The sequence below is a fragment of the Aptenodytes patagonicus genome, chromosome 3, assembly GCF_965638725.1.
Source record: "Aptenodytes patagonicus chromosome 3, bAptPat1.pri.cur, whole genome shotgun sequence".
NCBI lineage: Eukaryota > Metazoa > Chordata > Aves > Sphenisciformes > Spheniscidae > Aptenodytes > Aptenodytes patagonicus.
This window is the reverse complement of record NC_134951.1, coordinates 121,636,588-121,780,766: the sequence shown is the minus strand read 5'-3', so window position 1 is coordinate 121,780,766 and position 144,179 is coordinate 121,636,588. Positions and strand designations below refer to the sequence as shown.

The 144,179-nt window shown below is 46.1% G+C and overlaps 1 protein-coding gene across 3 annotated transcripts; it reads right to left on the bottom strand.

Annotated features, from left to right (window-relative positions):
• Positions 1 to 24,681: 24,681 nt before the first annotated feature.
• On the bottom strand, positions 24,682 to 135,679 carry MEIS1 (Meis homeobox 1). 3 transcript variants are annotated; one of them, XM_076335024.1, is made up of 13 exons: positions 133,714 to 134,548; positions 131,802 to 132,028; positions 129,975 to 130,116; positions 129,410 to 129,460; positions 128,518 to 128,568; positions 126,971 to 127,117; positions 106,836 to 106,947; positions 76,924 to 77,069; positions 48,162 to 48,238; positions 30,392 to 30,531; positions 29,120 to 29,209; positions 28,753 to 28,848; positions 26,167 to 26,251 (listed from the first exon to the last, which is right to left on the bottom strand). In XM_076335024.1, the coding sequence occupies exons 1-12, from the start codon at positions 133,723 to 133,725 to the stop codon at positions 28,790 to 28,792; spliced, it is 1,254 nt and encodes a 417-aa protein (XP_076191139.1). In that variant the 5' UTR covers positions 133,726 to 134,548; the 3' UTR covers positions 26,167 to 26,251; positions 28,753 to 28,789. The 3 variants fall into 3 exon arrangements, with proteins under 3 accessions (XP_076191140.1, XP_076191138.1, XP_076191139.1); XM_076335025.1 differs by lacking the exons at positions 28,753 to 28,848; positions 133,714 to 134,548 and adding an exon at positions 135,617 to 135,679 and having other exon boundaries at positions 24,682 to 26,251; XM_076335023.1 differs by lacking the exon at positions 28,753 to 28,848 and having other exon boundaries at positions 24,682 to 26,251.
• Between the last annotated feature and the right edge of the window lie 8,500 nt (positions 135,680 to 144,179).

Here is a 144,179-nt window from a genome sequence, read left to right as displayed (position 1 = left end):
TCTTTTTGCCTTTCTTTTTTTCCTTTCCTCCATAGGTTCAAAAAATGACATTTTGGCAGGCATGTTAATGTCTTTTGGGCTCAGCCCATATTTCCCAGGAGACCGGGTTCAGTTGCAGGGTAAAAGAAAAAAAGTACTAATAAAACATCTGACACAGTTGCCATGACACACCAAAGGCAGGATGAATATGCTGAAGAGGACATGCCACATGAGGAGAAAGGAGAGCAGGAGCCCACAAGAGCGGCAGAGAGAGCCAGGCGACACGTCCTTGGGTCAGATGGTTGCCGCAACAGCTCCAGCACCTTTGAGCTGTGCCAGCTGTCTCACCGCCAGACCCTCTGTCATGTCACTGATTCCTGGGGAATAGGAGCAAGATTTGGGAAATTTGGGGTGAGGGCTGACTGCAGGGGCTGGGCTGCAGAGGGACAGAGCACCCCCAGAGCCTTTGCAACTCCCACCTAGCAATGAGCAGCACCCCCAAAAATGAAATCCCAAAAATGAGGGACACAGGTGTGGGTGTCTGTGTACACCATGTCCAAGGGTCAGCTCTGCATGGATGTATGTGCTATGAGTGTGGAGACAGCAGTGCTGGTCCCTGGGATGCACTTCAGCAATGCCACCCTATTCCCAGCTGCCAATACCCCTCCAACTTACCAAGCCATTTGGGACCAGAAGTGGTTAATTTATTTGCTCATTCTTTCAGATGGACAACCCATAGGATGCGTGTCATCTGTCCCAGAGCAAACTGAGACCCAAATTTCGCAAAGGGCAAACTCCCCTGAATTCAGGCACAGGAATTTTTGCAGCTGATGGTGCATCAAGAAGCAACAGAGCTAAAACCCCAGTTCCTCGCTGGAAGGACCAGGTTGCCAATAGGGTTAAGCATGGCATGGACATCCCTTTCTAGCACAAGTGCAGAGGCAGGCTTCAGCACACATTTTGGGAGCTACACCGGTGTGCCCATGGGAGTCGGGAATGGGGGCGAAGCAAGAGGACAACTGTCGAGTCCCCCAGTTTCACTCCAGAAATGACAAAGTTTGTCTGATGCCCACAGAGAGGTTCAGGTTTCGGGTAAATATGGAGCTCAAAGGCAACCTCTGTGGGATGGGAAATGAACCTGCCAGTTTGGCTTTGCCAAAACCACATTTTAAAATGCTACAAACTGATTACACGCAGCTCTCTTCAACACCTTTGAGCTGCCCGAACCACGATATTATTTAAGATTCCCCCCGCTTTGTGGGCAAGTACCACCAAACAAAATAAACCACCCAATGTTGAAAGGTTTCCCCTGCTTCACACAAGAAAGGAAGAGCAGCAAATCACCGCAGCGTCTGGCTCCTACTCTCTGGTAAGCTCTGGGGCAGTTTTAGTGATAGCAACTTTCTCAAGGAAGGTGTGTACAGTGATGGAAGAGCTCTTTATAAACCTGGAAAGCCACTCCCCTCGAGTCCACCCCCTCAGCGAGCCGAGCTCTCCAATACCACTTTCTGTTTCCAGCTGTGTGGCTCGGCAGCTATGGATAAAATCAGCTGCACCTCGAGAAAGGAGCACAGTTTTGAAGCGAGAGAATGTTCTCTAAGATGTTTTCAGCTGGTGAAACAAAGCTACAGGAAAAGCCAGAGAGCAGCACAGTAGTTTTTGGCTATCGCTTCAGATATTTATACTGGAATACGATCGTTATCGCTTCCATCCTAGCTTCTCCTTCTGCTCGCTTCTACAGGGAATAGCATTAGGATGGCACTGCACTCTACTGCCATAATAATGAAGATGTCACTAATTTACCATTTAGACTTCACTGCCTATAAAACAGGAGGAGGAAACGGGCTGTGAGCGTGATAAGGAGCAAACCCTGGTTTGAACACAAATATACTTGAGAGCTGGGGCAGGGGGGAGGGGGAAATTAAAGACTATCGCCTAAGAGCATCTTTCCAGCCATCAGGCATTGCAGTGAACGTGTGGGATGGTCCCATGACAACAAAATGCAGAAGCAGACCCTGATCCCCCAGAAGTTGGCCCGGTTGGACATGTCTATGACATTTCAGTGCTTAGCAAGCAGTTCTTAGCAGTGCTCAGCCATCATGTTTCTTCACAAATCTGTCCATTTTTGCTACTAAGGCCCTTTAATGCTTCTGAGGTCCCAATTAAGCAAATTATTGTAGTGAGTATTTAAATCTTAGCCTGTGCTCAAAGCCCTGGTTGAACAGAGATGTCTTCCTAAAATCAGACTTTATCAGAGGATGTGGGTACCCCTGTTAGGGGAAGGGATAGATGCGTAAGAACTAGGATTCACACCAAAGCCAGTTCAGCCCTATCTCCTGATGAGAGAGAGGAAGGGAGGGAGAGAAAACTCAACCCTCAAGTCTCACTCAGGTCAAGCCTCAAGCTCAAATCTAGGAGATGTCAAAGAATTGGTTTCAAGTCTCTGTTGCAACTGAAATTAAACTGCCTATACAGGGAGAAACAATTGCATCAGAAAAGACCAAGAGCCACATCTCTAAATATTCAGCAGCCTCCAAGTTAGGATATTCACCTGGAAAGTAGGAGACATGGATTAAAACCATTGCTCTCAATCAAACAGAGGTCTGAGAAGAGCTCTGACCATGGGACTGCTAAAGCTGAGCCCAAGACCCCAACATCCACCCGCCTTGGACTCCACAAGTGAAGCCAGACACAGCTTTTGAGAGCTGGCCAGCACCCCAGAGTGCTCAGAGTGGGAGGCCCTGTCCTCTACCTCACCTTGGAGGTGTGCTCCAAGAATAAAACACCCTCGCAAAAACCTCCAGAGTATTTCCTGAAGCTACTCAGAACTTGCCAAATTTCCTCAAGATTTTCAGGGATCCCAAATTCACCCAGGCTGTTCGAGCCTAGGAGTGTGAAATCTTATTTTCCAGTTCTTTGCCCAAATTTAATGAACCATCCCCTGTGTAACCTCCCTTGGAGAACATTTTGAAGCCCCATGTACTTCCCTCCCCCTCCACGGCCAACACAGCTAGCATCTGGCAAGAACCCCAGCGTTTATCTTTCCAAACTGGGTTGCAAGTACTTGGTAACGCTACTCAGACACAAGTTACGCTGGACTCTTCTTCTAGAGAAAAAGCCACCAAGAGAGGTCAGAAGTATGGCAAGGGCATCTATCCTGCTGCTTCTTGGGGAGGCAATTGCTAGAGAGCAATTTGAGCCACTAGTTGGGCTGAAGAGCCTCCAGGAACCTCAACGAATCTGTCCCTAAAATAATGCTCCATTTTCCCCCTAACTACTACTGACTGATTAAATGAACCTCAGCATACAGCAGGTCTTTGCTGCTGTTGTTATTTTCTGTGTTACTGTTTTTTTGGATAAGATATACTTAGGGAAAACACTAGAGATCTCAATTAAGCAGCTGGGTGACTTATAAATATATATTTATGTTTGAAGCCTAAGTGGCCATTGGCTTCCCTACTGTTTTACTTAGCTAACAAAACAACTCTATCAAAGTAAGTATTATTCCAAAACCCAACTTCCTGCGCAGAATGCTCCCATGTGCTCCATCAGTCTGCTTCTCTGATGAACTACATCGTTTCTTATAAACTGTCCATGGCCCATAAATTTCCAAGCATAAAGGCTATTACTGTGCTGTGCAAATCTGCTGAGAATTTTATCCTTATAACTTCATTTTGTTTGGGTGCAAATGAGTTTGGTAAGAAAGTTAATCTGCAAACTTTTATTTTTTTTTTTTCCTCCCCTGTCTTCTGCTTTTAGGTTTATTTTGATAACTAACACTTGCTTGACTTACTCTTGAGGTGGGCTTTGTTTTCACCGATTTCAGTTGGACCGCCTCTGCTTCAAATTGGCTTTCTCTAACTCAGGAAAAAACTTCTCAAGTGTTCCTTTCCCCAGCAGCTTAAAAACAAAATTCACAATAAATGATGGGTGAAAACAGAGCCAGTTGGGTTTTGGGCCACCTAATAGACAAATATTGCAAATCTACTCTGTTTTGTGATCCGAATAGAAGACCCCTGCTTATATTCAGGTATTGGGAGCGATAACTACTTTAAAAAAATCTTTTTTCCTTTTCTGGCCCAAGCCACAGGATGGTGGGAAACAGAGGATTTTGTGTGTGTGTGTGTGCATGCAGATGAAAACCTCTTATGAATGTTTTGCTCATTTTTAGCTCTCACAATTGCCTGTTTACGTTAGGACTCCTGTTGCCACATGGAGCGGACAGATCTTCAAACAAATTGTAATCTCCCTGTCCACCGAGTAGAAAAATGAATGGATTTTGCCATCGGGTGCAGCACCAGGCTTGTGCTTCCCCTGGCTTAATTCCAATTTCTATAACAATACAAATTAGACTTGCTCAAGGCCATTGGAGAGGTAGGGGGAAAAAAGATGAAATAAGCCATAACTCTCATGGCTTTCTTCCTCCAAGCCCCAAAAGCAGTCAATCACAAGCAATATGGAAAAAAATAATGGGAATAGGGACGTTTTGATATCTTGATTCTGGAGACTTCTTGACTACCTTGTACTAATTTCATTATGCTCAATTTAAGGGGCTTTTTATTGATAGATACCCCAGGAAATATGACTTGGAAACAGCGTGCTACCTTGGGATATCACCAACCATTTGACATTGGGGAACTAAAACAAAAACAGATGTTTTAGGAAATAAGCAGCTTGAATATATCACTCATAAACCAATTAAAACTTTCTGTAGCAAGTTGACATTTCCCATGAAGCAAGCAATGGGAGTAAACGCAAATCAGTTGGCTGCAAGCTACGGAGCAATTCCCAGCCACAGATTTTCTTTTTCTTTTTTTTTACTGCTTTGAAAATGATGCTTGGGTTTAAAAAAAAAGAAAGGTGTGATAAAGAAGCAGTCTCACCTTGTCACTCTCGAACCCAGAATCCGTCTTTTCACCTTCACACTTCCATTCATTGCTCATTAAGCAAACAGCAAGATATTCCCACTATTGTTCGTCTCTTTAGCAGAGAGTCTCAGCGATTTCAGGTCCAAGTATGCTCCAAAATAAGGCATGAAAAGTTGTTTCTGTTTGTTTCAGGTATTTAGCTAAAAATAGTTTGTGCGTTCTTGAGAATACGGGGAGGAAAATGAACAGTTTGAGGGTTTGTTTTCTTATTTTAAGCTTTTTTAAAATTTGATCCTTTATTGCTTTTTTTTCCCAGGATGCTTTTTTTTTTTAATTTTATTTTGCAGAGCCAAGCAAAAACATCTAAGCACATGCTTAACTTTAAGCATTAAAAAGTCAATGGGATTTAAGCATGTGTTTAAAGGCAAACATATGCTTTAGAGCTCTGCTGAATAGGAATGGTTTATTGAATCAAGGCTATAGACAGGTTAATAAAATGGGTTAATATATGCAATCTGGAAACAAAAATTATACAACGTGTTTCTGGAATATTAGTGTTATAAGCATTGCCTCGTTCTAGCTCAATTCCCTCAATTACTATTGGATTTGTAATGTCCTTGACACTGTCTTGCTCTCATTTCTTGAAAAAATGCAGATTATTGTACTAGATTATAATCAGCTGGCTAACGTACAGCTCAAAGCTTATGATTTTATCCAGAGCAATTCGGAACAATACGATCTTACTTCAAAAGTTTATTCACCAATATTCATTTTCAAAGAAAATCTGCCAAATCTTTTCCACTATCACATATCCGTAATTCCCTCTGTATAAATATTCACGTGCTGCGAATAAGATGTAGAAAACATTGTGTTATTTTTCAATATTTACTCTAGAATTAGTTCCACAAAGGTGCTTATTGTATGACAAAAGATAAGAGTTTACACTCTCATCAAAGGTTTCTTTTAAATAGATCATAAAATCCATTGTGAATATTTAAGCCAAGAGTAATAACATGGTGTCATATACTCACACAGTATAATGCAGTAACACTCTACATTTTGACATCTGCCCAGACAGATGTTTAGAACGAAGTTCCTCAGATTCTTTCTTCTTTTTTTTTTCTTTTTTTTTTTTAAGTTGCATGGAAAAAAATCTGGGAATCATCTTTTATATCGAAGCTACTTAGTACAATTTAACTGTCAACAGTTTAATTAATTTAAATATAGACTTACTGTGGAAGCCAACAATTCACATAAGCCTTCCACAAAAAAAACAGGAAAAAAAAGAAAAGCCTCCCAAAATGTAGCCAGCAACATCCTGACCTCAGGAAGGCTATAAATTTATGGGATGCACACAGAGCAAATATCTAAAATCCCACAGTTTACCTGTATAACTTTCTCCTGTTATGCCATCAACTTTAGCACAGACAACCCCAGCACCGACAGTCAATAGACATTTTCCCACTATATTCCTTCAGAAGGACTACGCTAATTAGTAGTTACTAATTATTTTGGCCGTAGCAACACCGATAATAAATATCAACACATATATTTACTTAAAGTAGTTGCAGAGGGATCTTTTATTATAACTCCATGTCTTGTGATTTCTGGGGTTTAGATCCATGTTGAAACATGCACATGACCACATGCTGACTGCCAAATTCATTGTAATGTAGAGCATGTTTCAGTGATAGTCCTTTAAACAAAGTTAGCTGGATTTTTTTAAAGGCTTGCTGGTTAGTTTATTTATTATGAAGACTTGTCAGGCAGCACAGTTAAGTTAATCAGTAACCAATAAAAGATTTAAGTTCAGAGATATAAAGTAGTTGATTTATTGCTCACAAAGGTTTTTAGCTTCTCAATGGGAACTCATGAAAACATGTTGTTATGGTTACTTCAGAAACCAATACCTTTTTATACCCTACTAATATATAGGAATTTGAGAGGGGAACCTACGTTTCCCAGGTACCTATGCAGTATTTTCTTTTTTATTATCATTTTTTAATTTTTGTTTCTTTTTTTTTTGCTATGCAAATATGTAGACAACCCAAAACTTGCTTTGTTTTGAAATCCCTGCGCCGACTCCAAGTTTTGGTTTACTGCTGCCATCGGGAGAGTCAGATCACTTTGCACATGTCCCCGCCTTGTTTATAATTTTTGCAATCTTCAACAAAAATCAATCTGACCGCACTGTTTTAAAAGCAAATGTGCCAGCCAAAGGGTACTCATGGCAGCGATGTTTTTGCATTACAATCTTCTCCAGCATGTAAATCCGAAAGAAGAAAATCGCAATGTCAAATACAGTTAACATTTAATATAAGCTGTCCTGCTGTCTTTTTTTTTTTTATCCTACTGAACATGTTACCCAGCCTCACTTTGTGGCCATTCTGGTAAATGTTATGCAAGTTTTTTTCCTCTAACCGTGCTCGTGATCATCTATATGCTGAACACACAGTTTAACGTCGGCACAGGCTGGCTGGTATATGCATTGCATACGATTTTCCAAAAGGCCAATGTGATTAGGGTCCCAGGGTCCAATGGAGCCACCTCCAAGTTTTCAAAAGCCACTATAGGCTCCATAGTCTTACCACTTATTTTTGGGCGTATTCTTCAGGCACCTGAAATTGCACTTAGGTTTTAAGACCTTTCTGGGTTTTAGGGCCAGGATGAAACTGGACCGCAAGCACTTCTGTCCATCCTGCGTGCACCACCCAGGCCATCAATATCTCAGTATCATCAAAAATCACTCTACTTTCCCACCGAAAAACGTCTCCCGAGCCATTTAGACACATGTGAAATTACATATCGGTCCAAACCGTTAATCAAACTCGCGCTCAGGTTTGTATCAAAAATACAGGCTCTGCCCCCCAGCCCCTGCCAAGGCTTCATGGAGGGGAAGGCGGCGCTGGACCGTATGCACTGCTCTGGATTCAGCCTATGACCAGTTAGCTGTGTCACCCGGCATATAGATTATCAAATAAATGATGGTCAAGTGTGAATTGCGAGGTTAAAGATACTCTCTATCAAGGCGTTCTGATGACATCATCATAAACCCAGAGGGCAAAGCTCAGTTAGTTTATGATGTCACCAGAAGGCTTCTCTGGGTTGCTGCCATAGTTCATGGTCATTATTTTCTGTAACAGGAGGTGCATATGCACCTACGTCCTGGCAGGGCTCCGATCCACATTAGCCTTCTTTTCATGTGTATATAGATTTTTTTTTGGCATATATATATATTCCATATATGTAGTGCATGTATTTTGCATATATAGAAAAATAAAATTGGCATCTATATTTCATATATACATATAATTTGGGAGAGAGTGTGTGTGTGTGTGTGTATATGTAGTGTGTATATATATAACCTATTCGCAGCCAGTGCTCACTGCCGAGGCGCAAGCCGGGGAAGCGCGGTTGGTACCCCAGGCTGGAAGAAGCGCAATGGGAGGGCAGAAGATCCGGCCACCTCCCTGGGGAGCTGGAGCCCATACAGGATGGATGCTTGCTCTTTTTTTTTTTTTTTTTAATTATTATTATTTTGCAGAAGAGGCACAGCTACAAAGGGTTTCTTAACCACTACAATCACTGAAGCTGGCAGCAGCCACAAGTCCTTGATCTCTGGGGGATGCTGGATTTCCTGTACAAAGTGACCGTGCAAAGGCTGGTGCCTACCTGACACGGGGCAAACCCTGGGGTAGAAAATACAGCCAGGGCACAAAACAGGCAGTAAAAAAGCTGAAAAATGAAACCTCTGCCCTTGTCCCCTCTGTGGATTTAAAGATGGGGATCCCCCGCCCAGGACTGTGCATCCAGCCCCTTCCTGGGGAATGCGGCTCACATTTACTTTAGAGGCAGGCAGGCAGGAAAGCTACATCATCTGGTGGCTTTGGCACAGCCAAAGCAGCACACCACAGCTGGATAGCTGATCTGTGTCTTTCGCCTCGATGAGAGGCCTACCACATGCTACGAAATGCTTTAATGTCCCCTTAACATGCTGTATAAATAATTTCTGTATCCATTCAGTGGTGCTCACATGTGGTCCTTTGAAAGAGTTAAGTAAAAATTACAGTACCAATATATCTTTGAGATGAAACAATGACATTTATAGGTCATTGTAATCCATGCATTAACTAATTTTATTCCCAGCCTTCCCTATGATCCATATGATACCTCTTCAGTCCTAAATTCGGCCTACAGAGCTGTGTTTTAACAAAAATATAAGTTTTAAAACTGGACTTGGAGGAAGTTTCTTAGTCACTGAATATTTCAGCTAGCTCAGGAAGGGCAGGTAAATAAACTTGCATTCCTGTAGCAGCCTACAAAGTCCCTTTTTGGGGCAAACAAAGAGTGAAAGAGCACAGCCCCTCAATGTCCAGCCACCACCTCAAAACCCAACCACGTGCCACTGGGGGCAAGGGATGCTCCCCCCATTTCTGCAGCTGGGGCTGGGATGCGCCTGTACCTTCTCACCTTTGGGGAGGCTGCAAACGGGGCTCCTACATGCCGTGCAGGAAGGCATGGGATGAGGAAGGGGAGAGCAGAGCCATGTGCGAGACTTCCCTCTGGTCCCCAGGAGGCAGAAAGCGCTGAGCTGCTGCTCCGGAGGAAAGGCAGCCGCTGCCCCGGCGCTGGTGGGATGCAGAGCCAGTGCACACTTTTTCACGGGGGGCATTAAGTGAAAAAGATAAAGGATGGATCCCACCAGAACTTACTATTTTCCACCTTTCTACCTCCAATGTGTTGATAACGTCCATCTCCAGCCGCATCCCCCATTCCCATCCCACCTCAGTGTCAGTGCCTGAGCCTGTTCTCAGGGACAGCCCCGGGTTTTTATATTTTACAGAGCTCCACAATGCAAGCACAAAGAGAAGGAGGCCTTTGAATTGGCAACGATTAAATTTTTCGTGATTTAGGGGTTTGTTCTATTAGTTATATGAGAGCCCTGATGTGATAATCTCCAATTAACAGTAAGGCATGCATAAATCCCACTATGCAGCAATGGCAGTAAATTAGTATGTTGTTTTTTCCCTTCATAAAAGTAGGTTACAAGTCCTACTGCAGAGTGTGTAGGTATTAAAGAGACATCTGATCGGCTCAGCTCTATCACTTCAAAAGACATTTACAGCTTCTTTACATGCCTAATGCACAGACTCATATGCCAAAGGTAAAACTGATAGGAAAGCAGCAACCCCATCACATGCCAAGACACCGGCAGGCCAAACAACACCCTAAAAAGAGGTTTCAAGGCAGCACTTCCCTTTCAAACTGTGCAGTTCCTTGTTTCTGCATCCTGTAGCAAATCCATTTGTTTAACAGTGTGAAGTGCATAGCCCAGATTACAGGCTGGAGCATAGCCTGTGTGTAAAAAAACGTAAGGGTATTTCTTTGCCCTCATGTGAAAGTCACTCTTGGGCAGTCTGTTAATAATAATCCTCATGAAATTCCTTAAATGCTTGTGTAGAGATACAGAGAAAAATGCAGGTAGGGCTTCCTGAAGCAACACATCAGGAAACGCGATAAATAGGGCTGGATCGCTCAAGTGTAGTATGACGGAGAATTGCTGATAAGTAGTCTAAATCCATCAAAACCCAATCATGGTATAAATTTCGTGGGTTTCTGTTGAACCATGTGAACAGCATTGGTGGTTTTAGTGAGCACCTTAGTGGGACTTTCTACTTTCGATCGATGGGAAACAGCGCAGGGTGTACACTGCCGCCCAAGTAAATGCTCCATTAATAGTAGGAGAACAGCGCAGTTGGAAAGCCAGTCACAATATTTTCCGTCTGTTTAAAGATTTTTCTTGCCATTTTTACAGCACCCATTCAACACAACACATTTCATGTTCAGTTTAGTCTGTGCATGTGTGTGTGCACGCATGCATGCAGGTATATAGGGAAAAACCCATGGACTCTCCCTCATCTATAGACATACACATGCACAAATTAATGCTACAAGCAAGAGAAGGAAAAGTTGGATGATTTGGAGGCTATTCACCTTGCCAAGCTAGAAATACAAAGGGCCAGATCCTCAGCTAATATAAACTGGCTGCGAAGCCAATAAAACTGCCACAATTTAGACCAGCTGAAAGATGGAGAGATTTGGAATAGTGCGGTATGTGATGAGGTTGCTGGGAAAGCTTGTAGAGCACTGATGGGAGATCTAGATACCTCAGTTTCATTGAAAAATTGGTTGGAAAGTGGGCATCCAAGCACTCACCATGAGTAGGAAGAAATCTTTCTTCTGCTTTCCAACCTGAATGCCCATCCATACCATGGATGTCTTGCCTCTCTGGGAGAAAAGGAAAGCGGTGGTGTCACTTAAATACTTTGAAGAACAAAATAATATTTCAATCATAATTTCAAAAGCAGAAATTTGACAAAACCATGCTCTGAAGTGGCTGCCTCTGGAAGAAGCACCTGTTATATTAGGTAAGAAGATAACAAGTATCGGCAAAATACAGGGTTAGTCCGTGCTCCTTGGTTTCAGAATTATTGCTTTATATTTCTACTTTCTTAACAAATTATTCCATTGACACTACAAAGCAAAGGACTGAGAGTGAAGGATAATACACAAGAGAGCCCCTAGGCTGTTACTTTGGATTAGAAGTATCTAATTTCAGTCATTTAAAGCAAATTCAGTTTTGTCAAAGGCTCCAGTCCAACCTATAAAACCCAGGTCCTGTGAGCATGACAGCATGCCTTGGAGGAACAGGGCTCCAAAGAAGAAAACAAACAGCTCCATTCAACTCCTTCAAAGGCCTTTTTTCATCTAACCATAAAGTTAGTACCAACCTTCTTTGATTATGTGTACTGTAAGAGAGCGAGTAGTTTCAGTTACAAGTTTTTTCTTACACATCTCCTGGTTTTGTGTGGGTTTTTACACCCCTGGTAGAGACACTTCCATACCTGAGCCCAACAGAGCAGGCAAGGATGAGAAAGAGAGGGAAGATAAGTAATAAGAAATCAATTTTTGTAAAGGATGCTTAATGTCTTATTGCAACTACGTGCCACTCCTACTTGCACATATCTATCACCAAGTTCAGCTCTCCTCTGCATTGGGGGTGATTTGGGGTTACCCCTTTATTTCAGAGGGTAACTTTAAATTTCCTGCTGAATTTGTCTCCGAACGGCAATAAACAGCCATCCATAGGCCCTGGATAGCAATCAACATACAAATTCCCTGATTTTTAGCTGCAGAAAGTACATCCTTGATTGAGTCCCCTTTTATTAAGGATTGTAGGCCTTGGAGAGTTTTAATAGATCAGGGATTTCTGTACTCTGAATTGCACAGTTCACTCTCCCATATACTTGTAGGGTCAACCTGTTTCAGAAAGCAAATCTTTCACCAAATTCCTCTATGCTCTGGTCTAAGAGGAATTCCCTGAGCCAAAATTTGAAGAGTGGTATTTCAACCTGGATACGCACAGTGAAAAAAATTAGGCTACATTTTCATTGCTTCTGAAACTGAGACTAGAGCTAATCCAAGGGCTTCTCCGCTTGGAGAGTATGAAGAGCAAGGTCAGAGCCCTTCCCTGGAAAGCTCAGCTCAGCTGCTCTGTATCTCAGCATTCCCAGTTTTGCAGGGAAGAAAATACTGCTTGTTGACACAGAGTAACATTTTCTTACTGCCTGCATAAAACTTAGTCCATAAAGATACTTTCAAGAAGTAAAAAGCAAGGAGTTGTATTATTATTATTATTAATAATAATAATAATAATTTAATTTCATTATTATTTTTATTATTGTTGTTGAAGGGCTTTTCTAATTATAACAACTAAATGGTATTTAATCCTAAAGGCTTGCAAAGAATGACAGACTACTCAAGCAATAACTCCTAAGTGCCTGTGTGCTGAAAGCTCTCACTTCCCTTGCTCAGATGATAACACGGTTTCGTGACATGGTCTTGAAGAGCTTTGGAGGCCTCCAAAATAGAGCAGACATTTAGATGGATAATGAGAATTCCCATGGTGAGATGGGCTAAAATATTTTTTTTTTTTTTATATTTACACCATGCATCAGCTGAGCGGTTGGGACTTTATAAAGCAGAAGCTGCGGTGTTTTTAATCAAGAAATGCACTAAAAATCATCGATTATCAGCCTCACAATTTGCCTGCCTACCTAGGGGCTAGCGTGGCTGAGAGAAGGGAGGCAGGTGGGGCAGGCTGCAGTGATGTAAGGCCGTAAAAAGTCCATTTGAAGCAGATTGGGGTCACGTCCATCGCAAGGCTGCAGCCCGCGCCGCTGAGGAGGTGGTTTTACGGCACGTTCCTCCGTCTCGCCTGCCTGGCCAGGGCTTTTCTGAGGGAGGCGTTTGTTAGCGCTGATGGGGTTGTGTCTAGTCCTCTTTGGTCAGAGGTGAACGGATGCATCGCTTGGCCGGTGGCAAGGGCCAAGGACCTTGCCCTGCTCTAATACAGAAGGTCCTTTGGCTGACTACATGTCTCCTAGCTTGGATGCTGAGAAAGGCCTGCTAAAAATAAAAAACCCCAGGCATTTCTCACTCTCTCTGTCCTCAGCTTCTTCATTGCAAGAGTTTCCCAGCCCTCATGCTGGGAAAAACCCAGGGTGCCTCTCCCAAGGGAAGGCAAGAGCCCCCAGCTGCAGGGTGCTGCCGAGCTGTCCCAGCACACGCAGCCATGCTTCCCGGTTATAGCCAAGTGTCCAAGAGTTGCAACTCCCTGTTTTATTCTGTGCCAATTTTCTCTCTCCCCCCCCTCCCGAGCTGTAACCACTCTGCCTCTTGCAGAGGAGGTGTGCCCCCAGCGTGAGAACGTTTTGCCAAGGAAAAGAGCCGACCCTCCAGCACTCACATTATATAAACAAGATAAGATGTCCTTCCAGCCCAGCCCCCAGGGCTTGTGGCCGGGGCAGGGGGAAGGAAGCTGGGAGGGGAGCCACAGCACGGCAGTCCCTGCCGGGCTTGGGAACAGGGAGGTTAAAAGGGCTCCTTCTTCCTCCCCAGGACAAAGATCTCAACCTCAGCTGTTCCCACCATGTCCAGCAATTTGGTCAGACAATGGCTCTCTGCAAAGAGCATGTTGCAGAACCTCAAGCTGCCACCTCCGTGGGTCTGGAGGGACCTTCCTCTGCTCCAAAATGAGCCATCGCTATCTGCTGTTTCCTGGGGTAAACGACATGCATCTTGCTGAACACCCTCCATTTCAGCAGGCTTAGCGTCTGGTGGCTCCTGTACCGATGGACGCCTACACCAGCCACGCGGCTCTGCTTGGCAGAGAGATTTGGTAAAACACCGTAGCTCTGTCCCTGGGCAGGCATCAAGTAGGAGATATACGGCAATGATAGAAAAAGGGGGTTCTCCTATTGTAAGCCTGAACTGCACATTTTGGTCGCTCCCTGCCCACGATCCCAAAGCTGAGCTAAAGACCACCACCAGCAGCAGCTGCCTGAGCTGGTGGCTTGGTACCGGCCGGCTGGGGAGAGGAGATCCCTTACGTCCTCCAGCTGCCGCGGGACGGCGCTCTCCAATAGATGAGCATGGTGGCACCAAAGGAGAGGTCAATCACCTCTCAAGCCACAGCTGCCAGGTTCAACAGAGATGCAAGGACAGATGCTAAATGGAGCAGACCCTTTACCTTTCAATTTTGGCTCGTACCCCGTTCTGGTACAGGCGGGGACACCGATTTGGGAGAAGAGCTGGTCACATATTGGCAAAAATCCCACAACAAGCACTCATTGCCTTTCAGCATCATCCTATTGAAATGCAAGTCCTGGCTCCGATTCAGTGGCCAGGCAATGCCTCAAACTCAGCAGAAAGCTAAATCTGGGTCCAAACCTGGGCTCTGCCTCCTCAGCATCTCTCTAATTACTGCCAAAGAGCATCAGTGCAAGTTATAAACCGCTAACAAGTTCCAATAAAGAAAACATTTTGTAAGAGGAGAAGGAGGTTAGCAGGAGGACTAATTTGCCAGGTAGGAGGTTTTAATGGCATCAGGGAAGATGTTGCTGATCCCTTCGTTAACAAGCCCTGTTGTTAATTCTGCTCTGGGCAAAGGGATTTTAAGATAAGGGGGGAAAAAAAGAGCAATCCAGCCAGAAAAGATAATTTAGATGGTCGTTTCCATTTCTGCTGTAGTCTGGGTAGGGCTCACAGCAAATAAATGCTGAGTCTCACTCCCACGCTGGGACCCAAGGGCGTGTGTGAGCTCTGCCAGGCCAGCTTCATTGCCACACATCACCCAAAAAAAAAAAACCCTGTGGGAAGCAGTTGGGGGGGGGGGGGGTGTGGAAATTCTACTCAGGACTGTGAGAACAGCATTTTAGGAGAATCCAGGCCTGCTTTTTCATCACCACTTGATGCTCCCAAGCAGCCGGTGGTGGCAACTCAAACCCTGGGCAGCAACCCTCCTCAACAAGTTAGGGGTAAGAGAGAAAGTCACCAAGCGTCCCCCATCAAAGGGGAAACTGAGGCACCCCAAGGGGGGTTGCCCTCCCGTCAGGCGACATCGCCCACCCCTGGCTCTGCATCACCCAAAAGTGCCCTTGGAAGCTGAAATCCCATTGACTTTGTGCTTGGACACATTAGGTACCCTGCAAGAGTAAGGTGGCTGTACGGGGCTGAGTGATGATTAGCACATCAAAAGGCATTGAAAAGGGAAGTATGCTGTTAATTTACCCTGTTAAAAGACAGTGACAAACTGTGGGGGGTTTTGTCCTTTATCTCCATCCAGGACAGCAAGGGGGGAAAGGGGTTTCTTTGAACACAGGAGTCTTTGCAGGAGGTTTCCCAGGCTTGGGATAAAGCCTCTGGCTGAAGTTTGCGTTTCTGGTGTTGTGTGAGTTATCAGGAACGGAGTAGGAGCCCGCTAAATCCGCGGTGGCTAGATGCTGGTCAACACCAGGGATCACCGCACCTGCCTGCACACGCTGCCCTTGTTCGATACCAGCAAATAGCTGAGTATTTCGGTAGCAAACTGATTTCTATAGCTCTAGAAGACACTGCAGCTTCTATGAGTACTCGACTCGCGTTGGGCCTTGCAACTGCTTTCATCCCCCAAAAGTAAGCTTCTCAGTTTGTTATCCCCATGTGAGCCTTGTTCTCCTCCACCCCCTTCCCATATGTACGTTTGCCCAAGCACTCACTCTGATCTCTGCGCAACACGGATGTCATCCAGGAAAAGTTATTGGGTGAGTCATTGGGCTGGTATCTGCCGTCAGCTTGTCCTCCTCCAGGTAGGCTGAGGAGCAAGCGGCACAAAAGCTACTCCAGGGGTTAAACTAGATTAGATTAGCCCCTGAAGAGCAAACCCCTTTATTGCTCCAGGGTCTTCAGCATCTTCACCTGGGTTTGTCAGAAACGCCAAGCTGAAACTCAGCTGCTTGGCCTCTGCATTAAAGAAAGGGTCTGGGAATTAAATCAAAGGGTTAAACTGTATATAAACCACTGCAGCATGGTGGATTTCAAAAAGCAGTCCTGTTGCTTAAAAATTTGCTTCTCCAAGCTAGATGCAGTAATTGGGGCGTGGGAGTGACAACCTGAACCTTGTCTTGAACTGCCAGCTGGTGAATTCCCCACAGGCGGTACCTATCGTTCCCTCCTGGAGAAGAAAACATCCCCCACAAACCCAAACAGCCAGAACCGCAGCAGAACCAGACCTGAAGTTAAGACTGAGAGGAGCAGATTCATTTCTACCTCTCAAGTGGATGCAAGAGTTAACAGAGCAGTTTAAGCCTCCGTTCCTGCGAACTTTAATCGTTCTTTCTACCCAAATACGTTTATTTTCTCTAGACATCAGTCCCGCAACCCACCATTCAGGCAACCGGTCCGTTGACACATGAGGTTTAACAACTCTACCTTCACACCTTAAGAATTACCGTTATCGAACAGGCACAGCCTCTGACAGAAGTTACAACTCGCACAACATCTCAACATCTATTAGCAGTGCTAAAGCTAGATCCATCCCTAACTTTGCAAATGTTAACTGCACTGGGTTTACTTCCGTGAACTCGATCCGAGATAGTAGGAAAAATATATTTAAATGTATAGTAGCTTGCACTGAATGTCACATACAGATAAGCGGGACCTACATCTTCACAGTCTGGTTCTACCCTTGCAAACACGTTGCTGCGGGGGAAAAAAAAAAAAAAATTGGCTCCAGTGATTATGCATTACCTAGAAATTGAAATAGATTGAGTAGACTATAATAAATACATGCCAGAAAAAATATAAAGAATGTGTGGGAATGCCTATACTTTATCTTAACATTTCTTAGCAAAATAACTTCCTTATGGTGTAATCAAAAATGGAAAGCCAGCACCTAACTAAATTAAGTGCCGCAAACATTAATAATGGTTAAAATTACCATTCAATTTATTTTTATATTGGATGATCTTCAAAGTTGTAGATTGAGAATTGCTGAAACATTTTAGGGATTTGTTTCTCAAATTAGAATACTTCAGAGAAGCAAACATTAGTTTGAATTTTTACCTCTAAAAATCCTTAGCGAAAGGAAATAGATGTAGTTTAAAAAAAAAAAAAAAAGAAAAAGAAAAACTTTAAAAGTTCCCCTGATAGTTACAGATGGTTTAATCTTTGGAACCTATTATGTGTTCATTTTCCCTTCAGCATTAATTATACATAATTACCACCACTTTACCCATACCCTTTCAAAAACGAAATCTGTTTACATTTTTCGCATACGTTATATAAATGCACGATTTTTAACGCAGTTCTTCGAGAAACGGGGCTCCTATTTACCCTCTGAAGGAGAAGGGGAGCCAGTGCGCGGCAAACCGGTTTTATTTAAGTTCCTTTAATATAGCTTAATTACTTTTAAACTCTGGAAGCAATTAGGTTATCACCCTTTGAAGTGCGACAGACAAGTTGTCGTGCTGGGAGGAGAAGGCGCGGCGTTGCCCGCTGCTTGCGCGGCGCGCAGGGGCCGGCGCAGCCGCCGGGCGCGGGGGGCGAGGGGGGGACGCGCTCGGCCGCGGCTGGCGGAGCCGGGAGCTGCCCGGGAGAGAGATGCCCGTCCTGCGGGGGAGAGCGGCTGAAGGCTGAAGGATGGGGAAATTGTAACTCACGTTCGGCTGGAAAGAGAGATTCTGGTTAAGGCTGAGAGCAGCGCTGATGCTGTAAAAGATTGAGGAGGATTGTTCGCGCTTTTCAACCTTATAATTTTACCCTGCGCGCAAACCACGAAATTGTATGACTCTATTCTCCCTCTCCCCCCCCCCCCCCCCCTTCTTTCTCTCTGTTTCCCCCCTCTCTCTCCCCCGTCGCAGCTCACTGTCAGGTGTTTTTTTTCCCGGTCGTGCAGGGATCAAAGCGCCCCGGAGTAGAAGCGCTTATTGTGGGGCTGACACACGATCGCCCCGGGCAGGGGCGAGGGGGCGGCAGCGGGTGCGGGGACACCCCGGGGCCGCTCCCCCGCGCGTTTCCCCTCGCAAGGGGCATTTCCCCAAGGGCTCGGGGGGGTTCTTTGTTATTTATTCCCCCCCCCCGCCCCGTGGGGCGGCTCTTTTCCCCCGTTGTTTCATCTCGGTGCTCTCCTCCGCGGGTGCTCCGGCAGAGGGAGAAAGCAAAGGGAGGGGGCACCCCCCACCCCCCCACCCCAAACCCTCCGCGCCCGGCAGCGGCTCCTTTATTTGCATGTCATGTTTATAACCTGGTGGAAACCAAGACTGATATTTGTGGTCGGGAGAAGATGACTTTCACCTCTCCGGATCACTCTCTTAAATAAAAAAGAATTGACCGGCTATGGGCGTAAGCATTTATCTTGAGTTTGCGGTCATTATCTTTATTATATAGCCTCGGCAATAAATAAATCTAGTAGTTACTACCCCACAATAAAACTGTAGTATATGGGACACCTTACTATTACTTTCTTAACAATCTGCCATCGCTTCACCTCTAAATCTTCCCCGCCGGCCCGCACGGGTCGCTCCCCGTCCGCAGGTGCGGAGCCTCCGCGCCGCTGCCTCCGCCCCGCCTTGCACTCTCCTTTCCCCTTTTCCCGCTGCCCCCCCCCCAAAAAAAAAAAAAACCACACCAAACCCTGCCCCTCGGCCCCCGCAGGTGCCAGCCCTGCCCGCGGGCTGCCTCCAGCCCCGTGCTCCGGGTGGGCAGCCTCGGGGGGCCGCCCCGCGTGGGCATCCCCTCGGGGGGATATCCCGGGATGGTTGTCCTCTTATGGGCATTTCCCAGGTCAGTGTCCCCCCGTGGGTATCCCCCGGGTGGGTCTTCCCCGTGGGCAGCCCCCAGGTGGGTGTCCCCCGATGGGCATCCCCGGCTGAACACCCACGGCCCCGTGGGGCGCATCCCCGGCAGGTGGGACCCAACCCCTTTTGGGGATCACCCCCCCGCATCCCGCTAATACACCGCCCCTCCGGCTTTCTACCCCCCGACCCCGGCCCGTGGGGTGCGAGGGAAGGGGGAACCCACGGGGGTGCTCCTCTGCTCGGGGGCTGCTCCCTGACGACCCCTCTTTTTTGGGGTGGGGGGAGAAGCTGCCCCCAAGCTGAGGATCAGCCGCGAAGGGAAGCGCTGCCGCTGCGCCAGGGAGCCCTCACCTCCGCTCCCCGTCTCTCTCTGCCTCTCCGGTGGGTTTTTTTTTCCCCTATTCCATAGGTAAACGTCCATGCAATAATATTTATTTACAGTCAGGATGCTGCGCGCACGTTTCTTTTAATTGTATTTTACCAGGGTGATTCCTTCTTGCTTTTAAAACAAGCGGCTTGGAAAAATATTCCCATTTGGGGCGAGGGGTAAAGGAGAGGAAAAGGGGGGAGGGGGGGGCATTTTTATTTATACCTTTGACATTTAAAAGAGCATAATTAATTTGTCCTGCTTGCATTAACATTGTTGAGGAAGGTTTCAGAAAGCTAACCAGCAAAGGGAAGGGGGGAGGAAAAATAGAAGCTCGCCTAGAAAGCTTAGTATTTTTTTTTTCTCTCTTTCAGATGTGTAATCAATCATTCGAGTAGGAGGCAGCAAAATTGTAAAGATTCGATAGATTAAAATGCAAATGAAAGGTAGAAAAAGAAACATTAACATGGCAATCAAAGATTTAATAATCGTAAATCACGGTGGGGTTTTTTTGTTGCAGCTGCAGTTTGTGTGTTTTTTATGTTTTAATCATGTTCGTTCTATAAATAAATAATTTCTGAAACGAGACTAATTTTTCACTATTTTAACCGTGGGCTATGGCACTAAATATTTTTTTTTTTTAAAGTATGGAACTCCAGATTGCAAACTATCAGACCAGAAAAGGGGGGAAAATGGCAAAGTTGGATTAGTTCACGTTTGAAATTTCAAGCGCAGTGTCTTCACCCCACTGCTTCGCAGCGCCGACTGCTTTACTTTCCAATTGAAATCCTTATAAAGTTTATTTGGAAACGTGAATGTTTATGTAGAAGCAGACAACCGGCGATTCTTTACAAGGCTAACGGTAGCGCCAACCCTCATTCCTGGAGGAAATACATAAAGATAAAAAATATATATATATATATGGGGGAAAGAACAATATCACTTAGGCTGTAAGCGTATTACTTCCAAACTAAAGCGTTCCTAAATTTCCAAGGGGAAGGTTGAGGAGGGGAAAACCTGGGGGGAAAGCTGATCAATGCGGGGAAGGAGCTGGAGAGCATTGGCGCTCCCCCCTCGGTTTAGCGCTGAGCGTTAAAGGGAGGCTCCGGGGCTGCCTGGGATGACTGTGGCAGGCTCAGCATCTTTCTGCCCTGGCTGACGCAGGCTCGGCTTTGGGTCCCCCACGGCCCGGGTTTGGGGGTGCACTAGCTCATCCTCTGGGAAAGCGGACGGGAAAGAATTCTTTTAACTTTTGGGCGCTGCACATGGAGTTCATTTTGTGCGGCGAGGAGGGGGGGAAAGGAGTTAATCTTTGCTTCGTTGGTAATCTTTATAGAGCAGGGGGAGAGAGAAGGGGGGGGGGGAACTCGTTGGCTGCTCAGGTTTGGGGGTTTTTAGCAGCGCTGCCCTCTCTATAGGGCGCTCGGCGCCGCTTCGCTGCGGTGAAAAGAAACTGGTAAAAAACAACTAAATTCGGGAAACGAGCTGCGTTTCTGCGCCCTCCTCCTCCCCGCCGAGGGGGCCCGTCCCCGTCCTGCTCCCCCCCGAGCTCCCACCGTGTCCCCCGGCAGCGCTCACCCCCGCCGGGCCTTTCCCCAGGGCGGCCGCCCCTCCGCGCCGCGGAGCCCCGCGCATCCCCCGCGGCCGAGCTCCGCGGGGCAGCGGGGATGCTGCCGGGAAAGGGGTCCCCGCGGAGGGGCCGCGGAGCCCCAGCGCAGGCCCCCCCCCTCCCCCCCCCCCCGCACCGCCGCCCTCCAGGCAGGTACCCGGCCCAACGCTTCGGGATGGCGGGGGGGCGGGGGGGGGCGGAATTTACCGAGTGTTTTTTCCCACCCAAATCACATTAAACACACTTTAATTTTTCCCTCGGTGGGGCCTTCCCTCCCCCCCCCCCCCCAGATTGGGGTGTCCCAGAAGGACGGCCCCGCCCGGGAGATGCCCTTGCCCTGCACGCCGGCTGCCGGGGCCGCGCTCCGGGCGGTGCCCGGGACTTGTTGTCTGCCAGGCGGGGACCGGGGGGGGGGGGCTGTATCGGGGGGGGGGCCACCGCCTCCCGCAGCCCCTGACCCCGGCATGCACGGCGCGGCTCCATTGATCATCCCGGCCCGCCACCCCCTCCCTTTATGAGATAATGCAATTACAAACATCAATAAGGAGCTGCGAGGGGAATCATTATGCGGTGACAGTGATAAATGACGGTGCAGAAATAGCATGCTTTTTTTTTCTAACAATCCAGGGGCTTTGGGGGCTGAGCACAGTCACCAAGGTAACAGATGACATCCAAAATGGCACCAAAGGAAAAAAAATGAACAGTCTTTCTTTCGCCTTTCACTCTTTCCCCCCTGCTCTTCCAAAAGAGTGAGTTGGGGCTTTAGAAGCAGCTGCCACACAGGCATGCAGTTATTTCCACACGCATTAAAGGGACGGGGAAGGTTTGCTGGCTGTCACACACAAAGCAGCAGCCCGGCCCGGAGTTGAGCAGCCACCTCCAGGCGGCACCTCGGCGGCGGCGGCGGCGGCGGCGGGAGCGCCCCGCCCCACGCGTGATCGCCTCCGCGCCGCGCCGCGCACCGCCCGCCCCTGCCCGCGGCCGGGGGCAGCCGCCTCCTCCCGGCGCTCGGAAAACGTTGCTTTGCTTTTTTTTTTATATATATATATATATATATATTCTGTCATCCCGTACGGCATAGCAAGGTCAGGGGAGGGGGTAAACACCCTGAGGTTTTCCACGCGGGTTCAGGACGCGCGGAGCGGGGCGCCGGCAGCGGGGACTTTCCGCGCAACAGCGCCGGGGGTGGAAATAGTCACCGCGCGTCCGAAAAGTGCCGCTTCTGAGCCCAAAAGTACCTGTGGCTGCGGGAGGCACGGCCGGGCCGGTGGGGCTGGCACCCCCCACGCGAGCCCCTCTGCCCGGCGGGGGGCTCAGTCCTCCCCGCCGAGCTTGGCTGGAATTTGCTGCCCCCCCAAAAAAACCTCGTGGGGTGCGGGTGCCCACCCCAGGCGCAGGGCGCAGGGCAGGTCCCGCGCAGCGATGCGCGCAAGTACCGCGCTGACGGATCTGTCCCCCCCTCCGCCCCTGGGGGTGAGGGGGTGTAAAGCGTTGCGCCCGGCTTGCGCGGCACTGCGCGCACCCAGCTCCGCGGGACGCTGCGCCCGGGGGGGGGGGCGACGGCACAAAAAGACAAGAGGGAAGCGGAACATTGGGGCAGCTCAAAAAAAAAAGGGGGGGTGAGGGGGGAGAATAAAGCCTCGCCGGGGGTTGCACGAACTTTGGGCCGGCGCGCGCAATGCCCGCGGCGCTGCGCGGGCGGCCGCGGGGCCCCCCTCATCCCGCCCCCCCCCGCGGCACTCTCCCGAGCCCCCAAGAGATGGCAGTCGAAGCCGGCTTTCCTCCTCCTCCTCCTCCTCCTCCTGCTTCTCCGCGGCGGGCAGCAGCAGGACAGCGGGGCGGCGAGCCGCCCCCCCCCCGAGCCCGCTCCCAAACTCCGCCGCCCGCCCCCCGCGCGGCGCCGCGCAGCGCAGCGCGCACTCCGGCGGGGCGCGCAGTCCCCGGGGCCGAGGCGAGGGGCTGAGGCGCAGCCGGGCGGCCCCCCCCCCGGCCCCCCCGGCGGCCTCCCCCGGTGCGGTGAAAGGAGGGTAGCTAGGAAACAGCGAGCGGCCCGAAAAGGCGGAATTTCCAACGTGTAAAATGTTCTTAACGGAGCCATTGAGAGAGTGCAATAAGGCGTGAGGGGGAACTAATCTCCCCATTTAAATGTTTGTGGCAATTTTATCTAAATGAATTTTAATGCTAAACGAGGGATAATTCCCTATTTGTAACCCGTTTACTTCTCTTTCCTGTGCCTCTGAAGCTGTCTAACATCATGCGATGAACAATAACAATAAAAATACTGTCAAGGCATATTCTTCATTTTGAATGTGTTATAATTACAGCTGATTAAATGTCTTGGGATATAATAGTGGGTTTAATTTGAAATCTGCCCCCCTCCTCCCCCCCCCCCCCAAAAAAAAAAGGTCCGGTGGAGGAAGGTCTGTGCCCCACTTCTCCGCGGCCGCGAGGAGGAAGGGACGCGTGTGCCCTCGCATGCAAGAGGGCGGTTTGTTTTTGTCTTTCAAGAAACATTAAAAAAAAAAAAACAAACCACCACCACAACGCAACAAAACAAAAACCAAAAAGCAAAAATCGAGCCCCGTTCATTCACGGTTTGGCAGAAAAGTGTCATTATTCCGGGCTCACAAAGCGGGAGCCGGGATGTGCAGCCTCTGTGGCGGTACAGCGGCCCTTTAAAAAAAAGGGGAAAAAAGGGCAAAAAAACCCCAACCCAAACCCTCAGAGTTACCAAAAAAAAAAAAAAAAAGAGGGGGAGGAGATCCAAGCTGCGGGGGGAGAGGACCCCGCTTTGGCGGCTTGCCTGATTCCGAAAGGTCTGCGCTGCCCGTCCCCAGCCCCGCCTGCCCCCCCCCCCCCCCCCCGCCCAGCCCTACCTGCCCCCTGCCCAGCCCCGGCCGCAGCCGGGGGGGGGACGGGGACCCCCGGGCCGGGGGGTGCCGGCCGGCTGGGGAGGGCGTGGCGGGGCCGTGGCATGATTTTGCTTTAATTACGATATTTGTGTGTTTTTCCTACCCCCGGGAAAACTCTTGGGTTTGTTTTTTTTTTTTTCCACGTAGCTGCGATTTTATTTAAAGGCGGCGAGAAGGTAGCGCAGCCTACCCAGGCTGTTCGGTGCCGTTTAACTCGCTGGCTGCGGTGCAGAAAGTACAGCTGTGCGAGGAAATTGGTTAACGAGGAGAGGACGGCCTGCACCAGCCTCCCCTCGCAGAGGGCCAGCAGCCCCTCGCACCAGCACGTCGTTTACTTACAAATATGCATTGCCCGGGCGACGTTTTCCAAGTTTTATTTTCCTCTTCCCTTTATATGTTCAGTTCCAGAAAGAAACGTAGTAGGTCAGTGGCTCAAATAATTTAAACTGCGTATTAGAACTGTAATTTGGCCGGGGGGGGGGGGGGGAGGGGTAATACTATTTACAAATTTCTGTCCGATAATGCCCTCCGATATTACATTTATTAACAGGCAACAGTTCCCATCCTGACAATTTACAGTGCAAGTTCCGAGAAAGTTTCTTTACGCAGCGTAGCACTTACTTTTACATTCTTTAAATAGCAAATGATAGGTACATCTCTGGAGCTAGCTGAGTTTTGTAGCTGCTCGGCTCCCAATTTGGGATAGAATGGCTACAAATACTGAAGGGGGGGGGGCAGGAAACAAATTTTGCAAGCAGTGGAGTCACCATGACAAAAAATAATTTGTTTTTATTTTAGATTCAGATTTCATTACTGCACTCAAACTACTACAACTGGGCTTTGAGTTATTATACAATCCAAACTGTTTCAATCAGAAACTCTAAGACTCAGTGTGCAATGATTATTATTAATAATAATTAGCTCCTTGGTTTCTTGATAGAAAAAGGCTATCAACAAGCATTTGTTTAACCACAACAAAAGTATAATTAGCTTATCCCACTTAGTAAATCTGTATGCATGCCAACTCATACCAAACTGCTACTTTTACAAAAAATTGCAATAATACAGATCATTTTTCCAGTCCTTTTTGCACAAAATTTATTTACAATGTATACATAAATGCTCCATGATGGGACTATGGAAAAAAAAAAATGCACACATGACTGATGTCTTGCCCAGAAAGAAAGTCAACATATTAAAAATAAATCTTCAGTCCATGTTTCGAGCTGCATAAAACAGGAAGTGATGTACAAGGTGGTGGTTGCTGCATGGGGACAAGGATGCTCTGATGTGACAATTAGGCTTCAAATACACTGCCTTTCCGTTTCCATGCTTCCTCCTACCAGTCTCCTTAAGACACTGCCTGCAACAGCTGATTAATCATTGTTGATGACTGCAGTTTTTCCCATCCTTCCCGATTTACATCTGTTCAGGCCAATTCAAATATGGTGAGTAAATGAATTAGACATGCAAATTCACGCCCCAGGCTAGAAAGAGAGAGAGGGAGAGAGGGGGAGAAAGGGAGAGAAAGGGAAGAAAGACAGACAGAGAGAGAGGAGGAGAGAGAGGAGAGAGAGAGAGAGTGTGCATGGCTGAAATCCTAGGATAGAAGAAAGATTCTTCTGCCTGACATAGTTATTTTAATGCTCTAAAAATCCTGCAAATAAGCCCTTTCTGTCATTTGCAGGAAAAGTGTAAGGCTTCTTTTTTTAATGTAAGGAGGCTTCTGGAGGAAGTGAAGAGCTATGGAAACAACACACATAGTGTGGAAAAATTTCACATTTTTTTTAAAAAATCTATAAGAAACAACGTAATATGGATAACAGTATAATAGCATTTTACAATATTTCACTCTTTGTTCTCTTAATGTCTTATATAGGTATTTAGCATGTCCCCAGAAGTTGACTTCGGTTGGTGTTTTCCTGCTTTTCAGGGTCCCTGTGAAGAATCAGAACGTCCCTTGGTCCAAAGTTGACGCCAAGAACTCCATAGTCATTGCAGAAAGACAATGTTTGAAATCTACCGTCGCTGCAGACAACGTGTATTTCCCTTAAGCTACTGAGCATCAATGTCCATCACTTGTCCGCTCACTGCCGGCTCGCCGGTATGAAGCATTGTGGGGCTTGATGCTGACATGGGCATTCCAGGGTGGGGTGGTCCTCCATGCATCATCATCGCTGGGTGGTGAGGGTGTCCAGGAATGTAGGTATGCATGGGGGGGCCATGACGCAGCTGAGCGGGATGGGGGGGCATCTGGGGTGGGGTATAGCTTGGCTGTCCCATATTCATACCCATTGGACTACCCCGAGACACATAATCCCCTGGCATACTTTGCAGCCCTGCGGAGAGAAAGAGGCGGTGGTGAGTGCTGGGGACCGGCTACCGACATCGGGCCGTGAAGCTCCTTCGCTCAGGCACGGGAAGGCCAGGCTCGAGCCAAAGGTGGGACGTGGAGTCACGGGCGCGCGAGTGCAGTTGCCTTTGTGGGATCCAAGCCTATGTATGGACTCACAATGATGGCAACGGGAATGATTCCCAGGTCAAAAAAACCCCCAAGAGCATCTTCCCCCCCCCCCCCAAAATGCAGAGTTTTGGGAGATAAAACCACTTTCTGCTTTTACGGTTAGGAACGTATGCGATGGAGACGCTTCTGGTCTGGAAGCGTGCCAGAGGCAGAGCCAGCCCAATGATGACTAACGTCACACGGTTGGTGGTGGCACCAAGCCGGGGAAGCCCTGCGAGGGCTCTCAGGTGGGCTCCATCCCCCGTGGCCTTGCTCCAGCTACCCACCATCATCTCCCTGCGTGTAAAAGCGTGCTGGGAATACAAGGCGGGGAATCCGTAGTAGTTAATGAGGGGCTTGGGAGGAGAGATGGGTTAAATCGGTGTTGAGGTTTATCAACAGTTATTTATCTAGCTCTCGAGCCCGATCACTTGGAATTTGTCCCAAGTATCTGTGCCATTCAAACAGACGCTATACAGCAAGCACATACATCGCTGAACAAAGGCCTCATGCGAAGCCGAAATTGATAGGATTACTAAGGACGACTGTTAAATCAAACCTGTATTTTTAAACACATTAAAAAATATATATATAACCAATAACAATTATCAATTAATTCTTTCCCCCTGCTCACTTCTGTCTGAAAAAATCAGACGCGCAACTCAGTCAACCTTTCAGTGGGTTTGGGAGAACAATAAGAAAAAAATTGGACCTAAAACAATAAAACCTCCTGCTTTCCGTGGGCCTCTGCCTTCTGCTTGGATTGCTGTAGCTGATGGGAACTGACAGGTGTATTGTTTCGGAGAGCTATAAGCTCCATAATCATCAAGGGTGAAAGGCATACGCTATTGCTAAGTACGTTCAATTGGCTTTAGTTCTAAGTAAGAGTGCGCTGTGAATGCGCTGAACACCTTGGAATCAGGTCTCAAGGCTCTAGCAATGAATAGCTGCTTAATCTAGCCTAAAGGAACAGTTTTGAACTAATGAAAATTGCTTATAAAATATACTGTACTCAGCTCTTTAATCAAAAAAGATGATAATATTTTTTGTAATAACCTATTAATTTAATTGGTCACGAAGCATAAAATACATCATTTAAATTTAATTGACCCAGAAACTAAGAAACAATATTTAAATTAACTAAGCTAGAAATTTCCATGATGAGGTAATAAGGCTGTTGCATTCCCAAGCTCAGAGGAATGTTTTCACAGCTAATTGTTAAAACTTAGTTTTGACTCGCGCCCAGAGAAGACGACTATGAAATACACTTGGCCCGGGTAACTTCAAGCCCTACATTAATACAGGCTGGGGGCACAACAAAGATGCTGAAATAACTGCTTTTAACTCCAGAAAGAAAGTGAAAGGAACAGAATCGGGCACCATTTAAACATGGTACCGGTGCCTCGGTGTTTCAAACCGCTTTACTCTTTTTAAAAAAAAAACAACCTAAAATTTGTATAAAGTATTTTCCCCTACAAAAAGACAAGAGGGGGAAAAAAAAAAAAACCTGGGACAGTTTTTCTAGGCTTTCTTCGCGAGGCCTGCCACTGAAGATTGCATTAATGATCTCTATTTTTGTATACTGAATAAGTCAAATCCATTTGTCACACTGCAAGTGATGGCATACTTAATTTGGATATAGTCAATTAGCCTGGGCTAAGCTCCATAGCCTGCTGCGCACACCTCTATTTTGTATTCTCTCTTTTTCCTTTGCCACACGTAATCCCATTATGACGGACAGACAAAGAGAAATAAACTTGGAAAAAAAAATAAAAATCAAAGTTTCATCCATTGCCTTCCAAAACGCAACTAAGTGAAGCCACCGGGTTTTTTGTTGGTTTTTTTTTTACCTACAAGAAGTCTCTGTTTGGCTTTTTTGGTGTCTTGCAGGTTAGCGGGAGAAATGTAACTCATGCATCAACTGCGGTTAGACAGATTTATGACACTTTGGGGACATGCTCTTTCCTCTCCCTGCGCTGCTGCAGACCGCTTACATTTTGCAAATCAGTCTGTTGCCAAGACGACGGGCTCCCCCACCTCCCCGGCTGCTTCTTGTTTTGTCATGTGCTCGGGGATGGATAATAGCATCAATGTATGGCGGCGTCGATGTACGGCGGCGTCAATGTACGGCGCGCACGCGCGCGCACGGGGGGGTTTGGGAGCTTGGAAAGCTTGAGCTGAACCGGAGGGAGAGAAACCCGAAGGAGCCCAGGCGTAGGATGGATGGATGGAAAGGAAGGAACAAGCATGAGGCTATGGGCAGGGAGAACATAGGGAAATGCAAGGAGACAAATATCCCTCGGACAAAGTGAGAACAAAGACCCCGTTTGTACTTACTTCCCCCTGGCTTTGCCATTGGTTACCTAGGTGAAGGTTACATGTAGTGCCACTGCCCCTCCATGCCCATATTCATGCCCATTCCACTCATAGGTCCTAGAGGGAGATAAAAATCCAAGAAGATGCCAGAGAATGAGCAAAGTCAACAGATAGTGCCAAAAGCCCCTTTCCAAAACACAGCACGGCAGAGGGCCCAGGACCACTCGAGCGAGAAGATGCCTGGTTTCCCTCGGCGGTGTTGAAGGCAGGCAGAAGACAGGCGAGGCAAGGCAGGCAGCTGAGACGACGGCGGAGGGCGGAGGTGCGGTTACCTGCGGTGGCGCGACCGAGGTCACCATCGGTGGGCGACGCTCCCCCGGGGGCTTACCTGGTGCTCGGATGCCCATGTGCTGCTGGCCGTCCATCACGAAACCTCCCATCGGCTGCCCGTCGGGGTTATAGGGTGTTCCTTGACTTACTGGAAAAGCGCAGAACATTGCTTTTTAGCGACAGCCAAAAGGGTCGCCTCTTCTCACGGTGTCAAGACACAACCCCCCCACCCACGGACTGCATGAGACGGCTATCGATGCTGGCTCTATAAAGAGGGAAAAACATCTACTGTTCGAATTTAGCGGCCGGGCTAACAAGCTTGCTTAGTTTTGGCTTAATTTCCTACTGTGAGTTTGGAAATGAAGTTAGCGATCCGAAATCGCGAGACATGAGGAGCCTCGGCTCCAGCTGCTCCCGCTGCTGCCGTCAATGCAAAGACCTGTATAGAAGCCGGATTTTATGGCTGGAATAGTCACACTGAAATCGCAGTGTGTTAAATTACGCCCGTGTGCCTTTCTAAGAGCAGGACCTGAACACGTCTGTGCCAGATATTTACCTCTAATGACAAAATAATCGAATGTACTCGAAGAGGAAGCGTGGCCCAAAGGCATCTTGGACAACGATGGATTTGGATAGTTTGGCAGCGAGACTCAGAAAACAAAACCAACTGGGAGTAATAGGCTATTCCTCGATGGTAAATACCCACACAGAGCTGCGAGCCAAGACCCCAGACAGAACCGGCACGGGAAATCTTGAGATTTTAAAATAAAAAAAAAATAAATCCCCCCCCCCCCCAAGTAAACCCCAAACACGCAGCGATCCCAAAAGACAGCTACTAAAAAGAAGAGACGAGGGACAAAAGGACCAAGTACCACGGCCTGAACTCGAGGTTTTAACTGTACATTAAAAGCTGGCTTCAGAAGTAAGCTGCCTTGGGTTATTAAAGCACATAAAGCTCTACCTCATTGAATGTCTTTGAACTTTACTGAGTCCCACAAGCGATTCTGACCCCTTTGCCCTTTTGACAGGTAATAAAGTTTACAGCAATTCCACACCAAGCCATGCACCAGGGAGTGGTCACAAGAGCAGAAGGAGCTGGGAAGGAAAACTCAAAACAACTACCAAAAAACCCAGAAATAACTTTAATTCCAAACGTGTACGGAAAGTCCGGTCACGGAGCAGATCATTTTAGTTTCTTTTTTTGAATTTTCAATGTCTTTTTTTCCCCTGAATATTTTAATCATGTTAAAATGATTAGGGTTGTAATGAAACAAAGCTGGTTGTATTTTAATTGTCAATCACTCCCAGCATTCATTTCTCATTTATTTACCAGGTAATGGACCTCCCGGTGAATGGCTTGAGGATGGTTTTCGCCTGCGTGACTTGAATACAGTTACTATTGGGGACTTGCCTGCTCGATTGGACTGGTCTATCATGGGCTGAACTATTCTTCTTCTAGCATTAATAAACCTGCAACAAAAAAGAGGAAAGCAAACGGTTATGGAAGGGACGACTTCCACCCATCCCCAAGCCCTCTCGCCCCGCCGCGGTGCTCTCCGTCGGGCTGCGTGCGGATGCAAATACTGCAAAACCTCTAACCCCGATGACCTTTGAGAGTACGAGCTTAGGGTTTCCGAGCTGATTTATGTTTGCCTGCTTTTTACCACAGTCGGACACTTCCATTTCATCTTTTCATGGGGGAATTAGCCGAGTTTTCAGGAAACAATACCGGCAACGCTCTTCTCAATTCAGAACAGGGCACAAAAAAAACGGGTGAAGCCGTCGAGATGCTCGTGAGGGCATCTGCTACCTCCCCCTCATTAGTGCCATTTCTGCCTTATGTCCTCTGACTTCTTTTTCCAATTTTTTTTATCAAAACCTGCCCCTACCTCTGGCAAACCTAATTCCCTTTTAATGCCCACTATTAAGATAATGAACTGTGATGGCAGAACCCCATCAAATGAGGGAGCGTCTGGAGTTTTATCACCGCTAAGTCACACTGCTGGGGACTTCAGAGCCGTGCATTCCTCCTAGCCATTTCTTGGTGGGTTCCCCCCCCCCCCCTTTATGCAAAGTCTGAGGGGTCAAGGCGAGGTCATAGCTTTACAGTAATTGAATTTATAATCCTGTTTTCTCCAGCTAGGCCTGACCATTTACAGCAAACATCTTGTTAAACTGTAATTACTGGACTACTGAAAATTCCCCCCGAACAATGAAAAGCAGATCTTTGGAAATAAAAAAAAGGTACGGTCGTTTTTAAAAACAGCCATCTGCAACCGTACTCCTTGCGTTTTTGTAGCTTTTCGCCTCAGTTAGTTTTGCAATGCTTATTTGGGAAAGGAATATTCAAAATAATTCGGAGCAAAACAGAAGAAGGTCACAAGTGCCCCGGTCTCCTCTGCGGGCAGTCCTCGTGGCACTGAAATCAGGAGGCTCAAAACCGTGGCTGGGAACCTGTCTGAAGAGCGTTAGAACTTCTCTTGCGGTTTCGCTCATCAGAAAGCTTAGTTAAAAACCATTTGGAAAACATCTCCATCGAGATTTAATCACGGCAAAGCCTTATAACCAGGCTTTACATTCTTTACGAGAGAGAAAAAGAATAATAAAAACGTGTATGCCACAATATTTACTAGTAAAGGAAGAAGCGTGAGCGTGGATAAAACCACACTACACTTGCAAAACGCAATGGGAAAGTCCACAAAGGGCTACTTGGTGCTTGCTTTTGTTGCCTTTGCTGGGGGTGGCTTAGCAGGAGCTCTCCCACCGCAGAGATAAAGCCACCAGGACCTTCCCGCGGGAAGCAGCTCTTCCCACCCATTCCCCTACACCGGCGGGGAGAGGAATTGCAAACCACCGCCCCGTGCTGTTTGTTTTGCCCTCATCAAAGGCCAGCACAGTGATTTCGGTCTCCTCCTATCTCCCGTTCCCGACTGACTCCCATTACCCAAACTCCCGCAAAAATTAATCAAGATGTTGAGTCCTAATCAAACCTGTCTCAACAAAATGGGCTCAAAGGCACCAATTCCGGGTGCTGATCTGGAAACCTTACACCTGAACTAGGTCATGTTTTGTCAGCAACAGTATTGGATCAGTTTTTCTACACATTTCCAATACCCCCCCCCCGCCACCTCCAGCAAACGGTGTTGCAAATCAGTTTATCATTATCTTGTACAAACCATGAAAATTAGAATCATGTGAGCAGAAGGTTAGACTAATTCTCCTTTCTCATTATAAGCACAGGTGTAGCACAAACACCATGCGAAATAAGCAATTAAAAAAAATCTGCTTTTTTTCCCCCATTAGCTGCCTTAGCGCCATGACCAATTAGAAAATTGTTTATTATCTGTAATCTGCATTTGCAGAAAGCAATTTTCACAGTAACTCTCCTAAGTAAAACAACAACACAAAACCCCAGTGTCCCAGCCATTTCCTTCTGCAAGCCTGGCAGGCTCTTGCTGTGTTTACTCCATCCTCCTCCTGCCCGACTGCCAGGACCTGTTACTGCGGCAGGAGGGGAGGGTTTTTGGTAGCCGTGAGATTGGCTGGTCACGGAAACCTTCATTTGCCAAAAGCTTTTACCCCAAAGAAACCCTGAGCAACAATGAGCATGCACGCCCCAACTTCACAACCGTCTCTTCCTTCTCCTCCAAACTGCAAGCGCTTTTAGTAAGAAGGGGGGGCTCATTAGTAAACTATATAGCTTGAATAATAAACTACATAGCTAGAATTTACCAATAATTATCCACAAGACGTGCCTAGAGTAAAACATATTCTCACCTGTTTGCCCCACGCTATCGCTCGGGATATCTGCTCTAAGAACATTTTACACACAGGTACTTAACAGTTATCTTCTTCCTACGCATTCGTGTAAGTATTTTCTATAAGTAGCAATTCTGCCAAACAGCCCAGTGTTTGGATCTCTTCAGGGGGAATTCAGACGCAAGAACATTTTCCTTCTGGGCAAAGTAATAAAATGACATTCTCGCTCCTCCCACTAGAAGTCAAACGGAGGTCAGCTCCCCATCCTTGTATCTGTTTAAATAAACTGGTCCAGCTGTTTGTTTCCAGGATGCCCTTTAACCTTCTGTCCCATCCTCCCTGCCTTTGTAACAGAACGCTTTACTTTGCATTATAGTAGACTCCAAACCACTATGCATTAAAAAAAAAGAAGAAAGTATTCACTTTCAAGTTTCTTCCTGCATCCCAAACCTGGAATTCGTAAGAACCCATCAGATTAAAACTACTAATGTGGCTTGCCTTGAGAGAGCACAATGCAGCGCTGTTAGGTTTATAAATCACATTTGAGAACTCTTTGCAAGCAAAATTGCTAATTATCTGTAGCTGCAGAAATATACAGGCACGGGGATAATTTCTTCATACTCCCTGGTTTTTTCTTTGATAGAAGGGCCAAGATCTTTTGATCACTCTTTGAATTTCCAAAGCGCCAGGCTGATGTAACACCAGCAAAAACGATGGAACAGAAAAGCCAACAGGAAAAACCTCACTGCCCCTTTTCCCATATGTTCACATTCACCTATCTTAAGACAAAGAAATCCCAAATCACTCTAATTTTTAAAAGTTCAGAGGAATCAGGACCTAAAAAAGCTATTTGCGTATTAAGTGCTTCTCAAATGGAGTATTGTCAAAATACAACTCTGCATAAAAATTAAGTTAATGATTAAGACAGCCACATAACCTTACTCGTGTGAGTAAAGACCCGCACAGGCTCAAAGACTTGCATAAAGTATTTTTCCCCATACCGGTGCTCTATGCGTTGGTACCTTTGTTCCGATGTGGAAGGGGTTTGTTGGTTTGGGTTTTTTTCCCCGAAAGAGCAAAATCAATAGTGGCACAAACAACATGAGATCCCTCAGTGTACAAGTTGTACCCATCTCCCTGCCCGCGGGGAGCTGAGAACTCTGCAAAACAATGCTTTGGGTTGCTTTTTTTTTTCCTTTTTTTTTTTTCAAGGGGAAGGATCTGGCATGGAGGAAACATTTGAACAGTTGGGCAAACACAGAAGTTTAAAGTATTTATTATTTTTTTCAAGCTAGCTTTTCCTTGCCCTTTTGGATACACGAGATTGCGCTTTCCACCGTGTCCCAAAAAGCAAGAAAAAACCAGCTATTCCACCTGCATAACCCTAAAGAGGAGGAGGAAACCCTCTTTTCTCCAATTTGGATTTTACTAGGATGTTTTCTCTTAGGCTTCTCGCCCAGGCTCTGTCTCCAGAGGTCACTGTCAGTCTCCCCGGTTGGTGCATCACCGGCCCCACGGGTGAGATCCAGCCCCGGCCCCGGGGATGCAGCAATCCGCCTCTGCACTCTGACCTTCAGCTTGGCTGCCCTCGCTGCCACGCACAAGTTTTGTTTCTTCTCAGCGAGAGGCGGCATGGCTGGTGATGACAAAAGACTTATTTTAGTTGGAAATTGGCTACAATAATAGCAGCCAGAGAGCAAGGATTTTCGGAGGGTCACCAAACCCTCCAAAAGGCACAGCTCGCTAAGGCTCAGGTTACAGCCCGAGTGACATTTTCCGCACAGATCTGTTCTTTCTCCCTTCCCCTTGTATTTCACTTCTGTTGAGTGAATAAAACAAGACCTTCCTCCGCTGTCACGAATTTCCAAAGTCACCTTTGCTCAAGAATCGTAAGAGCGATTGCGGGGACCTCCAATTTGCAGTCTTTGAATGAAATTTTCCAGGACCAGCTGTCTGAAAGGAGATGCTGAGACTTAGCGATATATTGAATTTTTCTCTCCCCCAGCCCTCCCAAATGAGGAGAGTTTCACACCATTACTGACTTTTGATACTTGGAGTTGCAGGCTGCTCCCTCTCAATATTGTCCCAAAGCGCCGCATGCGACGGCAAGCCAGAAGTCTGTGTATCAACAGCGGTGCCAAGAAATTCCCAAAAATCCCTCTGCCTCGTTTTCTCCTTGAGCTCCTTCTAACAAACCAGGCGTAAGGACGATGAGAAAGCCCATAGTACCTACAAACCCCAGTGCTAAAATCTCTCTTGCCCCTCTGAAAAAAATAGCATCCCTCTTGACAACAAACAAATCACCATTTTTTTACAGCAGACGCCAAAGTAACCAGAGCCCTTCAAACTGGCAAATAATTCACTTGTAAAACCAGCCGTACTTTTTTCTGCATACTGGGATCCTTCATTTATACAGCAGCGAAACAACCTTCTCCATTCAGCACTTAATTCCTCAACGCTTAACAGGTTTATCTCTAATAAAAACAATTTAAATGGAAAGTGTGCTATAAACCAGGATTATTACACTTCAGTAACTGCTTTATTCCTTATTTTAACATATTTTCATTTTTTCCTGCGTATTTGTTTTCCAGAGCTTTTCAAGGGTCAGTTAAAGAAAAGAAAAAAAACCTTAGAAATTATTTCACCAAATACTTTCAAATGTTTTAAAAACAGCCTTAAAAATAGCAAGCTCCCTCTGTAATTATGAACAGAAAAAATAACTGCAGACTTTTGAATAGTAATCACATCTCCCCATCCCTAAAAAGAGAAATAAATGTTAAAAGAGTGCTTACTGCCATTATTAGAAAGTTCTGATCCTGAAGTCAGTTAGTGAGCTTAATGACCCGTAACTACCAGTCATTAGCAAACCATGCTCTCTGTACTCCCTTTATTTGTAAAGAAAAAAAAAATCCAAGACACTCAAGAAACTTTGTTCAATTTAAAGTCAAACCTTATGAAGTCATGTTTGGCAACTTTTCTTGCTTTCTCCTCCTCCGAACCGAAGACAGTTCGGGACTGCAATACATCATTTACAACACTAAATGGAGGTAGGGAGGGAAAAGAGCACACGGGTTGCTAACCGCCCACTCCAGACACGTAATATTGGAATATACTCCAAACGCAGCGAGTCCATCCATCAGGAGGATTGGGAAGGTCTCCTGAAAGCTCTCCTCTCCCTCCCTCCTCCGCTGGCAGCACCAGTGCCAGGGACTGCATATAGGGCTGGGGGTGTCGCAAGACAATATTGAAGAGCGAACAAATAAAATACTATGCAAAAACCAGTGATGAAAAACCACTAATTAGCTGACAAATTTGATGTAAAGCACTAATGAAAGCCATGTGTGGTTCTGCAATTTAGTTTTAAAAATAGCTTCTGACTTCAAGCATTACTATGTGACCCCACCGATGGATTCATGTTGTGCATTCAGAAAAGTTGCTTTAAAGCAGGAGAGTGCTATTGAATCTCTCGCAAGCCAACCCTGCTAATGTAGCGAGCATATTGAGTGCAAAAATAGAAAGCAGAGAGATGGGATCAGGTATGCGCTCCTTGTAAGAGAGCTGGCCAAGCCCTACATGTCGGCCGGCCCAACATGCACCAGGCTCTTCCTCTGGCCACCTCCTGTGCTTGCTCTTCTCCCAAGCCCTTAAGCCCTGCTTCCCCTCCTGCTCCGTACCATGCTTTCTTCTCAAATCACCGCGGGACACATCCCGCCTCCAAATAAACAGACCAGATTTGGTGGAGCACCCTGCCACCAGCCCCATGGTGTCGACACCACGCAGCTGCGGTGACTGCCTCGGGATGGCAGCAAGCCCTGTGGTGGCTCGTGCTCTTGGCGCAGAAGGGATGGCTGATGGCTTTCCATCAAGGTAGGACCCACAAGCTCTTGGCCCTGCTCCTCCCTTGGCCCAAACGCTCCCCTAGCCCCACGTCTGTGCAGGGCTCACGGCTGGTGGCTGCTTGATGGGTCTTTCTAGAAGAAAGTTGGGCAGGAAACACTTTTCCCGTCTTGCAAAATTCTCCCTGTTCCCCAGCAGGATAGAGCTAAAGCCTATTTGTATTTATTTAGCTAGTTCTGAATGAAAAACAAGGGAGGGACTTGCTAGAGAGGAGTGAAGAGCCCGGGGAAGGGCTCCCTGGAGATGCTCCTCCCTGCTCTGCCCATCTCCAGTGCCCTCCCACATCACAGGCAAGCTGCTGTTGGCCTTTCTGGTACTCTCTCCTCCTTCTCCTCCTCCCCTCCCATCCACAAATCCTACTCAGTCCTCCAAAAAGCTCAGCTGACATGGAAAGTTTCCGGTGAAAATCCGGGTCTGGCATCCGGGCGTCTCCCTGCTGATGCCAGGGAGACGGAGCAAAGGCCGTGCCGCAGGTCTCGGCTGCGCCAGGCAGGGCTCGCAACAACCTCATTCCCTGACACGGCAATTCCCTCGGGGTGCAAAGCAGATGTAAACTCGCCCTCGGCAGCCAGATGATGTAAGGGGAAATCTTTACATGGCAAAGCGCCAGCGGAGCTGACCTCCCGTCTCTTCCCTGCTCCCAAATCCCAGCGCAGCTGTACTCTGCTGATCTCCGTGTGCCACAATTAGCCTTTAAGGAATATGGCAAAGATTCATCTAGTAGAGCAGCACTAAGGCTTCTCTAACTCACGGCCGGGACAGCACTGGACCCAACACAACACTGCAGTTGGGTACACAACACGCTACCAGCCGAAATCTTGCCTCCCACAAAAATGCTCTCCCTGCTCAAGGACCGATGCTGTGTAGTTGCTTTTCCACTGCAGATTTGGAGAGCGATTAATCTCAGTGCTATACGGTGCACTGTCTTTGCTGGGATAGAGATGTATATGCTTCAATGTGCAGACCACGCCACAAACCCCAGGACCACCCAAACACTCATGGCAGAGGGCGTGCAGGCTCTCTGCAAGCTTTGAGAGCGGCCCAAGACTGCGATGCACATCTCCCAGCGCGGCGTTTCCTCCCAGCTTTGAGCGGGGTCTGAACCTCAACTTTCCATCTGAACCTTCAGGAGAGCACGTCTGGACTCTGCAACTCAAGTCCTGGTCTAGTGCACGCCATCAGTGCAACACAACAGCTCGTCTTCAGCACGTCGCTTCAAACTAATAACCTGAGTCCTGCTCGATGGCAGGGATTACGCTGGGAATGGGTGAGAACTGATCGCAAACTACTCGCTGCTTCTTTGAAAACACTCCTCTCTCTTCCAGCAATTTCCTTGTCCTCTGTCGATTCAGCATAACTTCTTATTTAAGGGAATGTAGTATTTGTGAAAGGTGCCTGCATGATCTCTGAGCTTTCTCCTGCCACACAACTGGTCTAAACACAGGGGTTCCTCCTTTGAGGTCCAAGGCTTCGTCCATACATCAAGTTGGGAGCCTTGTCCAACAGCCTTTTCCCTGTTCACTCCCACCTATAATGTGTATGACATGGGAGCTGGAAGCCGTGCCCGGTCCTCCAGCCCAAGCGAAACCAGAGAGGCTGCTCCCACATCTGGCACTGGTTTAAGCGCGTTCCTGCTAACTGAAGGATGCAAGAAATGCTCTGTCCGTGCTCCTGGACGGATCTCCTCACCCTCCTCGTCTCCAGAAGGCTACTTAAGGAGTATGGAGTAACTCCATACACTGTCACCCCACACCAGCTCCTCCAGCCTGCGGGACAAGGAGAAGCGAACCCAGGGTGGCCAAACCAAAAGCCCTGACAAGTGTCTTTGGGGAAAAACACCCCCGGAGCCCCCAAAGAGAAAACATAATGAACCCCTATATGGGACCTGTGATTTGTACATGAAATAGGCTTTGACATCACTCTGGTCTATACCCCGAGACATTGGCTCGGGGCGGAGGAGGGAAACTGTGATTCCTGTGGTTGCATCCTCCCCACCACTACTGAGACAACAAACACGAGCATGCTGGTGTATTTTGTGTGATGTGGGCACCTGCAAAACTGGTTTGAAATTTTTTTTTCCTTTTTTTTTCCCCAGGAACCACAAAAGATACAATTCTGAGTCACAGCCAACCTGAAAAACAACCCCACGCTTCTGGACGAACTCCCCCCAAGACATCCTACTTCAAAACATTGTTTTCTAACCACTACTAATAACCTACTTTGTAATCTACTTTATCTAAACATAATTTCCCATTAAGTGAAGTAATTCATTTTGCTTATAATCCTACTCCTGACGGCATTTTATTCAGGGCAGGAGAAAAGACAGCCTCAGAAAAGAACGCAAACAAAACACATACGGGGAGGTCAGAGGAATGTCAAAGATAAAAAGAATTTGTGAGACCATGGGACACAGAAAGCTTAGGGATCAGCCCTCAGATGGTATAAACCACCTTTATAAACCAGGTGAGAAGTCAGACATCTCTGGGATAAATCTGAATTAAAAAGGAGCTATTGCTATTGAGCTTTATCATTAGCCAAAAAAGCCACAAGGACTACAGCACCTGGGCAGGGGAAAAAAAAATAACCCGTGAAACTGTTACATGACCTAGATTTCGCTGAAGAACTGCGGAAGCAATGTTTTTTCAGCAGCATCTGCTGCCGTTTCTTTTCTTTTTTAAAAGTAAAATAAAAGGCAGAAGCCTCCTCAGTGCTAACGCTGGTATAGCCAGCCATACGTCATTTACGCCGAAATCGTTTCAGGGCAGGCAGGGCAAAACGCACGCCCTCGAAAGCACGTCCTCGCCCTGCGCCTCTGGCTGTGTTTCATTTTTGAGAAGAGAAAATTGGTTTAGCCAAGAAGGAGGCAACATTTGCCCCATTTTTAATATTTCAGGCTGACTTTTTAACCACTCAGAAAGGCGGTTTGTTTTATGCAGGTGCAGCCCAGAGCTAGCGCCTGATGTAAGTGCGAGAGAGGGTCTCTGAGGGCACCTTTCTCCGCATGTTGGGTGTTTCAGTTCGCAGCGGTTAATCGCTTTACACCAATCTCAGCAACTGTTGACACAAAATAGGTGGAGATCAGGTCTGTGCAAGCACAAAATACCAGAAAGGCAAACTATATGTAAACACACTTCAGATAGCTATGACAAGAATAGACCAAAACCTGACTTGCAAAGCAATGACAAACCATTACTCTCCCCTTCCCTCTTTTTTTTAATATATTGAGGTTTTTTTGTTGGGGTTTTTTTTTGGTATATATCGAGGGTACTTTTCCTGACAAAAGCATCTCTTGCACTGAGGAGGAACCAAGCCCTGAGAACTGTATTTACAGAAGATGGCGCAGAGCCCTCCCCTTGCTTGCAACATTGCATTTCCACAATACAACAGTGTCCTAGATGGGTTTTTTTTAAAGCCAAACTCTTGTTTTGAGACAATGCACACCTGAATCTCAGCCTTTTTAAATAAAAAGTAGCAACCAAAGCCTTCTGACCCCTACCCTGATCCTGCAGAGCAAAGCTAGGGCAGGAGCAGAGAAAAGAGCAAGCGGTGAATGTTTGCACGGCGCCGTTTCATCTTATTTCCCTGACACCTGACAGCGCATTCGTTACAGAATATTAATGCACCGACTAAAAAAAAGTTTGTCAGGTACAAAACCACCCCAGAAGAGGATGGAAGGCCCAAGGGAAAACAGGATTTTTTTGGGCTGCATATTAACTTCTCAAGTGCCGAGCGCCTTTCGTTAGTCAAGACTATTGGCAGGTAAACCCCGTTTGCACCGTATGATGCTCTGCGGTGGGAACCGACCTTTCCCCCTCTCAAAAAAGCATCTGTGTGAATAAAATAACACCAGTTATTTTATTTGCTCAAAGTTCAGGGCGCCACTAATTAGTCTGTTAGTTCGTGCAAAATGATTCCACGTTTGCTCTTGAAATAAATGGTGTTTCCTCTGCTGGTTTTGCCCAGCTTGAATCCAGGGGATGTCAGAGCAATGGTTAGGGGAAACATCCTCCTCTGGTGCTCCTGGATGTCATGACCCCTGTTTTGGGGCAGTTTGGGGCACGCAGAGACTGCCAGGATCTATCAGCTCTCCAGGGTGAACATCCTTCCTCTGCTCCACCTGAAATCCCGGAGGCCAAGGGGAGCATTTCGCCAAAAAAACCTCTTTATCTGCCTCCTCCGAGCATCTGCCCCCTTTGGAAAAAACACTCGTGTTTCGTGCCGAAACTGTATCACTACTCCTTAAACCTGCATGCCGAAACCAAACCCCGCACGTTTAAACCACCGCGCTGTATTTTTAAATGGCTTTACTGAACTAAAAAAAATACCAGCCTAAAATCCGGTGATATGATGGTACCTGATGGCTCTAAATTCACAACTCTTCCCCCTGCAAGCTATTTTCTCAGCTTTTCTAATAATACCTTGGCTGCCTGGCAGCTCTCCAGGGCTGTCTAAGGCAATATGCAAGCTAAACATTTTTTCGCCTGATTTCAATATTTTCTTATGAGTAACTATACAGGATTTTACTTAGTGAGTATTCCTGATTGCTGTAATTTAAGAACAGAGAAATAGACTACAGATGTAATATTATTATTACAATTGGCATTCAAGGTGAAAGGCATAACAATTAGCTAAGACTTAGTGAAAACATAAATGTAAAAATCTGCTTGAAAAGCCCGGCACATGGTACGTTTAGAACAGCTAATTTACCGCACATATTCCGAATTGCTCAAACTGTGTAACAATTCACCCAGCAAGATCCTTTTTCTAATGGTTTTCTTGGGGGTTTGTGGTTTTTTTGGGGGGCATGATTTTCATGTCGCAAACACCTACTGTCTTATTTTACTCTGGAGTAACAATACGTATTCGTTAAACCTGCAACATATATTCTTTCTTACTTCTATTTTTCCTGCTTTCGCATGTATTCCCATTAGCAAAACAGTGTTTAAATAACATCTGTATACGTATTCTTGAATCACATAAAGAAGAAAAGTAAATAGTTTCCAAAATCTGATGGTTAAGTTTGTATTGTTGAAGTTGAGAGGATAATTTGTGAATGTTTTAACATTTACAAGTAAATAAGTACTTGTATTTACTGTATCTGATTACTGAGAAAAGTATTTGTTATGTTCTTACACAGATTCAAATTGCATCTTGACCTTTTCTCGTTTAATCTGTTTACTGCAACAAAAGCAGTAATAGATACATCTGAAAACACGCAGATATTTTACTTGCCTAGGACTAAAAAACCCTGCATGCGACACGCTCTGCAAAGTGGCAAACCGAAGAGCTTGCCTCTTTATTGTAGCCTGCGATCTGGTAGGCAGCGGGGGTGAAAATCCACCCCTGCGTATAAGACCAGCACCTGCTTTTACTATGCTCCCTCCCTGCTGGCCTCCTCCCCCACTTACACCCTAAAAATAGTGCTTAAGTGGGACTAAAGTGGTGCGCTGGTCATGTGCTGGCCTTTTGCTCAGGGTGACTATCACCCTTAGCGAAGGAATTGAGCAAAGCTGATGTCTACGCTCAATGCCCAGCCCCATGAAGGAGCCTTTCCACCCCCTCCAAGGGACTGACAAGGGGCTCAACACATGGGAAACACCGGACAACATTATCACTTGGATTTGGGGGTGTCTGGGGTGTGCTTTAGATGCACCGAACCCCAGGCATGCTATGATAAAAAAATCACAGTGGGAAAACAGGGGCCTGGGACTGTTTTCCAAAAGGCGGCGGGGTGGAGAGCCACGCAGCCGCTCCTCCGTCCCCTGCACGTCTGCGGAGGTGCGGGCAGGGGCTTCCTGCACCCGCCCCGTCTGCATCTGTCCCCATCTGCATCCCCCCATCTGCCCCATCAGCATCCCCCCATCTCCATCTCTCATCTGCCCCATCAGCATCTTCCCCCGTGCCCCCCGTTCGCATCTCCCAATCTGCATCCCTCCCACCTGTCCCATCTGCATCCCCCCATCTGCATCCCCCATCTGCTCCATCCGTAACCCCGCCATCTGCAAGCCGGGCCGGGCACGACCGGCGAGCAGATGGGAAGGACACCCCTCGCAGCAGTGCTCCCCGTTGGTCGCTGGATGCTGGGGAGCAATCCCCCGTGAGAAGTGCAAGATCCTCCTGTCCCCGCCACGCCACCCTGCCTGCCCTTGCCATGGCAAAGCGCTTTGTCGCCTGCCCCATGCGACTACAGCAGCAAAGCTCTACCACTGCGGTTACCCATGAGCAAAGAAATGGAAGCAGGAGAAAATTTCCTCCCGGAGGGGAGTTGTGATGGGGCTGAAAGAGTAATAAAGTATTTCTGGGTGTCTATGCCCCGAGCTGGCTGTGCTACATACAGTAAGGTGGTCTGGTCTTCCTATCGCAAACCCATGTCAGATTTTTCAAACTCATCTTCAGGCTGGTCTTGGAGCCTTTTTAAAATTTCTTCCTTATACAGTTTCAGTAAAAATAACTTCAGCTGTCTCCAAGAATGAGATTAGGGAAATCTATATTATTTGATCATTTTTTCCAGTGTATTTGGTTAGGGTTTGGGGTTTTTTTTGCAAACCTAGGAAATTATACACGAAACTGACATTTAAAGAAGCCAAGGTCATAAAATCAAGAACTCAAGAGTTAGGAAACCGTATTACTAGAGCTGCTTGCACCCTATTTTTTAATCTACTTTATATGTAAACAGTTCAGTTACCAGCTCACAGTACAATTTTTGATAGGGCCCAATGCCTCAACCACCCCAATGACGATTATGTTTGTTGTAAGAACAAACCAGGGCACTATAATGTAGAAAAATTTATTTCTACAGGAAATAAACTTTGTCAAAGTTGAATGAATAAGGCAGCAAACGGCAAGAAAAGCAAAGCAGTCCTGGCTGAAGCAGCTGAACGCTGCACTGGAGAAGAGGATCCAGCTCTGCTGCTGCCTTGGACTGCACGGGAGCTACCGAGTAAATCATCAAACCCAAACTTTTCACCAGCAGTTACTGATTTCTCACATCTCTGCTCCATCCCAACACTGGAGGTTGGCAATGTAAGACGCCGAGGCACTCAGAGCTTGGAGTTTCCACTGCAACTTGGAGTTTTGGTGGTCGTTGGACCTTAAATGTGGATAACGTGCTGTCATTTTGAGTCATCTCACAGTCCCAGACCAACCCAAAACTGGTGGCTGTGCTGGACCTGGACCTCCCTGAGCCTCACTTCTTCACCTGTGAACAGGGACAACGCTATTCTCTCCCTTTGCAGGGGAACTGTAAAAATATGCAGACCCACAACCTTGTAGGCATATATAGGCAAGTGGAGGTCAGGGGAGGACTTGGGTATTACAGCAGTAAGCGCCACAGGAAAGCCCAGCAGTAATTATTAATTCCATCTTCAAGCATGGTTTGAATACAGCTCAACAAACGAAGCACGGAAGAATGAGGGTAAGATAAAATATTGACTAGCTGCTCCATCATTGTCTGGTCTGTGCCCTAGATAGCACAAGGGTATTTTGGAAAAAGCAGAATGGAAACACCTAATAAAAGGCTGGAGCTTTAAGGATTTGAATTTTCAAACTTAATCTTTTAAGACCATTTTAATGCAGTTGTACGCAACTCTATTTAGAGAGAGAGTCACATATAGACATGCACATATAGAGAGGTTATATAGGCGCATTATTCTACAAATATACAGACATTTATTTGTGTGTACCTAGACTTTCCTAAAACATAAACAAGCATCTGACACCTAATGCAGTCCTTGATGAGAATTGCTCTCTCTTCTCCGTGGAGTACCACCAGTAATTATTTACCATTAGTTCTTAATGGGAAGAGATTCAGCTGGGATGTAGTAAACAAGAAAACTGTATAGATTGTTCAATATAGCCTGGCTGGCTCTCAACTGAGGTAAGAAGTGATTGGATCACACCTCCTGGATATTTCAATCACAGTTTTTATCACCGGGGAAAAGCACCTTATTAACTTGTACTTGGTCAGGTCCCTTCCACGTCCGTATATATGCAACGCTGTCAAGATCATACAAGTGCCCCTTCCAGTTCACGTTGCCATGCTTTGAACCCTAAACTGCTGCAGGGTTAAACGACTAACAAGACGGAGACCTGAAGGGTTCGTTTAGACTAACGACATCTCGAACTGCCACCTTCCTACCTGCCATAGATTTTTTTTTTTTTGCAACAGGGTAAGGGCTCCCTCTTCCCATGACAGAAACATCCGACTGTGGCAAAAAGATGGTCCTAAAAGGCAACGCTGCTGATTCGCAAGCAAAATCGTCATATGGGGGGGGGGGGGGGAAGGGGAGATATCCTCCACATGGATTATTTCATTACTTTAAAAAAATAAAACAACCCAAGGAAAAAGGTCAAGTTAAAACTGTGGTGTTTTTAAAGACATGTGCCCTACCACTGATACATTTTCTGGCACGTCTCACATCATCACCCCATTCCTGTGACTCCTCCACCATCAATAGGAGTTGTGTGCATCAACCCAGGGAGCCTGAACACCGGGCAGACCGTATGTGAAAAGCACCATTTTTTCCGTTACGGCAGAAAACTGAAGTATGCAACTAGCACATACTGTAAAGGCATTCAAAATATGACAAAAAAAATTGTTCAAATGCTTTCAATCTGCAGAAAACAAATGCTCTCTTCACTGACTGCTCTGTGGCAAACTTCTAATTCCATCCAGAAAATCCAGCATTCCCAGTCTGGGCTAACGACCATGCTACCAGACATGAGTTTATGTTTTTCATGCACATTTCATGTATTCCCACATGCTGTGTTGCTGCCAATAATTTATGACTGATCTGCACCCAGCCTGCCCTTCAGCATTTTATTTAATCTCTGCAACAGTGATTTACAATGACTCATCATTAATACAAAAATGTACATGTGTGTTAACAAGTTTGGAAGAATCTAAGGAGGAAGGCAAAATTTTTTGCAAGTCGTGGCTGAATGACTTACAAGCCCACTGAAGAAAGGCAAAGCTAACCAGAAACGATACGTTAGCTCTTCCCTGCAGCAAACAATTTAGGCAAGAAGAGTTTCTTCTCCTGCATACCGCCTTAGAAGAAAAGGGATTGAGGAACTGGTTGGGAGAGGGTTGCCCATATCCCCAGGATTTGGGAGGGGATGAGCAGCTCGTTGGTCACCCCATGTGGCTGGATGTTTCCTGAGGATGCACGTGTGCGTGTGCAACCTGCACACTCAGCCACGGCCTCACAGCCTCCTTGGTCCTTAGCATCCATTACAGAAAGCAGGGGCTGAATTACCACATTTTGGCATCTCTGCCCACCACATATGGATAACTGTTACTTAAAAAAGCCTCGACTGGCTCTACAGTGTTAAATCTTCGTGGGGCCGGGAAGGGGAATTGTCTCAATAATTTATACAATTGTAACACCACAGCAGAATTACCAAACTAGCTCAAGCAGAGGAAGCCTGCCCTACATCCACAAGACTTCAGTTATAATGTATTTTGACCTACTTTTATTTTTTTTTTCCTTGCACATAAGGAACTTATAAAAACACATCTGACACAAAGCCAAAGTAAAAACTCTTCAAATCCGAGGCGAGATGGGTACTGAAAAACACCCTGGAAAGCCACTCGGGAGAAATTCCACCAGCTTTAGTTCAAAGCATCCCATGTTCATCATCTCGAAAAATTTCTTTGATGGCCCATCCTAAACTGACATAGTTGCCCACGCTGAATCCTACGCTCCCGGACCCCTCCGAAGCAGCACACGCTCGCTCCACCCACCGTTAAATAAGACCCCTGACAAACATACACAGCTTCTCAACTGGCCAAAGCGCCTATCCTTAAACTGAAAGACAACCATATAAATTAGGGTATCGCCTGAATAAAGGTTGGAGGACGTAAAGCTGAAGCAAACACTAATTTTTTCTGGCTGAGCCAAAATACCGTGGGTTACGTTTCCTTATAACACATATTTTATGTTTAGTGCCTTTTATTCCTCTGTTTTAAAGTAAGTATCTTGGAAGCATACTTCACATACACTAAGTATTTGGTATTTTCCTTTATTCAGTGTCTTAAAGGGCTTCAAAAAATTGATCTCCCAGGGCTGCTGTGGGGTCACAGAAATTGATAACCCTTACAAGCTATGCTTATGTGAGCCCGCCTGCGTCTCCCAGATAGTGCACTTTGTAAATTAATCCTCCAAAGGCAAATATATTGTAAGTAGCTTGTTATCTCTAAAGTACTAAATTGAAGAATACATGGGATTATATTGACAGAAATTACATTTTCTGTAATGGGCTTTAATATATCTGAAATCTCTCCCATAGGCTCCTACTCTCTCTAAGAGAGGAGGGTTTGTTAATGTAGGTGCAATGGACATCAAGACCAAATTTATTCACTAAAATGGATTAGGCCATGTAATCAGAGCTTCAGTAATATTAATCTCTGACACTTATTGAATGGAAAAAAAAATACTTTTGTCTGCAAACTGGCATTCCTCCCTCCCTTTTCCCCAGCAGGCTCGCCATTTGCCTTGGCCATTTTCTGGGTATTACTTCAAAGAGGATAAGGTTTCCCATCATAAACACTAATCTAAAAATATTAGGACAATTAATTAGATACACTTAGTTTTACAAGGTATTAGATTGCAGTACACTTCAAATATGACACTTGTTCCGGGATAGGGGGAGAAACCTGCATTTCGATGCAGTAACAAAGGATAATAAATCAAACTTTTTTTTTAAGGGTTCGCTGTTGTGTTTTTATACTTAAATCACGAGTAATTTTTACTGGTTGCCTTCACCACGTCCCGGACAGTTAGCAACCCAAAATCCACTGCAAAAACAGCACGGATCCCGATTTCCTTCAAACAAATCGCTACTGCAACAGATCAGGGGCTCCGGCAACCCTTAACTGGAATAAATAAATAAAATTGCTCCACACCGTACTTCAGCAGCAAAGAGCCAGATTGCCCCCAAAGTTTATTCAAGCTTTCAGAAACTGGACTTTTACAACAAATCGGTAAAGAGATAGAAGGATGTCAGTCAAAAAGAAAAGCCCCACTAACAACATTAAAAAAAACATGTCAGCATCCCAAAATAACAATGCGCTCTGCAGAAACGGGGCCAATTACCCCTTTTTTTCACCCAACATCTCAACCTCTTCCAAGGCCAAAGTTCTCAAAATGGATGTGGCTTCCTATTGAAGCAGACACATCCTCAGCCAGAAGGAGGACTGGTACCCGAATGCAAATACACTTAAATCTGCCCAAGCAATGGGAAAATAAATACGGCTTGTTTTCTGCGGTAGCAAACCTCGGAGTTCCCGTAAGCGAAACCACTCACCCGGCTATATTCCTTTTGCATCAATAAACTGCTGGGGGAGGGGGGAGCAGACAAGGGCAAGGTGTGTCCTCAAAAATGCAAAGCGTTAGCTGGGGGGTGCCAGCGGCCGTATAGAAACACTAAGGAAAATTACTTACCAATTGTTCACTTGAAGTATAGTGAGCCCTGTGTCTTGTGCCAACTGCTTTTTCTGTTCTTCTGAAGGGTAAGGGTGCTATAAGATACCAAAATAAATATATACATTTAAAACAATGCTTTTTTTGCCTGCTTTTTATTTTAAATTTAAAAAAAAAACCCAGAAGCGTGACATCTATTATTGAAAGGTGAAAATGCTGAGGTGTGTCACTCTTTTATAATTATTAATGGGCTACTACATCACTTAATTAATGGCAGTAAAAGACAAGCCAATTATAAAGATTAGTGAAGTGGAGAAATAACTGCTTAGGATACTGGCAGTACCTTGATACTCAAGAAGGATATTTGTTGCATTAGCTGAAAGTTTTTGCACTTGTCTCAAATGACCGATTAGAGTCAAATCACCTTTTTTTTTTTTCATTTCACAAAACAATAAAGAATGTGATAAAGCACTTCTCTGTAAAGCTAAAACACGCTGATGTTCTCTGAGATAGTGAAGACAAATCTTGCCAGTGCCCCAAAATAATTTGCAAATAAGATCAGCATCCTGAACATAAACAAACGCCTGGGTTTTGAACACAGGCCAATGCAAGGTCAACGATCAGCACATTTTTGTCTGACATTAACATAGCTGTGCTGCACTAATCCTAAGAGACAGAAAATAAATACTGGTTTAATTGAAGATAATGTTAAAATTCAATCATAAGTTAAGTTTCTTGTGAGAACTTGATTGCTTTCTCAGAAAATTTGCTTCTGCATGAATACAGATTGCTTAATAAATCAACAGCAAAAGCCACATCCAAGTTTGAAATTTAGAAATATCATTTTTGTCCTTTCCCTCCGTGTAAAAATGTCACTGTCCCAAAAGGAAATGGCCAAATATTGCAAACGTAACAATTCCCAGGAAAAAACCTGTTTTGAGGGTGCAGCTCGGCTCCTAACCTGGACACCCAAGTCTCAGTACACAACCCAATCTCAGTACATGGGATTCAGACCTGGTCTGCTGCAAAGTACTTAATAACATTTCAATAAAGATAATTTGATATAACTGGGTAGACCTATCACAACATCCCATTTAGCAGTTGGTTGTCACAAAGTATTTGCTGTGATACACACATCCCTTTTTTTCCCCCGAAACGTTCCCATATTCTTTGGATGTGTTCTTTGGTGTAATATTACACGAGATGTAAACTGAAACCTTGTAAAGTGTAAGAATTTAAAACCTCGTAAAATTCCGCAGTCTTATTGGTATCGTAACTATTTAGCAGGTTTTATATATTCTTGTAAACAGCATAATCTGACATCTAATAGCTATGTTACATGCCTGCATCACCTCACTTTACCAAATAGGAATTTTTGTTGTAACTCCGGCAACTTCCCTTTGCCCAATGTGCCCATTTCAAAGCCCGCTGCCGTGGCCATCGGCTCCAAAAGATACAGGTTTTTTCACCCAAAAATGGTACGGAATTTCCCATTCTTTTAAAAATACTGTTTCCTTGACAGTAAGCCCACAGATAACCTGCACACCTGTAAACTACCCCCTGTATTTTCTGCAGGAATGTGAAACAGCTCCAGAATTGCAAACTGGAAGACACAGGGAAGGGGATTTTACTTCTTTTTTACGGGTGATTTGCATTTTACACATGCAAAAATATAGCATGAATTTTATCGTCTGCCTTATATACACATTCATCCACAACAGCCATACTTGACTTACAACCATCTATCTGAACATAACGTTTTGCTTCTCTTAAAAAAAAACCCCTACAGAGATGATTTGTAACATTTTCATCTTCATAGCTTACTTCCCATTTGATTACTTTGCTATCAAGTGAGGACAAAATTATTCTTTTTTTTCTTATTTCGCTTTGCCACCTTACATGTGATCTAATTTTAAGTAATTGAACAAACTGTGTCTAATTTCATGCAGCAAGCAATAATTACTAGACAGCCTCTAGCTATTGGAATTGAGAACTCTGTCTCCATTAAGCAATTTTCAATTGTTCTGGACTTTTTTCCAAATAGACAAGACTGGATAAAATTAGCCATCAGAATAATACAGTCACTGTAAAAATAATCGCTTTACAAGTCCCAAACCCCAAATTCCTCAAATTGCAGTATGTTTAAGGTCATCTGATTTTTTTTTTTTCATATCTTAGCACAGCATAAACTTTTAATTTCATGATAAATCTGTAATTGCCATAATCACATGACAGCCTGGGACTTCATGTCGCTAATCCCTCTTAGCTAAAGGTTCACATTGCGGCAGACTTTTTAACTATGATTTGGCGTAGTTTAAAATATCTTAAATCCTGGGCATCCTTATTATATAAGCTTTCTGTGGATTGTACGAGTTGTTCCTTTGTAGGCTAAAAAAAAAAAAAAAAAAAAAAGTCTTGACAAAGAATCAGCGTGCCACAGGCTAGGTTGCTATAAAAACATGCAAAGCCTTGTTGCATTCCCACCCACAGGGCTAGGAAGGCCTGTGCTACAGGCAAAGGCAGACATCGCATCGCAACAGAGAGAAAGGGGGAAACCCTGAGAACTGCCATTTTATGAAGAAATAGGAAATTCAGTCAAAACTGTTGCTGTTGGTCTTTATTTCACCCGTGCGAGAACGACAGGTGCCTTCCAAAAGCTTTCTAATGGTTGTTTAAAGGGCTAAAGACACATGCACAGAGATATGTGCATATATATTTGCACATATATGTATATTATAGTTGCGTGTATATGTATAAAATATATATAAAAATATATATGTAAATATACAAAAATACGTATGTATCTTAGACATATGGTTTCGTTTTAGGTAGTCCTGTGAGGAGCAGGGAGTTGGACTTGATGATCCTTATGGGTACCTTCCAACTTGATATATTCTATGATTCTATGAAATATATAAATATATAAATATATATATAGAAGCATGTGTCTAAAAACACTGCACTGACTCCAAGTTGGCAAGCCCACCTATCACTCCGGATCACTTTGGGATATCAAAGCAAATTGTACCACTGTTCAATAAACAGTGACTTGAGACCTTTACTTTGTTGTGTACATTAGCTCCTACCATTATCTCTTAAAAGCTTAATTATTTGCAAACAATTGATCAAGATGGGAATTGGAGAAAAGAGATGCCGGACCACCGGGAGAGCTGCAATGCATTAGGAGAGCAAACAGAATTACCTTTAGGTCTTATAATCAGAATTAACGATTGGGACCGTACACGGGGCAGCGTGAGAAGCTGGAGTGTTTTCCATTTGATCTGCATTAACACCTCGAGTGAAAGCCATAAAACGGTGATTACAGATGGGAAGGCTGACCCTCCTTCCCAGAACCAGCCCAGCTTGTGTATACTGGAAGACTGCAGACAGGTTTTCTTGCCAAGGCCAGAGGAAAAGGGCAAATCCAAGGGGAAAAAAAAGTAGGAAGCAGGCAGGTTGAAAAAAAAAAAAAAGGCATTTGAAAGAATAAGGCTGACAACAGATAAGGACTCTGAATCTGGCTCCGGTATTTTCTGATCCTGCCTGCTGCTCCTACAGCACTGCAGAGCAGCATCCACTGAACGGTATGAGACCTAGTGCTTTTCCCTTCCCATAAATCTAGCGCTGAAATGCGGATTGTTTGGCACCATTAATGTGTTTTTGAGGCTCTGTGGTATTACTTTTAATAATGACTTAGTACAGAAAATGATTGCTTAATAACACCATCAAAGTCTGCATGCAAATGAAAATTATCCCTAGGGGATTTGCCCAGGGTAATACGAACAGTTAAGGAACATTTGAAAAGGTAAAAATAACTATGCAAAATATGAGTCAGAGCAGTCATTTTAGCAGTAACAAAGAAATCAAAGTGACAGAGAGAAAAATGTAACTTTCCATCATATTCTCTCATCACTGTTTTATGAACGGTATTTAGAGAGCAGCAGTCTTAATAGAAGCCCCTTTTTAATGCAGCCGAGATCATTTTTAGCAAAACAAACAATAAGCCTTTTTTTTTTTTTTTTACCACCTTTGACTACAGCCGATGGGTAAAGTCTCCAGTAGATACAGATGGAAAGCGTCCAAGTTTGTCTCTTAATGATACCCCTTGTCCAAATGTACTCCTTTCCTCAAATTTTCCAGCCCAGGCTGCAAATGCTGGATGCCAGGACAGCGATAGACTTTATCTTATCTGTAACCCGGTATCAATAACACTCCCTCCCTCTCTGTCTTGCCCGCTGAGGCAGCACATTGTAATGGTCGCAGAAAAATATGAAAATAATCCTGCCCAGAGCTTACTGCTGAGATAAGGGGAGGCAAAACCGCCCCTTCTCACCCCCCAAATTCCTAATTCCTCGCGGCACCGAACCGCCTCAACACCAACACTGCCAACCAGCCCTACCGCAGCACAGAGGCAGAAGCAATCCCCAGGCAAAAGGTTGAACGTTACGTTATAAGGATGTCGTGGCAACTGTCCAGTGTCGCTCTTATCGCGGCAGCACCGTCGCTTGGCTGACCGCGCCGGGAGAACCATTTCGGAAGTCCTTTTATCCCCTTCCTCCAGCCCTCTGCCTCCTCCAGAGCTCAGCGTAATGCACCAAGGCGAGATGACCTTGAGCTAAACTCTGGTAGGTGATGGAGAGAAACCACCCCCCAAAACGTATGCCCTCAGGACTGTCTATTAACTGTTTTCTAACCTCAAAATAAAAAGAAAAAAAACCCCACCATTATGATTTTCTTGTTTCTGAAGAGCAACCCAGCCTACACCTCACTCAGTAACCAGAATAAAGCCCAAGGTTCAGCCCTCCAGTGACAAACTGCACATCGGTTTTATGCTGAACTCTGAATCCTTGCTTTACCCAAACTTGTCCAGGGTTAGCTAAGGCAGCGGCGCAGCAGTTTGGGTCTCTCCCCCTTCCCTACCTCCTCCTGGTTTGCGTTTGAACTGTTTACATTAGTGATCAAGTTGATCTACGATAAATTATTATTTTTTTTAATATCCATAATGCTTTCCTATTGTCTCTCAGCTTTATGAATTAGTTTTACTGTTGCAGTGAATGCTTTTTTTGTCTCCTGACTGCACATTATCAAAGGGACACTTTGTGCCTGCCATTTGCATTACAAAAGCAGTGCATGGTGTAGTCTAAGAACAGAGCTTGAATTTATAGCAGTCGAGTCCTGGATCCTCACACATGCTGGCCTCCGAAAGAATAACGGGGGTTCCTGCATTCGCAAAGTAGCCAAAAAATGGTTGGATCGCTATCTGTAAAGTCACAAGATTTCAACCTGCTTTCTTCATCGGCCACCGGCATATTTAGAGGCACTGATAAAGAGAATGCGTTGAGTTCCCCTGCCTATTTTGCAGGCTGCGTGAATCGGTTTAGAGACCATCCATGCGACCCGCTTTATATTCAGGCGAGGCTGTAAAAAAGTTGACAAGTTGAGGTGAGCTGCTAGGAAGGGAGGGGGGGGGAAATCAACTCGGAAGCTGCAAACTCGATCCTCTTTATCCCATGGGACTGGCTTGCACATCGGAGGAAATACTAAACACCAAGAAGGAAGTAGTTTTATTAGAAATGCATCTATGAGACTGAGAGGAAAAAAGCCTGTACAAAGTTTGCGCAGTCTTTTCCTTGGTCGAGAGCAGTGAGTCAGCCTGATAATGCTGTTGAAGTGTGAGCTGGCTTTGGCATTTAAAACTCCTCGTTGCTTTTTCAGCGCAGCAAGAAAACGCAGTCCATATGACACGGTCATGCTGCAGACAAAGCCAGCCTTTTCCTCTTTCAAAAGAAAATATTTCCTCAACTTATTATAATAGTTTAATATCCCCGTGGTAAGGGTTCTTTCATAGCATTACTGCTAATAAATCCTGGTGCTGCCAGAGTTATTGAACTGCAAATTATGCACGCAGTATCAACAGGCATGCTTGGTCCTGTAAAGTTAAAAATGCATCAAAATATGCCAGGTGACGAGATGCTGCATCCCTGTATTGCTACAGCAAGGCCGTACGCTGCCGCTTGACTTCTGGCATCAGCCAAATCCTATGAGATGGGGCTCTGAGACACTGCCCATCGTCTCCCTTACAAAAGGTTTTGCAGGCTGCTTTGGCAACCCTGCCAAAAAATAAAAGGTGAGGAAAGGCGGCAGAATCTGGCTCTCCTAAGGCAAACATGGTGTAAAACACAGAGCCAATACCCCAGAAGTTTTAACATCTGAACGGGTGTTCACAGCGGAACCTGATTAAACAGGGGTTGGGTTGGTTTTGCAGACGGGGGGTGGAAGAGACGTTTTTATTTGCAGGGGCTTACGAGGGGGGAAAGAGGTACTGGCAACAGTGACACTTTTTAATGAAGGAGTTACGCTGGGGAAAAAAAATGCTCTGTGCTTCTCTTCTTTTCCCATTTGCCCTTTTGTAAATAATTTTCTTGCAAGAGTTGTCTGTGAACAAGTTTTGGCACTCACTAACATAAATATCCTTTCCAAGGCTGATGGAGAGACATGGTATGGCTTGGGATGCGCTGCCAATACTTCTCTGGTGGCCCCATCAAATTATTCATAATGCAAGCACTCATTAAGGAAAAAAAGTTCAGATCATCCCTTGCACAGGATATTACAGAAGTCAGAAAATGGAAAAACCTTTTAACTCATCTAATCCATCCCCTGGCTGCTACAATATTATTCCTTCCATACCATATATTATTACCCACTGCCTTTTCCAGTTGAGCTTTAGCTAGTCCAAGCAATGGTGCTTCTGCTATTTCCTTTTGGAGACACTCTGATAGACCTCAGTGTTTGGAGCTTACTCTGGCTCCCACCAGCTTTCACTTTAAGTCGAGTCTATGCAGACACTCCCACACCATACCTGGGTAATTGAGCGGAGCTTTTCCCATGTTAAACATTCTTTTAGTGCCTGTATGCATGTGCATGCAGAAACACACACACCGTACTTGCACACACGTGTTAACTTCTCTTAATACACTTAAGAAGTGATTTTTTTGCTCTAGCATCAAGATTATTTGTGCTAATGTGACATGGGCGATGCGCTTTCCCATCCTCTGCCCCGTTGTTCTTTTTTTTTTTTTCCCCTCTAGCACAGCCTAAAAATAACCAAGGACAGGGTAATTAAAAGAAAAGCTGCATCCGAAAGATCAGCAAAACTCTCCTTATTGCAGCACATGGCCAAAAACAATGAAGTATTACATCCAAGTGACACCGAAGGAACCGAGGACATGCATCATCCGACTTCCAACCGCCGTAGAGCTAAAATTCACATCCTTGAAACCCAGCTTTTCAGTTAAGCTGGCATCTTTATTAGGCGGCTGCGGAAAGGCATGAAGGTGAACCCCAGCCTTTCCTAGGTGAGCGGCTTTTGGGAAGGAGGAAAAAAAAATTCCCGTCCCTGTCACGCTAAAGGAAATCCCAACTACCTGATAACTCTGTAAAAGCGCTGCTGTTGTTTTTAGAGCCGGCCTAAGACAGATTACCTCAGGTAAATACCTCCTAACCAGAAGCCTTTTCTCAGCAATAAGTCACTGTCCTTATCTACCTCAAATGACTTTCTAAACAGGTGGGCTTGGAATTAACTCCGCAATCGCTGGGAAACGCCAGCGCCAGCGGTTGTAATCCCACAGAGCTAAGCCGAAAGCTTTTATTTGTGCTTTCTGCTCTCTTTCTCAGGCTGCCTTCAGTATGTCAGGAGCTCCCTCTGTAAGCGGGGGATAAAAATGCTCCCCTACACCTACCTACCCTACCCTACATGCTGAAGTGACCAGGGCGGTGGAGAGCTGCTGTATTCAGCAAGGTCCCTAGTATTGCCTGCAGCCTTTAGGACGGAGCAGGAGCTTTGGGCAGGTTTCCTGGTGTGATAGCACCCTCGGGAGCAGCCACCAAGCAATTTGGGAAGCCTCCTGCCATAAGCTCGGCCACCTTTTCTCATGGAGGGACCAAGCAGTCGCGCAAAGAGAGTTCAAGGCAACCACCGCATCAAGGTGCCCATCTCCAACGCCAAGACGAGGGGGGGGTTTACATTCAAACATCTTCTATTTGAAAAAGAAAAACAAACCACCACCGAGGAAGGAAATGAAAAGATAAAGCTGCTATTTTGCAATGCCGCTTTGTTGGCATGGAAAGTCCTTGAACAGATGCCCCGTCCACCATTAAATATTCACAACGTATCCTTGTAAAAGAATAAAGCCCACTCAACTAATAAGCAAAAACACAATGTGTTCTTCATAAAAAAAAGATGCATTTAAAGATCTGGGAGGTAAAAAAAAAAAATGAGGAGAGAAAAGATAAAAAAACCAAGCCAGCGAAACACCACCATTCTCCGAAAGAAGCAGAGACTCTTGGAAGTAGCGCGCATTCTCTGGCGTTAATTTTCCCACTTAAATTACAGTGATGCTGTAGCCTCATCTCATTAGAGATCATTGTCCCCAGTAGACAGTTGTGTTTATGGGGGATTCTTGCTGTTCCACACCTGCTGCTCAGGTTGCTACGTGATAAAGCCTGCATACAAACAGCAGTCTTGAGGTTGCTGGACTGCAACTGATGAGCCCAGGCTAATTCAGGGGTGATTATGTAGTTTACTGGACCACTAAACCTCTTTAAGCTTGTAATTACTGCCTATTTGAGTAAAGAACATTCAAAAGCAATTCACTGCATCATGCCTGCCACAGCTGGAAGCAGGCTGCCAGCAGTCTGCGGGGACATTAAAATCTACAGGGACGGGGATTCAAGCACAGCTCGTAGGCCCTGACGGCGGCGGCGGCGGCGGCAGCCAAGTGTGTTCACATTCCAGCTCACCTTTTCTGACCAGGCATACTATTAAAGGTGCAATGAAAACTATAGAAAAGCAATAAAGATGATAAATAACGGGACGTAATTGAAAGAACTGCATTTTAATGACTCTCCCCCTCTTCCCTCTCCCCTTATATTGGCTAAAAAAAAGAAAAAAAAAATTAAGCTTTTTTTTCATGACAAGGGAAGCAAAAGAAAAGGCCTTTTGCAAAAGGGGAAATGCGCTGCGTCGATGTGAGTGTTTCTCTTTTGAAAGTTGGGGGCTTTCCTCATGTTTGGAAGTTTTAGAAAGAATAAGTTTGCTTGTAAAGTGAATGCAGAGTAAGTCTTATTACGTATTTGGCAGCAATGACGATGCAGAGGCATCTTAATCACTGAATCTTGATTAAATCCTCCTCACCGAGTCTTCACGAAACCCTCCAAGGGTATCTCCAGACCTGGAACACGTACAAACCCCCCTCTCACCGCTGCATCACTTGCGAGCACCGGGAAATGCCCCAAGCCACCGCTCTGCAAAACAACTCCACCCCGCGCAGCAACACAGAAGTCAGGCACAGGTCCCTACTGTCGAGACGAGGGGCTTCTTTTTAATAATAAACATACATCCCCCTGATTCTATTTGCCTTTTGAGTTTTGAACCACTCGAGTCCTCCTTTTCAAGTCTGCCCCTGCAGCTCTCAATGAGCAGGAAGTTATTAAAAAAGGCGCCTTGTTTTTTTGCATAATTAGCAGCCTTTGGGAGCGGGGTCTGGGGGAAGAAGAGCAGATCAAATAGGACCTGTGACACAGGCAGAAAGGTTGGTAATGGGGATTTTTACAAGTGAGTAAACTAAGGTCCGGAGAGGATTACTCCGGAGAGGATTGCTCCAGCAGAGCCGGAGAACAGCGCTGGCAAAACGGAGGGAAGTTGCCAACGTGGCCACCGAACCCCGACGCCGCGTTGGCTTCACCGGGAGCCCCGAGGAGGTGGCAGCGCCTGCGTGTGTGGCTCAGGTTGAAGAGCTGGGTCCTCGGAGCCCTCCCTTCCTCCAGCCACTCCACAACGCCGTCTCCCTGCTATTATACTGCCATGTGTGAGGTCCGCGTCGATGGGCCTAACGAGCCGCCCTATTAACTAACTGCATGAAATGTACTTTAAAGCCTCGCAGGACATTTGGAGATCCAGAATTCATCAGTGTCATTTCCCTGTCCCGCTAACAACTGCCGCAGCTGCCTGGGAGAATGGGGTGTGGGAAAAAGCAAAAATAAACAAGGAAAATAAAATAAACCGTTGCTATCGATATAATTAACCCTGGACTGAAGGTAAATTTAAGAGATGGGGCCTCTTTCTCTCCTCATCTAATAAATTGCCTTGCTTTAAAAAACACGGACATCTCGTCTGTAGTATTAATCTCACTATATATCTAGAGAGGGACGGGGGGGGAAAAAACCCATGCATGCACGAGCATGCCACTGTTAATAAACATCAGCTTTTAAAGAAGAATATAAAAGCATTCGGGAAGTTTATTCTTAAAAAGCATGTAAATTCCCAGCCACAACAATCCTCCAACTAACCCCATCTGAGCTGCAAAGAGCCACAGGCTTATATGTTATCCAGCCATCACTCTTATTAATATTCATTAGGCGGGTCTACTTGCATTTTCATAAGCTGCGAAGGTGGCAAAAGAAACAATCAGAATTCTTTAACACACAGGCATTATCAATTCAACATCTGCCAAACAGGGGCGCATAGAGATCTGAGGTTGAAATTCAAATGCAATTTACCTGGGCTAGAGCTGGGCTTCACTTCCCAACACCCAGCAAGCTAGTTCAGGCGCTCTCGTTTTACTCATCCCAGCTTTTACGTCCCCGTAAGTTCACTCTCCATTATTTTTACCTTTAAAACGAGAGTCCCTCATAAATTACCTCCTTCGTTCCTTAGCTCTAATGAGTTCCCTTCTGCTAAAATAGCCCAAGTTCAGTAAGATCGCATATATGAATAATACAGCCAAGTTTTAACTCTGTAAACTTGACTAAGCAATTCTGCTTTCTGACTAGAGAATTCATTTATCTACACCCATTTAGCGTGTGAAATCCCTTCGACTGGCTTCAGGGTGCGGACCTGTGCAGAAATACAGACTTTCTGACCAGCCTGGGCTAAAATTTAACTCCGAGAGATGAATTAAGAAGTCTCCAAAAGAAAACAACTGCTCTGATTAATTATTTACCCTACCTAGCAAAGAAACCTGGCTGATAATGCTAATGAATTTAAGAATAAAACAGACACGTGTTCCCAGGATGATATTTATATGTGCAAGGACATGCACCAAAAAAAGTGCAATTTAGATCTCCTGAGAGCTGGGGAAAAGCACATCCCAATTCTCCCCCAAATCTCCAGATTCAACCCTAAATTAACATGCATTTGCCCACAAGTTCACTATGTATTGATTCCTGTCCTTATAAAAACCTCATTAAAAAGGCTTGGATGGTCTCCAGGATGTGACACTTCCCTTTTGGCAACTTGCTTGGACGGAGAGGGCTCCCCCATAAAAAATAACCTTCTCCCTCTCCAAAGTCGGTGCATCTCTCCACCAATTTTGCCTGGCTTTCAAAAGCCTTTAAAGACCAAACTGTATCCTCCCTCACGGAGGGTCAGCGGGACCGAACTTTGCATTTCAGTGGGAATATTCATGGAGCAAGGCACTTCCCAGGGCTCGGCCTTGGCCGATGCTGGGGGGACAAGCCCTGAAATGGCAAACCTGTCTGTGCCTGTGTAACTTTAGATATGGTGATTAGCTGCAGCAAACTCAGCTCAAAGCCTGGGGTGCCTAAAGGGTATGTCCTCATCTTTGTAAGGTGAGACCCTCGGTGGGTGTCTTCTACAGGATGATGGATGGATGAGGCCAGGACAGGGGTTTTTGGAAGGGGTGCTTCAAAAACCTGAAGAGAGTCAGCTACAAGAAGCCAGTGCCCACCCCATCCCCAGCCTGAGCACCCCCTCCGTCCTCTCCCGCCTGGTCTCCTTCGAGGTCTGAATACATCAAGCCCCACGCACATGCGGATGCCTCCACAGATACTACCGTAAGAAAGACAATCAACGTATTTGGAAGCAAAAGCGTTGAGATGGCATGTTGCTTTCAGCACATTTATGATGTGATGGCCATTAATAATGTGCAAGGATAATAACATATAATCAATTAATTTTTTCAATGCCAAGCTCAAAATCCTCCTTTCTGCTTCCCCCTCCTTTCTGAACAGAACTCCACATTTCTTTTCGAAAGACCTAAATGAAAGTAGCTAAAGACCAAAAAAATGTCACCACTAACAAGTTACAAAGTAAGAAAGAGCAACCAGGCACATTTGATCTTGTTCTATACACGAACGTTTCTAAGATGACTGCTCCAATTAAAAAAAAAAGTCAAATTTATCATTTTGATGATACGAGATGATGAACTTGACTATTATATGCATATATTTTGTTTAATGGCTTCATTTATTTTAATAACAAAGAGAAACTAGATCTTTACAGATGAAAGCTTTATTTCATGGCTTCGGTACAACTGGGATTTTTAAAATCTGTGATGTTAACCAAAATGTGATAATGGATGTTCTCAAGGGCCCTATTTTATCGCATTTTATGCAGAGCCAAACTATACGCAAGACATTACAAACATGATGTTTAGCCCTATTTTAAGAAAGCAGAACTGACTCCGGTGTCAGAGGCCCCTGTAATTGTTTTCCGTCTGCTTCTCATCCCCCTGAACAGTTACTTGTGCAGGAAAGTCTGGCTGTAGAAATACTGTGACAAAGGCATTAGCTCTCCGAAGACTTGTTATAAAATGATACTGAAAGGCATCGTTTGTGGGATTTTGGCTGGGAGGGGACAAGAATGATCTCAGTGTAACTACTTTATCTATAGCAGGCTGTCTTGAAGGGTCTGCTGACATCCAGAAGAAGAGACACACAAAAAAGATGCTAAAAAAAATAAAAGATGTTAAAAAAAAAAAAGATGCTAATTCTGCTACCGTTTTTATGTCAGTTAATTCCTAACATAGAGATAATCAGAAACACCTCATCAAACTTGATCATGCTCTCAGTTCTTCTGAAGAACTTCTCATCTACTCCACTTTCTTTTATTTTTACGTTAGTAGATTGAAAACAGTTGTTTCAGACGACGGCAGCACTCATGCGTACGCGGCATTAAGAATGCTCGTTTAATACGTTTCATAGATGTATATACACCTTTACGCATGCAGAGGTGTGCATGCACGTATGGGGATCAATGCAGTTTTACAAACTACGCCTTCCACCCCCAAAAGCAGGGATCTGACCACTGTTTTAGGGAAGGTAGCCCAAGATGGCAGCTCATGATTAATGGCTGTATCATCCCTGGCTCGGCGGCGGCGAGGCCCCGGGTCTGATCTGCCAAACATCCCCTTCGTCTGCAGCCGATCAGCAGATGTAACCACATAGGCCCTGTCAGCTTGACATATCATTCCTACGACAATGTCAACGAGTATTAATGTTCAATTATCTGTCCTAGAAATAACCCTCGCCTTTACGCATTGTATAACTGGGCGCGTGGCACTGCGGTAATCCGAACGACAAGGGCAGAGATGCCCGCGCTCACCCGCTCGCTGTGAGTTGGCTTCCCAACATTGTGATGACATTGCCTCGCGGTAGTGCGTGGATGCCTTCCCCCTCCTTCCTCTCCCTGGTTGTGGGGTGGCTTGGTTTTTTTTTTTTTTTGGAAGGCATGTCGCAAGGAGCCCAAAGACCTTTCTCCTCCTCTTCGCATGTTGCATGTCACCCATCAGTACGCTGAGATACGCTCAGAAAAGACGTATTTTGATTTCACACCCATGCAGAACCATGAGGAGTTTGCTTGTTTGCTTTTACGGAGGGCCATAAGCCGCCTGTTACCTGGCAGCCTCTTTTTATGTCCTGCACAAGGGGGGGGTGTGCGCGTGTGTGTGTGTGTGTGTGTATATATATATATATATATATAAAAAAATTTACCATCAAACGCAAATGTCAATAGTGGCTTCTTCCAGGGCTGCGTCAAGATCAATTCAACCCCCAACTGCAGGGCTGGAGCAATTTGTCCATATGAAACATTACAGCTTCCCTTTGTTACAGCAAGTTAAAAATAAGACCCCCAGTAGAGATATGATTTGAAGAACAAACACGAGTTCATTCCTGGAATCTTTTACTACTGTTCAAATATTAAAATTATCGATCAGGCCAAATTCAAATAGGGCTCTTGGAACAAAAAGCTTACCAAGTATTTCTTCTTTTAAATCGGCATTATGGTCAAATTACCACTCGTTCAAATGGGCTGCGATGGAGTTTGCATGATTTTTTTTTTTTTTTTTTTTTTTTTGTTGTTACTATGGCACAGCTTCCTTGAACTAACATTCAAAGGTTATCAGCTGCAAGTTATGCTTGCTAAGTCTTCTTATACAACTCACAATCGGAGGGAGGGAGTGGGAGGAAGCGGTGTGATAACCAGTGCCAGCTTTGAGATAAAGCCCTCCACTTAATCTCTGTTTATTTAGACAACCATCTAACCGCAGCACCGCACGTAAAAACAAGCCAGGTGTATGGCTAAGGGAATTTCTCCTGCCTTATCGTGACTGCGTTATATTTTGGGGCAAAGGGAAGCAGAGTCTTTTTTGTTTTTTTCCAAGATAACTTTGAAAATTTAAATAATCCCAACGTTTGAGGTTTTGATTCGCTTGGCTGGCTAGGCTTTTTTGCTTTGTTTTGTTGGGAGGGGAGGTGATGGTAACAAAGCATGTTTTATTCCGTGCTTTTGTATTTCTGGAGGTTTTAGAGAAAAAGATTTCCCATATCACATTTAAGAACGAAGATCCTGCATTGAAATATTTCCCACTGAAGGGGATTCAGGGCATTTGGAACAAATACATGTATTGTGGGAGCAAACTGAGTAGCATTTGAAATGTATTTCACCATAAAGAGCCGACAGAGGGTCGGGCACTCAGCTCACCTCCGCAGCAGCAGCGCTGAAGCTGCTTTTCCAGCGCTGAAGCTGCTTTTCCAGCACGGGTGCCAAAATAGAAAAGCTCTTGCAGGTCAGGCCATGAGAAGCAGCACCGTAAGGTGTCTGGCTGAAGGATAACTGAGCCTCCCTCCAGCTTCAGTGGCAATATTAAACTGCGGTGGGAAGCTTGCACGTCAGCTGATGGCTCTATTTCTCCTGCCGTATGAGCCCAAAGTTGCCTCCGACATATTCAAACTCGTTTTTCCCCCCTTTTTTCCCCTCTGATAATTCGCCCCACTGTTTACTCAATCATTTTAGGTAGGGGGAAGTGATGAATGTTGCTGAGTGCGAGTTTTTTTGGTGCAAGATGAATAACCCCAAGGAGCAACTTACACCGAGTCCCAGGCTCCTGTCAGCCCTATAATTGATGATGTTTTCACTGTAAGGGGTGGGGACTGGGACACATTAAGGCTCAATAGGGGAAGTAAACGGAGTGAATTGACTCAGCAACTATGCCTTTTACCACGGCTTCTAATAAGGATAAACTGATTACTGCCAAATGTACTTTAACATCACAGAGAGGGGGGGAAAATAAATCGATCTGCTCAAAGGAAATAAATGCCATACCAGAAGTTTTTTTAACAGTGAACTTTTATATTCAAAAGCGTAGAAGCATGTTTTAGCAGCATGCTGCTGCTTCTTTCTGAGTTGCCATTTGCCACTAAACCAAAAATGAATTTGCAGCCTTAAAATGCATCCTAAAGATGAACGCTGCAAAACGATTGCTACAAAGCCAACGTATCTTTTTTCTAATCTCGCTCTCAAATGACTTCGATAACAAAGAGGTGCACAGCGATGCTCGCGCTGTATTTCAAATGCTGACTTTATGTCAGCATCTTTTTACGGTGACTGGGAGAGTGGATGCTCCGCTTCTGTGTCAGGCGGTGGGGAAGGCAAGCGGGCAGCCACCAGGTTGCCAGGGGTGACTATGGAGCCGACAACCCCGGGATCCAGCAAAACCCGCCCTGACTGATGGCTTCTGGGTTCCCGCTGACCTTTGATCCCTCCTGGTTTGGCCGGGAACAAAAGAGCCTGTTCACCGTGGCCCCTCGCACATATATTTAACGAAAGCAGTCATCGCCTAAACGCTGATTAATATGTTTGTTTTACGCGTGGCGGGAGGAGGACCACTGCCATCCCGTGCCGCCACGCAAGTAAGCGCCAGGCTGTAAAAACAGAATATATCCTAGCTTATGTGTCACACAAAATAAATCAAGGAAATCCACCACGAGGCACATAAAAATGACTAAAACAGGTAAAGACAATTTTTGCCACCGATGCAAGAAGTTGCTGAGGCTGGCGATGGCGCCAGGAGCAATTTCCCCGTGTACCCGAAAACCTGCACGGAGTTTCTGTCATTAGGGATTTGGTGCTGCTCTGACACTGAGGGCCATCAGCAGCTCGAACACGCTGTCGCAAAGATGCTGCCGGCTACGGCAACCATGGAGGATGCTGTCCGACCCTCAGCGGCAACTTTCATCGCCGCATATTGTCACCATAGCAATGAAGCTGGATGCGGGCAAATGACAAGGGTCTGTCATCACTCAGCCCCGGCCTGACAGCCTTCAGCACCAGGCGCTCTCATCCAGCCTCAATACGCAAATACGTCCTCAACGGGCCCAAAAGTAATAATCTGGCCTTCTGCAATGTCATCGTTTCACCAGCGCTCCCAGTAGCAGTGTGCAGCCCTTATACCCTGTGGAGATGCTTTGTTTTATTTCCCAGCGAGTTTTCATGCTTTAGAGAAAAGGAAGAGAAAAGCGAGGAAAGGGGGAGCCAGAAGGGAGACAGTGGTACCCAAACTTCAAATATCAGAGATGATGAAGAAACAAACAAACAAAAAAAAAAAAAGGAAAGGAAAAAATATATTACACGAATGGCAGTAAAACATGAGAATTAATGTTTGAAAGGCATATGATGATACTTTCCATGCAAGGGCTTCAGCAAGGAATAGGACTGTTATTGTGAAAGTCTCGAGCTCCCTTTAATATTAAACACTGGAGTTGTATATAAAATGCATCCGCCGCTCCCTTCACAGAAACAGGCATCTGGGGTGAAGTCAGGATAACTGGCAAGGTATGCCGGGCTGTCACTGACAGCAAACACGCTGCTCTGCCTTCACGCCAACACCAAAATCAGGGGTCCCAGCTATTTTCACGGTCTTCCTGCCAGAGATGCCACGAAGAGACAATTAACTTGGTCTACTTCCCCGCTGCCTTGGTGGAAGTACGGCGAGAAATGACAGAAATCAGAGGTGGCAAACACTATCTCATCTAGAGCTCGTCTGCCTGGATGGATTAATCACAACGTCTCTATTTTGGGAGAATTTCTGCGCAGGGTCAGTTTTTACTCATCCCGCCCATGCAAAGTCGCCCCTTCCAATGGCGGCGCATGCAGAAGATGGTGAGAAAGATTTGACTTGGTGGTTACCTTACTTAGCTCATCTCGACCACGCACTCTGTATTTACTTTGTGTTTAGTCATACAGAATAACCTGATTTAACAGCGATTCTATGTATCACGCAAGCCCTCTCACATTGAGAAAGCCGCCTTTTAATGATATTTAATTTAGACTCGCTTATATGCTACATTTGCCAGTGAACACATTGGCTACATGGCTCTTATTTAACACGTTCGCTGTACCCCCGTAGCGTGCAACACACTTGCCGGTCCACGGCAGCCCCGGAAAGACAATTCACTGCTTGAACATTTTTAAACCTGATTTACCGTTCCAGAGAAACAACTACGCAACTAATCTTCCAGGACAAATGTAACGCCGAAGAACAACTAAACTGAAACGTATAAATTCCATATATACTTAAAAAAATTATTGTCTGTAATTTAATATAACAATATTTCTAGGCCTATAACCTTGCACGCAGAGGCAATTTCCCAAGCATTAATACTTAAATGGGTCATATGCACCACATCTGTCATTCTGTCCTGAAGTCTATGAGGCACAACCAAGACTCTGCAAGCCTATTGATTTTTCTAGCATTTGCTTTAATTTACTTAACCATTGAGAAATCCATCAGTACATAAAGGGCAACTGTCCATTACTGCCTCATTTGCAGACATTCTTTCTCCTCATTTTTTTTGGTAAATATTTCCCCTTAAATCGCTGTGTGTTTACAGTGTAAAAATGAATCCGGAAAGTGCTCACACCTGTTTCTGTTCAGTAACTGCTGCACTGAGGTATATGTAATGTGCTTAAAGATAGAATAAATATCTAGACATTATTACATCTGTGTGCAAAGGGTGGTAAATTAGATCCTAATTACATTAACAGGGATTCTGCCTCCCAGCTTAAATTTTACATGAGCACTCTGTAAAAATCCAAAAGCTCTGCTGTGGTTTCTTTACGAGCTGGTGATTACAGCTACTTCCTATGCGGTCACTAAATATTCTGTTTACAAATAAATGAAGAAGCTTTGAGCCAACTTGCCAGGGTAATAATCCATGGTGTTTTTTTTTCCTCCAGCAAACCTTTACCACATAAGCATGGCAACAATCAGAAGCCCTGGCTTCATCTAATTACTCTATCACATAATTTCACAAATTGCCTTTTCACTGGGGAGCCAAGTGCAAAACACGCTCACAGTGGGATTTCAGGCAGCAGCTTTCATTTACTACTCATTTCTTGTTAAATTAAACACAAAAACACCAGTTGTGCGAAAGAAGTCAAAAAGAATGCTTGCAAATGAGCCAGACAAGTGTATCTTATATTTATACCATTCGCACAAAATAGCTCATTGGCAAGCTGGATTTTTAACGGTACCATTATCGCCTTTAACCCTTTTAAAGCCTGGTGCGAGGCTGGTAACCGGATCATCCCGACCAAAGTCAACCTCTGTGAAATGGCATCAGGCAGCGCATCAGCCTTATTAGCCAACACGGCATTCTTTAGTTAATAACCGGCGAGATGAGGCACCTACCACCAGCGTGCCCCGACTTTGCCTCCATGCAACCCCTCCAGCTTCCAGGGGGTTTAACGGGGAACAGCCCAGGGCAGAACCTGGGCCACGAATTCCTAGGTATTACACCCGCCTAATATGAGGGAGGGACAGTCCTACAAATAAATCGAGTGGGATTTCTAAATGCAATTCCTATTTCACCCAGGTACAGCCCACCGAGGTGCGGGGGAGCCAGTGGGACTCGGGGGCAGAGGGATGTGGAGGGCCAGACCCCTGCTAATTATCTGAGTGCTAACGAGGCAGGATTCCAAGCTGCCACCAAAGAACACAAATTATTTTGAAAATAATTGCAGCCAGTGTACCATCGCCAGTGGAAGTGAACCAGAGGTTACGCCGCTCTAAGATGACATTTTTTACATCAACAAGTACAAAACTAAAACACAGCCATTAGTAATTAAAGCTGTTCCTTTTGTAGCACCAGAGCCAGTAGGTCAGGTACCGTTTTACATCAGAAACCAGGCCTTGATGGCTGTAGATTTGCCAGCATTATCTGCACAGGGAGAAGAAAAAAAAACATTAGCAGCAGCTGTCTGTGTGCCTCGACATTGAAAATCTTATTCATACAGACAGGTGGAGTAATTTAAAAGCCAATGTGGTGCAATTTTGATGCAACTAATGCCACTGTTTACTAAAACGCTGCCATTACCGTTCTTTATGAAAACATTACTAAAATTGCATTTTGTTCATAAGAATCCTAAGATTCTGGTTATTATCAGCTTCAGAATTATTCTGCCCCCAACTGCAGCTTACGACCCTCCGGGGTTTACAACCTGCTGCACTGACGGACCCACACTTGCATTTCGACAACAAAATCAAGGGTTTATCCTCTTTGCCATTCCCACGCAAGCACAGTACAACTCCCGGATCAGCACAAAGTTCCCAGCAAATACGCAGAGTTCTGCCAACGAATCTATTAATTAGCCAGATTCATCTAATATGGCATTTACCTTCCCAAAAATATCACGTAGGGACCCCAAAAGCTCTGGCTGACATGAATACAGGTTGTCTAGGAAGAAGAGTTTCACTTCAAAGTTGACTTTAGGTAATGAACAGAGCAAGCCACCTAAGGCAGAGTCCCACCATTTCCCCTCTGAGTTCAAAGAAAGTCCTTGAAGAACGTATTTTTATCTTGAATGCACCCTTGGTTTTACTAGTGTGACTCAAGTGACACTTTAGTGTCACTAATGTGACTACCCCCCTTTTTGCATCACTAGTACAGAGCATCATAGTGGAAATAAGGGGGTTTTGTGTTGGTTTTTTTTTTTAAACATATTTCCAAAATGTCTTACGCTGTACAGGTTGGATCAGAAAAGGTCAACCAGTAGCCAAGAAAGGCATATTCATGCTATACCTAAAATCTGAGAATTTTCTGGGCAGAAGTTTCTGGTTCATAAAGCAGAAGATGCAGTGGTAAGTCTCCCAGACCTTGCCTTATTAAAATGATGGCCCACCGCTGAAGTGAAACGAGTACTCTACTAAATACTATGGGTCTAAATCAGGCAATGATGCAAAAGGCGAGGTAAATTAGATAACTACATATTAACTTAAACTCTTTTCTGCCTACTTACCTCCTCTCTACACATATATTTAGCATTGCTGTAGCTTACAGGGTGAGGAGCTGGAAGTGCAAAGGTGAGTCTGATCAATATGTTTGTTCATATATCGAAAAATGGATGTTCAGCTGAGCATTTTTGGGGAAAGGATGGCATTGTCCATGAAAATTTTTAACCTTCCATCAACAAAAAAAATTCCCTTCCACTAGAAAAGTTTTCTGGGTGTAATTTAGATGGGCAGACAGTAAACATAACCAGTTAATATTAGGAATTAGGGCTCCTTGAATATATGCAATGAGAAAAAACGTGTAAGCTGTAACAGTGCAGATTCTGTTTAGCTGAAGGTAAAAGCAGGAAAAGGGAAACAAAACTTTTAAAAGGGGTAAAAAACCAACTCACTTCTCATGCCTGTCCTGGAGCAACACACAGACTATATTCACAGCAATATCACTCTTTCGGTTCATTCAGACAAGGGTTAAGTTCATGCAAACAGATGTAGGATACTCTATGCCAGAAGAAGGGAATGCATCTTACACAACTTGATGTACCACTTCCAAATGTGACCCTATTTGAAAGGCAGCTTATCTTACACCGCAGATTAACACATCTCATCAGATATGCGCCCAAACAGTTTGGTGCCTCATATTTTGGCACTTTACCTGATCTGATTAAGTCACTCCCTAGCTTACACTGGTGCGCTGTGAAACTTCTTCAAGAGTTAGAAGATTGCCAATAAAAAATTAACACTGGCACTTACATACATAAGCATATCTGAGAATCAACATAGGCTCTTTTGTAGCAACTGTGTTAGCGGACAAGCTAAACAAACAAATAATAACGAACAACTGAGCCCATTAATTTATCCTCATTTCCTGCTCACCAACTGCTTGCCAAGATACTGTTGTTGCCTTTGGTGTACTTTGTATTGCAAATTATTTGCCAAAATATTTCCGTGGATACTTCCAGATTTACAAATTGGTGGTCAGACTTTCTCCCTCCCCCTCTCCCCCTTCAAAATGTGATACTTGAATTTTGTACGTCTGCTTTGACTGCAGAAAGACAGTACGTCACGTAACACATTTCTGTGCCTTGACGGGAGGAGGCTAATTTCAAAAATGAAGTTGCACACGCAAAATATCACAGCTGCAGATATAAAAAGAAAGGAGAGGGTGGAGAAGAAAGCAAAGCATTTACTGTTGACTTAAAAATTCTTATTACTGCAAACATTCTTGCTGGTAAACTCATTTCCCAGAATATTTATGCAAACAAAAGGAGTTCTAGTACAACCAGAGCAAGTGTAATTTAACATCTGAATTAATGTTTATCATGTTTCAACTTTTCAGTATTCCCTCGCTTCTACTCAGATGTGAAATTCTTCTGGTGTGTAAATACTAATGCGTTTCAGCAGCTTCCAAATAATTCAAATTCTTTAATGTACTGGTGGCTTCCACATTGGTACAACAGTGCCTCCAAGGTGGAAACTGGGGGAAACTGGGAAAAAGATAAGATAGCCCTTTAGGAATAGACACTCTGTCTCTAAAATCTAGCCCAGACTGTTGGCTACCTTCCAATTTCAACCAAAATACTTCCCTGGACCATTGTTACTCCTGAGACCCGTGAGGAGCTTGGGATGAGATGCTTTGTACCATATAGTTTAAGACAACACGATGGTTGTCTTCATCAGCAATGAGACTGAATCATAGATCTGAAAAACCAGATGTTGCAACTACACCAATCTTCAGAACATGAGAATAGCCTACATAAGGAATCCAGTTTCCTTGAACCAATTGACTAAAGTGCCCCGTATTTTTCCTTTCTGGTCTAAAACCAAAGGTTTGTAGCACAGCCCAGAGCTGGCAACTTAAATAACCTCTAGGACAGCATGAGATCTCAGTACATGAGACACGCGCTTTCCAAGACATCATGAAACTGGAGCAACGGCAGCATTGCCAAGGGTATCCTCCCAAAAAACAACAGTTCTCTTTAAAAATGGCAAAATTCACCCACGCTAGAAAATGGACCAACCCTTAGAGGCTGGAGAGCAGGTCAAAACAACAAATTTGAGGAAGATTAAAGAAAATGCTGAAGGTTTTGACAGTCAGTGTCCTCCATCAAACTCTGGGAGGGCTGAAGGGTTAAGAAGTTAATTCAAACCGAGTTACCTAAATCCTGTTTGTCCTCCTTTCTGGAGCTCTCAATTCAATTCTGACAGAGCCTCGGAATAATTATCTTCTCCCATAATAACATTTCCCATTTTCTCCCGTTGAAGATGACTGCCACAGCACCTCCACCAGCAGAAGGGAGCTGAGGACCCTCATCGTGGTTTACTTGCACCAACCTGCGATGGATGCTTTTGCTTGCTGCTCCGGCAGGTCTTCCCGCTGCTGGGAGCAGGAGGAGTCCTGGCTCCCACCTTCCCAGTCGAGGGGATGGCAGTGCATGGGTGACCAAAGGCAAGCTAAAAACGCCTGGCTTTTCCCAGGAATTCGGGACAGCTGGCACTAAGAAGACTTGCAGATGTGGAAGAAAGATTTTTACAGCTTCACCCACAATAAAATCAAGTGAAAGAGGAGACTTGCATATTTGGGATAAAGGGGGGGAACACACACCACCACCACCCCCATCCCCCCTTTCTGAGTCCAATATATGGAAATATGACCCCTGTTACGCAGATGAGCTCCAGAAGCCCTCTGGCATTTTGCAGAGCAAGAATCAGTTGGTGCAGGATGGAGAGTCATTGTAAGTTGTACTTTCAGGGGGGTTGTTTTGGTTTAATGCTTTCAAACCCTCTTGAGAGGACAGCAAAGAAAATCCTCGCTGGTTTTAGCCAATTATTTCCCCTTTTTATGTTTTCAGCAGCTCAGTTTCGTACCCATCTGCCCTCTCGCTATACCCCTTTCCAAAACCAGACAAGCATCCCGCACGGAAGTAGGGGCAGAGAGCCAAATTAACCCCACACTCCTCCCAAGGCAATATCTCATAACCATGGAGGGATGAGAGAAGACTTGAAATCCACTTGCTTTAACCTTAAAAAGTTGCTAGCCTGTAAAATATTCATACATAAACAAATCTTACAGAATTAAGCAGTGTAATAGTATTTTTCTGTTAGAGTAACATCCTTTAAGCAATGGGGATTATTTTTCTCAGCTAGATGAGGACATAAAGTGCTTCCTTCAAGTACCTGCCTCCAATAAATTCTTTTATACAAATAACAGCTTTGCTAAATAGATTGCGTATTGCTTATTACAAGTTTTCTTGTTTAACAGAATGGCATCAGGTGATCAATAAAGCTTCAAAATCAAGATACATAATGGAAAAAAAACCTTTCACTTTTACTGCAAAGTTAACGTGTTTCAGCTACGTGTTTTACTTTCTGCTCAGTCTCCCATTTCAGTAAGATTTAACCTCTTAAGGAAGTTGTTTTAAAAGCAGTTAAAAATAATGATTAAATTATGGGATTTACATGAAAGAAATCATTGGCCCATTCATTTTTTTAAATCATGGCAATTTGTTTTTTAAAAGGTGTTTGAAGTCCTTGAATCTACCTCTTGGCACCATTAAAAAAAAAGTAGTTTATAATCCCCTAATGTGCTTAAATAAAGCCTTCAATAGTTTAAATTGTTATTAAACATCTTTTGGGATTATAATTTTATGGCTTTTTTTGCCTGATTAGATGATGAACGTGAAGATCATCAAATACTCATCATATAACAAACCAATTACAACGTATAATCCCCAAAATGAGGTTTGAATCTCAACATTTTAAATTAAGCTGGATTTAAAAGATGCAGAGAATTCACAATGAGCGAACAAAACACTTGAAAAGATACCCCCCAAACTCCTTTCTTCTAGTTTTGAACAAAAAAGTACCATTGCTGGGACAAAAGCATAGTATGGGTTGAAGGAGAAACTAATCCTGTTGCCACAATTAAATTTACACAGATCTGGTTGTAGGCAAGATTATTTTTTCTTCCCCTTCCCTTCCTCCAAGCTTTTCCCTTATTTCACAATCCCTGCTGAGGGCTATACATTACAGTGAGATCTGCTTGAAAAATGGTGGTGAGATATGATCCCTGAACGTTAAGCGATCCAAGAAATAATAAAAGAAAAGAAAAGAAAAAAAAAAAGAAGAGGGCCTGTAAAATGTTGCCGGGCTGCAGCACACCCTGAAATTATCCTTAGGGCAACTTTTTGGAGCCGAGCTCCAGCACAGGACCGGTTTGCCCCAGTCCCTCCGTGAGACCCTGCCATGGCCTTTGATGTTCATCCGATGCCTCCCCTCATTTTTGACTCAACTTTTACAGTTTGGGGATGTCCTCACCTCTTCACCAAACTATCAGTAGCTTTTTTTTTTTTTTTTCTTTTTATCCAAATAGTAACAGGCTGCTCCTTCCACTTCAAATTTATAGCAAAATCCTAAAAATAGATTTCACAAACCTCAAAATTTACAGGCTGGTGTCATAATCTACCACCAAAAATTTCAACAAGCTCCACAGCTATGTTTTGCCCAACTAACGGCCAACCCGGGCAGCTCTTCCAACCCAGACATTTAATCAAAATTAAGTCAGAATAGCAAATGGTTAAAAATAAATCCCGCAAAGTCCTAAGTGCAAGTCTGATCACTACTTTTGCTATTGTTTTAGCTGATTTTTTTTTTGTTATTATTCTTCCAAGGGGAAGGAAAAAAAAAGGGCAATTTGGATGAATTTATCCCCCGAAGTGTTTCAGAGCATACTGCCTGCATCCGCAGAGGACAGCGCTTGCCTACCCTTTGGGCATACGTCAACTCAGTTCTGCACATCCATCAAAACAAGGGGGGGGGCTGCAGCGTGACACTGAGTGGGAACTATTGCCCAAACACTTCAACAGCCGGAGAGGCTATGGCCTTGCATTTGATTTTTTTTCTTCAATGAAGAGAAAAAGAATTTCCTTCTAAGCGGGAAACGAGAACTAAGGGACAAACCTTAGGAAATTAAGTCAGTACACAGAGGAAGACTTAATACCTTGGAGATGGAATAACTGCATAGAAGGAATTAAACCAGCCTATACACTTTTAAAAGATCGTGTTAGTCCAACATTTATTTTAAATCTTTCCAACCCTTAATCATTCGTATGACAAACACAGCAATTACTGTCTATTTTGTTTAATTCCATGCCATTAATGTGTATTAATATTACAATTGTGAGGTAAAAAAAATACTGCCTTTGAAAAGGAGGGCTCCCAACTAACACCCCAATTAGGAAGCAGCAGTGGTCAAGGGGATGCTGGATTTTGTGCTTAACTGCTGCTCGTTTCTTCCCTGCCCTTTTCCAGATGGGAAAGTGAAGACAGGTTAAGCACTGGGGGCAAAAGGGAGGTATCGCCTGCCCTGACATGTCCCCTGCCTGAACAGAACCACCTCCCTATCTCTCCTCACCTCCCGCTTTAGGGAGGACCTCGTGTCCGCCCCTAGGGAAGACCAAATTCACTAATAATAAATAAATAAATAAATAAATGATGCGGGGATCTCTAGTTTCCTCAGCTGACCACTCCTCTGGATGACCTCCCTCCCGCAGAGAGGAGCCCAGCTGGGGACACTGTCATGCCGGTGCGCAGGGTTATAAGAGCAGTCATGAGGCCCAGACACCCTCAGAAATGAACTGGAGTCTTAATTCCTTCGGTCTCTCACCCCCCTACTCCTCAATTCTGACTGCAGCCATGATTTGGGCCTGGGTTTTTTTTGCAGAGAGGACAGCACCCCAAGCAGCTTGTAAACATGTTCTATTGCTCTAAGCACTAACTGTAGTGTTGACTCTTCCCATGTTATCAACATGTTTGCCTGGAGGACATCCTCCTCCACACACAAGACCCACTGCTCTTCTAAATCAGGAGTTCTCTGGTGCCTTCTCACTCCAGCAAGGACACTCTCAGCTTGGAAGAGCCTACAATGTTGTCCAGACATGTTTTAATTTGGGGAAACTGTCCACGACCCCACCTACAGTCGATTTGAAAGGCCCGTCTCAAGGTCCTAGCTGGAGAAGGTTGGACTGGGTAAACCAATTCTGCTTTACTGAACTGATCAGATGAGCCTGGAGCTACCATGATGCTGCCAGAAGAAGAGAAAGCTGCCCTGCAATAAATCTGCATGCTTCATCTGGCTGGGCTGGTTCTGCACAGGGGATGGTGGATTTTTAAAGCAAGCTTTAGCTCAGTGCTGCAAGATAGAAAATGCAGCAGCTTCACTGCATAGGTCCTGGGGGGGTTTCTTTCTGTATTTGAGCCTTCCAGAAGAAGAGGCCACCTTACAAGCAGATGTCCAGATGATGTCTCCCAGGGGCAGCTACCAGCACTGCAGCAAGCTCTGCGGGCACTCTCATCTTCTTTTTTGCACCCCGTTACCGCACAGCGGAAGAGCAAAAAGCCACTTGCACCCTACACCTAATCTGGACAAAACAGTGACAGGGTCCATCCTCTGGTCCTGAGACTGTGCATGAAGCCAGCTGCAGGGTCAGGTCAAGTCCACGTAGCTAAATGCTCAACACAGGGTGGCTTCTGCCACAAGGTCTTTTGGGAGTCACCCCTGCTGTCTTCTGCCATGTTCCCAGGAATGGGTTTGGAGGGTGGTAGCTGGCCCAGGCTAAGAGCGTGCTGGAGATTGTTCAAGCAGTTTAACAGGATAGACCGTCACGTTCCTGTGCCCAGGCCTGGGTGATGTTTAATTTACTAGCACAAACACAGCAACAGGCTACTTCCAGGAAAATACTAGTAGTAATATATACTACTTAATTCGTAATTCCTCAGCTGGGAATTACGGGGACTGACATGCAGTTGCTCAGTGTCCCCTGGTGTGCCTTGTCCTGACTGCAGAGCTTCCAGGGCATCTCCTTAAACCAGAACCTAAACCACCTGCATCAGGCTGGTGTGAGCATCGCTGCCGGCACAGCATCCCTGGACTGTTTTGGAGGCAGATGTCCTTAACCTCACATCTACCTGCAGAGAGACACCAGGTGTCAGCTCATCTTGGGTGAGGACCTAGAACTGGGGAGCCACCAAAACCAAAAGGGACCTCAGCCTTTGGAAGCAATGCGCTGAACGCACCAGGGACAGGGCTAAGGAGCTAGCAAAGCTGGGGCACGGCTGACGTAGAGTCTGCCAGAGAGAGAGATTAGCTTGGAGATATCCGAGGCTCTCTCCGGCCTCAGGGGAGTCGTGCTCCAGCACGAAGGTTCATTCATAGCAACCCAGGACTGCGCGGGACAGGATTCCCCGCCTGATCCCCGTGCTGACAAGAGTCACAGCAGATATCTGGTTTCTTGGCTCAGCAGGGGACGGAGGGGCGATGTGCGTGAGCGCTTCCTCCAGTTTACGAGTATACCCTTGGCAGGGCTCCCACTGGGGCTGGGCAAGCTGGCCGGCTTCTGGTTTCATCCTGACCCTAACTACAGGCAGGGGAGAGAGTCAACCGCTGGGATTAGAGGCGAGAGCCATTCTTCACTACCACCTGCAGACCCCCAGCACCCCTCGCCTGGCCCTTATCCTCCTAGCACAGAAAAGCTCAGACAGAAAACCTGGGGCCGAAGGCCCACATCCCCACAGAGGATGAAAACACAGTGACAGATCACCACAATTTGATGAAAAAGGAGAATGGCATTAGAAACACTTCTCTAAATGCTAATGTTAGAAGGTGTGGTACACAATATAAAGCCTTGAAAGAAGCTCCAGCATCCAGCTTAACCCCACACACCTGTCCAGAGCTTTGATTTCTAATCCCAGGAATAAAAAGAATACAGGTAGCTGTGGCAACAGAAATAGCTGGGCATCCCCCGCACCCCTTTATAACGTTAAATACAGGGGTAACTTACACTCTGGGAATGAGAACGTCTCAAAGAAAAAAATTATACTTTGCTATTAAACCAGATACATTCAGACCTTTCATCATGAAGCTTCTGATGATCTGTGACAAACACCTGAATAAGGTCTTTGTTTGCTTTTTGCTTTGTTTTTAATCTCCCCAATTATTTTCTGCCGTTCTCTGGAGCACAGAACCAGGGGCTGAACGCTGCTCTCTGCTCCGAAGCAGCGATTCCCATGTCAGCTAAGGGGAGCTGCAGCTGTGCGAGCAGCGGGGCAGGACAGGTCTCCGAGGTTATTAGTATAAGCTTAGTCACACTTTGCAGTGACGTCCTGTTAACAACTGCGACTCGAACCAAAAACAAAAAATCCAAGAACAACACACACAAAAACCCCCAAAACCATAAAAACATACGCTCCGTGCTCTTCCCCTGGCATCTAGCAAATGAGGCAACAACAACAACTCTGCTTGGAAAAGTTCCCTGAGCTGCCTGTCAGTAACATCATACGTATTTTTTGCTTTCTACGACTACTACAACTATGACATTTTCCATGTTTTATTTTGCATATGTGATCTAGAGTTCACTTACTGTTAGATGCTGGAACAGCCATGCCCTCATGATATTTGTGGCTACTTTGGGAAAGATGCCACGCTTTTTATGTCGCTTTTTGTCCTTATCTGGATCATCATCATCACCTGTGCTGGGGGAAGCTACACTGTTGTCCAAGCCGTCACCTGTAAATATAGTGAATCAAATTTTGACTTATGCTACCTTTATATACTTCAGCCGAAGCCTGGCTTTGGGTATAAACTGCATGAATATTTAAATGAGGTATAAATTCTTTAACACCGTAATTCATCAGGGGTTGAGGGGTTGGGGGGGAAGAGACATGGGGAGAGGGAGGGTCTCAGGACTGTGTCGGCCCCGTTCTGGTTTATCCTGAAGGACAGTGCAACTATTTCTGCCACTGGATTCAGCACTGTAACCCAAAACAAAAAGTGCTTTAAAAAAAGAAAAAAAAAATTTTTTTTGCAAGCATCCAGCTTGCAAAGGTGGAAGCGGTGGCTTTTCTTCACACTAGGTCACTTTCCAAAAATTCATCCCAACCAGCTACTTTGGCTGAGGTGGCAATTAGGAAAGTATCGATGGTGTCCCATCCCCATGACATGTGTGAAGCTGGGTGCCCCGTCCCACTCTGGGATGTGAAAAGCAGGGTGAATGCAGCTCTCTCGCAACATCATATTCTCTCCCCAAATTCAGAAATAACCAGAGGATTGGGGCATTGCTTATGTTAAGTCTTTTACAGATGTTCAGCTTCCCCTGACTTTTTGATGGGAGATGGGTAGCTAACTGGCCTCCCCTCTTCCCAGCCCCAGCCTAAAGAAATTCATACTGCGGTAAGTAGGTACCAATTTGACATACACCGTAGGAATTAACACCCTGCTTTGTGCCAGTGTGCCATATCCGTAATAGGTGTCTGCTCCCGTTAAACAACAACTGATCCAGAATGAATTTCCTTAATGCAGATAAGGTCTCAGGCAGTTCTCATCACATTAGCAACATATCTACGGGAGGACGTAACTGCATAGCAGCCAACTTGGGTCTGGGCTTGACAGGCTACCAGTCAAAGGAAAACAAAAGTTGCAGCGCCCAGTTTGCATGCAATTTTTGTTTCAAACCCTGAAAGCAGTTTATAAACAAGTCCACATAGCAAATCAGCCTTTGCTTTCTCTGCATGTGGATTGAGCAGTATATCCCGGCTTCCGAGGACACTGTATTTGTAGCAACATGGAGTTGTGATGTTATTAGGCAAGAGTTTTTTACACGCCCGGGCAAGAATGATCAAGAAAGTCATCTGAATTGGGCTGAATCAAAACTATCTCTATTAGGAATAAAAATTAAAAATATTTTTTTTTTTTTAAAAAAAGGATGTAGACTGTCAAAATTACGATTTGTTAAACAGCTTCCAGCACCAAAAAAAATGTTATTAGTGTTATATTTTTAGTACCTTACTGACCGTGGCAAATTTATAATTGTCCTTATGACTTGGCCTGTGTCTTTAATGAAATGGTAACCTTGGGTAGTTATAGAAACAAACAAGATTTTTACAAAGAAATCAGATATCCGACAAATTCTTTGAAAGCCCAGTATGTAAAAAGGGGCTTTTATACAGAGAAGCAATTCACCATATAAAATAATAATTCATAAAAGAAACATGAGCAAAGGAAACAACTCAACAGCATTTAAAATTCCACGGGCTAATCCACTTTCTGTCTGCGAGAGGCAAACAAGGAAAAGAAAAGTATTACGCATTCATTGATTAAAAATGAAAAGCTTCTAACCTAATGACACTGCCTTTCACCACCTCCCTGCAATCACCCCCCCCCTCCCCCCCCCCCCCCCCATTTTTTTAAAATACACTCTCTCCTCATTTCAAACCCCCTTCAGATTAATTTAGCAGGCATCGCCTCGTGCCTGACGGGAGGAGGACTCATTGATAATTTATGGAAATATCTACTATAATCCAAGGGAGATGACTTTTTTTCCAGCTTTGTGCATCAATAGATAATCAAGGCCTTCAAGCAGCCTTAGCTTCCCATTACCTCAGGCAAGAGAATTCCTGAAAGCGTGCCTCCAGGGCACCTGAATTATATCCTCCATTAGGGGAGGAAAAGCTTTCTGCATTCCACCTATAACACTCCCCAGAACCTTTCCTGTTTATTTCTGCTGTATGAAAGAAGAAGCATTAGGAACAGGATTTTTTAAGTGAAGACTTATGTAGATACAATGGAGAAACCTTTCAAGCGCGAGCCAGATCACCTCCTTCAATCCCTGGCGGTGACCTATCCCAAATAAAAGGTTTCTGTTACATCATTAGCTCAAGCCAAAAACAGCCTTGGCTTAATGCACAGTTTGTTCTTCCTACTGTTTTTAGGCAAATACTGCTACTTTACTCCCATCTGGGAGGGAAATTACACTGCTGGGCTGTAATCTAAGACAAGATTTTCATTGGAAGCAAATGCTTTCAATCCAGTGTAAATACTGGTGCATGTTCAGAAAAGCCTAAAACAATAAACCCTGGCCCCGTCCAACACAAGTTAGAGAAAGTGAAAGGCAGGGAGAGGATAAGAAAGCACCCGGCTATCCTAAGAGCAAATGCTTCGGTAGACTTTTATGAATTGTTTAACCTCTTCCACTTTTTTTAAATGGAAAATTGATCCCGTGAAGACTGAAACCACAGAGAGAAGTCTAAATGGTCAATTGTGGATTTTAGTATTTCCATCTACTTTGCAACTTGATACACTCACCTCTGTGAGGTCTCCAGAGATTCCACACACACACACACACACACACACCTTTTCCTCTTTTTAAAGATCACTAAACAAACTTGAAGCACCACTGACCAGCCACACGGTAGCAGCTACGAACCGCATTTGTAAAATGTCAGCGGCAACTCTGTTCCTGAAGTTGACTTCTCCTGCCGCCAAATGAAGGCGAACTGAAAAGGTGGAAATAATCATAGAAATGATGCTAGTCCATAAACAAGCTTACAGCCTCATTAGTATAGCGGGAGGCTCCGCTGGGTGATTTATGCTTGTTTTGCTGATGCCATGAGGAAATGCCATAGGGCACCTTTAGCCAGCTGCTAATGGTTTCTGACAGCTTCTTAGCAACTAGTGCAAGCAACGCCGTGGCGTTTGCTAGTGACAGAAACCGAAAATGTCATATTATCTGCCCATGTGTCACGAAGTCCATGTGGCAATTAACTAGTAGGCCAGTGACTGAGGGGCCAGAGGCTCTTCAAAATGGCCTGTGGCTATTTGGGGGGCAGAGCAGACGCACCGCTCGCGTCCACCCTGCACATATGCACTGCCGTATGCATGATCTGCATCACGCTCCCTCCGTCTCGGTCGCCGATGAGTTTGGTCCATGCAGATCCTTTGTCCGTGGAGAAACTCCGGCTCTCTTTCTCTTTAGGCATGGCGTGACATTATCAGAGGAACTGCAAGTAATCTGTCTTGATATGATGGTTGGAAATGGCACTTTAATTGGCAATACCTGATTCTCTGGTTTTGAGCGCTGGATCCGAAGGTGCTAGCTGTTTTTCTGCTCGCTCGCAAATTAGTCTAAAAGGATTTAAGATCACTGAAGCAGACTCGTTGCCTGTCAAATTGCTGGGAGCGCAGCGACTCTGCACAGCAACTAGACGCTATTTAAAAAAAAACCCGGAGCCTGTAAGGAGCAGGAGGAGAGCCCGGGCTCGGCGCGCCCGTTCCCCAGCGAGCAAAACCAGGCGCTATATGTCAAACTGTCAAACCTTTCAGCGTGGCCGTTTGCCCTTTCAAATAATATTTAAGAATTGTTTTTACACAATTTTTTATAGGCCATGGTCTAGTGAAAGAGGCCAACCAACAAAGAAAGGAATTTGTACTACAATTCGTCCGTGGACGATTTCTTGCCAGACCTGGGCCGGTCCCCATGGAGCGAGGCAGGTGACCTGTGGCAGCTCCCCGGCTGTCGGGGAGCTCCGATTTCAAACGCCCTCGACTCCGGCGTCCCAGAGTTGCCTATTTAAGCACACCCAGGCATTTAGGCCGCGCTATCTTGTTCCTTTCAAGAAAGGATAAAGCAGCATTTATCGTATTCAGCCCCACTGAATGGGTCAGGCCGGCCGTGCCAGCGGGGGCTCCTCTCACTGCATCCCGCTCCCCGCCGCCATCACCTCCTACGACTTCCCTTCTCCTCCCACTCCCCCAAAAATCGGAGGCAGAAGCAGCAAAGGGCAACCGGGTTTACGGCGGCTCCTCGAGTGGGTAATGCTCTCTTTGTCCTGGGTGATCTGTTATAAACCTTTGTTGGCAAAACAGGTGCAACTGGAGAGCAACTTGGCACACGTGCTCGCCTTCAGCAGCAGTGGCCATTGCAGGAATTAGGTGGCAAATCAAAGCCTCCTCCCTCACTTCCACACCGAACCAAAATGAAGCGTCATCACCCTGCGATGTTGGAAAGGCATAGCTAGGCAACTTTCAGCCACCCAGCTCCTAAACCCATCCTCAGGCCTCTAACATAGAAGTCGCCCAGATACGACATAAATAGTCCCGATCCCAAGTTGGGGACGTTTCAGAAAGGTTGGAAATTCAGATGTCCTAAAAACCCTGGCCCTTCACTCGACTAGAAAATCCATGCCTTTGCATGTAGCTCTTTAGACTAACATCCTCAAATGATTTTAAGTGACTAGAAATCTCAATAGCAAAATGCCAAATACAGTTTTACTACAAGTATCTTCACCAGACGCAACAGGTTATTTCTCACTGCACGTAGCCCTGTCCTAGGATCAAATCTGTATTTAGAGCACAAATATTTTTGTAGCAAAGCAAAACATACTATTCCTAAAAAGCCTGCTTCCCACACCTCTGTCACGAGATCTGAGAGAGGTTTTGGGGTCCACTGTTCAATTTGCTGGGAGGGGGTGAGAGGAGGGCATCGGCTTTGCTGAGGTCCACCAAACCATATGATGAACACCACCTTCCACAGCTTTTACAGTCCACCTCTAGACAAACATCTAAAATCACTGCTTTAAGGCGTTCACAGAAGAAAATGTAAAAGATGTACCCAGAAGCCCTGGAAAAGACCCAGAGCAACTTTTAAGTGGACTGGATGGCTCCATTAACAGGGGACTAAATCAGAGTCCTCTAAAGGACTCAACGCTCCCCAAGTTGAACTTTTTTTTATGTTTCCAAATCTCTCCTGTTAAAAGCAGCTTCTGCCTCCTAGAAGAACTTTACAGTTTGCACTTACTTTTGCATTTAATAAGCTAATATAATTTAAATATGCGCTGTGTCTGGAAAAAAACTATTGACTTCTGTACTAGACTTGCAATGTTTTCCGTTCTATGACCTGAAATAGCCAACATGATGTCCCAAAGTTTGTGGGCTTTTCAGTAGTGTGATTTTTTAAAAATTCTATCATAATTTTTTTTAAAAGCATTTAGATACGAGTTTCTCAAATTCCTGCTTCTGCTAGCATAAGAAATCCTACATTATCTAAGCCGAATATTTAACTGTTCACTGTCCATCCACAGCTCTGTTGTTTCTTTCTCTTTTAACCCCTCCAAGAACCCAAATCTCTTTAGTAACCTTTCCAGGTAACTGGAAAGCAGGATTCATTAGTAACTTTAAGCAACATAATGTACTAGAGAAATTTTAAGTGGCAAAATGACTTTCCTTAACCTTTCTTCAGTGCTCTGTGCAAATTTAGAGTAACTATTATAATTTCCGCACCTTTACCTATGTTATCCCTTACAGAAACACATCTCCAGTTTGCTGGACACCCACACATCCACCATGCTGACTTTCTGCAGAGCAAAACTAGGCCTACGTGTGAAATGTAATTTTCCTATAAGGTGCAAAATTATGAACTCTCAAAAAGCAGGTCCAAGGATGCAACAAGTTTTTCTGTAAAACAAGAGCAAGAGAGAAGGAATCTGCCGCAACCTGCTGTTCACAGGACTTAAAACAAGGATCGCCATTTCAGACCACCAGCATTGAATGGACTTGGGCAGTCAAAGAAGAATATGGAGTTTTGTAATTTGTTTCTGACACAACCAGCTCCAACTCGGCTAAGGAATGTGGTGAGCAAAAGTCACACCCAAAAGACTCTGACGTGGGTCAGGGTGGCTAATATTCATATCCACAAGTATAGGAGAACAAGTTCACTACTCAGAAACCATCATTCCTCCTTACAGCAAGGTGGGGAAGGAGACAAGCTGAGCAGCACAGGGGGCTGAGTGCTCAGATGTGCCAGGAGAGAGCTGGAAGGCACTGGCACAGTCTGAGGATGCATGCCCAGCTGGTAATCCAAGTTGTACCTATTTGTTGAGGAGAACTGGAAGTTTTGACATGAAAAGGCCCATCAGTTTAGAAGATTTCCCAAAAATACATTATTTTGAAATTCACACATGTATATGCACATATGTATCACGCACCTAACATTAGCCCACTGTGACTGCTCCCAACCTGCCAATGCCCAAGCAAGGCACATGAGCTGACGATGGGGCTACAGGCAAAACAGTACTTCAGAAAGCTTAAAGTAACTGTGCAATTTCTTAATCAGGAAAAACATTTTCTATTAGTTTGGATCTACGATTAGTCAGATGTGATGGAAGCACCCACTCCAGGAGTTCCTGAGGTCAATGGCAATCATCTCAGCACACTGAATGGCCTACAGAACAGCCCCAAAAATGATTTACGACGATGATGTAGGTCTGCTTGTGAAATTGAAACATGGTGTTGACGAAGGACTGATTTTCTTTTCTTATTTCTTAAGGAAAAAGCCTTCTCAAATATACTTAATAAAAAGCTAATGAGGAACAACAAGGTTGAAAATGAGCATTAGCAAGGAACAAATACCACGTGTTTGGGTTTGCATGCATCTCTTAAGGAGATGCGGTGCATGTTTCATGCAAGGATTCAGACCATGACATAAACAGTAGGAGGTTGTCAGTCACAGATAGTATCCATATTTACAAGATACTAAAGGAAACAGTTGCAAAAATATCCTACACAAATATTCATAGATGGAGTAACCTGGACAAGTATAAATTACACTCTGGCATTTGACAAATTTTCAAAGTTTTTTTCTTGAATCATTGTACTTCGTTCTGTAGAGACAGGAGCACCTTTTTCTAGTAACTCAATCCTCCTTTTTGACTTGAATTCCCTTCAGACAAGCAACAAGCAAATCAGCTGTCTACGCAAAGAGTAAAAACAGCATTGATGAATAGGGGGGGAAAACCCCACAGATTTTACTCATTTTCCTTTGTTCGGCAGCTTTTTACAGCTGAAACGAAGGAAACCTCTTCTCCTGCACAATGTAGCACTTCTTAATGGGGTTCAGAAAACTCCACTATTATGGGTAAGTTGTGCGATATTTCTGGAGCTGTGCATCTATGCACCGAATGAAATACTAAAAAGAAAGCAATTCATTGTATGGGAAGCAAACAACTTTCTGCTGCCAGCAACAGAAGTTTACTTTGAGTGGTTTGGAAGCAAATACCCTACAGAAAAGTATCTGGTTAAACAAAAAAACATCCTGCTTTAACGAAGAATGGTAAAAAGCTTAAACAGGTTGGTTTCCCCCCCCACCCCCCCAACCTAAAAGCCAGCATGACAAGCCTACCACTTCTTGGGAAAAGCTGTTTTTCAGTCATTCTCTCATTTTGTTCAAATATAGGTCTTTTTTTGAAACCTATTCTCTCCAACCTCAACTGGAGAGCTGCCCTCCCAGCTATAGGTCCCACCAGTTGCATTCTCCATGAGAAGTCAACCGCATACGGCTGAGAGACAGGTAAATCCACCGTTGGATTCGGTCGGTCTTACTCCCTTGCAAAGCAGGGGCACGAGCAGCAGCAGGAGGAGCACAGGACTGCTCTGCCACGGGGGAAATATGCCTAACTAATACCCCAAATGGCCACGAGGTCAACTTCTGTAAATCTCTATAGCTCCTTAACAACTGGCTCTATCTTCGTGTTTATCCAGCTCCTAAGACACTTGACTCTTGGACCGAGCACAAGCAGCTATAAGAGGCTCAAAGCAAAGATCAGAAGCATATTACGTATCAACTAAGGGACACATTATCTGTAGAAACAGTTTATTACAGCGGAGCATTTATGTAGGCTTCCTTCCCTAAACACAGCTAAATTGCCCTGGGCCCTGCCTGCATGCCTGCTCCAGAGGAGATGATACCACAGATTTCATGTTGTACAACAGAAAATATGCACCAAAACCTTGACACTGTCCAAACCATTCAAAATTAGGTTCTTCTATTGAAAAAAATTTAAAAAAATAAAATTAAAAAAAATTCATTGTTGGGCAAGACAAACCAAAATGCTTGGGATTGTTGAACCAAACTAAAGCATTTTATTTTGGGCCAACTCAAGACCAACCGATGCTGGCCCAAGCTGCAGTGTGCCCTGCAGGAACTACAGTTCAGACGCTCTTTGCGCCAAATGCTCTTTTGCAGGGCTGGATCCCATATGTCACAGGAGTCATATAACCATAATGAACAGGAGAGAATTAGTCTAGCTGTGTCTCGGGCAAGTCAGGATTCACAACCTACCAAGTCCACACAAGATATTTACAACTGGAAGTTCCCGTATGGTTTGTGTCAAGTGAAAAAGTTCTTGCTGATATGCAGTGTATTTTCTTCTATTCCTGTCACCCACTTTAAAGTAGTATCAAAACCAATAACTTACTATTTTCCCTGTCCCTAGTCCATCAGTAACATCTTACAATGAAAACCAAGACACGACTGAAAGAAAACTAACATTAAACTTCACTTTGCATGCCATGGCGGCACCACATCATACTCTATTTCCCCACATACAGCAGTCACTTTGCAACTGCGAAAGGCAGAATTAAAAGGAATGAGAATAAAATGCCCCCATCTCATCCACCTTTCCTCTTTTGACAGTAACATCATCTCAGCCGCCATCGCTGATGCTTCAAAAAACACCCATCATCTCAAACAACCTTATGAAGATCCACTTGCTGCAGCCATTACTCCAGCAAATCATAGCCACTGAACCCTCTTGACTGAGCAGTTAGCAAAAAGACGTCTGGCTTTGAACTTAAGGCACAAATTAATTACCTCTTCGTACTTAAAACAAGAGGCAGACAATTTTGATTTGTTATGGAGGGTTAATGCAAAAACCCTTCTGAGGCAGCCTGGTGGGTCCCAGCACAAGATCCTGTATCTCACAGCTATGGAAAGGAGGGCGGAGAAGAGGGCTGGTCACGTCCACCTAGAAGAATCATTTCCACAAGGTATCTTTGAGATCTGATGGAAATCAGATACCTGTGTGGTGGCCTAAACTACTGGGCAGAGGGGGGCAGAATGACAGGGACTTTGGAATCTTCCAGTACCTGGGCTCCACATGAAGAGGGCAGGAGTTGGACCCAAAACACTTCTCCTCCTCTTTTCTAAGCGAATGTTAGAAATATTTGCAATTGCAACTGAAGGGACAGCATTTGAACTGCATCGTGAGTTTGCTCCCCTCACCCTGCCCTAGTGCTGCCTGGGATGCTCAGATGAAGCCTGCTTCACTCTCCAAAGACAAAACCTTATGTTACCATGCGTATAACCAGCTCAGGAAAAAACACCTTAATTACAAAATAAGCAACCCTCTGTCAGACCTTTTAAGGGAAGGGCATAGACAGAATTAATAATGTTTTTCTTGTGCTGTCCCCACTGCTCCTTGCTGCCCAGTGCCCTACATCCACCACTCTTGTTCTTCCAGCAAAAGCCGGTCGCTCTGGAGGGCCCGTGACAATAGCGGGAAGCTGCTCCTCGGGAAGGAGGTGCAGAAGCCAAAAGGAGATAAGTAGATTTGATAGAGCCAAGCTCACACAAAATTTTCTTCCACTTGACTGTCCCTCTCCAACACAAAAGGCAAATCTGCTCTGATGAGGTGGCGCTTAAAAAAGGCCACAATGGGAAAAACAAACCTGAAGTCGGGCTGTAGAGCGAAGGCATGGTGGCGTCGGATCTGGCAGCCAGCGGGCAGGCACGCCACTGCCCCTCGCATGGCTCCCGCTGCCCTCCACTCGGCATGGTGAGCAGGACAGGGGTGCTTTCAGAAATCATCTCCCACTGCCTTGCCAGCAGCTCACATGGGCAGCACCCGGTAGAGCATGGCACTAGAGATGGAGGGCACCCATGGGTGTCATTCTGCACTACCGAAGCACAACCGCTAGCAGCAGCCAGGCTAAACTTTGCTCAGGCTCATCTGTACAAACTGGGGTTCAAAAGCCCCAATTTGGGCAGGGCACAGCAGTGGTTGCTGGAGAAGAGGGCTGCTCACTCTGCCCAGACTTCCCTTGCTCTACAGGGCTGAGAGGGAGCAAGCAATGACCGCTGTGGTGCTTAGGCCACTAATTCCCCTTCTGCTACAAACACTGCCCCCCAAAAAGTGGAATCTACTTTCCCACCTCCGCTAACACCCCTTGGGTATGGGGAGGTGGGGTGGCACCGTGGGCAGGTCAGGATACAACCCCTGCACATCCAGGTGGCTGGCGTGAATCCAGCCCCCGTGGCAGAGCCTGAAAACTCAGAGGGCTTGGAGAGCCCTTCGGTGAAGTAACAGTGATGGGGAGGTGGTCTTGACCCTGCTCCTCATGGTCGGGCACTGGCCACCAGGCTCAGCTCTGAAGCTGAGCTCCCTTCACCAGCTCCCCCTCCCCAGTGGCACGCAGGCACTGACAGCCCTTTCAGACACTTCAGTACTACTAAGTTAGCACGTCCCCTTTGGCTTCAGCTTAATGTATTCATGTCACTGCTATGTTTTTTGGTTTCCTACGACTTTCTGCCACAGCTTCTGGTGTTTTGCTGTTTGTTTTACAGTACAGTTATAGGTGACGGTGGGTTTTTTTCCAAATTAAAACAAACAACAAACCCAAATGCCAATCATCCAGGAACAAACAGATGCCAGAGAGTCCAAAACATGCAGTGAAGGTGAAAACAAAGTCAGATCAACGCTGGACACTTATAAACTTCCCCTGAATATCACCTACAGGTACACACATGCCTTATTTTCACTTCCGTCTTCCATCACTACATATTCCTAGACATCAGCTACCCAGGATTACCTTGAATAGGCAAACTGATGGGGGGAAAGGGAGAAACTTCTGGTGCACACCAGAATTTGAGTATTATTTATGTCACTACATCTAGTGGCATCAAAGTTGGGAAACCACTGCGAGAGGGATGAAGGATGGGAAGGAGGTAACTCGGCCATTTCCAGTTCATCTCTCTTTGACTCCATTCCTTTGCAATAAGAGTGCTTAACCAAAATCCCACAGAAAGCTCAAAGCAAAGCTGGGTCATAGCAAAAAGCCATCCAGTGTCTTTAAAAAAAAAAAAAAAAAAAAAAAAAAAAAAATCAAACATCCTTCAAAAAGCAAGCCAAAAAGATTTCTGGTGTTTCTTTTTCAATTCACACCATTTGTCATTATCCCTAATAGCAACAGTAGTAAAAATGGATAGAAAGAAAAAACTACGCGTTTTTAGTAATTTGATGTACTTTAAATGACATGAATGAGTAACCAAGGAAGTTAAAGAAAACCTCAGGTTCTGGCAGGCTAAAAACCACAGGCATCAGCTTCCCCTAGGTAGGTATAGACCACATGGAAGAATAATCTTGCCTTTCTGCTGAAACAACCTCATCCTTATTGAAAGGGCTGAGGACCTTGTCTCGCCCCTTCCACCCATTGGTGACGGAAGAGGACTCTCATCTGCCCAGCTCACCACTTGATCTGTCCCCTCCCGGGGCAGCCTGGCAGTGCCTACAAAGTCACCAGCTTCACCTTCAAAATGGTTCTGCCAAATATCCCCTCTCAGCTGAGGTTACCAAGGAATGTATTTCTACTGTGTACGCCTTGCCCCAACTTTCAAGACGTGCTTCTCAACTGTTGTGCAAGGACACACCACGCACACGCAGAAAGCCAACCCTGTTCCTGGTTAAACACCAGTAATGTCCCCGTGCCCTTCCTGCACATGCAGTAACAACTAGAAGGGTTTTATAGGCACCAGTTGCCAGGCTAAGGAAAAGACTGACTTTTCTGAGCATCCTGTAAATGCTGGGAAAAGAGAAGAATGGAAAGGAAATGAAAGGATCAACCTGGAAAGGAGAAGGGAAAAACAGGAGACCTTGGCTCAAAGGAGAGAGTTGACCACACTCTTAGCCCTGCCTTCATCTATAGAAGATGTTTGCTTTTATAAATCTTGGAAAAAACGTGGAGTGTGAGCTAAGTCGGCCCCTAGGCAGATTTAACTTGGGTGACCTGAACTTACTCTGCAGATCACCATAGGTCTCTCTGACCTTGGCAGTGACACAAGGATCATATTTTCTCATGGCTGAATTAGAAATAATTCTGCCAATGTATTAGGCATAAATAGCCTTTTATTTAGCATTGGGCAAATACGTTCTCTCTTTCTGCCTCTCGCCTCCTCAGACAAAATCTTTTTATTGGGATAAGGAAAACCCCACCCTTCATTACAGTCTGGGTACACATCTTGAGGGCCAGACAGAAGCTTGGCTGCTTCATGCTCATGGCAATGTATTTTCAGACATTGCCTGCAGCAAGGTGCATTTTGGAGTTAACTGGTAAGATTTGTTGCTTTTATTGGAGTGGTCAGCCTGGCTATTTGCAGATGAATATACAAGTATCTTCAGATGCAATGGAGGGGGAGTATACAGATCGATAGTGAGAAGGTTCAGCTTTGATTGCCAAAACAGAAAACACATGTAGATGTACAGCAAGGACCATAAGTGAGGAGCAGCTCCACTAAAACCAGCCAAGCTGCACTGAGATAAGGAAAAAAAAAAAAAAAAAAAAATTTCATCTCGGTCTTGCAAAAAATTGACCGGTTTGGAAGGAACAGGTAAACAGCGTGTTCTTGGACAAGAGTCAGCACAGTTTGGATGATGCAGACCTTTCCGTTCAAGAGTTGCACTGGTTTTTGCGTCTGGTCACTTGAGGTCACACTGCAGAGCTCCGAGGCTCTGCAGAAGCCCTGCACGCTTCCTCCCCATGACAGAGGTGGCTAAAGTGGCTATTAAAATCAGTTGTTATTCTGATGCCACCTGATTCTTAATTGCTAAAGAAATGGGGACTGAAACCACAGAAACGGCTTTCTGGCACTGGCTAAGGAAGTATCAGTTTTTGAGGTCAGAATAACATCCCTTAAAAATATGAATCAGAGTGGTCCTTTCATGCTGCAACTTGATAAAGGCAGGCAAAACATTAGGAGACTGTTTTGATGAAGACCAGGATAGTTTTGGAATATATATATATAGACACACACTCAGACGTTTATAAAAAGGAAAGAAAATACTTGCAAACCCATATTCAAATTATCTTGTGACAGTCAAATAAATCCCAGTAAATACTATTTCCAGTTTTCACCGTCACCCTGAGTAAGAGTCTCTTCTAACAAACTCATCGCATGTTGAGCGAAATGGAAACTCAATTTTCCAACTCTTTGTGAACTGCTTGCTTCATCCATACACAACTTTTGCTGTATGGCTGACCACTTACAATCTGCAGGCAAGTGTCTCAGTCTTAAGACTAAGTGACCAAGGCTTCTCAGGCAGAAGAAGCCGTCTCCAGTCACAGGCTTGCACTCTTTCCCATCGCAGTGTCGGAGCAATAATCACTGATGCCAAAACTGGCGATTCTCTTGAGACTGGAAAACGCTTTCACAAATATCTGCCAATTATCTGAACAGTCGCCAACAATGCCAGCCTCTGAACCATTGCTAATCACGCTGCCGTTTTCTATGCAAAGCAACTTTGAGTTTTGTCATTTATTTTAACTGCCTGACCAGCTTCACCTGCAATTCGTGGTTTAGGCGGATTAGAAGGGAAGACAGAGATTTTCATCTGTAATCACTGGTTGAAATGCAAAGTCCAGCTAAAAAGCATTCTCACCTATACCTTATTTAACAGCTTCTATGGAAAAGACTTTGACACAACCACCATATTGGCAATGGATATGATCTCAGCAGTGACCCGAACAAGGGAAAACAGACCTGGAGAGGGCAATACGCTCTTGCGTGTAAGACCACGTGGAGGCTCTCCCTTATGCTCACCTCTCACCAGCCCAGAAGGCTTTCTGCACATCCGAGGTTGCACGTGAACCTCATGCAAAAGCATGCAAGGAGAGGCTCAGGACGGCGGGTGCTGTACGTTAGCTCAAAGATGACACGCGTTTCTACACCCCATGGCACAGAGGGGATGTAAATAAGGAGGTTGACATCTCAAAGCAGTCAACAAACACGCCGGAAAGCCCAGCTTTCTGAGGCGCTGCAGGGATCTGTGCAGGTTAGGACTCCGGTGGGGCAAGCAGAACAGCTCACGAAGAAGCCTCTGCCGGGACATCCCTGGAAGCACCTCACTCAGCTCCCTTCCCCGGGTTTACCCTGGAGAGCCATCCCTCAAGATCCCAGATAAGGCACGCTGACAAGGTGCTGAATGAAAGCCCGCACTGTCGCTGCCAGTAACCTGCCCTCCCTCCGCGCCTGCAAACCTCCAGCACTCGAAACCCAGCACCATCCCCAACCTTTGCACTCACAGCTTCCCAAGGAAGCAAGCCCTGAATTTAATGTTTCTGGGGCACAGCAGGGTCACGGTGCACAATCCAGAGATATTTTTCAGGACAGCATCCAAAGGGGACTTGCTTGTTTCGACATGAAAATAAGAGTTTGATATTCTGCATAAAAATTATGAAACCCCACACGCACCTCATCTGCTAGTGAGGATTGCTACAAATACGACCACAAAACGAAATAGACAAATGAGCCTTTTTGAATGCATATTAGTGCGCTTAAATGGACTGAATGTGCATCTTGTTAGTTTGGAGTGGAAGTAGGTTTAACTCTTGTTTTACATTTAAAAGCAGACAAGGACGGTGTGCGGAGAGAAGTCCCAATGGCTACCATGCCAGCAGACAAAGGACCCCATGCCCAAACAGCACAACAAAGCGAAGCCCTGAGATGTTTGAACATGGCCATTCCTACCACATCAACTCAGCAACAGGTTTTGTTTCAAGGCTTCGCTCATGGCGCCTTTCATCTCCTGAAAGACCTCAATGCTGTTCAGTTGAAAGTTGAGCAAAGCATCGCTACCAAGTTTCACAAGCCCCATCCGTCAGGTTTTATATCTAGGTCCCCAGCTCCCAGAGTCATGTGAAAATATTCCACCAAAACCACACACACACTGATGACGCAAGCAACCTCCTGATGGCAGAGAAAGCTTGAAACCGGGCCTCCCGAGAGCGAGGCATGGGAATACAAACACTTCCCCCCTGCCATGAGTAATTTTAAAATATAAGTATCTCTTTTTCTATGCACGTCAAGGTTTTTTGAACACTTCAGATCACCAATACAGGTTAGCAAACACGACAACTTTCAGGAGGTGCTCAGGCCAGCATGCTCGGGAGCTGCAGAGGACATAGCCTCACCCACACACGCAACGCCCGAGCCCACTCCCCTCATCTTCAGTGGTACAAAACACTTTATTCTGCTTCTCCACGCAGAACAAAAATTTCCTTCCTAAAGAAACAAGTTTTTGCACAGATTCATCCCTCCTTACTCTAAGCATTAAAGTCAGACTGCCAAGCTAAGTGTCTGAGTGAGGTGATTAGTCCTCTCCGAGTCCCTCCACAGTGAATGGAGAGAAACAGAAACTCTCTGGAGGGAAATTCAGGATTGAGATGACTACAAGAATATGCACGCTATTAGCTTTGAATACTGCACAGAACAGTAAAAACTTACAAGCAGTGAGGCTACCGCGGGGAAATGATGGCTAACGAAGGCTGACTATGCCCATCTCTGTTTCTAAACAAGATCTGGACTTCAGGGCCCCTTCTAAAATTACTCAGGATGGAAAGGCTGAATTTAGCTCCCATCCGTCACCTTATCATGAGGATACAACCTCATGCTTCCTGCCACTGAGAATCTGGGAAAATGCAAAATTCTACCTCTTATCACCAAATCAGAATTAATTTCTTCTTCCTATTTTGCCTTACTTGAGGGGGGAAAAAAAGCCCTCCTTGATAGATAGCTAAATTTATGTCTAACCAAACTGAATGTAAATGCAAGAAACAGGAAGCTTTTACTTGGAAACTGGAATTTCAAGCACTCAGGGGCAAACAATGAACCAGAGAGATAAAGATGCAATGGCAATGGTAGGGGACAGACCTGCCAAGCTTCCTGCCCACGCTGACTCAAGAGCATGTGTCCTACCATGATACGGACCGGCCACACCGCTTGCTTTTATTTTGGTAATTGGTATTTGTTCCTGTGAAAACCCCTATAAAAACAAGTCGGAAGGCCAACAATAGTAGACCCGCCATCTCTTATAGCCAGATCTTTTACTTAACACTTTAGCAAAAGATGTAATCAGCAGATCTTTGTCCATTTATACAATTCTCTCTGCTGCGACGAGGATTGTATTACACTCTCCAGCACCCGCCAGATCAGAGCATCCAGCCTTCCCCATCACTTCAAGAGATTGATCTGATACTTGAAAGCACATTTGCTATTATCCACTCCAGCCCTTTGGAAATGACATTACACAGATACGGGGGGCAGGCAAATATTGCCGCTCTTTTATTATTCCTGCCGTTCCCTTGCTTGTAATATCTGAGAAGTTCCCAGGTCAATGGGATTACTTTATCTTCCTCCCCCTTCCTTTATCTCCTCCCTCACCCCGCAGGTATCCGTGTCCAAATGGGACTCTTCGGCGGGGGGTTTGCTTGACCCGGGTCACTTGAAGGTCAAGCTTTTCACCACTTGCTAATGCAAAGCTTCCCCCCAGCCCTCTGAAGCCCGGGGTTCCGGGGCACCCCCTCCCCACACACCCCTCTCCTGGCCATGGGTGCAGATGGAGAAGGCAAATGCTCCTTGGTGAAGCTGCAGAAGCAAAATCCTCCCCATATGGAAACTGGAACACGTTTCATGTTTTTAAATAAACAAAGCGAAAGGAGAGGCTCCTGAAAAAATCAGCTCAGCAGAGTCTTTATTCCTGCACTAAACTTGAAGGATGGGAGGCTTAACTAGTTAGGAGCAACTCAGACTATATTTTTGCCTACCAGAACGAAGATCGATTTTTATTTAGATTGATTTTAAGATTTACATGCAAGAAATGGATACAATTGGATCAAATATATACTAAAACAAATTGTTGACTCCCATGAAAGCCAATAAAACCAAAACAAATTTCACAGATCTCATCTACCAGCATTTGAGATTTGTTTTATTTCATTATTTTGTATACATTTACGGAGCAGAAATTTGCTTAAGTCTTTTCCACGTTTCTTTTACTGAAACAATAAGACTCTCTGCAGAATATTTTGTACTTGAATATTATCACCAGGATAGCATATGGCAAACTAGCAGCAGGCAGTTTATCTTCATCCTCTTTGTAAGCTAAAATTAGCACAATGCTTTTGCAACAGTGTATGATGTATTCAGACCAGTACGATATACCTAATACAACTTCACATCCATCCCTGGCTAACCTCCAATACTCAAGTAAATTGATTATTAATTTTAATTGAGTATTAGTATGTTTAGTATCAAGTTGGCATTTATCAACTTGAGAGGCACTTCTAAGTTTAATGCTGTCGTTTCACCTACACCAACTACAACAGTAAATAAAATTTGTGTATTAATAACACACAGAATTTCAATTCATTTGTCTGAGGCAATTCTAATTTATATTAAAACATTATATATGGAAAGCCATGCTGCAAAATTGCATATTTGGGCATACTCTGCTTTTCAGTGATACGATATAATTAATCATGGTGAAGAGTTGATACACCCATGTTATGATTTACATGCTCCTCCTGCTGCAGCCTGCATTCCTGCAGACTGTTAGCTGGTTACTTTATTGGGATTACATTCAACCAAGTCACCAACTTTGTTGGGATTAAATTCAACCAAGTCACCAACTTTATTGGGATTGAATCAAACCAAGTCACCAACTTTACATTTCCTGACAATGTGGCTATGCCAGCCCTCTCTGCTCGCCGGTCTGCTGTTCAACCTGGTAAATTATGGCCACCTCAGGGGTTTTTTAGCTGGATTAAATCTGCGGTGAGACACTAATGTTAGCACCGCTTGCTAATTTGTTTCTGGTAGCTGTAACACCAGGGATCTTAGCACAACGCTCTTTCTAAAGGAAATACGAAAAGTCCTGAAAAAGCCCTGTACTTCACAAGGGTGGTTGTTCTACCACCTTTTCTTGCCAGGTTCACAGAGTAAAAATGTGTAATAGTGGGAGGTAGTCACATCCAAGCATGTATACGACCAAACACACACACAAACTATAAATATTTATACACTGACATCCAAAGATTTTGTGGCTCAGTCTGCTCACCAACTGACAAAACAGCCCCCTGCTTTACCTACAGCCCATCACAAAACTACAACACAGGACCAAGTCTGTCTGATAGTTGTACTGAAATAATATCACCACGATTCTTGCTTTTACACAGCCAGCCTCACGCAGAATTCGCATGGGTTATTCCAGACAGATACAGAAAAAAAGAAAATGGGCAGAATCCTGAACCAAAGCCTCTCCTAGGGCATCCTCACTGCCACAGCCAGGGACAGGAGAGGATAAATAAGAGATGCTTTACTAAGCAGGGAAGGGAGGAGGAGTATGGCATGAGCATAACATATCAACCCCACTTTGTTGCCTCTTCCCCCCCCCCTGCAATTTGCCTGCATCTTATCCCCTACTCTTTAGCAAGAGGCTGCTACACTCTGATGTTACAGCGCCCTTGAAGAAACTTAGACACAATTTAAAATGATGACACCTCTCTTCAAGCAGTTCAGTTAATACTGACTGCATTATCTGTTTCCCCTGCTTTACGAAGGCAGCCGATGCAGACGTGCATGTGCTATAACCCAGGGCCCCAAGCAGGAGCACCACGGTGGGGTTTCTCCCTCAGTGCTGTGCTGGGGAGGGAGCAGATCCTCTTGGCACGGCAATGAGAGCAACAAAAGGTTCTCCACCCTACAAGCCTTGCTTCCATGACCTTCACTTGCTGACCAGACAGAGCTAAGATACGCCTTCTTCTGAAGTCCGTCGGGACGCTACAGACTCCAGAATATTTTTAGCATGCATCCATGTGACACTAACTGCTATTCAGAGAGCTGGGGGAAGATTTAAGAATCAGTTAGGTTACGTCCACTATCTTTGGACATAACCGGTGCCTCCTAGTAGGTCTTCTCCTGCCCTTCTGCAAAAGATGAATTTACAGCCCTGAGACGACACACAGTATCAGGGTTGCAAGGGGCATCGCTCTCCTGTGGCACCGGATCAGCCATGGAAAAACAAAGTTGAAAAAGCTGTCCCTGCTATGTTTTTATTTACTTATACGATTGTTCTTCTTTCTGACACTTCTACATCATGCTTCTGCAAAGAACAACCACAAAAAACTGCCTTCAAACTCTGTGTGAGATTTTCAACGCTCATGAGGAAGAAAATAAAAAATGAAACATATAAATATACCTATATATATCATCCATGGCTATTAAATGCCAGAGATACCACCTGGCGATGAGGAAGTTCCCAAGCCACAGAGTGCCGGAGGGTGGCAGAGGGCTCTGGGGAGATAGCGCTTGCCCTGATGTGACACTGCTCCCACGGCACGTCATGGGCCCGGACAGGTTCTCCCGTGTCCTTTCCCACCTCCCAAGCTCTACCAGCAAAAACTCAAGCGTGCCAAAGGCAAGATGCAGAGGCATGATGGCTAAAGAGACAAGCCACAGAGCTAGAAGGTTTTACCAACAACACCCTCATTCAAAGACCCGCCAGAGCACCGTCAGGCATTTGCTTAGTCACAGCCCTGTGATCCCCTACCAGCTCGGGGAGAAGAGACATCGGGCCTCTCCCTCTGGTATTTCGCATGGCACCGACTACTGGGTCACCCAGGCCAGCAAGAAGCGGTCCCTGATGAATTATACGGTGACAGGTGGCTCCGCCACAAGCCGCAGGGGCTGCCCCCATCACCCAGAGAAGGTCCCCCTCTCATTCATGAATTTAAATTAAAAAAATAAAAAAATAAAAGCCCGTGTGCATCAATGTGCTTAGAAAAAATGATGTCAGCATCTTACAGCGTTGATCCTATTAATTAATCCCTTAAAGAATGCACCCTCGCCCACAAACATATAATGTAATGCCTGCTTAATCTTACCTAAAAAAAATACAATGCAATAAGATTACTAGTCTGCTAACTGTTACAGCACTGCTTAATCCTGTATTTCGGTGCTTTAACAAGCTCCTGCAATACTGTACGGAGTTTATCAGAGCAGTTGCCGAGACAAGAAGGACTTATGTTTTAAACAATATAATTCCACGGTCTTTTGTGCTCTTTATGCATTATTTTTATACAATGACTTTCATCCCAGAAGATCTCAAAGCCTATTGCCTGTTCCTGTTTCCACTGAAGTCTTCCTTTCAGGTTTCATATTGGAGCAGGATTAGAAATGAAAAAGAAACATATATATTTTTTATATATATATAAGGGAGGGTTATAGCAGCAAGATCTGCTGGGGCAGGATGCTCATCCCTCCCGTCCCCTGAGTGCAGCTGGGACGGGTGACACCAAGCTGGCCCCCTCCTCTCAAAAACCTGCAAGGGAACCCACCTGGGACCCTGCCCAAAAAAGCAGATGCAAGCAAGACCTACCGAAGTATTGTCCCTCCATGCCTGCAATAACTTTGCCTTTGTCCCCAGGCCACCTTCCCACCGGCATGGCCCCGCTCCAGCAACATGCACCCACAGCCACGCATTTCCCAGTCTTCGCTGGTTATAGGCATATTAAGCTTCCCATGGAATAGAAGAAGAAAGCTCTGCTCCCTCCCTGTAATTATCAAATCAGCCCGAAAATGAGGAAGAATTGAGAATCCTCATTATAGCACATCATAAAACACGGCAAGGTCTCGTGCTCGCTGCATGTTATTGGCACAGTCTGCCAACAAAACTTTACAAAGAGCACAGGAATCCATGTTTGCAGGGATATTAAAGTCATAAAAGGGGAAATTTGTATTTTATTTTCCCACAGCCTAAATGAAGGTGAACCAAGCAAATTTGGCAAAGAGCGCTAGTCAGATGCCATTTCCCACAGCAGTGTGGTATTTTCCTCTGGGAATAAAACATTTTCCTTCAACTACTGTTTATAACTCTTATCAGTTCAACAGCAATAGAGCCATCAAGTCCAATATCTTGTGCAAAAAAGTCAAGGTCAACAAGTACTTGCATTTTCGTTTATCTTTAGCTGCAATTGCTACTGACATTCAATTGGGTAATAAACATGAGGACTGTCAAATGCTCTCAGCAAACAGGTGATCCAAAAGCTATCAGAGAGAAAGAGGCTACCGCCAGGTAATCAAACAATTCTGTTGCAACAATTATGATTTGAGTGCATTCATTTACAGAAGCAATCACCTGTCAAATTTGAATGAATAGCATCAAACCATTCCCACCACTGGGGTAATAAGGGCGAGAAAATACAAACTATGTCTACTTTCTTCCCAACAAAAGCATGCCAGCATTAGCAAGAGCCATCAAAAATAGGGTAAATAAAAAAAATCCTGTATCTCACTTCCTGAATTGAATTTAAAAAATTATTTTAACATAAAAAGCAGAGGAGATCTGTCCAAGTAGCTCGATCGCATGTCGGTCTCTCCCAGGAGCAATAATGGATGTTTTGGAAACTCGTATAGAAAGGGGGGTTACACAGAAGCGGCTGTGCCATGGCTCTGACAATCAGCACTTGGGCAGCTTCCTGAGCCAGCAGTTGCATCTGGACCAAGGTTTTTAATAGCTACAGAAGGACCTATTTTTCCACTAATTGGTCTAATCTCTTTTTGTCCCCTGCTGACCTCCACAGCACACTGTAGCAATAAATTTAACCCAACATGTAAAACATTTTTGTTTGTTTTAAACCTGCTAACGCTCTAGAAAGCTCCTGTGCTGTGAGACTTGGTGAGCACCCACCCTTAGTCCTTGCACTATGGGACAAGCACCCGCTTTCTCCATAGACAACTCATTTTTTTAAAGACTTTTCCTCCAACCTTAGTAATCTTCCCCCCCCCCGGCTCCCAGCATTTCACGTGAGAGGTAGGAAAACGGTTTACGCCAAGCAGCCCGATGGCACACCCTGTTGCATCACTAATCCAGAAACAATGCGTGCTTACAGGTTTACACTCATTGCGATAAAATGTTTCTCAAAAGTGGAGGCCATCTCACGAACAGAACTTTGCTTCTTTAACCTCCAATTCAAAAAGGTCAACGACGCACACCTGAATGTCACGCTCTGCCTGCATCAGACAGCAAAAGACTCAGCTGAAGCCACCAAGACCTGGAGAGGCAAATGGGGATTGGGCTGGTGCCTTCAAGATGGAAAGGATACAGGCCATATGGGAAGTTCATTGGCTTCAATGAGCCACCGCAACCTAAAGGAGCGCATCCGGGATGTATAGGGGGGGGAAAAAAAAACCCACCAGAATAAAGCAACAATTTTTCTAAATCAAATCAAATCAGTGATCTTCAAAACAGAAGACTCAGGTACAGCTAAAAAGGGGTATCTTGGACACTGAAAACTTCAAACCTATTTCTACAACTACTTGCAACCAAACCTCTCTGCCCCACCCAAGGAGGAAATCAAGATGCCCTTCAGTCCTACACCTGAGTTTTTAGGTAACAACCCAAGATGTGATTTAGCAATGTGGTATTTTCCACTGCTGTTCCCTGCTCAGCATATTCAAGATCTTGTCCTCAGTAACACACCCGGGGCCGTGCGGACACACTTTGGGGCCTGCAAAAGCCCCGAACTGCTGATGGGATGCTCAGTTCAGGGTCAGGGCCATGTTCTTACATACACGTCTATGTATACATAGACTTGCGCACAGCCACACAAATGTTTAATGGGCTAGATGCTTCTAAGTTTAGAAAAACTTGCCAAGAAAAAGAAGGAAAAAAAAAAAAAAAAGGACTCCAGCACATGTATTTTGCTGCTTGATTACAGATGGGCCGAGAAGTTGGGAATATTTGTATTTCCATAGCCACTTTAAAGGTAAGAAGTCCCCCAAGTCTTTTTCCCTCCTTTCGCTCTGCCAACTATGGCAATAGCTTCAGCCTGAGGGATCTGCTTCCTGACGTGATCGCCTCTCTGCTCCCCTCCTGGCTGGAAGCTTTTCCTAAAGAAAGACTGAAAGTTGCATTAAATCGTGCTGAAATGGTTGTGCTGGTTTTGAACTGCTTATTATCTCTGGGGGCTGACCTGAAAAACAAGTTGGTACTTAGACAGAGAAATCCAAGTTTCCCCTGAAAGGCAAATGGGCGGAAGGAAGGTTTTTTACAAGGAAAAGAATTCGTTTACGACTGTGTTACCCACAATTTAGGCAAAACAAGCAACATTTATAAGTATTTAAGTTACCTTTGCCAAATCAAAAGGAGAAACGCCTGGTAATAACAGACATTCGGAGCTAATGCGAACGATTAAAATAAATCCTGACACTGGGAATAGGTTGATGCTTGATTCACAACAGACACCCGCTTCCAAGCGAGGACCCTCTCCGTGCACCATACTGGAAGCATAACCCTGCCTAGCTAAGGCACGGAGACTTAACGCTGCCGAAATCTAACTTTAACAGCTGAATCAGGCTGATGAGACCAAAAAAAAACCAACAAAAAAACCAACCCCAAACCAGAAGGAGGAAAAAAACAGTTTCACGCCCTCCGGCTTTAGAGCAGAATGATAAATTGACATCGTGTTGTTATGAGCATAATCCTCAACTACTCAATCACTGTTAAAAAATAAAACATGATTCTGGGGAGATAAAAATAATTAATGCTGGTGCTGCTGAGGAATATGCACCTACACGAAGAGTTTCAAATTGATATGGGGTTGTTTTAAATCTCGTGTCTCGCGTCAAAGGAAGAGGCACAGGTGCTCACGCTGATGTAAAGCAAACCGAGCGCTGCCTACTTGATGGAAAAGCAAGAAAAGAGAAGGGGATGGCAGAGCCTCAGCAAGAAAACTGATACCGCTCCGTTTCCAAACAAGCCTATTACGCTTAATTCGGGATTCACAATACATAAAGCACCAGAAAAAAATACTGGGAGCAGCCCCTGTTGACTAATGCCCTGTCTTTTCCAATCGAGGGTCACATCCAGTCTAACCGATTGCATGGTAATGGCATCAGAAAAGGTCAATCAAAGACAAGCCGAAGCTTCCACTGCCTGGCTGACCTTCGGAGCTTGTGACAAATTGCTATCAGTCAATGTCAACTAATGACAGCGGCTCTTTGGCTAATCAATTGTTCTAAAAATGATCAAGAAAACTACTCGCAGGACAGCTCATTTTCACATCAATGCCTGTGAAGTATGAAAAGCTCATTTTTTTGAGTTTTTAATAAGCTCATAAGTAAAGCAGTTACTTGGTAACAGGGGTCACCTTAGTGAAAAGACAGAACCTTTGTCTGCCTTTTACATATTCTTTTATTACCATATTATAGTAAAAATATGCCATGCCATTACTATGCCAGAGGGCTACATAATAAAGTAGGTAATACTTCATACTTTTTTTTTTTTTTTTTTTTTTTTTTGAGATAAATACTTCTGTGGTTTAGGGGCCTCTGTTTGGATGTAAATAATTGTCGATATACCCGCCGTGTATTTAAATGCAAAGCAATCACTACTGGCACGCAGGTGACGTGCCCGCTCATTACTCACCCAAACTTCACGTGACGGAGCCGGTAGTGAAAGCCACGCTGCAAAATCCAGCGGCGCTGCTGGGAAGTTAAGGTCTAACAGCAGCTATTTTGTTCTTAAACCCACCCACCCCATGCGAGCGCAACTTATTCTGACTATTTCCGACAGAATTCACATTCGGTAGGAAAACCGCATGCTCCGAAACCCCCAAAGCCCTGCAAAAGCAAACAGACATTTCCGCCCTGGAAGGATTTTGCGTGTAAAAGCCAATGTGGAAATGCACACAGGCTTGGGCTGTGGGACATATATCACGGCTCTCCCGGTCTAGCAAAGGGGTGGTCGCGGACTGGAGATCTGTCCGTCCCTTCATCATGCCTGCCTCTCCCAGCACCATCTTCAACCACTTCTCAAAGCCTCACAGCCGGGCCACGTTCAAATCTGCATTCATGCATTAAACATTACCAAAACAACAAATCCACACTGGTCTAAGGCTCGAGAAGTGCAGGCACAATTATGCTTTGCTTTTCCTTAAGGAGAGCGTGAGGCAAAGTACATAGTAAGGCATCGCACCACAAGAAGCCTCTTGAGAAGACACCGCGTTGAGTGGGAACAAGGAGCCATCGTTCAAGCACGGCACCGCTTTTCACTTGGGTTTACCTCTTTACTTGGGTGACTCTTACCCACAGCACCAGTACTGCCGAAAAGGATTTACCCCAAGGAAAACACTCCTCGCCAACCCAACTGCCCCCAAAGCAATCCCCCACCTCACCACGGAGAAGCGGGGGGAAAAAAGTGCTAAACAAAAAACATTAAAACTTTTGTTTTCATTGGAGAAACTGCAAAGTGACAGCAGTTTCAGGTTACACCCTAAACCTGCCTTGCTATGGTAGTTTTTCAAATTAAAATATCTTCTGTGGCCTCAGCCACTCTCGAGCCGTCCATAGGCAAGAAAGAAAGGAGGCAGGGCAACACTTAAGCTCAGCCATAATTGGAAGTATGTGAAAAATGAAGTGTCAGTTCGGTCAATAAAGGGCAAAGGTGAAGGGGAACTGCAGCCCAAACTCGGTGCGAAATGTGCTCATTAAGACACCCAATCCGCGGGCTCCTGCCCACCTATCCCATTAGTCATCAGCCATCTGACCGCTTCAAATGCCTTGCCTCCCCGCTCTTATTACTTTTCTTCTCCCATGTTAAAAAAAAAAAAAAAAAAAAAAAAAAAAAAAGGCAAGCTGGTATATAAATCCTTGCTCAGTCGTCTGGAACATAATGTGGCCCTTCTCTCCCCCTCCGCCCGGCTCTGCCGCCTGCCTTCGCAGCCTCCAAACAACCGCCTTGAGATTCCCGGCAATAATAAACGCGATTGCCTTTTTGCCTATAGGTTGCCCGAACTCCTACAAAAGCCTGAAAAAAAAACCCCCAACATTGCAGCCATTGATACATTTTTATAAAGAAATATCGCCGCTTTATACTCCCGGCTTGAAAAAGCAACAATTATTCGGAGGTTAAAAAAATGTTTTGAACCCAGGCCGAGGCTTGCACACAAAAAAAAGGGAAAGAAACAATATGCACAAATAGGAGACACTGATGGATTTATTTTCTTTTTCTTTTAAGCCGTGTAGGAGAGCTAAACATGGGAGTTAAAGAGCCCCACTCTGGATTAACAGTGACTGTACCAGGGCTTTGTTCAGCATCCTCCTGGCCTGACTATTTGAAAAACAAACAAAATGGATCTGTTAATACCCCAAAGAGGAATCTTTTGAAGTTAGAATATGCAGTAAGATAAAATAGTGTTGCTGTGAGCTCAGCATCACCCGCCTGTACCTAAGAACTTGCTTCTCTTTTTTTTAATAGAATTTAGCAAGTTATTTCTCCACTGTGTAAATTCAGATCTCTTTGCACCATTTGGAGACAGACCTCCAAAGGCCCTTCACGATAAGTTCAGAGCAATGGGAAAACAGCCCACGAAACTTTTTCATAATATTATTCTGCATTCCTGTACTATAACTATCCCCTATGATGACACAATACCAGGCCTTTATAAGAGGTTGTGTCAACGTGCTATGCAATAACATATCCTGCTGTTCAGTGGCACGAGACCCCAGAACAGCTCCCTAGCAGCTAAATATGGATTTCTACAATAGATCGAAGCAGCTGGGAGTCATTACTATTTACTAAGTAAATAAATTTACATGTTAAAAAAGACTTTAAAATGTTTAGAGGAAAGAGCATCTCTCCCGTTTTCAAAGGTAATCGTTCGATGTGTGTTGTGCATAGGGACATAAATAGGTTAAAAATGCACTTTGTGGGGATTAAAGGCAGTGAGGAATCAGGTAAAGAAGAAAAATTTCCAAAAAGTCCAAAAATAGACCTTAACGTAGGCTGGGTTAAGGACTAAGGGAGAAAACCTTGCTAAGGGGCTTAAGCTTTCCACTCTGTGTGCCTCTCTGAAAATGCAAAGCTCGCACTCACGTCCTTGTGATACCTTCAGCCAGGTTGGAAACCCATCCCAGAAGGTGCTTTTACCTACCCCGACAGGGGAAGTAGGTTGTGGGAACAACCTAAAAATAGACAGTTTTAGAGCATTATATTTCTGGTGATTAGATTTTTTTTTTTTAAATGGCAAATGCGCTTTTGACAGATGGAACAAAAAAAAGGAACTTTTACGAACTCCTAAAAATAGGGAAGCCCATAATATACTGAATACATGCCACGCAACGCGTGCATCTCGAGTCAACTCCTGCGCTCGCAAGCATGAACATGCGGGTCCCCAGCCTTTCGCTGCCACCCCTCCACAGCACCCGGCTGCTGCGGCAGTGCCATGCTGGCTGCTTCTGCTGCCAAGAAAAGCATCCGGCAGAGGCGAAACCGTGAGTTTGACCACAGCGTTGCCGCTCCTCACATCAGGCCACAGAAGAAAAGCCTCCGAATCACGGCATTTTGAACTTCAATGTAGTTGGGGAGAGGCAGGGTATTTACTATCTTTTTTTTTTTCCTCTTCCCTTTCGGTCATTCAGGATCATGGTTTTTTGACTTCTTCCCCACGCGGGAAGGCTAAAACCATGCTTTTTTTACACAAGGTGTATATGCAGGCGTGGGTGTGCTTAAACAACTGAGATTCCCCCATAATCGCAGCCTTCAGAGGGCTTCGAGCAAACAAAACGTAAAGCAAGGCTCAGCGAGACCACCACTACCCTTCCCGCATCCCCATTCCTCAAAAAACCCGCCATTTCCATAGGTGGCAAGTGGCCTGAAGGCAAGCCTCGGTAACGGAGACCCTCTGGACAGCGTCTCCTTTCCAAAACTCCTTTCCCAAACCTGACCTGAGAGCTCCAGTTAGCAAATTCCCGCTTTTTTGCTCTTTCCTAAAGTTTTAATGCAACAAGCCTTCTTCACAAAATCCATCTATCAAGTCCTGGCAGCAATTCCAGCCTCGATAAACCTTACTCTAGAATTTGGGCAAAAGTTTCAGAACCAGCTAAAGCACTGCTGACAAGTCTTTCTGTCGATATTTAATAGGACTCAATCTCTGAAGTCACTTCAGAAAACGCCTCCTGACCGTGGTTATAGCATGCACCTTGCTAGGAGCCGACCAGGATGGCGATGATGAAACATTAGATACAACTGGCACTCCGGACTAATAAAATGCCACATTTAGGAGAAAATGAAGCCTGAAAGTCTTAAGAAGTACACAAGGAACTGAGAAGCTCGATTTCCAAAGTGCGCAAGAGGTTTAGGAGCATGCTGGCAAGCCTCCCCGCAGATGTTTTGTCCACGCACATATACACATAAACACGTGCACATCTGTCTAACAAGAGAACAGCCCTATCTGAGTATAAAACCCCCCTCCAAACACCATGTTTTAGTTCAAAGCCTATTTTTGCAGCAGCTTTTTCACCCTTAAAAAACCCAGGGATTTAAAGTTTGCTCCGAAAGCAAGGGGCTCTAATGAACGTATTGACACCACTTCAACTATAGCATTGTGAACAGCACCACTAGAATATATACGTATACATACTTGAAAGAAAAAAGGCCCCCTGAATTTATGTTGCATATCATTTTCCAGTAAAAGTCAGAGGTCAGAAGGTTACCAGTTTCTGCCTCAGCTCTGCAACAGTTTACTATTCCAGGCCCCGTTTTTACTAGGCTATACTTGCGATGAAGTCAGCAACTTTTCTTTAAACAATAAAGTGTCTCAAATACTTAAAATTCTATAAAGAGATGTTATTCACCATGTACGTTAGGTCCATGTGTATAAAAAATAAAAATAAACTGGTTTAGTTTAAAAACTAATCTTGTTAAATGCAGACTTTGCAATGCTAATCAGTGCTGCTCAAACTTTTTTTGGAAACACAATTCCTTTGTTGTCTAACAGCACTTGAATGAAACATGATCATAAAACCAGATTTAAAAGTATATACCTATTGTGAGTTCAGAGTCAACTTCAATAAAGCACTCCCTTTTATATTCAGATTAAGGATCCCTTTTAAATTTTAATTGCATTAAATTAACACTAAATCCACTGCAGTTGGTCTCTTCAGAAAAAGTATGAAGCATTTAAACAGCTTCTCAGGAAAACCCAGAACTTCAGTTTTTTAGATTTCGGAGCTTCTGAAACAGCACTAATTATTTGTAGTATGTCCCACTTCAATTGCACCAAGCTCATTTCATACTCATCCTGCTAAATCAGTTACTCTGTTTGCCTTGGCACCCAAACAAAACATTTTTGCATTCAAGTAAATTGGAATTGAGTAAAAAAAGTAAATAAAAGCACTGCTCAGGATTTCGTAAAACGGGCCAGCTAACATCTCATCTTTATACGCAGCGAAGTTTTGATGACATCTTTGAAATATTAGCATGCATTTCTGCGATCTTAATTACATTTGCTTTTGAAGATTTCATCTTTTAACCCATTTGAATGAAGAAAAAAAACCCAAACTTCTCATTGCTTATTTTTATTAAGCATACTGCAAATTTGGTACATATGTTGCTCTAACATGTGCCTGCTGGCAGGGTCGAAGAAATAAAGATGCCAATCCTTTTACTAGGAGGAGATGGAAAAAAAAAGTGTCAAAAAAAAGGAAGATAGACCTTTCTCAGCACAAACCCCCTAGTACCTGAGCACATTTCAACATCGGAAAGAGAGTAACCGGTCCCCGAGCGCATCGGTGACTGCTCGCCAGCTAAGAAAGCACAAGGGCTCCGTTCCTACCTTGCTCACTGCTGTTGTCCCCGCTGTGCGATGTGTGTCCCCCGCTGGAGGGCCCGGGGGTTCCCCCGGAGCGCGTCGACGCCGTGTCATCGTGGTCTCTGTTCCAGGAGGGCTGCGGGGCCAAAAACCCAAAAAGTTAAAACCTGAGATGGGGAAGAAGCGCCCGGTTCGCGTGCTCCCGGGAGAGCGGTACCCATGCCCAGACCCGCAGGAAAAGGCTGGCGAACACATCCCCCAAATTATGCCTTTCTTTCCAGATAGCCGGATCACCGCTCCCCAGCAAAAATAATGTACTCTGCAATATGTTTACCATCTAAATAATCCCATGCTTTATTACCATAGAAAACAGAAACATTCCCGGCAAGGCAGGGGGAGCAGGGGGAGAGCCAGAGAGCGAATCGCTGGCACCGGGCTCCAACTATATTTTTAGCATCCACAAACCCTCTGGCGTAACCGCCTGCTAACTCCGCAAAGGCAAAATGAGAGCGGTGGTCGAGAGCAGCGCCGTTTATATAGGCCTCCCATTCCTCGTACGAGGCCAACGTGGAAGAGCTTAAAGACTTTGCTGGCAATTAGGCCTGGGTCCATAATAGCCGGGATGTGTCAGCTGTTTGCCGGATGGTATATGGCAAATGGACCAGGCATGGGGACAAAAAAGAAATGAGAATAACAATGGCTTCACATAGGCTGTGTACACTCAGCCCCATGCAGAGCCTCCTTGTACTATTGAACAGAAAACAGATGTTGCTTCTTATCACTGGGTGCATTTGAAAGTAACATTCAGATAGGAAAAATCGGCTGTAAATTAAATTCTTAGGGAAAACAATCGTGGCAACACTCCTCCCAAGTCTCCCTTTATCACCAGAGAAGATTTTAATTAGCTTTTAGTACTAGCTTTTAAAAAACATCACAGAGACTCACTGGTCATCCTGCACGGCCTTCTGTGCATAATTGAATAGTTTCTTCTTTACCATGAAGCAATATTGCCCACTGGAAATTATTGCCGAAAAGAAAACCCTTGTGTTTACAACGCACAGACATAAGTCATACCACAATACGAGCCGAGTCTGTATACTATTAAAGTTGACTGATACTGCCAGCTTTTTAATAAATCTACCAATAGGCTAAAACCTAGCCATTTAATAGAGCGTTCACACATAGCCAAATGAGATTTAAGGTGATCCAGCTGAACTTTTCACACACACACACAGAGAAGGAAAATTAAGACAAAAAAGTCTAATCTGAGACAGAAGATAAATAGGATTAGAAAAGCTCAACTTTTTCCAGAAAAGAGAAATCTCTCTTCCATTTTTTTATAATCTCGGTTACAGCCATGATACATGATTACAGTTAAAGAAAGCGAGGCCCAGAAAATACCACATGAATATTTTAAACCAATTATTATGCATATTCCTTAAAAAAAAAAAAAAAAAAAAAAAGTGCTAATTGATCTGGTGATTCTGTGATTGAAAGAATGATGTGTGAACTGTGAAAGAAATGCTTTTTTTTCAACAAATACGCATTCTCCAGCATACCAAAAGAATGCTGTAAGAGGTAATCTGGAACACATGCTCAGAATGCAAACAGTTAATGCATAAATTTTCAGTTTGTACAACTGCAGCTTTAAAAGAGGGACTTGTTTATTCAGAGCTCTGCAGAAAGAATGGTACAGCACCCAGGGGACAGACAATGCCAAGCACAAAGCCCTGGTGCCTCAACATGTAAAAGGATGTTTTTCTATGTGCTACAAATCCCACTTGAAAATATAATTAGAAGGAGAAAATGGCAAACTATTGCATTAACTGTAATTGAACAAAAGACCAGCAAGGCATGTGGGAGGTTGCAGGAACCCGTGGGAGTTCCAGGATGCATCAGATCCTACGAGTGACATCTCCAGGGCACTCTCATTCTATTTATGTTGTCCCTCACTACTATTGTTGACTAGTGAGCTGACTTGTAATTAATAGAAAAGCTGCAGATAACAAGGTAAAATATAGAGCGCCGCACTAACCTCAGCAGAAATGTTTATTAATCTGATTAAGAATACAACTCCGAAGGCGAGGAGGCGGGGGGGGGAGCAGAAAAGAAGAGGCTCCGGACTGAAGAATTATACCGTGTTGTGCAGGAAACGGCCCTCCTTTATGCAACAACAGACCTGATATATTCACTATCTTTTAATGAGCTCCCCTGATTTATTCAGCTCTGTTCGGTTCCCTCCCCCACTTTTCTACTGTGCGGGATGTAGATTAATTCAATGCTTAATTGTTTAGTAAATTCAATTTTCCACATTCTATTCTGCATAGCTTTAGCTAAGGTTCTTAAATCTTCAGCGGCGAGCCCTGAGCCCAGTGTTTGTGATCTGTGCCTACCTTTTTTCATCACCATTTTTCTTCCTCCACCACTTAATTCACCATGAAAAGATTTTCCTTGCTGGAAAGTCTGATTCCGCTATGATCTGTGAGGCATTCCGATTCATTGCATTTTCATTGTGTTGGGTCTTAGATGCTGGGCTCCTCTTTTCTCACAGCTATCGCCACATTATACAGGCACTCATGCAAGAAATGTTGGATTCCACCTCAGTTTATCAAAATTTTGTGCATCCTAGATGTTTACATTTCTGTATTCAGAAGCAGGAGTTAGTATTTTCCACCTAATCTCACTTTTATTAAGCTATTATTTTTATGGCCTGTTAAAAACGAATCTGCTCGGGATACTGCTAACTTTTTTTTCCTGGCTGCCTCCGTCTATTAGCATTTCAAAAGTATTTGTATTTAACTAAGCATCTCAAGTCTTAAGAGACTAGGAATTACATCTTTAGTCAGTTTATTAAACATGATGAAAGATTAGCTATCAAAGTTCGTATGCAAATTCTTCAGAGATAACCACGTTGAAAGCCGCATTATTTTTTAAGCAGACGCTACTCAGCCCCGGTTCCAAAAACATCTCTCTCCACCGAGGGAAGATAGATCCAAAGCACAAAACCAAGTGTAATTTTTCTTCTTCTGACTATTTCAGCAAAGTTCCCCTGTCCACAAAAGCAGGGAGCCAAGTATAACATTAATCTCACCCTTTTTTTTTTTTATCTTCCAAGGAACTTTTAAGACAACAAAGTCTCTAAACCAACTTGCAAACTCGCGATCCTCCGAGCACTTTTACACTAAATTGTTTCTGACAGGGACATGCCAAATATTATTATTTTTCACACTATGAACCACCTCCCTCTTTCGCAGAAATATTTCCAGCACTAGTTACAGAGAAAACTCTTGACAGTAGTCATGACAATCTATTCCTACACAGAAATAGAAATGCCTCACTTATTTATTTCCCTTCTCCAAGAAGTTGCGGTTTATCACTTGACGGGGCTCCTTAGCGATGATAGTGGTTTTTTTAAATTCACTGTACAAAGGCTGCCGTAAACAGGAATGAATTCCACGTCACCTTCTACACGGAAATCCTGCGTTCTCGCTAATCATGGGCGCACGGAGAGAAACAAGAAGACTTGCTCCTCATTTCTGGAAGTGAGCAATGCCCCTTGGAAAAGCCGCCTGGCTCCCAGGTTAAAGCCTGAGACCTGAGCTCGCCCAGAGCCAAATAACTTGGGATGAGCCATGGGATCTCTGTGCCTCAGTTTCTACTGGGGGAACAACAAAAAAAACCCAAAAGAAAGAAAAAAAAAAAAAAAAAGAAGAGGGCTGCACTTATCTACAGCGCGGAAATTGTTGGGGGATTAAATTAATTAGCGACTGTAAAACATGTTGAGTTCTTCCAAAGGGAGACTTTAGAGAAGTGCAAAGTAATATAAATTAATCACTCCATTACATAGGCTGGCTCATTCCAGAGGAGGGTCTCAGCCACGTGGTCGTGACAATAGTGTATAAATAAGGATAATGGCCCATTATGACTTGGGCTTATACATTAGTCACCATTGAGCTGAGAAGGGACACTGCAGCATGGACTGAGACTCGCTGATAATCCCTTTTTTAGTAGCTTTTATCCTTCTCTTCCAAGCTCGCCCCTGCCCCAACATTCAACTGAAACTTTCAGCCCAAATCTTTGCAAAATCAAGAATACGCGAGCAAAATCGAGAATACACTCGCAAAATCATTTCGGGATTTCAAGGCTGGGCTGTAAGTTCCCATGATTTAAACTGGTTTTGCACCACTGCCTTTCTCGTTGGTCAATAGTTTCTAGTGCCAAAACCATGGTCCAGCTAGTGACTGATTCGAGTCATGGTCGCATGACTGATTTAAAATAAAAGAGGATTCAGGTGCCCTAATGCTGCACCACTTTAAGGGCAAAAGACCTTCTACAAGGGATGTTTTATCTTATCCCATGCCATTTGAAATACATTTCCTGACTTTTGTTTTGATTCTGAAGCTTGTTGAGTACTCTGATACAAGCTGGGAGGCGGGGGGGGGGAGAAGAAAAAGAAGGAAAAGGAGAAGGAAAGGAAGCAACAAAAATGTTTGTGTATTTAAACGACCCCAGAAGCACCAGTTGCCTCCCATGACCGTTACCAGGTGCTCCATCCATTTGGGGGATGTGCTGGGCTGAAAAGCACTAGCCCCAGCAGGTACCAGCGCAATGGCCCCATCAAAGGGAGGACCGCATTTGATGAGGCCTCCGAAGCAGTTACTGACTTGTGTTCACAGTGAACATCAAGCCTTAATAAACAAAAAAGCTACAGACAAAATTATTTGGTTAATGGCTAAATTGGAGAGTCAATATAAATAACATTACATACACTTATTACTGCAATCCAACAACAGCTGGGCTTTGAGTCAAGTTAACACTAATACGCAGTGGGGGAAACCATTGCTTTCTGCTTATATTAAAGAAGAAAATAGATTTTTTTTGAGCACCAAGCATGTGAAAGGGGAAAAAAAAGAGGTCCTGGCCAAGGAACGAAAGGCTTGACCATAAGTACATAAACAAAAGAAATCGCTTTCTACTACAGGTGATAAAAATTGTACTCAGCATCTTTTGATACTATCATCTTCTCAAAAGTTTTGCGAGCACAGCCCTCTTGTGGGCTCATTTGTGTTTGTGTAACAACTGGAGACCGGGAACTGCTAATTCCTTTAGCTGTTGGATGAACCTCCGCTCCTCCAGGCTATGAGAGAATTGGCTGCAGGTATCATCATTCATCCCCTCACCCTGGAGGAACTGAGCTGCTGCCAGCAATTTGTCAACATAATTTGGGCTTATTGTTTTCCTTCTGAAGTTTTATCTTATTTTCTTTTCCTAAATTAAATACTTATTCATTAGAAAAAAAGTAATGCGTTATGTTTGAAATGTTCTTCAGATTTTTCTTAACTCTTCCCTTTTAAAAACCTTCCCCCGATCTTCTTGAGGGTAGTGACCCACCATGTTAGGAAATACTTGTGCTCACTACAGGCAAGAAGTCGAAGCGAAAAGAGGACTGCTTCATAAAGTCATCACATCCACCTCCTACAAACTTAACCCATCTATTTAGCAAGGATTTACTTTTTGCATGGTTTATCCTTCTGATTGTCGGCTATACTGATGTCCCCAACCTCGCTTGGGCAAAACATTCAATACGGCTGCTCAATACCTTAAGTGTATAATCCATAGCACCGACGCTGAAGCTAGAGCGACGTGACAGACCGACCTGGTCTTTGCAACCGACAAGCCTTATCCCACTTCACTTCTGGAGGGCATGGCTAGTAATAATCCTCAGGTAGCCTGCTTCCCATCCAGCATAAAAGTTTTTGAATTCTCTCTTAATTGGGAAGAAAACCTTGACAAATACAAATTGGTAAGCAGGACTAAAAATATACTTCGATAATGTTAAAAATATATTGCCGTGTATTTCCTAGGTTCCACACACATACATTGTTCATTGCAATCTCGGTCGAGTGCGGACTTTCGGAGACCATGAAATCCACGGTCATGACTACCTTGATTTTCTGAGAGGACCCACTCATGGCTTTGCCATCTGAACATCTCCTTGTGGGACTAACCAAGGCTGCCAGCCGGCAGCCAGCAATCCTACCTCCCAGCCTGCCAAAGCCACGCGGGGACATCATGCGCATGACAACCGAAACCAAGGGGGTCAGAATAAATGATACGTGCAGGAACCTCAAAATGCTGCAGAATAGATGCTTTTTAGTGCCGATAAGTCTTCCATAGTCTGCTTCATGTAACTTTGATTCAGAGGCAAATTATTTTTAATAGAACAACAACAAAGGGACAAACAACAGGTTCGGATGGAAAAGAGGTGCTCCAAGTCTACAGAAATAAGGTCATTGAAATGACAGACAGGCGATAACTCCGCCTGCAACTAAGCAGCACAGCAAGGGTGACTCTTGCACAGATGGAAACCTTTGCAGCATTAGAGGCGGCAGTGCCCGTCGAACTAAAAAGCAGAAGAAATTCTGTGTGGAAGTCTCGGCTCTGACCTGGATTCCCTTCCTAGCCCCAGAAAAGTCGTAAGCTTTCTATCTTTAGTTTCTCCTTATTTCAAATGAGGGTAAGACTCTTCTCTGACTCTTCGCAGCCGCATAAGAAAAATAAGATGTAAGCTGACTTTATGCATGCAACATAGGATGGTTTCCGAGACAAACAGATAAAAGGAAATGAGAGCGGGTATCAATGCGAATACCACAGAGGATGGAAAACTGGAAATAAACACGACTTTTGCCACTGATTTTCACAAGGCCAGGATTTCACCTGAAGGGACCAGAGGCACAACTAACATTGCATAGTGCAAAGATGATCAAACCAACATCCACCAAACAACGCTAGCTCTCTCCATTAGCCCTGCTATCGCGATTCATTGCTGAAACTACCCAGGTTCAGAGAAGGAGCACAACACTAGCTGTGTACCCACGCAGGTATCTCTAACACAGCAGAGCTTTCCGATCCACCTCGTATCCTCAGAGCACGGAGGAGAAGAGGGTATGGCAGGGAGAGGAGAGGAATGGGCTTGAGAGTCCTAAACAGGCTGAATGGAGAAGAAAACCCGAGTGCAAAAGGACAGGGTGATAGTGCTTTCCAAAGGAAAAAGAATAATTAGAAGCAGCAAGCATAAACCAGAAAAAATAAAGGAGAATGAAATGGAGATCATCAGACTGGGTGGGACATAAAGACAAAAAGGAAGGGGAAAAACCACAGCTCTTCTCTTCCAGGAGGCACCAAAGCCCCATCAGTTCTGCAGGGGCAAGACTTTAAAAAACAAAACAACATACTTGTTTGTGTTTGTGTGTACGTGGGGGGGGGGGTGTTCACAGCTATGCAGAGACACCCCCGCAGACTGGGCTGCGTTCTGCTGGAAGCACAGTCCCATCACCTTCTGCACGTGCTGAAATCAAACCTGCTGCGCTTGGAGAACAATCTCCAAAGTCCCTCTGTGGGACAGAGCGTGGGCACCTGGACTTTCTCTCTGAGAAAGGACTCTGGAGCCACCCAAAAACACCTCTGGCAGTAACAAAAGCAAACTTCTTTTGGGCAGCAGAAGGTTTAGATCTTAGGTTTTACTTCTTGCATCGGTGGTTGCTGCACGTGGTAGCCGTGATGGACACCCATGAAGCCTGAGCAGCAACGGTCTTAATCACAGCATGCCTTACATTTGATTGACCTTACTCCATTCCTCATTTTTTTTATCTCAACAGTAAACACTGCCTGCCCAGCTAGGTTAACCGAGCCAGCTGATGGTAATGCAGGGTTTTGGTCTCCCACACTAACAAACATTGACTAGTACTTTCTATTTAGAGCAACCCCGCATTGTAAACCTGTCTCCTCCCTTTGATAAGAGCCCTATCGCTAGATAACATTAATCCCCGTCCCTTTCTCAACACAAGGAAACACAGCTTCTCGGTCAGGGTAGATAAAATCACTGCTCCATGTAGATTTTTTTAAGTCTAGTATCGTTCAGAAACACGCACAAAGTCGGCCTGAAACAACACCGCTACCTCCTGAAGGCTGGTGTGCAAGGCCTTGAGATGTGTTAGTCCTCCTTGGCTCCTACTGAATTTAATAGGACTGGAGTATTTTCCACATCTTTCTAGACCAGGAAAATGGCCTTCAGAGATAAATAAGAGTTTCCTGTTCAATATTTTATGTAATGATTCCTCCAAAGGTGTAAACAGGAAAAATGCCTTGCCACTTAGCCAGAAAATGAGCGTCTGCCGTCCCTTCCTTTTATTGTGTTTACGTGTTAAAAGTCATTTAAAAGGGGATCTGCCAGATGCTCAGGTCCAACTGAGACAGCGCAGGCTCTCAGATGGCTGGCTGAGGTACCGAACCCGACCTGCTTGGGCAGATTTGGGGTGAGAGGGAGCCCTCAAGCTCTCCCATCCCTCTCCCTCCCCCCCTACCAGGGGCCCAGCAGGCAGCCTTGGCGGGAGTCGGTGTTTCAGAGAGATCTGCACTTCACCCTGAACATCTGGGCTCAGGCAAACAGTGAGGGTTTACTTACAGCAAAAACCACATCTCTAAGCGTTCCCCTTACAGATTTTTGGGGGTGGTATCTTTTGGGAAGACAAAATTAACCCGTCGGGGCATCCGCTGCAAATTTTTTTACGTGCACTTAAATGCAGGCTCCAACTTCCAGCATCCCATTGGCCCAACCGGGGCTTCTTGGGGAGGGAAGGCACAAGCACAGCCCTCGCTCTGCAACAGCCATACTTCATTTCAGCTCCATCGCAAGCAAAAATGCCAAGCGTATGTCACAACTATCAAATGGTCTTTTTAGCTAACTGACAACAGACGCCATTCGGAGTCAGCGTATTTTGATTACGGCGCATTGTTAGCAGGATTCAAGAGCCCGCTCGCCTCGCAGTGTTGTTCAACACTAAAATTAAATTGTGGTATAATTAGCTTCGCTCCAGCTACACCTTTCCGTCTGAATGGATGCGATACCTGCAAAGGCTGTGCTGGGTATAAAATGTGTTCCTGATTATAAAGCGTTTGCTTAATCTCGAGGGCGCCGCCTTGTTTTTTAAGGCTCTCTGCAAGTCACGCACTCTGGTACGTGCTGCCCGTTATCTCCAGAAGGCTTAAAACTGGAATCCCCGTGATTCACATTTTCCAACGCTCATGGCCAAACCCTTCCGCAGATCAGCTCCTCCACTTTCTACCATTTCACAACAAGCCGAATCAGCAGCGAGGCAGAAGCGGCCGAGTGGCCTGGCTCTGCAAGCACACGCCGGCGGCCACAAAACACGCCGAGCCCGGACTGCGGGAGCCGGAGGATGGCGAGCTCCAGGGGTGGTTCGCCAGGCTGAGGTGGCCGTGGCTCCCCGACGCCTCCACCCGCTCATTGAGGGATGGCTTGGAAGCACGTCTGGCTGCCAGAGTCACCCGAAAAAGTTGGGCTGAGAGGTCCCTGTGGCCTCGCTGTGCCTCCCAGGGAGGTTTTGGAGTACCCAGCAGGGCTCGTAGCAGCGTAGGGCTCACAGCATGGCCCGTGGACCCGTGCCTCGGGAAGGGCAGACCTCCACCACCCTGCAAATGCTTCCAGTTAGCCCCACAGCTCTGCTCCTTCTGCAGAAGTTACTGGCGGCACTGCTACTTACTCCATCCAGTGTTTAAGTTTATCCCCTCCCTCCTTTAAATACATTTTAAAAGTGGTAATTACGCGGAAGATAGCAGAAGGGGCCAAAACCAAAGCACAAAGCCACCAAAAGCAACTTTCACCGTCAGCCTTTCGATTCAGCATAGCGCTTCCCCATGACAGCAAACAGAAATGTTTTGCTTTCTTTGCTAAACTATCCACAGAGTGAAATAATTAATTACTTTAACGTATCATCTCTTATTCTTATATATCTCCTATACCTTGCTATCACTAGATGACATATAAATTAAGGTATCAACCCTACCTGATGATAAGGGAGGAGAAGTAGAAAATCTCGGCTCACGAGCAACTAATCGTCTCGCCCCAAAACCTCAGCGACAGACCCGGGAAGAGCATATGCATCTCCCCTCCTGCCTCGTGCCGTCAGCAGAGCAGGGTTCCCCACCCCTGCCCTTCCAGCATCGCTGTATCAGTTCTCACCCAAAGGATCTCTCAAACGCTTGTCACTGCGGACCAAATCCTGGCTTGACGCATGCATGTGCATTTAAGAACAAAATTAATCCTCCCTGCACATACCAGTCATGTGTATACCCTCGCTCTGGCTTTAGGTAAAAATAATGATTAAAAAGAGATCCCTCACAGGAGTTACATGAGCGTAGCAAGACACAGTCGTACATACCATACTTTTTCTACAAAGCCGTGCCACAAAGCACTGCCACAGGCTTCATGGACATGGGAAAAGCACAACGACGCTCCCCTAGGAGGTGGGAGCCACGCTATTAAAACTGGTTTGCGCAACAGGGAGGAGGGCCAGGAGCCTCCTGGGGTAACACAGCTGCAAAATCCGCTGGGCAGAGAGGGGCAAAGGAGGGAACGGTTCAAGCATGGCAGCCACGCTGCCTCCGGTGTGCGTGGGCAGCGTGCTCCGGGCATCTCTTCCCGAGCATCCGTGCAACACCGGGCACCTCATCCTGAGCATCCCTGCAAACAGAAGGCAGCGCCGGGAAGCTGCCTGCCGACGACTCGCCCATGTGCTTGAAAGGCTTCTCTCCCCGTCACCGTCACCCTCCCGCCGCAGTGATGACCAGCGGCGTCAGTCAGCCACGGAGCCCCTGTTTGTGTCAAGCGCTGCCCAAAAAGCCTGCGTGAACACGAGCAAAGGAGAGAGCCAAGTTGTGACTTCAAACGACCTCGCAGTGACACGGCTGTACCCATCACTGAAACACAGCTGCGTCTGGGACGTAGCAGAACTACTCCCCCATAACACTGCACAACAGTACGCAAGAGAAATTTTATAAAGTACAAGCCACAGGGACACTCCCCGTATCAAAAAATCTGGCCAGCTCTGCCTATGCAAGGTACCTCTGTGGCGCGGGGGTGAGTGGAGGAGCTCAGGGGCCGAGGCCACCGTGGCATGGCGCATCCCTGTGCCTGCACCCCGAGGAGCAGAGGGGTCCTCTGCACTGGCTCAAGCCTAAAACCAAAGTGCCACCTACTGAGTCTACAGCATTCGTGTCCTCCCGGGAGGGTTTCTAGCAAGGGGCTGGCCACGGTTAATACTTAGCTTGCCGGATTAAGCCAAGTCTCGGCAAGCAGTCACCACGCACGCGAGAGCACACGCCTCAGGTTGCTGCCGAGCATCATCAAGCAGGTGATATCCCACCTGAGACCAGGGACATCTCTACACACCCCACCCCAATGCGACGGGTAGCATGTGGACAGCCAAGCGAGGGGTCAAGACTTTCACGTCCACGGATAAACCACCGCTTGCGCTGACAGAGCGTGCCCTGGTTCAGCGCAGCGTAAAACGCCGATGAGACAAAACTCCTCGTGTGCCAGGCTTCAGACATTCGTTTCTACCACTTCTATTTGCACAGCCAGCCGTAGCCCTGCACCCCGGCAAACGGGACGGACAAAGCTGCGGAGTTTTTAATCTGCTCTTCCCCGCTCCTCCCGAGAGCTATGTAGCCTTAAATGGAGCTATTTAAAGCCAGTGTTAAAAACACCAGGTTGTTACCAACCTTCTCGGTAACAACAAAACCGGACCAAAACCTAAAGACCAAATGAATGAAAAGAAAATTACAAGGTAAAGTTTGCATTCCTTGAACGTGTGCCAGCTGCAAGAATCTTAGATTACATCAATGCAGCTTTCCAAATTTTAAATACAATAATTTTCTGTATTAAGGGCCCAATAACCCTAATGGAGGCATAATTAGGCATTGATGCCATGCCCATACGAGAGAAGCTTGAAAAACTTAAATAAACTGTGAATGGCAGGATTAATACCGCAGCTTTTCATTTTGTACAGCTGTTTGAATACAGTACACTGCCTGTGATGGCATCAGCTGTTGCTTTACTCTTGGTTAGTATTTCTGAAGTTAAAACAGGCAGTTCTTTTAAGCAAATGAAGAACTACCCCTCTTATTGTTGGCCTGTTTATTTCAGCAAAGAGGGTCTGGATGCGTATTTGCTTTACATTAAAAAAAAAAAGGAAGAAGAAAAAGCTGAACTGCAAATAAAATTATCTGGCCAAATTTAAAGCCCGGTGACGCTAATAAGAGAATTTTAATTTACTGCGATGGCCCTTCAGAACGGAGGAGTAAGTAATGCAGTTTTGGAGATCATCTGCACAAGTGGGAATATCATATAGATGCCTGGAGAGTCCTTGAGAAAATAGCTCACCTCGGCCCTGATTGAAGAGGAAAGACAATACTTTGGTGAAATAGAATTCTGTATTTCTAGGAAAGGCTCCAGTAGCAAATTGCTTACTAATGCAAGAAGCCTTGTAAATTTTATTATGAATGGAATGGGCAACGGCAGGAGTGTGACACGGCGCAGCATTTGCACACACGGCTTAGCCAGTAAAAAGTAAATAAATAGGTTACTTATAACCTCTAGAAGACACCCGAAAATACCTCTAACAAAAACTCAAGCTCAGTGAACTCCAAGCAAGAATCTAAAACAGCTTCCAAAACTATCTTACCAGTATTTTTTTTGCCAGGTAAATTAGTTCTCCTGCAAGTTAATTTTCAATCCTTGGTTTTATGGTTGGAAATAACAGCTGAAAAGAGTTAATCTAGATTTCCTCGCTGTCTTTAAAAACTGGCTTATCAGTGGACATGAGAGAAACTACCTACGCAGGGAGTGCGTCAGGACAGCAAACCACCATCGCAAAATAAAATGCTCGGGTTACTGGGAGGAGGACTGATACCAGGGGGAGCCTAATGCCATATTCACCTGGGAAACGCGACCCCCAAACCGCAGCCCCCCCCGGACGGGGTGCAGGCAGCTCTCCCCCCGCCTCACAGCCCGGCCGAGCCCTTGTCCGTGCCACCTTGGCCGAATCCAGCCCCAAATCCTTGACACCGTAAAGCTTTCCAATTTTTTCCCAGGCAGCGTTAAAAACAATATCACTCTTGAGCTGCAGGAGCAGAACGGGAGGAGGGTGCGGAGCCAGCCTGCTCTCTGCAGCTCCGGTCGGGGCGATGACGAACGCCGGTGGTTAAGTGCCGCTGCGGAGATGAATATGCCTAATGAAAAGCTTACCGAAAGCTTGCGGGGAGCCCGCGCCCGGCCGGCCGAACCTCTCCAGAGCGGCGGGCGCGAGGCCGCCGGGACGCTCGGGAAAGACGAATTAACTAAAAGTTAATGTGGATGTTCTCATTCAAAAGAAAAGTGGCCTACTCCAAAGGGGATTAGGCTAAAGTGAACTAAGGCCACTTTACTTCTGAATGAGAGCATCCACACAATAGTGCAATGCACTTTAACTAATGCACTTTAATTTTACACCCAATCAATTTGTCTTACCTCTCCTGAGTGTCCTTGTGTGGACAAACCCAGAGATTCATCGAGTTTTGAGGCCAGGCGGGAACCATTAGATCAACCCATCTCACTCCCCGCGTGTTATGGGCCATTGCCTTTCACAGTTATCCCTTTATTGATCCCCAAAACTCATGGATGACTAACGTATAACCTCCAACGGGGGGGGGGGGGGGGGGGGAACATTTCTTCAGCGGGGCGCCCGGCCTGGATTTGAAGACGCTTGCAAAACAAGAAGCCACCATGACTTTCGGCAGCCTGTCCCGCCGACGGCAAAAGTAAGAATGGCCAAATTTGGGCACAAACCCTTTTCTTTCTGTCCTACCTTCCCCCATGCCCTGCTAGTTAGCAAGGAAATTGCAGTCTCTGTATTATAACATTTAAAACGCTTTTTCTGTTTTTTTAAATTGCAAACAGGCCCTTTGCTTTCAGGACAAACTCAGATTTTTTTTAAATTCACCTCGCCAACGTTTAAATTTTCAACATTTGCCCAGACGTCTACCGATGAATCTCAAACCCCCTTTTCCAAAATCCAATAACCCCCAGAAGCCACCCACCACCTGCGCTATCGCCTTTGGTACGCACAACGACCCACGTAAGCCTGAAATCTCCGCATCGTTCTTCACCTCTCGGATATATACGCCCAAAAATTAATAAACGAAGCCGTGATGGCAACAACCAGCGAGGCAGCCTGACGTGTTGAGCCTGCGGAAGCGATGGGGATCCCCCGTGCCAGCAGCCCCCTCGCTAACAGAGACCAGACCCCCGCCACCGCCGCAGAGGGGCTGAAGCTTTCCAGGGGTCTCACCTAAATTAAAAAAAAGGAGTCCCGAGGACACCGGCCTGCAGGGATTCTGCTCTCACCTACGCTCCGAGGCTGGGTTACATCTCTTTTTTTTCCTTTCGAAGGCAGTAAAAGGGGAAAGGCAACCACGCTAAGCACGCCAAAGAAGAGCTGAACCAACAGCCGGCAAGCTGTCTGTAAGTCACGTTACAGACAGTGGTGGGTTAGATACGGGGCCGTTAATCAGGGACAGAAATACACTCAAACAAGGCAAAACACAAAATGTGCGCTCTGTTAGAGTTACCCTCGCCAAATACTGCTGCGACTGCAGGAAAAAAAAACAAATATAAACACTGATTTCCAAATTTGCCGTGCAACTCAGAGCCTGCTCCCAGCAACCGAGCGTCAAGAGAGGGAGGTAACACGCCGGGGACACGAGGTGACACTGCAGCGCACCCCGGTCTCTCCTTCTCCCGTACAACCCCCACCAGGAAACAATTCCAGAAACCTTCAAAAATTTTCGCGACCAGAAACAACCCTCCTCTTTACTTTCTTAAATTTGTTTAGATTACACAAGATAGCTCCTAACTGCACGCTCATGTGACCAAAAAAACTCCAAGCGCAGAAATGCAAAACAACAACAAAAAAAAAGATATTCCCTAATTTAAAGAAGCTGTGCTGGATTCTCGCTGCTTTTTAAAGCTGTATTTATCAGCACGACCTACGCTTACTCATTTTGATTGAATGCGATATAATCTGATTTTTTTAAGTGCTAACATTGCCCACTCCGGGCTGCAGTAACCCTTCCGCGTGCAGAGCCCATTACCTTTATTGCTACCTGCGGACGAGCAGCCAGGGAAGACTCAAACCCTCAGCCATAAAGGTTAAATTTAAGGTAAAACTCATTTTTTCACAACTTCCTTGCAAACCTCCAAGTTGCCGCAAAATACCAATCTGTGGTCCCTAACGCAAAGACGCCGTGAGCTCCTGCTTACGGCAACGCCTCGGGGTACGCTCGCACATGTTTAGGACGAGTTCCAGGATTACCTGGGGTTTAAACTCAGCTCTGCCAGGTTTGATATTGAAAAGGATGCACAAAATTCGGAAATTAAATTATCCTTTGCAACAAAAAGCAACTTCAGTCTGAAAAACTTTACACGGAAGTTAGGCCTGAGCATGCAACTTCAGGAAGGCAGCAAATATTTTACTCGGCTGTAAGGACAGATACGTTTGGGCTCCTGAATGATTTTTAAAAAATCCCAAAAAACCAAAACCAACACAGATTCTTGAATTGAAATGAAATCATAAATTAAAGCAAATATATTCAATCTCGTATCTACTTAACAATGTGTTTACTTGCTTAAAGAAACAGGGCAAAGAAAACCTTATTTTGCTAACACAATTTCAGACACAGTGGTTCGGATGGTAACAGGTCCCGAATATAAATTAACGTGTTGTATCTTTACATTACTCTGCCAAACTCAGGCATGATAACAGCTCCTAAATATCACAGCAAAAAAAAATTACCCCAAAAGAAACAAAAAAGCAGTCACTGCCTCAAGCTGGCATAAAGTCAGAGGAAGAAAATTAAATTTTGAGTCTTTTAAACATTATTTTATTGGTCCTCCTCAGAGCCCTACTTGGCTGTAACTCTTTTATTATGCAGAAATGAATTCTACCTTGCACCCTCTGCCCTGCATCTTGATTTTCATGCCGGTGCCTCCAATATGGGAGTGCATATACTGAAGGCATTAATATTCTTAGCTCCCCCCCTTAAAACCATACATGGCTCAAAAATACCTGTGAAGAAGTCCTCAAGTAAAATAGTATTTCTCAGTAATTTTTTTTTTTCCCCAAGGCATTATTTTTGTATTGGCTGCAAGGTACAGCTAATATATTTGAAGTATTTGGGAAAGCTAGTCTAGTCATAACCGGTCGATGCCCTGAACAACCCATCCACCTTCAGATACACTATATATTGCGTTCCAGTTTATGATCCTTTCTTTGTAAAGAACAGATTTTAAGTAATTTTTCCATTTTTAAAAAAGCTGCTGTCTATCCGCGTTTTGTTTAGAGAAACTCAGCAATTGCGCGCATTAAAAAAAAAAATCTATTGCAACATAAATAGAAGTGTCGCTTTATTATATACATATATATATAAAAGATATACTATCACCCAAGAAGGGCCATCTAAAACGCCACAGTTGCAAACATTTAAGACTGTAACAAAAATGACTGAGACTCTAGTATCAGTTTACTATCCTTCAACAATTTCCCTGACAGTGAAGTCAAATAATGTTGAATTATGGACCTTCTTACAGGAAGTCTTATTTCATGTTCATTTTTTGATCATTTCCCTCCTAGTCCCTATAGGAATTTGGCTCTTTGCCGATTTGCCTTTAAAAGTTTCTGCGCACGTAATTGGCTTGTGCATTATTAAATTATAATTTTTGTCAAGTAATACTACTATGGATTTGCTCAACAAGTTTATTTTACGTAAGAAAATACTGTTTTGTCTCTATAAAATCCATCTTACGCTGCTAATGCACTTTATTTAAATGCGGTGGCTACTTTATACCATGTTTTCCTTAAAGGGCTTTCTGAAGGCTTTCTGTAGACATGCTCTTGTAGGGGGATTTTACAGTCCAGACTAGAGCACCTGGGTGCCAAGGTGATGTGGCTTCAAGAAAACAGCCCCACGGTAATAGTTTAGGATTACCTAAGAAACGGAATTTCTGCTATCTGACTACAGACGGTCTTTGGGTTGTTTTTTTTTTTATCGGAGGGAGTTTTCCCACCCGCATCACGCAACAGCTGTGTTTTAAATCTTTCCGGGCTCCGACAAACATCTGAAAATTTAAACATGCAAATGTTTGAAAAGCTAATGATTAAAAAAGGTTTATTTTGAAACTTTGAGGATGGGCGCAATCCTTCAGCTAGGGTTTTTAAAGTCCCGGGGCCTGGTTGATCTCGAGTTCAATTATCCCCAGCGAAAACCCCAAACTCCTGCCTTGTACTTCTGGAGCCGTAATGGTAAACAACAACTCCGCAGGTCCCACCCTGGCAGGCAGCGGGGTCGTGCCCGTGGGAGAAGGATGCTATTTTAGTGACCTATTGCCACTGAGCTAGTTAAATCACTGAACAATGGTTAGTGTTATGGGGCTTTACTTTGCAAAATCTAGCATTAGTGTCATTGCTTTCCATTAACCGGGGGACGTAAAGGCACCGGCATTGAGGGGCCTAGAAGGAAAGAAGAAATAAGGGGAAACCAATAAATAAATAATAAAAAAAACCCCTGTTAACTGTAACCTTTACTACCACAAGACAGGGAAATGTAATTAAATCCATAAGAAAAGCTTTTACGTACTTACTCTTTCACTACTCTCAAACGCGCAACCGTGGGCAGGCTGAGGGACGGCCCGCCCGGCTCCGCGCCCGGGAGCCGGCCCCTCTCTCCCGCCGCCCGGCCCTGCGCACCCGCGCTTCCCAGGGCCGCGCAGCCATAAACGCGCACCGCGGAGGGACATCCTAATTAGCCGCCCCAGCGACAAGCACTCAACACCTTATTATTTAACCATTAGGGCCCAGATACTGCCGGCCTCGCCGGGGCCGGACTTGGCACCGGAGTTTACCGGGGACGCGGGCGGCCGCGCATCCCCCGGTAACGCATCCCCACCCCCCGCGCAACCTCCGCGGCCCCCCTTGCGCCTCCCGCCCGCCCTCCGCGGGTTTTATCCGCCGCCTCGTCGGCCGGGAGGGCGGTGGGGAGAAGCGCATTTTTGCGCCTTTTCCCCTCGACGGGGAAAGCAAAGCCCCGCTCCCCCGCGCAGCTCCGCGGATGCGGAGGGGTAGCGGCGGCGGAGCTGCGCGCCCCCCTGCCCGGCGAGCGGCCGGGGCACCCCGGGGAGGCCGCCCGGCCCCGCGGCTGGCGCAGCTCCCGCGCAAGCCGGAGGCGTCGGGGCCGAGCCCCGCGGCGGTGCGCGGCCGGACCCGCGCAGCGGAAGAGGGGCCGGCGCCGGGCGCGCAACGCCCGCGCTCCTTGCGAAAAAAAGGGGGGGGGGGACGGGACGGGACACGACGACCCCCTCCCCCCGACAACCCCAAAACTATATCTGCATTTCTTTAGCTTTCACTTTAATAAAATAATGATTCGTTGGGAAAATGGGGTATAAATCTTAATTTTGGAGGCAATTAAAGTGTTGATTTCATTCGTGCCCCTGAGCCATTCTTGTAATTTGCTCAAATAGCTTTATGTACCCAGCACTCCAGAGCTTTTAGAAACCCATTTTCTAGTTAGACTTGTTGGATTACAATTTTTATTCAACAGCAGCGAGCCGAGCTTCCCTCGGCTCGACCCCCGCTGTAGGGCTCCCCTCGCTTTAAGGCGATGCGCGGGGCCGCCGCTCCCCAGGAGCATCTTCCCCGGCCCCGGGAGCATCTTCCCCGGCCCCGGCCCGCCGGGCACCTCCCTGCCGCGCCGCCCTCCGCCCGCCCCGCGAAGCTTTTCCCCTTCGTAGTAAAATTGGGGGGGGGGGGACGGGGGACGGGGGGGTCGACGACACACAAAACCCACATATGTGCACATAAACCCCTTTTTAAAAAGTTCATGCCTTCCTTCAAGCCTGCCTCCCCCTGTCACGGCACTACCAGCAGCCCGATAGCCCTTGGCAGACAGGAGAAAATATTTAAGATCCTGCCCACGCTGCAATGCAACGCACCTTTATGTCGGTAATCTATAAAATAACTCCTGGCTGACAGTGCTGGTGATAATGGCAAAGCGGCCGAGGAAACTCCTGTCTGCTTGACTGCGCCTTGCTTGAACAAAAGGAAACCTCCAGAGTCGGGAGCTGATTACTCCTAAGACTGTATTTACGAAGCCGATCGTAAAGAAGAAATAACTTGGGGGTTTTAGTCGCGGATTTTTTTTTTTTTTTTTTTTTGCCTGGGGTCCCCTCTCTCGCAGCCCGAGCGCTGCTACCCCTCGGCCGAGAGAAAGCGAGCCGACCGGGAAAACCCCGCAGTTTTTACCCAACTCGAAAAAAAGCCAGATCTCAGCCACTTCCATCATCTCGGAGCTTAATTTAGCTCTGGGCACCGCCTGAATTAGCCCCAAACGCTCCCAGTAAAAGGCAAGAATCCCAGCCTAAGCCCAGCGGAGGGGACAGGCACGGGAGAAGGGGAGGGGAGAGGGGAAAGCCAGCTTCCCCGAGTCATCCCTACTTCCCCACATCGGCTACAGCCGGCATTAAGGTTTGAACCATCCCAGACAAAACCTGGGCACCGTCAAAGCCACGCAAGGCTCTGCTGGCTTGGTTTTGGGGTTTGGTTTTTTTTTTTTTTTTCCTTTTTTTTTTTTTAAAGAGAGGGGTTGAAAACTTGAAAGCTCGAGGAAAATAATTTAAAACCTGGGTCCCGTTTTATTTTCTCCCTTTTTTTTTTTTTTCTATTAAGTAAAATAAAATGGGCGCGTTTGCAGCAGGCAGGCGTGCACAAAGCAATGTTCACTGAAGTCTAAAAGCATTCGGCCAAGGAAAACTGACAAGACGGACTAATGAACCGTAGAGACGGGAAGAAAATAGCCAGTATTTGCTAGATTTCAAACCCTCTCTGTCTTCCCCGGACCACCTATCTCGGATTTTATTATTATTTTGGTAAACGGCTCCAGCCATTCCTTTCCTAAGCCACCAAGAAGCCAGCGATTCACGGATACCACTTCTATTATTGTAAAGGGTAAATAAAATAAAGACAAAAATTAAAAGCGACAAGAAACAGGTCGAGTTTGCAGGCGATGCTTTTACAAGCTCATCTCGCCAGGTCGAATCCGGGAGCAAGCCTTAATGAAGCAATAATAGCCACATTATTCAAAAATTTTCATTTCGATGGAAATTTATCTAAAAGGGACTTAATCATATGCAAATAATAAAAGGAGGCGTAGTGACCCAGCGAGCGATCTGCATACAAATTTCAGCGTGTGCGGCGTTGGCGAGATCATACCTGATCTGTTAGATTTGCTGATCTTGTTATGTCTTCACTGTCCGATTTTGATCCGCCCTCTCTATCGTCTATGACCAAATCGATAGGCATTTTTCCTTTCAAACAGCTAATATACCGGTGGCAGAAATTGTCACATAATTCGTGTACCTACATTATGACAGAAGTTAAAAAAAAAAAGGGGGGGGGGGGAAGAGGAAAAAGAAAAAAAAGGGGTGGGGGAAAAGGAAGAAAATATAATCAGGAATACGTAAGTACAATTGACAAGTGCAACCAGTCTCCCCCTTCACCCCTGTGACATCAAAAGTCCTAAATAGGGAAACACACTGCAATTATCCCCCCGAGACCTCTAGACGCATCCAGAATTAGGAATAACTTTCTTTTCTCGCAAAATAGAGATATCCCAGAAAATTGACAGTGACAAGATGATTCACAGGCTACAACATATTCAACACCCGTGTTAAATTCATCTGCTCCCGGAGTTGTGGCCATTAGAGAGGTGACCTGCATGGGTGACATTTAAGGTAAACTATTTAATTTCATCCAGTTATTTCATCATAAGCCCTTTCCAAAGGGGTATGAGGACAGAAAAAAGGATTAAAAAAAAAATCCCGATGCACTGGGCTGAAATACATTATAGGCATCCATGCCCTGAAATCCCCCGTCGCTCTGATAGACTCGTACCTGAGCCGCCTCTATTAATGGGCAGATTTAAACACATTTCGGGTAGAGCGAGAACAACCTGCCAGTTATGGTTAGATAAAGTGGCTGAGGCTCCCGAGAAACTTTTCAACTATTTAAAAACCTCTCAAAATGTTTATTTTTAGGAGAAAGGGAATTCTCTTCTAGGCCAGCTATCAATGACACGTAAAAAATCCTCAGGAAACCAGAGTGCACTTCCAATTTAATGTGAGCTCGGATGACACCGCCTTCTTAGAAATTAGCATTCTCCCTCCTAAGATTTCTAAAATAGCCAGCAAAAACCCCTGCATTTAGGCTGCAATCTCTTTCTTCTGCTCGGAGGTGTACAATATTCCCAGGAACAAGAGACAGACACAACTATCAATTCTGCTTTGTCTCTGCAAAATGTTACAGGACAATCCGTGCCCTGAGCCTGACCTGCAGATGGCTCTTAAAAAAAAAAAAAAAAAAAAAAAAATACATTCCCCACTCCAGCTCACTGCAACCAAAGTCTCTACCTCACCACCACCAAGAAAAAATAAATTTATTTGGGTTTTTTTTTTAACCATAATTTCAGGGGCTTGGCTGAACCAACCATTTCGAGTCTCATCTGCGGCACCATAGAACTGCAACTATTTATACAAAGCCAGCAAAGTATTACAATGAACACAAGGCCTGGGCGTTTGAGAGCCCGGTTTTAGAGGCTGAAATTGTAATTAAACTGCGAAGAGAAATGGACGCCAAGATTGGTCTTGACACTAATTACCAGAAAGAAAGACATTTATGCAAATTCACCAGAAGCCTGAACTTCAGCAGTACTGAAACGGAGGAGGAAGAAAGAGAGAGAGAGAAAGAGAGACAAAAATTACCTTCTCTAATTCCAACAGATGAAACCTTAATACTTGTATGGCTTGAATCATCTGCAAAGATACAAACAACACGAGTATTTATCTCATTCCTGGATTTGGGGATATTTCCCACAGCCGCCCCTGCCGCACTTTGTAGCTTGACTTTTCTCTAGTAGTAAATAAAAAGTTGTTTTGATTTATGGCAATAACACTAAAACTTAATAGCGGTGGCTTTGTGCGCTGTTTAACGAGACGCGATCTAGAGTTAACCAAAAAAAAAAAAAAATCCCTATTGCAACGAAGCAACTAAATTATACGGATCATAAACATTTCTTTAAAAAAAAAAAAACCCACCACCACTCTAAACACCATCGCTGGCTCCTCGCTTTGCGAAAGCGAGAGCAAGACTCCTACAGCGGAGGCAAAATATTTGTTTATCCTTAAGGGAGGGGGGGGGGGGGGGGGGGGGGAAAAGAGAAAAGACCTCATTTTCGGCGAGTTAGCCAAGGGTGCATCTCCAGCCACAGCAATCCTCTACATTTCCCATCGAGCTGCTTAAAAGGTGCGTGGAGGGGCTGGCTACGGCGTGGATAAATCCACGCTCCCCTCGGGCAGGCGAGCTCGCCATCGAGCCCGCAAGCTCCCCTTCGGATGGGGCTTTCTTTATGTATATCCTTACGGGATTTTTTTACTTCCACGCAATTACCGCACCGTCTTTACTTGTAATTACAAAAATCATCGTAATAATAATAATTTAAAAAAAAAAAAATCCACGTGAGAAATTTTCAATTTAGCACCACCAAACCACCTCTCCAGAAGACACAGAAGTTTAAAAAAATAAATAAATAAATAAATGGGAAGGGAGGGTGGCGGGGTGGGGGTGGGGAGAGGAAGAAGTGTTGTTAACTCTTACCAAGTTATCCAGTTCAGGATTAGAGGAAAAGAGGGGTTTCTCTGCTCGGATCTAAAGATAAGAAAGGGGAGGAAAGGGGGGGGGGGGGGGGAATAATAAAAAAGATTTGAAATATGGAAGCAGAAAAAGCAGACGTTATTATTTCTTGCTTCATTACACTGTCGGGTCCATTATGTAACCTTTCGTGCAAAGCCCTGACTGCTGGATTTAGTACATCGGCCGAACACTTGAACAAGGAATCAAATACACCGAAAAATACCTCCGGAGCTTCCCGGGCAGAGCCCCGGCCCGGCTCCTGGGAGCCGCGCAGCGGAACTCCCCGCCTGGGCGCAGACCGCTCCGATTAATTCATTTCTTTAGGGGGGTGGTAAATGCCGAGATTTCCCGATTTTTTTTTTTGTTTTTTGTTTGGTTGGTTGGGGTTTTTATTTTTTTTGCCTCTTGCAGTAAGAGAGGGGGGAGGGGGAAACGCGCATCTTCAGCTCAACAGAGACTTGTTTTTCTCGTTACGATTTTTTTTTCCCCTCTTTTTTTTCTTTTACTGTTTCAACCCGGTTTTGCTGACCTGTTTGGCGAACACTGCTATGTCTTCATTGAAAGACTCAGAGGAGCAAACATCGCCTCCCGCTACCCCGGGCTCCCTGGGTGTGCATGTAGCTAATTCACATTTCTCAAAAATCAGTGCTAAAAGAGGGAACAGGGGGTGTCTGAAAGAAAATACAACAGTCACACACACAGAGGGGAAAAAAAAAAAAAATACCATAACGAAACAAAAAAAACCCCAAACACAACAACAGTTAGTGCCGCAGCAGCGTGCGTGGGGAGGGGGGCACCCGCCGAGAGGGGCTCCGGCACCCCCCGCCGCCTCCCGCAGCGCCCCGGCCCCTTCCCGCAGCCGGCCGGCCGGGAGCCCCGCATCTCCCCGGCCCTTCGGCGTTATCTGGCCGCAGACACTGTTCATACAACCTTAGGACAAGCTAAGAATAAAACCCAAGCCGGTTCCAGCAGCCATTTTGAATTAACTTTCCTTGTCTTTAGGGGGGAAAAAAAAAAAAAGAATAATAAATTAAAATTTCTGGACGTACACTTCTGCCTTTCATGCTTTTAATTCCCATTTTCCGCTGGAGGAGTTGCTGGGAGCGAAGGGAAAAAAAACCCAACCCAGAAAAAAAAAAGAAAAAAAAGAAACCACCCCCATCCAAATTAAAAAAAAAAAAAACAAAAAAAGAAAAAGCCCCCAAACCCACCCCCCGACACCCAGCGCCAAACAAGCCGACCCACCGGCAGGCGCTGGCCAGCCGGGCTGCCTGCCCGCTGCCTGCCCCTCCGCCCCCCCGGAGCTCCGCAGCCCCGACCCGCGGGGGGAACCAGGTGCTTTTGGGCTCTTCCCAGCCTTAAAAGCCTCCCCGGGAGAAAGGCTGCGTGTGCATCTGGCTCCCTCGGCCGTTTAATAATTTAAATAAATAAATAAGCGTGGGCACACACACACGTATATATGTATATTTATAACAGGGAGTTCATTTTTTTTCCCAGGGCTTCATGCTTTTTTTTTTTTTTTTTTTGGATACCGTACACCCCTGAGTTTTAACCAACCCTACACATTTCTGATAAACCGATAAAGAAACCGAACGACGTGATTTTTTTTTTTTTTCTTTTATTCCCTCCCCCTTCTCCTCACTGTTTGGAGAGCGATTTTAAAAGGCTCTTAAACTTCCCTTCAAACTCAAGACGGGCAGATTCATTTTAAAAGCATCTGCCGCCCAACGTAACCCATCAGCTCCCATCGCAACGGCCTAGAAACTGCTTTGCAAGCTGCCGCATTGAGAAGCATTCAATGCTGTCGGATAAAAAGTTAAAAAAATTAAAAATTAAAAGAGAAAAAAAAAAAGTAAGAGAGTTGAGAGAAGCAGCTCCTGAGTTTTCTCCTTCATAGCGCAAGGAGAGGCGAACAAGGCGGAAAGTTGGGCGAAGCGCTCCAAACTCTCCCTGCTCCCAAACTCCGTGCAGAGATTTACCACCCGGCGCAGGTTGCGCCCTGGGAATATTATTTTCCTCCTCCTCCTCCTCCTCCTCCCCGCGGTGATGCCTGCTGCCCCTCCAGCAAACTCCGGCTCCCATTTTCCGGAGCCCCCGCGGCTCCCCGTGCCAGGGGGACCCCAGCCCTCCCTCCCGCCTTTTAAAAATAATAACAACAATAATAATAACACAAATGAAGAATACGGCCCTTTTCCGCGCAGCGCTCCCCATCCCACCCTTCCCCATCCCGCGCAGGAGCAGCCCGGCCCGCGCACACCCACCCTCTCCCCCCCTCTCTCTCCCCCTCCATCCCTCCCTCCCTCCCCGGTCCATCCCGCGCAGGTTGCGCGGGCGCGGAGCCTTACGCGGCACCTACCCGTAGATGGCATCTTTATCTCTCTTGAGGGCGTCGTTGACGGAGGCGCCCATGGCGGGGGGCATGGCGTTGGCGTGGGCGGCGTGCGGGTACTGGTGCGAGTGGAGCGGCGGCCCGTGGTTGAGGTGGTGGACGGGCTGCATGGGGCGGGCGCCGTGGGGGTCCCCGTACATGGTGGTGGGGATGCCCACCCCCTCCATGCCGCCGTAGTGGGGCAGCTCGTCGTACTGCGGGGCAGAGAGAGCAGAGAGGCGTCAGGGGGGGGCGCGCCGGGAGGTCCGGAGGGGGGGGGCAGCGCCCCCGGCAGCAGCCCCGCTCCCGTCCCGTCCCGTCCCGTCCCCCCCCGGGGAGAAGCCGCTTTCCCCCCGGGGTGCGCCCGGGCTCCTCGTCGCCGGTTCTCTCTCTTCCCCCCCCCCCCCTCCCCGCGCCGCCCGCCCCGCAGCCGCTGCGCAGCCGCCGGCCCCGGGGAGGGAAACGCCGCCCCGGGCCGGGGAGCAGCAGGGCTGGGCTGCGCTGCTCCGGCCCGGCTGCCCGCACGACCCGAAATCCTCCGAGTCTGCGGCGGAGGAGAAATAATAATTAAAAAAAAAAAAAAAAAAAAGCAGGAGTGTGTGTGTATGGGGGGGGGAATCCCCATCCCCAAACCTCCCAAACCCTCCTCGTGAATGCCAGCGGTTCACGAAGCCCAAGTCTCCCTCCGCTAAACTTTTCCCGCTGAGCAGAAGTCAGGTACCTAACCCAGCCAGGATGCAAAAAGTTCAGCAGCGGCAAAAAAAAAAAAAACACAAAGCGATTTTGGGGGTTTCCAGCAATTCCACGCGAACGCACTTTTAAAGCCGAAAGGCTGGAAACGTTTGCCCGGGCTCTCGGGATTTTGGGAATGCCTTTTTTTTTTTTTTTTAAGGGTTTTCTTTGTTAAAGATTAAGGAGCGAAAGCTAACGCGGTTCCCAGGCAGCGGGGGAAACGGCCACTTTTCATCTATTAAAAGCGAAGGTGTGAATAAACACTTTTAAAGATCCCTGACACTTGCTTGGACAGAAAGAGTAAAAGGCAAGTTGTCAGCAGAGGAACTTTCCTTCCCAACCAGCACTCGGAGGGGCGGCAGGCAAATTAGGCAAGAAAACTTCTTTCCAGGGCTTTTCCCCTTCCCCAAATCCCTGCTCGCCCGACTCCGGCTGATTTCCACCCCCCACCCCCCCCAAAAAAACTTCAATTTAGGAGGTAGTTGGAAGAAAAAAAAAAAAAAAAAGGAGATCGCATCCAAAATACAAACAACAATACACATGGCAGTGCATGCTGGTAACCTCTAATTCAAATTAAAGTGACTTTCTTTTTAAAAGAGCTTTTTTTTTTTTTTTTTGCCTATTGCACTGCACCTTTTGTGACCGAATATAAAAAAAAAAAGGGGGGGGGGGGAAGGAAAGGAGGAAAAAAAAAAGAAAAAAAGTTGTGTTTACTCCCAGCTAGAAGTTATCTTCCGAAACTGAAGCGGTATATCATCACTAACACAGCAAAACGCTCAGAGACATGCACACATTCAAATATTTCAAGCACTGGTGACTTTAAAAAAGACATCGGTAGGACTAGAGCTACAAAACCAACAAATACAGAGGCTCGGACAAATTCACTTACATGCCTGCATGTCATTAATGTATAGAAAGCTTGCCTTTTCCGTGAGAGATCCGGGATGGGGAGTAAAAGAATCAAGAAAATATCAATATATACAGGTTTTAAGCCTACAAGCACGACTGATAAATCCTCCCGCTCCAGGACACCGCTTTGTGCCCCTGCTCCGAAGGGGGGGGGGGGGGGGGGGGGGAAGAAGAAACTTTTTTCGCAGCGTCTCTGTCAGCCACGTTTCAGTATTATTTCACATTTGAAATCCATTTTTTTTTTTTTTTAAATACGTACCCTTTGCGCCATCGGCCTGCTTGCTCCCTTCCTACTTCAACTTCTAATATATCCTCTTTAAGGCCAGTGTGAAAAGAAAGAAACGCGAAGTTCCCCCCCCCTCACCCCCCAAAAAAATGCAAAAATCCCTTAGCGTCGCCAGCAATGAAAGCAATCGAGTAAAATCTTCGGCTTGCTGGATCTCAGCGAAGCGATACGGTAACTCAGCATTAAAAAAGGAGGAAAAAAAAAAATAGAAGAAAAAAAAAAATCAACTCTCCCTCCTTCCTTCCTTCTTTTTTCTTTCTTTCTTTCCTCTCTCCCTGTCTGTCTCTCTCTCTCTCCCCTCTCGTTTCCAAGACAGCAGCGGGGCGAAAGCAAATATCCTTTCCCCAAATCAGGGTGGTTTTTTTTTTTTTGTTGTTTTTTTTTTTTTTTTTTTTTTTTTAAAGTGCCCCTCAAACCCAACTACCAAGTCTCATGGCTTTTTGCCACTCCGGCTGTCAATCACAGGCGAGGTTGTCAAGGTGGTGAATGACTGATGATGATCCGCTGCGTGTGCTCCCACCGCGCAGGACACCTCAAATGTTAATTTTCGAGCGCGCTCACCCAAAAAAAAAAAAAAAAAAAAAATTTTTTATAAAAAAAAAATAAAAAAATTTAAAAATCGAGGGAGGAGGAGGAGGAGGAAGAGGAGGGGGAAAAATTAAAAATTAAAAAGGCTCGCTAACGCGCCGGCTCTCCTTTTATTATGGTTATTATGATGATGATGATGATGATGGGGGGTTTTTTTTCGCTCCTCCTCGGATCGCTCCTAATTCCTCGCCGGCGCCGGCTCGCTCTGCCCCTGCGCGGCCGCCGGGCGAGGCTGGCGGAGGCGGAGGGCGGCCGGGCGCGGGGCGCGGGCGCCGGGCGGAGCGCCGCGCGGCGCGGGGCGGGCGCGGGGAGGAAGAAGGGCAGCGGGGAGGGGGGGCGGGGGGGGGTGGGGTAGGGGGGGGTGGGTGGGGGGAGGGCGGCGGCGCTGCCGCCGCCGCCGCCGCCGCGGGCCGCGCGCTGCCGGGCGTCCGCCGCCGCCGCCGCCGCCGCACCGCCGCGGCGAGCGCAGCGCAGCGCCGGGCTGGAGCAGACTGCGGGAACCCGGAAGTAGTGGTGGCCATAACAGGTCGCGTCTTACACAATGCGCTGGGCGGCAGCAACTCCGCCACCGGCGCAGGGGGGCGCGCCGCCCGCCCCGCGCCCGCGCAGCGCCGCGCCCCCGCCCCGCGGAGAAGGGGGAGGGGGGCGGGGGGGGGGGGGAGGCGTGCGTTGGATACACCGCCCCCTCCCGGCCCTGCCCTCCGCCGCCCCCCCCCCCCCCCCCCCAGCCGGTGTGTCCGCCCCACACCCCCCACGGGCGGGTGTGGGGGCGCTCCCGTCCCCTTTGTCTGGCGGCGCCGCCGCCCCGCTCCGCGCCCGCGCAGCGCCCCGGGGCCGCGCGGCCGCCCGCCCCTCTCGCTCCCCCGCGCTCTCCCCCCCTCACCCAACCAACCCCCCCCCCTTTCCCGGGCGGCTCCCCCCGCGGCCGCCGGCCGAGTGAGCTCACCCGGCCCCCGGCCGCCGCCGCCGCGCCGCCGCCGACCAATCAGCGCCGCGCCGCCCCGCGCCGCGCCCCCATTGGTCCGGGCGGGAAGCGGGGCTCGGACCGGCGCGCTGCGGGGGGGGGGGGGAGCGCGCCGGGGCGCCCCGCGGGCAGCGCCGCTGCCCGCGGGGCGCCCCGGCGCGCTCCCCCCCCCCCCGGCTCCGCGGCCGCGCTGCCTTGCGCGGGCAGCGCCCCCCCCGGCGTAGCCGGGGGTCCGCTCCCGTCCAAAAGCACAGCCATCCCTTCCCCCGCGGGCCCCCGCCGGTCTGGGAGCCGAGAGCTCGCCGCGTCCCTTCCTCCCCGTACCTGCGGGCCGGGCTGAGCGGAGCCCCGGCGGGACGCCGGCGGGGAGAGCTGCCCCGGCCCCATCGCATCTCCTGCCCGGGGTGGAGGAGGAGGAGGAGGAGGGAGGAGGAGGAGGGGGGGGGGAGGGACACGAGGGAGAACCCCCGCCGCCCGGTAGCCCGGTTACTCCGGCAAAAGCCCCGAGGCAGGGGGGGAAGCCGCTCCGCCGCCGGGGACGGCGGGCAGCGGCTCGGCCCCCGCCGCCACGTCTCAAACTTCGGGGGAAACCCGTTTCGACACCCCCCGCCCCCCCACCCGCCCCCACCCCCCTTTTCCGCTAGGACCGGCCTTTTACCCCGGCGAGGGAAATAAAGACCTCTCAGGTAAGAGCCATTTTAATGCACTAACCCCCACCCACCCCACGCGTCCGTGGCGGGAGCCGGCCCACGGGCGTGAGGTTGATCTCTCTATTTATTTACCCCGGGGGAAAGGCGCTCGGTAACGATTCCCCGTCTCGCAGGTCCCTTGCAGGGGGAGGCTGCAGCTTAAATCCCAGAGATGCAATCCCCTCCTCCCCCATCCCTTTTTCCTTCCCCTCCTAAAAAAAAAAAAAAAATTAAGGGGGAAAAAAAAAAAAACCAACAGACCCCAACTCAACCCAAACAACCCAAGAAAAACCTTTCAAGCGCCTCTACCAGGCCTTTATAAGATTAATTCAGCGCAACCCAGCCTAGAACACTTTTACAATGTAATTACAGTCGTACAAATTGTTTGCCCAAACCTCATTCTGGATAAGGATTTTACAATTAGCAAACAGTTATTACTCTTAGGGCTTGCTGCGGGGAATCGCGCCGCGCGCCTCTCCGCTTGCAGAACACCGGCCATAAAAAAAAAAAAAGAAAGAAGAAAGAAAAAGGGGGGGGGGGGGAAAGCCTAATCCCGGGCAGCAATTAATCATCTATTAAAAGGGAAAAAGTAAACGGACAGTTCCGCGCTACCTCGGTAAACTCCATCACCGAGGGCGACGGGCTGCGCGGCGGCGGCGACCCGCGCAGCATCTCGCCCCGCTGCCTTTTTAGGCGAGGCGGCTCTATTTTTTTTTTTTTTTTTTTTTTTGGCCAAATCTTTCCTGTTTTGCAGGAATCTACTGACGCTTGCCCATCGCACGGTGGAAAGAGGGGAGGGGAAAAAAATTAGGGATGGGGGGGAAATGAAAAGCAAAGAGCGAGGGGGTTTGGTGGGTGCCCGGGCCGGGCAGCGGCCCCCCCCCCTCCCCCCCCGGCTGGAGCCGGGCCTTTCGCGGAGGGGTCCGCCGAATTGAGGCAAAAAAAAAAAAAAAAAAGGCGTCTGGGGAGCAAGGGAGCCTCCTCCACGAGGTGGAATCTGGGTGCATTTGCTTATCGGATAATAAATGAGGCTTTTAATCGGGCTGAATTTCCCAGCTTAAGGAAAGAATTAGTCATACCTAGGAACAATCCAATGTTTTCTAGCTGGCTTCCCTGCCGCCTTCCTAGCGGGGATTTGGGGGGGGGGCGGAATCCAAGCGCGCTCTTTCGCCATTAATATTGAAATTTGGAAACTGAAATAGGAACAACCAGAAGAGACAAACAAACAAGAAACCGCAGAAGAAAACGTTTGAAAGGCGGCCGAGAGATAATCCAGGAATGCCTCAGATAAGGGGGGGGGGGGGGGGGGGGGGAGCGATACGCGCGGAGATACCCGAAAAGTCAGAGCCCGATGAAACGGTGGAAAGAGGGATGGGGAAAGAAAAAAACCCCAAACCAACCAAACCCCAAACCTGTTTAAAGACCTATTAAAGGGCAGACCCGGGGGCGGGTGCGGGGCGAAGCGATGATAAGAGGAGGTTAACTGCGAGGGGTTTGAGCGAGCAGGCGAAGCGCAGCGCCGGGAGTTTCGGGGTTTGTTTACTGGCTCCCGACTCCTCGCAGCACAAAGAGCGGCTGGTCCGGCTGGGGAGTCAGCCCGAGGTCAGCTTGTCCTGTCCAGCAGCTACAGGCAAAACCGATCGGGCCCTGGGTGCCGCCGGCGGCCCGGCCCGGGCGACGCGGGACCGGCCACCCGGCCGCGGCAGCCGGCGGAGCGACCCGCGGAGAAGCCGGGGGTGGTGGTGGTGGTGGTGGGGGGGGGGATGGCTGACCGCTCCCGCCCCACCGCCGGCCCTGACGTTTGCAGAAGTTATGGGGGTCTTTTATTAATTAAATGGAGGGCTTCATAAAATATTCCCAATAAAATTTACGGTTGTCTTAAAACTTTCTAAACACCGCTATAAATTTTTTTAATAAAATTAACCGGGAAATGAGTTACTGGCCGGGATTTTTGTCACTTCAGCTTCTCCGGCAGCGGTGCCGGCGGAGGGGAGGGAAGGCACGCACACACAAAAGGAGCCTTTCAGGGACAAAAGTTGCGGCGGCTGCCAGGTTTACCCCGCGGTGGCACCTCGGGGCAGCCCGGGCGAGGCGAAGCGGAGCCGACCTGAGCCCCTGCCCGGCGGCGCCCTCCTATTTCACCCTACGGTTAGACAATTCCAGCCTAAAATCCCCAGAATCACCCCAGAGCCCGGCAGCACGATAGTGTTGGGGTTGGGCTTTTTTGGTTTGGGGCTTTTTTTTGCTCACACGATCTAGGCGCCACAAGTCCATTTGTATTAATTTGGAAGCGCTGCTCCGCTCCGGTGTTCGCAGCGGTACCTGTATTTAGCCCAGCTGCCCGCCGCATTTCTTTACTCCCTGCCTATGCCAAGCCTTCTCCCTTTGCTATTGATACTGCTGTACTTCTCGTTGAATGAAATTATTATTGTTATTATTAATAATAATAATAATAATAAAATTGCTGGGTAAAACTCTGGCTGCTTAATTAAAGAAAAAAAAAGCTGCTGGACTGTTTTGCATCTGAAGGATTGAGCTGTTGTGCCGTCTACTGGGCGACGGGGAAACTACAGCCAGAAATGCCTTCAAACTTTCTGCGGGAGCAAAGTACAGTTTTCGGCAATTTGGAGGGGCCGGAGGCGCCAAATTTCTCGGTGGTAGAAGAAGAAAAGCGACCCCGGATAGAAAAGCCGTAGACGCAATTATTATTTCCTTCGGCTACACCTGTATAATTGTATAAAAACTCCACTTTTAAGTGCTCGGGGTTTTATTGACTGCAGAGCGCGAAGCAATCGGCTGCATTAAGTAAGGGGGGATATGGTAAAGATGGTTTGAGTTTACCCGTGGGAGGCGGTTGGACATTAGCTAAATATATAGGAGAGGGGGGAAAAAAAATAAAAAAAGAAGGGGGTAAATATTTGCGGATGGTTTAAAATCTTCCCCTCCGCCACCAGCCGGCTGCAGCCGTGGGGCAGCGGGAGCGCTCCCAGCCCGGGCAGCTCCCACCCCCGAGGATGCTCTCGGAGGGGAGCAAAGGCAATCCGGTCTGATGCCTCGATAGCAGCCCCTCTTCGGTGGGGCAGCAGGAGGGGGGTTTGCGCCGGCACAGCGTTAGTCTCGGCTCAGACGAAGCACACACGTTGCCGTTTTGAGTCCCCGAGCCTTTGCCCGTGCCCGAGCCGCGGGTGCTCCCGGGCGGATGCAGGCAAGCCGGGTAATTCCCCTCTCCCCTCTCCCTGCCCGCTTGGCTCTCCCCTCCGTGGCGCCTGGGATGCTCTCCTCCAAAAAACAAAGTTCAAGAAGAGACGCAAAAAAAAATTGGTTTTTTTTTGTTTTTGTTTAAATAAACCCCCACCTTTAAAAAAAAAACCAACTTGACTTTTGCGGGACGAGAGGCGCAGAGGGGCTGCGAAATGCAAAGCCTTTGTCGTATTTACAGAGAGTGTCAGCAGCCGACTGTACATTTAGATAAAAATCTAGCAGCCTACGTGAGCTCAAAGGAGTTTTTCAAAGCGAAGATCTCTAAGCGTCCCTTCTGAAGCCACACGTATGCACGCACGTAGCCTAAAAAGCCGGAGACACCCACGTAGCTGAACAATAGGGTTTTCTAAATATGTTAAATGAAGGTATAAGCAAACCCCTCTGCCACTTGTAGCCGACCAACTCCGACAGCTCTCTGCCTTCAGAGCCACTTGCCAGAGTTCAACGGAGGGTGACATTAGCCTAAAATATTCGATACCTTTTTTTCTGGAGACTTTCCCCACTTCTGCTGGGCTAAGTTCAGCTCCGAGCTCGTCTCTGCGGGTAAAATTGCTGTCTTTGAAGGAAAACAACAACCTGCCTGATTTTTTATCAGCAAGGGACCACGGATACTTTCTCAGAGTACATAAAGCAGAAATTAAATGATCCCGTGCCCCTGGTATAAAAAGTCGAACGAAGTCTCTCGCCCTTTTGAATGAGCCCGAAAGTACTTGCGACATAGTACGAGAAGCAAATTAGCGAGTAACAAAATAATACCCCAATTTCAAACCACAGGGAATTGGATATTGGTATCTGACAGTACCTCGGCTGAACTAGAGCGAAGCGGAGTCTTGTCCGAGCCTTTCCATTTGGTGTTTTTCTCCAAACTAATTTTCAATATTGCTCCATTCCTATTACCTAACCCCGTATTCAGCTCGGCTAATGAGCCCATTACAGAACTATTTCGGCTTGCCTCCGATGCCGATCGCAGAGGACGGGCATTAATGGGAGCGGGGATCTGGGGTTGTTAAGCACGGTGGGACGGGAGGAAACCTGGGGGCTCTCTGAAGGCTCGGCTCGCCCTTCAAGCCGCGGAGATGGGTTTCTGCAAACGATACCATCTGGGTAAATTGGGGTATGAATCACCCACGCTTTATACATTAAAAAAAATAAGGAGCAAAGCTCTGCGCCCGCCGGTGCGGGTCGGGTCGGGTCGGGCAGGGGCTCGGGGCGGCCCCGGGGGAGGGCGGGCGGCGCCGGGCGTTCCCGGGACCCGCAGCCCCCGCCGGGGCCGCCCGCGCCCAGCCCGGCCCGGCCCGGCCCGGCCCCGCCAGACCCCCACCGGCACCGGCAGCGGGCACCGACCGGCGCCTGGGCGTGCAAGGGGCCGGGGAGGCAGGGGAGCGTGCCAGGGTCCCCGCAAGCCCCTGCTCCAAGAGTTACCAGCTCCCCCCGGGACAGCACACTCCGCCGCTATCTGCATCTGTGGGTGCATTATCATAGACTTTTGCATAACTGCATATTGACTTTACTAAATGGATCCGCAGAGCTATTTAAACATCTCTCTCTTCCACCCGCAAACAATTCTCTCGGCAAGAAAAAAAAAAAAAAGGCTGCAAAAGAGCTTCAAGTTGCTCTTGCTCCTTCGTTTTGAAGCATTTATTAGGGCACAAGTGGCTCACCTCTAAGCGGTTTGGATCCGACTTGGTGCGTGTGAGTGCAGGCAAGCAGAGGGGATCTGCAGGAGCGCGTGTGACAGCCGGGGTGGGTGGCTGTTGTTCACTTTGGGGTCTTACAGGTGAGCACGTGGACATACGTGTCTCTCTATTTCTGAGCTCCCTTGGATAATTTTTGGCCAGCTACGATGGCCGTGAGAAAAGCGTGTGTGGGTATGTGTGCGCGTGTGCACACGAAGGGCTGCTCTAAGGACAACTTAGGAAAAAAAACCTCCTTGTCAACCACTTTTAAAACCTCCCTTGGAGGAAAGGCACTCAAACGTGGCGTCCCCCTTTCCCTACGCCTCCCCAGTCACAGCAGTGCCACGCAAGCCACGTCAGCCCCGAAACACACAGCCGGGCTTCGCCTCCAAGGACAGGACTGCTCATCCTCTGCCTGCGCTGGCCCCCCCCCCCCCCGCCCCACTTTGCCGTCCCCTTTTCATCCTCCCCACTTGCGGGTTGGAGCAGAGGCAGCTGCCCTCGCCCTTGAGCCTTGCAGGGGAAGACGGCCTCCTCCCGCACCAAGGCCGGCTCCCCAGGGCAGCAGCTGTGAGAAGCAGGCAGGGAGGAAAAAAAAGCGAAGGAGAGAAGGAGGGGGTTCGGGGAGGGAGGCGGTGAAAGCTGCACTTTCCTCCGAGCAGAGCGAGCGTCCCCTCGGAGGGGCCCCAGCCCCAGGAGCTGCCTCCCGAGCCCTGGGCCTCCCACATGGCAGCAGCAGCATCGCCTCCTCCGCAGCCCCGCAGCCACGGTGGGGGCAGCCCCACATCGTGGCTCGGCCCCCCGGCTGCTCCCTGCCGGCCTCGTGGGTCTGCGACGAGGGGCCGGCAAGACGTGCAGAGGCCGAGCCAGGCCCACGTGCTGGTTTCAGATGGGAAACTCCGACAGCCTGGGGATCCAGAGCATCCTGCACGATGACGTGACGCTAACGGTCATTTTCTGTGGCTTGTTTAAAGGCTTCATAGAAGGATCTGCAGGGATCTGCAGTTGTCAAAGGGAAACCCCAGTCAGAAGAACCCACCAAGATGCATCAAGAGAGCATTTTCTTCCAGCTTACCCCACTGAACACTTTTTTTACCTCGAGGATGTTAGCTTTGCTTGAGAAGCTGTAATTGCACTTTAAAGAAAATGCTCTCCTGCTCTTACCCTCAACTTAGTTGTGGGAACAAGACAAGAAATCAGATAGGCACGCAAACTCTGCAAAGGGAGTATTTTTTACATGGAACCAGAGAAACATCTCGTAGAGCAATCAGCTCAGCTCTCTTCAACTGCAACAGTATTTTCTTGCATTTAGTAGACTTTAGACCAGTTGAATACTCTGTATTTTAGCTAGGAGGACTCTTGGCATGCTTTGAGGGGGACTATCCCACCATTCAACCTTTCAGTTCAAATTTCCAAAGATATTTTGCTGCTTCTCTCAACACCACAGTGACTACAGTCCACACAAAATTTGGCACCTAATTCCTACCAGAGATATAAACCATCTTTAGCAAACATGGGCAGTAAGCCACACTTCAGGAGTTCCCTACCAAACCAAGTCTCGTTGAAAGTCACCGGGATTAAGTGCCTAAGTCACCTTTTGACAAGGGCTGTACCTTTCTGAAGGTGGATATGCATCATAGTGCTCGTAGACGTGACCGAAGTAGCTTTGAACCTCTCTGTTGTGGAGCCAACAAAAACATGTCAGCAGGCTCTACCCACCCAAGCGGTTCCCAGGCGATTTTGGGGACACTGAATTCTTTGCCTCACCCCTCTTCTTCCCTCAAAACACTGCTTTTGTGCCTCTCTGGATGCAAACAGGAGCAGAACGGAGTCAAGTTTTCCAAGATGCATTTACCCCCTGTCAGATAAAGGTGAACCATGGAGATGCACTAGCCTGGCTATCGCTTCAGTCCCCCTCTCCATTTCTACCACCCCTTTTAATTTGATCTTGCTTGAGTGCACCCCCTGAAACGGGACCGCTCAGCCAAACGGTGTGTGACGGCTTGCGGCATCGGGGGTGCCACCGTAGCAGCCGAACATCTTACGAGCATGTGTGCGAGACAGGAAATCCTCATTCCACGGCCAGAGCACTTGAAGCACAGAAGGTTTTCAAGGGACTCAACCAAGAAACTACACGGTGACGCAAGGAACGGAGGCGAGATGCCTTGCCTCTTGGGCCTCCGCTTGAAGACAAGCTGTTCCCATCCCTCTCTTCATTAACTCATAAATAGCAACTCTGGACCTTGCCCAGATCTCTCCCCCCACAGAATATCTTGCTTTAAATTATTCTTCCCATATCATCCTAGATCATATTTCTTCTTTTATGTTTCCAAGTTGAAGTTTATTATAGTTTATTACAGTCATCTGCATTGCTGATCATTTGTAACCCTTTCTATTATTTTCCTGTCCTTGCTAGTATTTGAAATGCTTCTTACTTTGGTCCTCTTTTCAAATTCTATTACTATACTGCTCACCCCATGTTTCCACCAAGCCCATTCTGCCTTGCTTCTGTTCTCGCCAAACTTGAGGCCGCTGCTGCTCCTTCTCCTTTGCTGTACAGCACCACCAGATTAATTTTTTTTCAGCCTTTTCCATACACACTACGCCTCTCTGTTGATGAAGAGACCCTCACCGGGTTTCAGCAGTGCCAGCCACGTTGTCCTTGCCATTAGTGTTACATTTCTAGTTATTCTTGCTTCTTCCCAAAGCCTTTGAAGTCGTGTAGAGACAATTTGATTCATTAGTACACTCAGTCTTGCAGTAACTCTAGCTTCTGCTGTAGTTTCTGTATTAGAAGCACATGTTGGGTCTATAAGTTAGGGGAAAGCTCCCTATGCAGTTCAAATTCTGCTTTAAAAATCTTTGCCTCGCTAAACTCGAATGGCTGGTGGCTTTCTGCCCTGGGTTTCCGTACCTGGGAATGCCACCTCCTCCTTCCTCCCTTCCTCCCTACTGGGATGACAAACCCTCGTGAGCAACATGCTTTCTCTTTCTGTGCGTCTCTGGACTGGAAGACTTTATGACAGTTATATATGTTTGCAGTTCTCGTCACGGTTTTCCGGAAGAGCTGCTGTTATCCCGAATATTTCCTTACTGAGATGTCACTTAGCTTCACGTAGGCTGAGATCCATCAGCAGCACTCTTCACTAGACGTCCTTATGGCACCTTCGTTGGCCTTGTTGGGTCAGGAGGCAGATAACCGCCTCATTTCTTCTTCTGGCCATCGGGGTGTTGGGCCAGGCTCCTCCATGAGGGACCACC

What these genes read in the sequence shown, in the direction of transcription:
- MEIS1 (XM_076335025.1), bottom strand. Translation starts at nt 135,679, where the DNA reads ATGGGGCCGGGGCAGCTCTCCCCGCCGGCGTCCCGCCGGGGCTCCGCT. An exon ending in CAGCAAATCTAACAGATCAG is followed by an intron (nt 106,948 to 126,970) that starts GTATGATCTCGC and finishes TTGGCCCCGCAG; the next exon opens with CCCTCCTGGAACAGAGACCA. An exon ending in ATACTTCAAGTGAACAATTG is followed by an intron (nt 30,532 to 48,161) that starts GTAAGTAATTTT and finishes TTTTTGTTGCAG; the next exon opens with GTTTATTAATGCTAGAAGAA.